The sequence below is a fragment of the Salminus brasiliensis genome, chromosome 1, assembly GCF_030463535.1.
Source record: "Salminus brasiliensis chromosome 1, fSalBra1.hap2, whole genome shotgun sequence".
NCBI classification, from domain to species: domain Eukaryota; kingdom Metazoa; phylum Chordata; class Actinopteri; order Characiformes; family Bryconidae; genus Salminus; species Salminus brasiliensis.
In genome coordinates, this window is record NC_132878.1 from 94,072,777 (window position 1) to 94,216,955 (window position 144,179).

The 144,179-nt window shown below is 40.4% G+C and overlaps 9 protein-coding genes across 10 annotated transcripts in view; 6 read left to right on the forward strand and 3 right to left on the reverse strand.

The window, feature by feature from the left end:
• The first annotated feature begins 5,627 nt into the window (after positions 1 to 5,627).
• nr1d2a (nuclear receptor subfamily 1, group D, member 2a) lies at positions 5,628 to 17,187 on the forward strand. Its single transcript, XM_072692457.1, has 8 exons — positions 5,628 to 6,023; positions 9,002 to 9,223; positions 9,468 to 9,556; positions 9,823 to 9,967; positions 12,056 to 12,585; positions 12,698 to 12,883; positions 14,167 to 14,377; positions 15,304 to 17,187. Exons 1-8 carry the CDS (start codon positions 6,008 to 6,010, stop codon positions 15,498 to 15,500), a joined length of 1,596 nt encoding a protein of 531 aa, XP_072548558.1. The 5' UTR covers positions 5,628 to 6,007; the 3' UTR covers positions 15,501 to 17,187.
• Positions 17,188 to 19,079: 1,892 nt separating this feature from the next.
• nek10 (NIMA-related kinase 10) lies at positions 19,080 to 58,926 on the reverse strand. Of its 2 annotated transcripts, XM_072659523.1 has the most exons (36): positions 58,867 to 58,926; positions 55,211 to 55,296; positions 55,066 to 55,126; positions 54,685 to 54,797; positions 53,984 to 54,082; positions 52,406 to 52,490; positions 52,240 to 52,281; positions 49,767 to 49,845; positions 49,604 to 49,671; positions 47,347 to 47,426; positions 47,175 to 47,261; positions 45,650 to 45,874; positions 42,687 to 42,826; positions 41,404 to 41,465; positions 41,218 to 41,295; positions 39,181 to 39,245; positions 38,989 to 39,091; positions 37,457 to 37,585; positions 37,178 to 37,315; positions 36,275 to 36,320; positions 34,227 to 34,348; positions 33,906 to 34,008; positions 33,742 to 33,817; positions 31,206 to 31,335; positions 30,457 to 30,527; positions 29,211 to 29,418; positions 29,018 to 29,114; positions 27,410 to 27,493; positions 26,754 to 26,802; positions 25,117 to 25,148; positions 23,015 to 23,115; positions 22,756 to 22,866; positions 21,340 to 21,439; positions 19,908 to 19,960; positions 19,757 to 19,812; positions 19,080 to 19,668 (listed from the first exon to the last, which is right to left on the reverse strand). In XM_072659523.1, exons 2-36 carry the CDS (start codon positions 55,270 to 55,272, stop codon positions 19,620 to 19,622), a joined length of 3,204 nt encoding a protein of 1,067 aa, XP_072515624.1. In that variant the 5' UTR covers positions 55,273 to 55,296; positions 58,867 to 58,926; the 3' UTR covers positions 19,080 to 19,619. The 2 variants fall into 2 exon arrangements, with proteins under 2 accessions (XP_072515624.1, XP_072515630.1); XM_072659529.1 differs by lacking the exons at positions 55,066 to 55,126; positions 55,211 to 55,296; positions 58,867 to 58,926 and having other exon boundaries at positions 52,240 to 52,278; positions 54,685 to 54,757.
• A 2,004-nt stretch (positions 58,927 to 60,930) lies between these two features.
• Positions 60,931 to 109,961, forward strand: LOC140557588 (uncharacterized). Its single transcript, XM_072682205.1, has 19 exons — positions 60,931 to 61,641; positions 62,586 to 62,638; positions 62,820 to 63,161; positions 63,237 to 63,530; positions 67,799 to 68,059; positions 69,389 to 69,676; positions 69,749 to 69,845; positions 72,041 to 72,070; positions 72,253 to 72,385; positions 75,045 to 75,130; positions 83,082 to 83,194; positions 85,034 to 85,375; positions 85,454 to 85,747; positions 86,681 to 86,935; positions 102,882 to 103,142; positions 105,708 to 105,983; positions 106,079 to 106,160; positions 107,934 to 108,056; positions 109,670 to 109,961. The coding sequence occupies exons 1-18, from the start codon at positions 61,502 to 61,504 to the stop codon at positions 108,007 to 108,009; spliced, it is 3,423 nt and encodes a 1,140-aa protein (XP_072538306.1). The 5' UTR covers positions 60,931 to 61,501; the 3' UTR covers positions 108,010 to 108,056; positions 109,670 to 109,961.
• On the forward strand, positions 87,910 to 93,363 carry LOC140568414 (uncharacterized). The gene is made up of 5 exons (XM_072692458.1): positions 87,910 to 88,444; positions 89,636 to 89,911; positions 90,454 to 90,532; positions 91,323 to 91,461; positions 92,283 to 93,363. The coding sequence occupies exons 1-5, from the start codon at positions 88,219 to 88,221 to the stop codon at positions 92,313 to 92,315; spliced, it is 753 nt and encodes a 250-aa protein (XP_072548559.1). The 5' UTR covers positions 87,910 to 88,218; the 3' UTR covers positions 92,316 to 93,363.
• On the forward strand, positions 103,252 to 105,700 carry LOC140570865 (uncharacterized). Its single transcript, XM_072692642.1, has 3 exons — positions 103,252 to 103,259; positions 103,940 to 104,005; positions 104,132 to 105,700. Exons 1-3 carry the CDS (start codon positions 103,252 to 103,254, stop codon positions 104,991 to 104,993), a joined length of 936 nt encoding a protein of 311 aa, XP_072548743.1. The 3' UTR covers positions 104,994 to 105,700.
• Positions 109,962 to 110,590: 629 nt separating the features above from the next.
• LOC140537211 (free fatty acid receptor 2-like) lies at positions 110,591 to 116,054 on the forward strand. The gene is made up of 2 exons (XM_072659540.1): positions 110,591 to 110,897; positions 112,125 to 116,054. Exon 2 carries the CDS (start codon positions 112,129 to 112,131, stop codon positions 113,128 to 113,130), a length of 1,002 nt encoding a protein of 333 aa, XP_072515641.1. The 5' UTR covers positions 110,591 to 110,897; positions 112,125 to 112,128; the 3' UTR covers positions 113,131 to 116,054.
• Positions 116,055 to 121,710: 5,656 nt separating this feature from the next.
• Positions 121,711 to 122,736, forward strand: LOC140537222 (free fatty acid receptor 2-like). The gene has a single exon (XM_072659550.1). It carries the CDS (start codon positions 121,711 to 121,713, stop codon positions 122,647 to 122,649), a length of 939 nt encoding a protein of 312 aa, XP_072515651.1. The 3' UTR covers positions 122,650 to 122,736.
• A 5,527-nt stretch (positions 122,737 to 128,263) lies between these two features.
• lim2.5 (lens intrinsic membrane protein 2.5) lies at positions 128,264 to 134,043 on the reverse strand. Its single transcript, XM_072659561.1, has 4 exons — positions 132,088 to 134,043; positions 131,736 to 131,885; positions 128,943 to 129,077; positions 128,264 to 128,817 (listed from the first exon to the last, which is right to left on the reverse strand). Exons 1-4 carry the CDS (start codon positions 132,287 to 132,289, stop codon positions 128,756 to 128,758), a joined length of 549 nt encoding a protein of 182 aa, XP_072515662.1. The 5' UTR covers positions 132,290 to 134,043; the 3' UTR covers positions 128,264 to 128,755.
• A 7,061-nt stretch (positions 134,044 to 141,104) lies between these two features.
• The window catches only part of LOC140568430 (sialic acid-binding Ig-like lectin 5), a 16,903-nt gene continuing 13,828 nt past the window's right edge, over positions 141,105 to 144,179 (reverse strand). The window contains exons 9-11 of the mRNA XM_072692459.1: positions 143,952 to 144,043; positions 142,686 to 142,756; positions 141,105 to 141,795 (exon numbers count right to left, since the gene is read on the reverse strand). Coding sequence (XP_072548560.1) covers positions 142,690 to 142,756; positions 143,952 to 144,043 — 159 coding nt within the window. The 3' untranslated portion in view covers positions 141,105 to 141,795; positions 142,686 to 142,689. The remainder of the gene's footprint in view (positions 141,796 to 142,685; positions 142,757 to 143,951; positions 144,044 to 144,179) is intronic.

Sequence of the window (144,179 nt, forward strand, 5' to 3'; positions counted from 1 at the left end):
CCACCTACTCCATACCACACACCCCACCACCTACTCTATACACTCCATACCACACACCCCACCACCTACTCTATACACTCCATAATATACACACCCCACCACCTACACTGTACACTCTACACCACCTACTCTATACACTCCAAAACACACACCCCACCACCTACTCTATGCACTCCATACCACACACCCCACCACCTACTCCAAAACACACACCCCACCACCTACTCTATACACTCCATAACATACACCCCACCACCTACTCTATACACTCCATAATATACACACCCCACCACCTACACTGTACACTCTACACCACCTACTCTATACACTCCAACACTACCTACACTTACACTATACACTCCACACCACCTACACTATACACTCCACACCACCTACACCTACACTATATACTCCACACCACCTAAACTATACACTCCACACCACCTACACCTACACTATACACTCCACACCACCTACTCTATACACTCCATAACATACACCCCACCACTTACCCTATGCACTTCATACCACCTACACTGTACACTCTACACCACCTATACCTACACTGTACACTCTACACCACCTATACCTACACTATACACTCTACACCACCTATACCTACACTATACACTCTACACCACCTACACTTACACTATACACTCTACACCACCTACACTTACACTATACACTCCACACCACCTACACTATACATTCTACACCACCTACACTATACACGCCACACCACCTACACTATATACTCCACACCAGCTAGACTATACACTCCACACCACCTAATCTATACACTTATCACCACCTACTCTATACACTCCACACCACCTACACCTAGACTATACACTCCACTCCACCTATTTTATACACTCCATAACACACACCCCACCACCTACTCTATACACTTGGTAGCTTGGTTCTTGGTTCTACTCAGCAAAACCTTAGCATCCACCTGGGATAATATAGCAACCCCCTAGCAACACCTTAGAAACAACATTGCAGCATCTTATAAACCACCTGGCATAATATAGCAACCCCCTAGCAACACCTTAACAACTACCTGGTATATAATAGCAACTGGCTAGCAACCACCTAGCAACACTTTAGCAACCATTTGGGAGACCATTGCAACAGGCTAATGTCACTAAAGCAGCCACTTATTACCACCTTAGCTACTATACCATTACCATTTCTGCCAGCTATCATAGAAACTGCCTAGCAATTACTACTATAGCAGCCACTAATCTATTGGATGTCAGACAACTCCATGCACCACCATAGCAACCACTAAGCAACCTCAATGCAACCACCTAGGATAGTAGGGCAATCATCTAGCAACTCCATAGCAGCAACTTCAGAAACACGCTTATACACACCACACACACACACACACACACACACACACGTTTTTTAAAGAGGTGTTTTAGTCTGGAGGCAGCCAATGAGAACAGAGGTCATTTACATAGATCTGACTGGAATGTACCATACAAATGTCTTCAGCTGATCCAGGAGGAAACAGAGCCCAGCAAGTTATTCTCAGCTCAGCCAGAACCAGCAGGCTGAGTTCTGTTAAACCTCTTAATGGACTTGGACTCGCCACAGCGTACCAAGCACTACATGTCCTGCCTCCAGTGGACTATTTACTGACCTCTCCGAGCACATTTTGCAGGGACAGTGACGTCTACTCGTTCGTGCCTCTCATACTTGTCTACATGTTCTGTTCTGCACTGCATCCTGTCCTGATAACACATGGTACCGATCTGTAAAAGGTCAGGGCTGCCAGGGTTGTTCCAGCCCCAAACGGACTGAGCTTGGGGAAGCCAGGGGGAGCAGGGGGAGCAGGGGGAGCAGGGGGGTCTCCTTAACTCCTTCAGAATGAGTGTGAGAGTGTGTGAAATCCGGAGAGGCAGCTGTTGGAAACTTTATCAGTAGCCGGGTCGATAAAAATATGTGAGAAATGGCGCGAGATGTAGCACGAGATGTAGCGCGAGGAGGAAGGTTGCTGCACCTACACTACATGTCCAAATGTTTGTGGACAGCTCCTAATGAATGCATTCAGCCTTACCTCAAGTTTTGCGCACACACACATAGCTTGTCTAGTCCCTGGGGAGAAGCACTGCCAATAGAATAGGACTCTCTGCAGGAGCAGATAAACAAACATGATGAACCTATGGGCCAGGTGTGGGCTAGAGGGGGGTAAAGCCCCCCAGCAGCCTTGAGCTGTGGAGCAGTGGAAGAAGAACTGTGTCAATCATATTCTCACAGCTATGCTCCTCCAAAATCTAGTAGAAAGCCTTCTTCCCTGGGCAGTAGAGACAGTTCCTCCAACGTTTTTGCAATACCCTTGATTTCAGAAGAAACAGTAAATGAGCAGGTGTCCCAATACTTTCTGTGTTCTGGGTTCGAGTGCCCAGTTATTGCTCACAGGGTTGTGGGTTCAATACCCAGGTTCGCTAAGCTGACACTGCTGGGCCCTTCAGCAAGGCCCTTAACCTTCTCATCTCCAGGCAAGGCTGAGCTAGAAAATGTGTAGAGAAGCGTCACTATAACAATAATAAACATGCAATACATGGACAAAAGTATTGGGACACCTGCTCATTTTTAGTTTCTGCCTCTACAGTCCAGGGAGGAAAGCTTTCTACTGGATTTCGGGAAGAAGCATTGCTGCCACCCACCTCATCCTGCATCCCCAACTTCCCAACTCATCCCAAAGGTACTGGATGGAGCACCATTATTCTGGAAGTTGTTCTTCCACTGCTCCACAGCTCAATGCTGCTGCTGGGGGGCTTCATACCCCTCAAGCCCACCCCTGGCATTAGGCAGCATGGTGCCAATGGGGTCATGATTGTTGATCTGCTCCAGAGAGTCCTATTCTATTGTGGACTGGACAAGCTGTCAGCGAGGGTTGCACCTTAAAGTAGCCAAATGCATTCATTGGAAGGGGTGTCCACAAACTTTTGGACACGTAGTGAACTTTACTTACTTTAGTTGAGTAACCTTAGCTGAATCCTTCGTCATCTTTGCCCTCATTCGAAACCGGTGATGACGGCAACACGCTGTCCGCTGTCACTCGATTGGTCATGAATTAAAGTTTACAGGCCCAGTCCGACCTCCTGACCGGTACGGCAGTGAAAATCCTGACGGGTCACCTGAGGTAGGTCAGCGGAGACGTCACAGAGAATGCTATAATGGAGCGGTGCGGTAATTAGACTGATAACGCTATCAGGCTGATGGGGATCATATACCCACCCGGTACACACAATCTGAGAGTTGCAAAAGCAGCGTGTAGCTGGATGAGTTATAAACCAGACGGCGGGAATCATATCCTGTTCCTAACCTAATTCCGAAGGCTCCGTACTCCGGGACGTAATTCGTGGAATTGCTGCGGTTTTACACCGTAGGCCTGCAGTTAACCAGGTTAATGTTCACATCAGGAGACAGAAGAATGACAGAAGCCTCGGCACAAAAGTTTGTGGACACCCCTTCCAATGAGTGCATTCAGACAACTGACTATAAGCTTCAGCCAAAAGTTTGTGGACACCCCTTCCAATGAGTGCATTCAGACAACTGACTTTAAGCTTTAGCCAAAAGTTTGTGGACACCCTTTCCAATGAGTGCATTCAGACAACTGACTTTAAGCTTCAGCCAAAAGTTTGTGGACACCCCTTCCAATGAGTGCATTCAGACAACTGACTTTAAGCTTCAGCCAAAAGTTTGTGGACACCACTCTATTAGCCAGATATACTGGATGAGCTTTTGCCCCAAACATCTTTTAAGCAATTGTTTAGCACCCTACATTTTGGACAAAAGTTTGTGGACACAGCGGTGTTAGCCAGATGTATTGGATGAGCTTTTGGACCAACCATCTTTTAGGTAAACGTTTCGATAGCCTGAATTTTGGACAAAGGTTTGTGGACACCACTCTATTAGCCATATGTTTTGCACCCTACACTTTAGACAAAAGTTTGTGGACACAGCAGTGTTAGCCAAAAGTATTGGATGAGCTTTTGGACCAACCATTTTTTGAGTAAACGTTTTGACACCCCAAATTTTGGACAAAGGTTTGTGGACACCACTATATTAGCCAAATGTTCTGGATGAGCTTTTGCCCCAAACATCTTTTAAGCAAATGTTTTGCACCCTACATATTGGACAAAGGTTTGTGGACACCACTCTATTAGCCAAATATGTTGAATGAGGTTTTGCTCCAACATCCAACATTTTGAACAAAAGTTTGTGGACATAGCAGTGTTAGCCAAACGTACTGGGTGAGCGTCTTTTGGGCAAAAGCTTTGGCATCAAACCTTTTAGCCAAAAGTTTGTGGACAGCACTCTATTAACCAGATATACTGGATGAGCTGTTGCCCCAAACATCTTTCAAGCAAATGTTTCGCACCCTAAATGTTTTGATAGCCCGAATTTTGGACAAAGGTTTGTGGACACCACTCTATTAGCCAGATGTTTTTCACCCTACACTTTAGCCAAAAGTATTGGATGAGCTTTTGGATAAACGTTTTTGCGTCCCACAGTTTGGACAAAGGTTTGTGGACACAGCGCCGTTAGCCGCTGTGGCGAGCGTCTTTTGTGCAAACGTTTTGGCACCCCACATTTTACTTAGAAGTTTGTGGACACCACTATATAAGCCAAATGTACTGGATGAGCTTTTAGACCAACCATCCTTTGGGCAAAAGTTTTGGCACCCCAAGTTTTATCCAAATGTTTGTGGACAACACTATTAGCCAGGTACATTGAATGAGTTTTTGAACCTTGTTTCCATGGTGTCTTTATTTTTTAAATGTGTTGGATGAGATTTTGCCCCAAACATCTTTTAAGCAAACCTTTGCCACTATACATTTCAGCCAAAAGTTTGTGGACACCACTCTATTAGCCCAATGTACTGGACAAGCTTTTGGACCAACAATCTTTTGGGCAGAAGTTTGTGGACATTTCTCTCTTAGCCAAACATACTGAATGAGCTTTGGTTTGACACCCCAAATTTTGGACATAAATTTGTGGACACCACTGTATTAGTCAAATATAAACTTTTGGACCAACAATATTTTGGGCAAACACTTTGCCACCCCACATTTTACCTGAAATGAGTATTTGGACCAACCATCTTTTGGGCAAAAGTTTGTGGACATTTCTCTGTTAGCCATAACATATTGGATGAGCTTTTGGGCAGACGTTTGTGGACACCACTGTATTAGCCAGATATATTGGATGAACCAACACCTATACCATAGCAACACCTTAGCAACCACCTTAGAATAGCTTTGCAACCACCAGGTGTTTAAATATCTTCAAAAAGACCCAGGTTTCCATGGTGTTTCCTGGGGTATAACTGTACCTGCCTTCAGCTCCACCGACTCCTCTGCATTGACTACTGGCGCGTGCAATATCGCTGCAATATCGCTTATCTACCACTTGCACCACACATGCGTTCGCTCGTGCATTCGTGTGCGTTTCTGCTGCGCGCACACAATCACAATGTGTGTGTGTGTGCGTGTGTGTGCGCTCGTGCTCCGCCCAGCTCCGTGGAAAAGTGTGTCACTGGGTTAAAGTGAGCAGGGTGGGGGTGGAGGTGGGGGTGGAGGGGGAGTGGCGACTTCAGCAAGAACATTCAGTACCCAACAGCAGCACGTTCACACACACACACACTCATACACACACACACACACTCTCTCATTCACCTCCACAGGCTCGAGAAGGATCTACAGTCTTGCTCTTGTTTTTGAACGATTTTCAGGATTTCCTCGCGAGACCTTTGACAACTTGAGGACCCCCAGGCTCTGCTGGATGGACATGGTCGTGTGTGTTGACTCCAGGTCGAAGGGCTGTGTGTGAACCAGCTCATATTCCTCTATATATAAACAGCAGCAGCAGCAGCAGCAGCAGCAGTGTTTTGGTGCAGAAGCTGCTGAAGCTGCAGAGACCACCCAGCCTCGAGCGCGTGCTGCCCACCCTCCACCCTGAAGCTTATCTTCTGACTGAAGACATGGCAACCAAACCAGGTAAGACCCTCTCTGAGGTGTTTAAATGCAGGTGTTATTGGTGGGGGATATGGAGGTGGGGGGGTTGAGGGGGGTCTCACCTTTCACCTAAAAAAACACTCATGTTGTGAAGCTCGCGCTCATCTTCTGGACAGAAAAGCCAGCAGCAGCTATTTTGGTTTTCCAAGCCAAGCCTATGTGGGTTAGGAGTGAGAGAGAGTGTGTGTGTGTGTGTGTGTGTGTGTCTGAGTGTACGAGCGCCTCGTGCTCACATGGACCGGCCACCCGAGCCATGTGCCTGTGTGTACTCTCCGCGGCTCCTGATTGGTCGAGCCGCGCCGATGACGCGCTCATTGCATAATTGCGTGCGGCGCCGCTGCAGCACCACGTGAGAGGAGCGGAGTGACCCACATACACACTCACAGGGGGAGGCGCACGCACACACACACACACACACACACACACACACACAGCCTTTTAAAATGTCTTAGCTCTGCTTTTCTACCCCCAGCTCAACCCTATATATATATATACACACACACACACACACACACACTGATTGCAAATATTAAATTTAATGATCATTTCTATTGATCCATTCATCATAAATCTCATGTTCCTTCCCCTTAATAGTGTTTCTTCAAACTATTCAAATGTACTTTAATTACATAATTACACAATTACATTTACATTCAATTTCTACAGACATAAAATCATTTCCCATTAACAGCGTGCTAATGCTGTACTTCTGTACTCTAAAAATGTGTAAATACACGTACTACATATGTTCATGTACATATGTCGACAAAAAAAGCACCATAATTCCCACATAAGACAAATAAATACAGAAATTGGAGTCGAGGCAGGATGCACATGCAGATCAGCTCTCAACTCCAAGAACTAAACCCTAAAGAGAACTCCTAGCCGGTCTTCATACTGGAGCTGATGAGCTCTGACAGTACATGTAATACCAGGTGTATATAATGAATCTGTGTGTGTGTGTGTGTATCTATTTATCCCTTTAGTAATGTTTATCTCTATCGCTGCTGTCCTGTGAAAAACATGCGTCTCCAAATTGGTGACTTTACAGGAGGAGGCAACAATGGGCTTCATAGGCTGAATAGAAGTCAGTGTAAAATAAGAGCTTATTCCAGGTCATTAGAACATTTCTATTGGTCCATTCATCCAGAGCAGCTACAGGGTTCAAACATGGAGAAAACTAGAAACAAAAAATGGCACAAAAATGGAGATACATGGTTTGCATTGAGACGCAGATTTTTGTATATATACGTATTTGTATATGTATATCTATCTAAATGTATATATATTATACCTTGTATCTTCAAATTTTACAAGAGGAAAAAAACCCTCTTAACTTTGAATGGAAGTCAATGTAAAATGATTTAAATCCAAGTCATTTTGGGGCGTTTCTGTTGGTCCATTAATCATGACACAGTATAAACACATTTACATGTATAACTTCTATGTATAACCTTAGCTTATATTATATATATATAATATAAAATATATGTGTAAATCTATAAGATATAATACACAATAAAAAGTATATTACACACACATACACACACAAATTGTATGTATGTATATAATTATACACATTTTACTATTGACTACTGCAGTATATTCTGGGTTGCTACGGTGTATATACTTTTTTATATACTAATTTATATGTGTTTTTGTACAATACAATCATTTATATCTCCAATATGACATCTTTACAGGAGAATAAAAAATAATCTTAACTTTCAAGGTTAAAAATTAAACCTTTTATTCATTTTAGTCATTTGGAGCGTTTCTATTGGTCCATTCATCATGAACTTTTGACACAATGTAAAGAACGATTGCCAGACTCACACTGTCAAAAAAAGCTAAACATGCATATCTATATAAATGGCCACCAGTCCACCATCCTGCAGACACACCTTCCTGCAGGCTTGAGGCCTTGATTAGCCAGTTGAGGGTGAAATCTGCAGGGAGGAAGATCTCCAGGAGGAGGGTTGGAGACCCCTTGTCTAGCCCTTATGAGTCAGGCACGTTCAGCCCATTCAGAAACACAGGAAATACAGGCTGTGTGGTGTTTGGTGTCCACCTTTACAAGAAAGGCTTCGATATTCCTGGAATGGTCAGAGTATTCCCTCGAGGGGCTGTTGATGAACTCTGTGAACCGGCTGGTCTTGTAGGATGGCTCTTGGTGTGGGGGCTGGAGCCTTGCGTGGACGCTGCTGTTTAAAATAAGATTATGTTAGAGTGTTATCCAGTACGTGAATGGAGAGTAATAAGGCACAGCAAACACAGCGCTGAGGGCTGCTCTCGGGCCGAATGTAGGACACCGGCGGAGGCCGGACAGCTTCAGCGGTTTCTATTGGAACGTTGTTGGCGTGCTTAGTCAGTGCTCAGAGCAGCAGAAGTCAGGAGTCTGGAGCTGACGTATTACTGGTGAATCACGCACTGCAGCCATTTCCACTGTAATCAGGTTTGTTTGTGGTCACTGGAACATTATCTTTACATTATGTGAGGATTTCATGACAAATGGACCCAGAGAAAAGTCATTAGGCGTTACCAGATGCAGAATTTTGAAACCTTTAAACCCTTTAAAGCCCAGTGTGTCATGTTTGATATACGGTTTTTAAGATCTCTGCGACAACAGAGGGGAAAAATATATATATATATATATATATATATATATATTATAAAGCACAGGTAATTCATTTAGTTAACATTTCTAAAATAAATTAATTCAATTATTAGTGCAATTTAATTTGTGTTAAAAAATAAATAAAATAAATAAAAAATAAATAATTAAAAATAATAAAGCAATAAAAATAAAATAAAAGCAATTATATTAAATAAAAATCAAACAAAGAAAAATATCAAACAAATCATACAAATAAATACATAAAAATAAAAAGTACAGGGCATTATTTGAGTCTCTACTGTGCTGGAAATTCCTCTGACTGATTTATTTATTTTTTACATAGCTGGAGTGATCGCCTACATCTGCTCGTCAGGCTTCGCCTCCAGCCCAGAGTCCTGTTTGAGCGACAGCTCCAGCAGCAACTCTCCTTCGGCGTCTCCACCCCCGTCCGCCGTCCATGGCCGCAAAGTGGAGCTGACTACATCCGGCCCTCTCGGTGTGCAAAAACACACCCCATCCCGCTCGGAGAAGAACACTCTGTCCACTGCCAAGAGCGGCATCACGAGTACGTCTGCGCTTCCTGTTATTAACTGACCTGGGCCAGTTTCCTAAATAAACATTGCCCAGCTGAGGTCATTGTAACCATTAGAGAAAGAGAGAGAGAGAGAGAGAGTGTGTTGGAAGTAATGGTAGCTCGACCCTCGCAGGATGTTCTTTGTGGTGTATAAATTTTGAGTAAACTGAACGCTACTTAAAAGTTCTAATATCCCCCCCTCCCCAACACCCCCCCCCCTCGCTGTGTTCTGCAGAGCTGAATGGGATGGTGCTGCTGTGTAAAGTGTGTGGAGATGTGGCCTCAGGCTTCCATTACGGCGTGCATGCCTGCGAAGGGTGCAAGGTAAGAACATAGTGTTGTGCTGGATTATATTTCACAGGTCCGCAGTCATGGGTGTGGGTCCAGGCTTTTGCTGCTGCCTTGGCTTTAAGATGTCCAGGAATGCCTGGCAGAGTTTTATCAGCTGAATCACAGCCTCTATTCCAGTGAAGCCTGGAACGGCACCATGTCCCCTCGAGGGAGCGTCTGGTTTAGTCATATATTTTTATTTAAAAGCCTCTACGCCTTTTTCTAACCCTCTGTGCGCTTGGCAACCTTGTGTTTTCCAGGGATTTTTCCGAAGGAGCATTCAGCAGAACATCCAGTATAAGAAGTGCATGAAGACGGAGAGCTGTACCATCGTACGCATTAACAGAAATCGCTGCCAGCAGTGCCGGTTCAAGAAGTGCTTATCAGTGGGCATGTCCCGAGATGGTGAGCTCCTTTCACCCAATTGCATTTTCCTTTTAGGCCACGGTTTTGCAACAGTGATGGATCGGTACATAGACAGATGGACGGACAGGCAGATTGATACTGAAGATAGATAGACAGGCAGAAAGCTAGATAGACAGGTGGGCGGATATACTGTAGATAGACAGATGGACAGATTGATAAAGCGATAATGTAGATAGACAGACAGAGAGACAGACAGATAGATAGATTCATACACAGATATGCTATAGACAGACAGATGGACAGACAGACTGATAGATGAAAAGAAGGATAAAAGCTAGAAATATAGACAGACAGAGACAGACAGACTGCTAGATGATATACTGTAAACAGATTTATGCACAGATATACTGTAGATAGATAGATGGACGGAGAGACAGACAGAAAGACAGATTGATGGATAACTTGGAGATATATGGACAGACAGACAGATTGATAGATGATATACTGTAAACAGATAGATGGACGAATGGAGAGACAGACAGACAGATTTGTACACAGATATACTGTAGATAGATAGACGGACAGACAGACATATTGATAGATGGATAAACTGTAGATAGACAGATAGATATATCAAGTTGATATATAATATACTGTAGATAGATAGATGGACAGACAGGAAGACAGACAGAAAGACAGTCAAGTTGATATATAATATACTGTAGATAGATAGATGGACAGACAGGAAGGCAGTCAAGTTGATATATAATATACTGTAGATAGATAGATATATGGACAGACAGGAAGACAGACGATAGATAAAGAGAAGGATACAATGATGGCTAGAAATATAGACAGACACAGACAGACAGATACACGATATACTGTAGATAGATAGATTGACAGACAGGAAGACAGACAGAAAAACAGTGAAGTTGATTGATAATATACTGTAGATAGATAGATGGACAGACAGGAAGACAGACGATGGATAAAGAGAAGGATACAATGATAGCTAGAAATATAGACAGACAGAGACAGACAGACAGATACACGATATACTGTAGATAGATAGATGGACAGACAGACAGATAGATTATATACTTTAGATAGATAGACAGATGGATTAAAAGGATGGCTAGAAATATGGACAGACAGAGAGACAGACAGACAGACTGCTAGATGATATACTGTAAACAGATAGATGGACGAACGGAGAGACAGACAGATTTAGGCACAGATATACTGTAGATAGATAGATGGACAGATAGACAGATTGATAGATGATATACTTTAGATAGACAGATAGATTAAAAGGATGGCTAGAAATATGGACAGACAGAGAGACAGACAGACAGACTGCTAGATGATATACTGTAAACAGATAGATGGACGAACGGAGAGACAGACAGACAGATTTATGCACAGATATACTGTAGTTAGATAGATGGACAAACAGACATATTGATAGATGGATAAACTGTAAATAAATAGACAGATGGGCAGAAAGACAGATTGATGGATAACTTGGCGATAGATGAAGAGACAGAGACAGACAAGTTGTTAGATATATATGTAGATAGATAGATAGACAGACAGACAGACAGACTGCTAGATGAAGAGAAGGATAAAAGGATAGCTAGAAATATAGACAGACAGACAGCTAGATGATATACTGTAAACAGATAGATGGACGAACGGAGAGACAGACAGACAGACAGAAAGACAGACAAGTTGATAGATGTATATGTAGATAGATAGCTGGACAGAAAGAAAGGAAGACAGACAGACAGATAGATAAAGAGAATGATACAATGATAGCTAGAAAGCTAGACAGACAGACAGGCAGACCGGTAGACAGATGGAAACATACTGTAGATACATAATTGATCAAATTAATTGACAGATATACTGATAAATAGACAGACAGACAGATTGATACTATAAATACATTACTGATAGATTGATGTGTAGGTAGATGTACAGACAGATAGACAGATGGAAAGCTGCTGCAGATTGATACATTATTGACGAAAGTAGATTTTAAATAATAATCGATAAATTAATCGATCAATCACTCAGCAATGAAGCAGGTAATTGATAATGGCCTGTTTTCCATTCCTCCAGCTGTGCGGTTCGGACGCATCCCGAAGAGGGAGAAGCAGCGGATGCTGCTGGAGATGCAGAACGCCATGAACAACATGATGAACGGCGGCCAGCTGCACCACGTGCTCCAAGACTCCGGCTCTTCCTCATCTTCTTCCTCCTCGCCGCCTTCCTCACCACAGTGCCCGCAGGACTCCGAGTCGGTCGTCTCCATGGAAACGTCTATGAGCTCGGCCTCGTCCTGTTCATCAGACAGCGGAGAGGAGGACACGCTGGGCTCCGCGCCAGCAGGGGGCACCCTGTCGCCCCCGCTTACTGAGAGGCTGGGTGAGAACAGTGCAGACGGGCAGCGGCAGTGGCACAGCAACAGTGACTTTACCAACAGCTGCGAGCCTTCCTGCGACAACAGCCAGCAAATCACTGGGTACCACGCGGCACCGCAGTGCAGCGGCGCCCCTAGTGGAGCCCGGATGGATAACAGTGTTTACTGCCAGTACAGAAGGCACAACACGAACGAGCTTGCTGGAAGAGGGGGGAACCGAGGGCATCTGGTGAGTGAAGCAGAAACGCCCACAAACACTTTCAGGAATTCTCCTGATTAATGAATGTGGTCTGAACCTGGGCTTATGATAATAATAACACCTGTACTGTATTTTTTTCCAGGTGTGTCCTATGAACACCTCCCCCGTAGTGGACCCTTCGAAGCCCAGTCATGAAATCTGGGAGGAATTCTCTCAGAGTTTCACCCCCGCTGTGAGAGAAGTCGTGGAATTTGCTCGGCAGATCCCGGGCTTCCAGGAGCTTTCCCAGCATGACCAAGTCAGCCTGCTCAAGGCAGGAACATTCGAGGTAAGACCCAAGTCTTAAACACAGTAATTTTACCTTCATTTTAGACATTTTAGACAATTCTCGCTCAGTAGTTCGGACCCCCCCATATTACACAATGCTACCCATGCTGGGAGAGGGAGGTCCATTCAGTCCACCTTAAAAGGACAAGCCCAGATATGCTCTCTAGGACTCCCGGCCATGAACGGCTGTGGCATTACCTGTGATTTACTGATAACCCAGCCAACACTTAGACAGTTGCGCCACTCGTGAGTTAATTATATTAAACTCATATTAATTCATTTCTCACTGAAACAAGTGGAGAAATTTAGTGGAAGTGCAGATTCTAAACCTTAAATCTGCCTAAAATTATATCTCAGCAAGTCAGATCCTCAGAAATGACGTTTAAGTAACTAATATTTCTCATGTTAAAATTATTGTAGTGATATTACGATTAAGATTTATTAACTTATATCAACTTATTTTTACTTGTTTTAAGTGATTTTTACCTTCTGAAAGTGTCTTTTTCTACTGGAAATTTAATTTAAAAACATTTAATTTTAATTTTAATTAAAATAATTTCGATTTTTCGAGAAATACCACAAAATTACAAACCACAAAAAAAACTGAAATAGCAGTAAAATGTGAACTTGAACTTAAAACTGGCAAAATGAAAATGTTTGTTAAATAATCTTATAATACAACAATGTAAAAAATGTACTATAAGCGATTTAGACTATATTTACAAGGATTTCAAGTTCAAGTTTCAGGTTTATTTGTCCTTTGCACAACATGTCAGGACATTTATGCATTGGAATGCTTGTGGTGAGGCTCAGGTTCATGCTCTACAGGAGGACAAACCTATATACATACTAAACATATTAAAATAAAGTTATATAAAATTATATTAAATAAATACAAAATACACACAAAGTATACACAAAATACAGAATATACGAAGACAGGAGGGATCTGTAGAAATTCTCTGATATGATAAGATAAGAGTTTTTGCAGTGCATCTGCAAATATTTTTATTATGATCAGAATTGTATTAAGTTACTGTTCTATTGTATGTCTTGTTTAGCAGAAAACCATCCTGCTTACGCTTTTGTCCTGTTTGTCATTAAATCAAACAGAAATGTTGATCCTTAAACCTTTCACTCCAGAATATAATGTACATCTACTGTAAATGTAATGTACTATGTAACTACGTAATTCATTATGTAATTACATTTATAGTACCACACTGTCTTATCCAGTATGAATTATGGGCAGTAATGTAACCCCTGAGTCTGCTCTGTGTGCAGGTGCTGATGGTCCGCTTCGCCTCCCTGTTCGACGTGAAGGAGCGCACGGTGATGTTTCTGAGTGGACGGAGGTACAGCATGGAGACTCTGCGGTTGATGGGGGCCGGAGAGCTCCTCACCTCCATGTTCGACTTCAGTGAGAAGCTCATGGCTCTGCAGCTCAGCCCTGAGGAGACCAGCCTGTTCACCGCTGTGGTTTTGGTCTCTGCTGGTAAGAATGCTCTCTCTCTCTATGCTTTGGTCCAGGACACGATGTGGAGTTTAGCAGCAGCGGCCACTGTGTCAGTTCTGATACTTAAATTTGTTAGTTTGTTATAGATAACCGGCTAAAAATTCATGTCAGTGTAATTATATATATATATAATGATACCTCATTTTCAAATGAAGAACAATGCTGAAAAACAACAAAAATGGAAAAAATATAGATACAATTTACATAAATATATATAAATATTTTTTTATTTATTCATTATTATTATTTTCTAGTAATATTCTCTTTCTCACTTCTCATTGAAACAAGTGGAGGAATTGTGTGAAAGTACAGATTCTAAACTTTAAATCCTCACCACACACTGCAAACAATTAACGTAATTAACTTTTAAGATCTACTAAAAACTAAAATAAGCTACTATGTGAAAAACTCGAGAGACAGTAAATCAGGCCTTAATTACATAAAAACAACAAGCAAGTTTATTTATTAAATGAAATATAATACACATAGTACTATAATTTATTAATATATTATTGGTATAATACATAATAGTAAAATTAATAATATTAAAATGTATAATATTAACTAATAATGAATTATAATTGTATGATATTTTGGCTTTAAAAGTTAAATTGATGCACAAAGGGCCAAGTATGAATATTTTATGTAAATATGTAATAAATTTCATACCACAAATCTTAAAAAATCATTGTATATTTGCATTGTGGCTCAGCTACTAATACAATATCAGAAGGCCTGCACTGTTTCCCATTCCTGCTGCTCGAGGTTACTTAACAACTCTGTGTGATTTGAGACGCATGTATTAGTCATGCACTTAAATTCTGATGTTTCTGCTCAGTTCTTGTCTTCAACCATATTGAGCCCAACTCTTTATCTGACTGTGTTTCCGTCTTGCCGTTTTCCAGACCGGACAGGTATTGAGGACGTGAGCTCCGTGGAGGCTCTGCAGGAGAATCTGATCAGGGCCTTGAGGAACCTCATCATGAGGAACCACTCCAACGAGGCGGCCATCTTCACCAAGCTGCTCCTCAAGCTCCCGGAGCTGCGCTCCCTCAACAACATGCACTCCGAGGAGCTCCTAGCCTTTAAGGTCCACCCTTAACTCCGGGATCAACCTTCCCCTTCCTCCCGTGGACCAAAAACGGGGTTGTACAATTCTGTCCTGAATGTATTTACTGCAAGCATTTTGGGGGTCCAAGCACCAAAGGTGCAGGAAGCCCTTTTATTTTTTTTTTTGTATTATTGATATTATTATTATTGTGGTTATTTTAAAGGCGTTAGGAACAGAGTGTTGGAAATGCTGTATTTTTTTTTTGTGTGTATATATATATAAATATATATATATATATATATAATATATAGAAGTATGTTTTTTTCCCGATCATTGCACTTATTTGGGTTTGCAGTATTTGCAATGTAGAGACGTGTCACTGCTTAAAGGACGTTGAGACACTGAATGCTATCGAGACCCGTTCTGATCACGGCACAGAACCACTGCTGTTATCTTACCACGTATCGAGTATTATCACGGTCACGCAAAAACATCTGAACATTTTCTCCATTTTTGTCGTGTTTCACGTTTCGACATAATGTGGATCTGCGTGATGTTCCTGACATCATGTCAGAATCCCACGATGAATGGACCAATAGAAATGCTCTGAAGTGGCTTGGAATAAAATCTTTTTCCTTTGACTTCCATTGAAAGTTAAGAAGGTTTTTTCCTCCTCCTGTAAAGTTGCCGTTTTGGAGATTTTGGAGTTTTTGCGTGACGTGATGATATTTTAGTGCCCAGACGAAGGTTGTTTCCTATGCTTATGCTTTATGCACTACTCTTTACGCCTGTGAGGAATAGAGAGGATATTATCACCGTTTTTTAATCTATGTGCAATAGGTGCTAATGCATGCTTATGTGTAGTAGAGTAGCTCGGTGTGGTATCTGCTCAAGTTTGCTTGCTTGTTTGTTGGTTTGTTGGTTGGTTTATTTACTTTGCGTCCTTTGGAAATCTCCAAATGTCACCATTGGGTCTCGTTTGTCTGTGTATACTGTTTATTTTTTTCAATATTGTTTATTATTTTATTCATGAATGTATGACGGCTAGCAGCCAGGATGCACATTGGCGTTGCTTTTGCTTTGTGTTTGTTGCACGCGCTGCTTTTTGCACATGGTAACGTGGAACAGAACGGAAGCAACAAGCACAACTCGCCATATTTACATATCCTAAACGTCTATGCAGAAGCCCTGAGCCCACAGCGGTATGACACAGACCTGCACTCCCTGGCCTGTTGACTTAAAGGACTGAATGGGGTCAATGGGATTGGAAAGGCATGGGTTCAGTATTCGGTATTCATGTCGCCATGCTTCCTGACCGGCGTCCGTCTTCCATTGCCGAAAAACCATCAGCGGGAACCAACCATGAGCATGAGGTCTGTTTCTGAAGCATAGGAAGCTTTGTACGGATGACTTACGACCGCTAATTTAGTCACCGTGACGGACAAGCGGAGACGTTCTTGTGACTCTCTTTATTTTTTTATGATGGTGTTTTATTTAGTCAGATTAGTGAGAGAGTGGGAGGGTTTACCTGGGCCTCTCCAGCACCACCCCCTCCACTCTTTATCTCTCTATGCAGCTCGACAATGTGGATGAACTTTCCGTACTGAAACCATAGCAGAGTTACAGATGTAAAATCATATTCCTCTATATTTGTTCACATCTGTTCCGTTGTGTACATCTATTTCAGATCTCTATAGATAGTGTATGAATAAATATCTATTAGTGAAATGTTGAACAAGGTTTCTGCTTTCTCTTTTCAGTCATCAGTTCAATTCAATCAGTAACAAACAGCTCTTAGTTTTTATTTGTATGAATTTTACATTAAACAGCCACTTTCTGAACTGTGAAGTATTAAGTGGCTGCTCCTGTAGAGAAGCAGCAATGGGCCAAAGGTTTTACTTTTATTGTTTACTAACTTACAAATATAAAAATCATACCTTTTTATTCCAAATTTGGAGGAAAATGATAAATGAATATTTTAACAATAAGCCATTATTATAGGACAAGAAGTCCTTATGTTGAGATGCTAAGTAATTCCAAAAGAATCTTTTTAGATATTAATTTTAAATCGTCACAAAGTAATTATTCAAAGAACCTGAAAATATTAATATGAAGTTTAAATTTAATACACTTGGCTGAGGAGAAAAAACAATCTGCTGTAAATTACTTAACAACAGGAGCACATAGAGAGAGAATAATAGTGGGCCAAGCACTGACCCATGTTATTACTTACAGACTCTCTTAAATAGTTACTTCAGCATAGTGAAGTCGAAATGCTGAGATCATTGATAAATTTAATTTTTACATGCTAAGACCAAATTTCAAGACCACTGTGTCATTATTTTGAGATACTGTACAATATTCTGTGAAAACAGGTCATCATATTGACATGGTGGGTATTTCATTTGAGATACTTATCAAGAAAATGTGATTATTCTTTTTTGAAATCAGAATTTATAGAAAATTAGTCTTTATTTTGACATTGTAATCCATTATTACAGAGATACTAGGTTACTAAGTTGATAATAAGTTGAAATATATATATATATATATATATATATATATATATATATATATATATATATATATATATATTAAACATAACTACAATGTTTAACTGAGGTACTAAATTTAAAGTTACTAAATTAAAAAGCCAAATCTTTTAACACTGTAGGTCATTATTATAAATCTGTTGTCAGAACATAATGACTAACTCCGATAAGACCAAATTCCAAGACTATTGTGTCATTATTTTCCAAAGGTATTTGTCACTGTACAGTGTACACTGTACAGCGAAATGTGTCCTCCGCATTGAACCCATCTGGTAGTGAACACACACTCACACGTGTTAGGGGCAGTGAGTACACACACACACCCAGAGCGGTGGGCAGCCAACTCCAGCGCCCGGGAAGCAGAGAGGGTAAAGGGCCTTGCTCAAGGGCCCAACAGTGGCAGCTTGCCGAGCCCGGGAATCGAACCCACAACCCTGTTATCGATAGCCTGGCACTCTAACCACTGAGCCACCACTGCCCACCACTGAGATACTAAGTCAACATTCTGTAAAAATAGGTCATCATATTGACATGGTGGGTATTTAATTTGAGATACTTATAAAGAAAATGTGATTATTTAGATATTATTTAGGATTTCAAGAATATTTGTCTATTTTGACATTGTAATCCATTATTACAGAGATACTAGGTTACTAAGTTGATACTAAGTTGAAATATTTATGTATATATATATATATATATATATATATAAAACATAACTACAATGTTGAACTGACAAGAAAAGGTAACTAAAACAAAGATACTAAAACAAAGCAAGAAAATATCTTATTTAAAGCTCAGTATTTAAGAAAAATCAGTAAAGTCAGTAAATACGAACTTTACGAGTTACTAAATTAAAAAGCCAAATCTTTTAACACTGTAGGTCATTATTATAATATATCTGTTGTCAGAAGCATAATGACTAACTCAGATCAGAATGAGCTTCCAACCTCAATCAAATCAAACTATACAGAAAAAAACATTTTTTTTGAGTTTGAGTATTTATTCAGTAGTTCAGATTGTTCAGTAGCACAGATACAGATTGCACCCTCACACTCCAGTGTATAAACGAGCTGGAGATAAAGTGCATAGTTCAGCCTGAGATTTCAAATAAAAGAGACTCTTCTGAAGAACAGCCCAAAGAAAGAAAGATCCCCACAGGTCACCTACAGCCCTCATTAAGTGCTGAGGCTCTACTAACCTGCAGTTAAAACCACAGCAACCTCAAATTATGACGTCTGGACGTCTGGAAGTCTGGACGTCACGAACACTGCAAACACTGGTCCAACAGCTAGCCGTGCACAGTAAGCATGCTAGCATGTAAACAGTGCAGAAGGACAGCATTTTGGACAGCAAGTGGTCTGTCTGAAGTGAGCAGTCCCTCTGAGAATGTCCCAGCTTATTAAGGGTGTTTTCCACTTTAGCATGCAGGAACTGGGCTAATCAGTGCTGGCCGTGCGCCGGGGCGCTGAAGCTCAAGTCCTTGACTGCGAAAAAGGGGAAAATGAATGGCTCTTACATCTCCTTGAGATGTCTTGCCGTCTTACAGTCTTACAGTCTTGCAGGCCATTGCATCACTTGCACTTTGTAGGTGTCTCAGCAGGCGTAACACGTGAAGTCATGGGCTAGCAGCTCTGCTCTTTCCCGTTCTTGTCTCTGACTCAGTCCTACAAACCACAGAAAGGGTGAGTCAACTGCGACTGGTGGGAGGAAAGCAGGAACACAGACAAAAACACCCTCTTTTCCAAAGACTACCTGGACAAAGGTGCGCTGTAATAGCCGCTGTGCTCCAGCACTTCTTCAATCATGCTCTGAGAATCAGCACAAACATACAGGGTTACAGCAGCAGAACTAACAGCCACAGCCACTGACGCAGGACAATAAAGGGATTACCTTACAAACTGACCTGTACCTGCTCGTAGGTGATGCCCTCACGAAGACTCGAATAGCTCGACTCGCCTGTTAAAACAACAGAGTTGCATTCGCTGCGTTTTTAACAAAAGCATTTCTGCCTTAATCCTTCAAAAGTTTGTGGACACCACTTCTACTGAATGCATTATTCAGCTACTTTAAGCTGACACAGATGTGCAAATGTATGCACACACACACAGCTTATCTTGTCCCTGTAGAGAAGCATTGCCTATTATTGAGCTGTGGAGCAGTGGAAGAACTGTGTTTTCTGGATTAATGGGTGGTGCTCCTTCCAACTTCCTGACCTCACTAACACTCTTGTGGTTGAATGCTATCAAATCCTCACAGCAATGCTCCTCAAAAAGCAAGCAGAAAGCCTCTTCCCTGGACAGTAGAAACAGTTACTTAAACAAAAGCAGGATCAACTCATTTTAATATGCTTGATTTCGGAAGAAACAATGAATGAGCAGGTGTCCCAATACTTTTGTCCTTATAGCGTATGCTTAACGTCGCTCCCTCATCTTTAGTCACTTGGTTTTCTGTGATACTGTATTGAGATATGGGGATTTATTACTAATAACATCGACAGTAAAACAGTGTTTCACAGTATTATGGATAAACTTTGGCAATTAATCTGCGGTTCCGAACCATGATGGCAGATCCAGATTTACAATGATCATGTTACGCCTCTTGCTATTATACAGAGCGACTTACATCAGAATTGTATTACACATGTTAGAGAATGTAGAGTTAGGGGTCCTGTCTAATAACTCTTATTAGTGTAGCAGTATGTGCTTTCCCAAATGGAGAAGGGAACTGAACCTTAGTCTGTCCCAGGGAGGGCAGTGTTGTTAGCCACTACACAACACCCCTCACTGTATTCAGTGTAGTCACTTCTGTCTCCCTCTAACCCCTTAAAAAGCCTAGGGCCCTCTGGTGGGCTGAAGGTGTTATTACAAACTTCTATTAGCAGAGAATAGCCCCACCAGTTTGTACAGAGGTCCCCGTAGTTACTGACTAATACACCTTAGTGTGTGATAAGCCCTGGATTTGATCAGTATTTCTTGCTTTGAACCACCCCTACATGTCATTTCTGGATAAGATGAGAGATACAGAACCGTCACTGGAAGGTAGAGAAGCATGTGGACTGAGGCGGTAGAGTCATATTATAGGATTTTACACTAATATGACTAATACTATTCTATATTACAGTCAGTGAAACACCACATGATTCTGCAGCTACTATTTTAAGGGGAAATAATATTAAAAATAATGCTGCTTTAAACCTGGTTGGTATTTAAATCACAGTGAAGCAAACACTTGTACTGAAGACATCTACAATATGCAAAGAAAGCCCTTGCCTCGTCTTGCCGCGCCTTGCCATTGCCAGCACCTGACAGGACAAGAGGGTGACTAGCCAGTCCTACCATGTGTCTTAGCTGGGTGTCCGCTGAGAGACTGGACCCTTGGCCACCATTCCCTGCTGCCTGAAACTAACTCCAGCACCTCCTGGCTTCCCTGAAGGACCTGTTGAAACAGGAAATGGTGGAATGGTGCAAAGCTAGTGATGGCTAATTAGCATGACTTCAGAAATGCTAACAGGCTCCATACTGGCTCTCATTCGCTCTTAGCACTGAAATATTTAGCTAAAAGAAAGTGACACGTCAAGCTGTACTTCACTAGTCAGGTCTACATGTGTTAGGACGATATGGTAGGACACATATGGTACATCAACATTTACTCAATTACTTATCAACACGAATTAATAACCTGTGTAATAAATCACCTGTATGATCACAAATCATCTGCTTTCACTTTAACTCATTAATCTCAAGGTCAATGAACTTCTTTTTGGAGGTGCTTTAGTTTGAAACGGTGGAGGCTTCTCTTAAGGTACTTTGAGGAACCTTCAAAGAACCTTTTTTCCTCAAAGCACCTTAAGAGGTTCCTCCAGTTTCAAAGGGAAGAACCTCCAAATGTTCCTCAAGGGATTTTTATGTTTATCAGTGTAGATAACAACCGACACAAGTCAAATAAATCCAGAAGTGAAACTTTTACCACCCTGTTACACAACGGCAAAATAAAAATAATTTTAAAAATAGCTTAAATAAGTCACTGTTTCATTTGACTGGAGTCCTACTGGCATAGCATATTTACTTACTTGGCTCCATCACAACAAAGCCACAGGATTTTGATCTAGAACGGATTTAAGCTCATTGACATTTGCGCTGAGGTATTTTTAGGTGATGTTCTGCTCCTGTTAAATAGCCTACTCTCAAATCAAATCAAATACATTTGATGAGTTCAGCACTTTTAACAACCAGTGTTGTCATAAAGCAGCTTTACAAAATCAGCAATCAGTAAACAGACAAGAGATCAACAAGACACAACCTATGTGGTTTTAACCCCAGTGAGCAGCCACAGGCGATCTGAGAACCTCCCTCAGAGCTGGAGGACGAAACCTTGGGAGCAACCAAGACTCACAAAGGGGACCCGACCCGTCCTCCTCTGATCAGAACTATTTTTAAATGATTGATAAAAGTCCCCACCGAAAAAGACTCTTCTACTGCTCATGTGTGCAACATAATACCGTAATATAATAATGATAATAATCATAATAAAGTATAACTAATATAGTCGTAGTAGTGATGGTAAGAGTATTGAGAGTAATGATGATTCTCTCTGTCTCGATCTATCCCTCCCTCTGGGAAGCAGTTTGATCAATGTCTGCATGTAGATTCAGGTGTGGCGGTGAGAAGGCGGGGCTTAAAGAGATACGTTTAAAGCACTAAAAATCTGTAGACATAACCCTGTGGTGACTGTAGAACATGTGCATACGTCACCTTATTAAGCTCCATCTTCAGATTAAACGGGCCACTGCCACACTGGAACAGGGACTTCTTGAAGCGCTCTATTGCACGCCTCTGGAAGGTGTTGTGAGGTCCTGGAGGAAGCTGATGACAACGTAAAAAAAAAAGCTTCAGGTTATTTGGGTGGTTAATGTCGCAGTAAAATAGCCACTGAATGATTGTAGTTAAGACACTATGACACAAGGTCATTTATCTCAACACTACTGATGATATGACGTGAGCTCGACCTGACCTGGGTGATGAATATAATCTTATGGAGCAGTCCGAGTAGCCTCAGGTTGGGGTCATCAATTTCCCGGACTTTTCTTTGGGACACGTAGATTCCCCCGGATGCTGTGGGCGATAATGCAGAGCAGACACTTACTCCTACGTCATGCCGATACATCAGAACAGTGGCCTATATAATCATTATTAGGAAAGGCCTGGTGATGCACATTACCAAGCTCCTCAAACCTTGTCCCAACAACCAGCAGCCCTGAGTGCTTCTAAACAGATGCCGAGCCCTCTGAGCATTAAAATATCTGATGTCCACAAAGCCATGTTCTGAGCTCATGGTGGCAAATTAGGAAATGGCAAATAACAGCAAAGGTGGGGAGGAAATTTAGGTGTGGAAAAACCATCTCAGAGGTCTGGTCACATGACTGCTCCAAAGACTAATAAAAAAAAGACCTTCAAGAAGATTTAGCTGACTTGGGAGTTGTAGTGCACTGTTCTACTGTGCAGCACCACCTGCATAAATATGACCTTCATGGAAAATTCAGCCTCATTTTCAGCAGATTTTCAAAGCAACATCCAAACAAGTGCATCCTGGTGCATTTTGGGAACATCAGGTGTTTAACTGATGTTAAAATAGGAGATTTTGGCTACAATGGTTACAAAAAATGTATGGTTCCCACACTTTTGCATGCCACTGTATTGGGTGAAAGGCAGTGGGAAATTTGTGAAGAATTAATAGCTCCAGCTGAAATGTGGGGCGATTTGGAAGGAATGGCACTTTCAAGGCGTTTGAAGGTAGCTTATTGTTATTATTGATAATACCTCGGCTTACTCGGTCAGCTTGGTCAGCTATAGATGTTTTTTTTTTCTTTTCTAAAAGGCTGAGCCTAAACTCTAAACTCTGAAATACTGTTAAAGAACTTTAGTTTTTTAAAGAAAGCTCTATAAATGCTTTGAAATCCAGAAATCCTGTTTAACCTGGCTTATTCAACGTTACTTGTGACTGGTAGCCAATATCGATTTAGTCTAGTATTCTTATTTTTATCAACATTTGTTTGGTAACACTTCATTTTAAGGAACACAAATTCGATTTTAGAGTTTCACCAAGAATAGATACTGAATTTATGATGCAAATTGACTAATTAAATCCTCATTTGGTTGTTTTTCGCTCTGTAATTAGTTATGAGCAGAACCTCACTTAAGAATATGGGACACTTCCTGATGAATTAGTGATTATTAAAGTCTTAATAACAATTAATAACAATTCATGAATTCATGCTCAATAATGCACATAACAGGGTGGTTACAAAGTGTTAATTGCACATTATTTCAACTAATAATGCAATTATTGATGATTTGCACTTGACAGATCTCAAATTCCTGTAGTAGTAAGGGAGTAATGAATAGTGAATAAATCATTTGGAAATATGTACTTCAGACTTTATTGAACAATATTGGTCTCGATGGACTGGAACCTCAATCAGAGCCACAGATTCTGATTAAAAAGCATAAATACATGTTTTTTTGCCACAGTATGTGCTCTAAACCTCAGGGTAGACTTTCTAGAGCATTCCAGAAATAGAGGTTTTCCAGTAAACTTCTCTAGATTCTGTATATAAACACTGTTAAAGCTTTACATTTCATTCCACAGTTCATTCAGTGCCGATAGGAAAATGTCTATGATGTCAAAACCAAGAAAATAATAACAATATCTCTCTTTTTGCCTTCTCAGAGTAAATGGTCACCCACCCGCTGAGGTCCCCTCTACCTGCGTCAGACCAGCTGCTACCTACCAGTCCGACCATCAGGCCACCCACCCACCACCACCCATACCAGACCAGCGGCTCACCCTCCTACCACTTCTACCTGTCTAATGACCATGTTAAACCCTACCTATCTGCCACTATTAATATCACCACTCTCAACTATCTGTTGTATCTGGTTTGGTAATTGATATCAATAATGTATATATAAATATATTTATTGAAGACTTTTATAAAGCATTATTTGTTCAGGTTGAACTTTTTTTAAATTTATATTTCTTTATTTATTTTAAGCAAGCTTTATGGATGTGTATTTGTTGAACCCATTAGCCAATACAGAAATAAGGCCTGTTACCTGGTCGAGCTTTGGACTTCACACAGTCACCACTGAAACACATGAGAAAAGACAGTTGCATAGTTACATATATGCGACCAGTTGTGATTAAACAATGAAACCTCTGGTGCAATAAAGCAATGATCTCCACATTGCACCACACCCTCTTCCACCCAGCCAACAAGGGACATTCTGTTAGCATTGGCAATGTTCTAATTCGGCCTTATCTGGCACATTGCATTAGAAAGACGTCATGAGAACGTCCATTATGTCCTCTATAAACTCACTAAACACTTTACGTAGCATTAGGGACACTGTGTACACCAACTCATTCATGCCACTATGTAAATCAGCCAATCCTGTGGCAGCAGGGCAGTGCAGTGCTTAAAACCATGCAGATATGGATCAGCTGCATCAGGCAAAAGGGGGAAAAATGTGATCTCAGGGATTTGGACTGTGCTGTGAGTTTCATGCTGGAAGAGCTGGTGAATATTAAGCATTTCTAGAACAGCTGATCTCCTGGGATTTTCAGCACAGCCGTCTTTGGGGTTTCCTCAGAATGCTGAAATAAAGAAAACACATCCAGAATGATGGAAGACGGAAATGCCTTGTTGATGAGAGAGAGGTCTACAGAGGCTGGTCAGACTGGTTGGAGCTGACAGAAAGGCTACAGTAGCTCAGGTAACCACTCTGTACAACTGTGGTGAGCAGAAAGGCCTCGCTGCATGAACAACAACATGCCCAAGTCTGAGGCTCAAAGGTGTAAAAAAAGTATTCCCATTCATTCCTCAGGTAGAAGTGAGTGGAGATACGAGGGTTTAAAAGACTTCTATAGAAGCTGAAGAATCAACTGAAGCTTTTTACTCCAGTAAAAGTGTAAAAGTACTGGTTTCAGAACGACTTCAAGTAGAAAAGTAAAAGTAATGGAAGGAAAACAAAGGCCGAAAGCTTAGGCCGCGCCACAGGGGTCTATAGTGCACTACCCCCCCCCCCCCCCCCCCAAAAAAAAACACATTTCTCTAAAAGCCATAATGAGGAGAATGTTGTATATTAATATTAATATCTGATATTCTAATGTTCTATTAAAATGATGATGTTGAAAATGTTGGGCTGCACTAGGCTCCTGTTTCAGCTGCAGATCTGCCCATTGAAAATGAAGCATTTCAGTAATATCAGCTCTATTAAAGGAGCTGTGCTCTGTGCTCTACTGAGCATTAACATGAGCTTCATGGAGGAAAATACGCTGCGCAACTCGAGTCAAATTACTGTAAAATCCTGTAGTATTACTCTACCGCCTCATGCTTCTCTGCCTTCAGATGCTGCTTCTGTATCTCTCAGCTTGTCCAGAAAAGCATGTGTCCAAATACAGCTGTCCATGAGGGGGCGCTCAAAGTGTGATTTGTATTTACAGCAGTGGAGTAAACATGAACTACACTACTTAACTGTAGGGGGAGCCCAGGAGCAAAAATACTTATTCTTGCATACAGCTGCTTTAAAGTTACAATGTTTACGGAGGTTTTGTGTAAGAAAAAATGTCCTTTGTACCGTCAACAAAATAAGGATCTAGAACGTCCTGAAGACTTAACTTAAGCTGAGAACACATTTAGTACCTGGTTTCTGTGAGTTTAAGGGAAAACATCGGACATGTGCAAACTTACCAAGCTTGGCTTTGTTCGTCGGAGCAGCTGTCGGGGCGCTTGTTCGAGTCTACAAGTTCCAGAAAAATAAGATTAGTTTATTCAATTAAATAAAACTAACTGAACCAGCTGCGTATTTGTTTTTGACATAATTTAAAGTTTCAACAACCCTTTGAATATCATGCTGAACAGGCCAACAGAAATCAAGAAATCAATAGAAGTCAATGGATTTTATTTCAATTAATTTAGGAACAATATCCATTGACTACCACTGAAACAGTGAGATAAGATGGTATTTTCCTTCTGAAAAGTTGCAATTTTTAGGAACTCAAGATTTTGTTCTGACTATGACAATATTATTTTATATCGACAAGTGGGGTTATGACATCACTGAATTTTGGGAAAAGGGCCCACCCCAAACTCCCCCTCTTCTAAGTTCAACTAAGTCAAACGTAGAACCCACCTCCACCCTGTCTACACCCCGTCACCTCTCTTTACTTCCCTCATTTACCAAACCAACAGGGTTGGGGAGGGGGTTCGGCCTCAGGAAATCCGTCCCGGACTTTAAGCCAAAAATATTCTCTGATTCCGCCCTCCTGTTCCACCTCAGGGCCTGGTCCGCACTAGCAAACAGCAATATTAGCATGTGCTAAAACATGACGGTTTAATGGACTTACTTGGATTGTGGAGTAGACTTTCCTGAGCTGAGGCCGATCTCATGGCAGACCTAGCTGTTGTTGAGGCATCACTGGATTCTATGTCTGTTTAAAAGTACCAGCAGAAATACGCTAATTTGATTTGGTACACAAGCGTTAGTTGTGCTAGTTGACTAATAAAGCTGCTAAAAATTATTGTGCTTTACTTTCTTAGAGACCACACAGTCTCATTTATTTACCTTTTTATTTATTCATTTATTTATTATATTTGAGTCACAATGCTTTAATGTGTTTAAGTACCAAAAACAGTGAATTAAATATATGCAAACCACTATTCACTAATTTTATATATATAATGTCTGTTTTTTCTACTTGGTCTGTCTATGTAAATGGCCTCTCTATTGTGATTCATTTTGAAAGCTTTTTACCTCTAAAATGCTCAGTAAATAAGATAATATTCCTCATCATTTCAGTGTGAATGGATGGCTAGGCTGATGGGCAGTCAGATGTTAATATTTTCTTGGTTTTGACATCATAGCCGCAATTAATGGAGTGGTGGTGCGCTGTTCTACTGTGCAGTAACACCTGCATAAATTCATTTACAGCATTTTCATATATGCAGTGAATGAACTGTGGAATTAAATAAAAAAAACTTTAACAGTGTTTATATACAGAATATAGAGAACTTTCTAGTTAAACTTAATTATAAAATGTGAGATTTAGAGCGCATACTGTGGGAAAAACATGTATTTATGCTTTTTAATCAGAATCTGTGACTCTGATTGAGGTTCCAGTCCATCTAGACCAATGTCAGTAGAAAACACGGACAGAGCAACATCTCTCAAGAGTGTAGCTCAGCTCATTTTCCATCTCATTTTCCTCCTCTAAACTGTCTTTCCATCTCCAGTGTCTCCAAATTCCAACAGCTTCTCCCTATTCTCATATCGGCCCATTTGTATTTCCCCCAGAAATCAGTTTAACCCTTACTCTGCACTATTGTAGGCGGGGCTACACTCAGGAATGAAGTGATTGACAGACAGGCTTGGCTGGAAGAGACCGGTCATCTGCAGCAGGACCAGCAACTTACATGAGCTGCTGGAGCGTCCACGCACCGGACAAACTGGGAATCCTGGGGGAAGTCTGCTCTTCTTCTGCCCTGTAGCTCAATGAAGGTGGTCTGAGACACTGAGGCTCAGACTGGGTGAAGGGGTGTGTCTAGCAAATGAGAATGCGAGTCTGACTCCACCTTTGGTCTCTACTGCGCAGACTCTGGTTGCAAATTTGACAACATTGCGGACACTCTTGGCTTCATTTCTAAAGAATGGGAGGGAATGGAACCACGCCGTCCATGTTTTCTACAGTCAACAGGTCATTATTGCGTATGAGGTCATTAACGTGTCGATTCTGATTAGAGGTCATATGTAAAATTGCCATGAAAATATAAAGGCAGGGCAGTGCTGAGAAATGCCATTGTAGCTTTAATATATAGGACTCAAATACTGTGTTGCACATTTTGCGTGAAGCAGGACCAGCGAGCTTTATCAATTGGACCCCATACAGTATGTTCTAATGAATATCCTCAAGCCACTGCCAGGCTTTATAGCTTTAGGCCAGGCTTTATTTTCTAACCTTGAGCATGAGCTTCTCCATCTGCTGATTCACAGAAATGTAGGTCAGACTGGTGGCCATCTTGACTTTTAAGTAGTTGATCCTTAAAGTCCATTTCCTGACAGTAAAGAAATGACATGTCATGTCAGTATCGTTCAGTAGACACAAAAAAACAGTCACAGTATAACTAGAGCAGCAGTCTGACTGAACGTACCTGAGGCACGGCTGAAGACCTGCTCATCAGCTTCATCCTGTTGCTCTCTAAGCAGTACTTCTGCGCTCGCCTCCTGTCTCGCTCGGCTCTCTTCTCCAGAGCAATATGAGCAGTGCTCAAGTCGTCCATGAACCTCATCATCAGGTCACAGATTCTGGAACTGACCTCCACGATGTCGGGCCGTAGATCTGGATTGGGGGTCAAACACCTGGCCAACAGACCATAACATTTACAGTTACATTTACGGCGTTTAGCAGATGCTCCTATCCAGAGTGACTTACACAAGAGCTTCACTGTTTACTCAAGAATAACCTCAGTTAGTTTGAATAGACTAAAAATTCCAAGATCCCACTAAGCTTAGACACAAGCCAATAAGGAGACCACTCTACTATTCACCCAACCACTCTCAGAAGAGGAGGAGGGTCTTCAGTCTGGGTTTGAAGACAGTGAGTGTTGGACTCTCAGCTGTTCGGACACCCAGATGAAGTTCGTTCCACCACTTCGGTGCAGGACAGTAAAAAGTCTGGACGCTCGTCTTCCGTGGATCTTAAAGGATGGCGGGTCGAGCCGAGCCGGACTTGAAGCTGGAAGGGCTCTTGGTGCAGATCGGCTTTTGACCATCGCCATTAAGTATGGAGGGGCTGGCTGGTCCAGTCTTAGCTTTGTAGACCAGCGTCAGGGGTTTGAATCTGATGATTTGGGCAGCAGCTACAGGAAGAGAGAGAGTACGCAGCAGTGGAGGAGCTGAACATGGCTGAACTTAGAAACGTTGAAGACGACCCGTGCCGCTGTATTCTGGATAAGTTGCAGGGGTCTGATGGTGCACAGAGGGAGACCAGCCAGAAGAGAGCTGCATTAGTCAAGTCTTGAAGTGACGAGAGACTGAACGAGCACCTGGGCGACTCTCTAGAGGAGGAATGAGGAAGGGTCGAATTCTCCGGATGTTGTACAGAAGAAATCTGCATGACCGAGTTAGATTTGCAACATGACTTGAGAACGATAACTGATCATCCATGACTACAGCAAGGCTTCCAGCTTCTGTAGATGGAGTGGTCAGTGAGTTCTCAAAGAGGATGGCGAGATCTCATTTGAGACAACAACAGCATCTGAGCTGCTTCACCAGTAAATGTGGTAAACGTTCACTTTTCAGACACAGAGATAATGATGATGATGATGATGATGATGAATACTAACTCATACAGTGTCAATTAAATCTTTTACAAACAGGTATCTGTAAGAGCCTCACCAGTTTATCATGTCTGTAACTCGTCCTGAAAAGGCGGCGTCTTCAACCGGCTCAAATGCAGCCTCAACAATCTAGAAAGCATCAAAGCAGTGGATTGGTGTATATGCAACCTCTGTAGGCCCAGTGCCTCCTGTCTGAAATCCTGAATCATCAAATCCATTTCAAACCTCCAACATCACTTCTTAAACCTAATAATGCATACAATGGCACAACATTTGAATAGCCCAAAGTTTAGATCGGGGAAGTTAACATTTCCTACTTTCAAACCAGTGTGAAGTCGACCTGCTTGTGTGCTTTGGGTCATCGTCCTGCTGCATGACCCAACAGCACTCCAGCTTCAGCTTCAGCTCACAGACAAATGACATGATCTTCTCTTGAAGAATTCTCTGATACAGAGCAGATTTCATATTTCCCTCAGTGCTAGACAGGCGTCTATGTCCTGCTTAAGAAAAGCATCCCCAGATCATGACACTACCACCACCATGCTTCACGGTTGGTATGAGGTTCTCGCTTTGAAAAGCTGTATTAGCTTTTTAACAGACATAACAGGGACTCGTGGCTCTCGTGATCTGTCCATAATGCACTGCTCCAGGGCTCAAGATGATCATGTTTTGGGCATGTGTTTATGGTAATAAGAAAATTGAAAGTCTAAGTCTAGCGTTTGTTATCAACATTAGCCTAGCATCCAAATTAATCCATTAACCTGTACTGGATTCTCTCCAAAGTTTCTATAATCAGTGGTTTGTCACCTTGGTGGCGAGGGAGAGCATGTTGGTGCTGTAGAAAGGAGGCTTGAGGGTGACCATCTGATACAGGATGCAGCCAGTAGCCCACACATCAGCCTTCTCCCCGTACGGCTCACTCTTCACAATCTCTGGACTAACACAGAACCGCAGACACTCTGCTCATTACACCACTCGCCTGCTTAGAGAAGCCTTCTTCTCAAAGACTGAAAAATATTAGTAAAATAATACTCTCCATGCTGCATATTTTCCCACTTAAAATGCTAGCATAGTTACCAGTAATGCCTAAAAATGTTAGCATGGCTACCAGTAATGCCTAAAAATGTTAGCATGGCTACCAGTAATGCCTAAAAATGCTAGCATAGCTACCAAAAATGCCTACAAAAGCTACCATGGCTACCAAAAATGCCTAACAATGCTAGCATGGCTACCAAAAATCCCTAAAAATGCTAGCATGGCTACCAAAAATGCCTAAAAATGCTAGCATGGCTACCAAAAATCCCTAAAAATGCTAGCATGGCTACCAAAAATGCCTAAAAATGCTAGCATGGCTACCAAAAATCCCTAAAAATGCTAGCATGGCTACCAAAAAGGCCTACAAATGCAAGCAAGGCTACCAGTGATGCCTACAAATGCTAGCATGGCTTCCGATAATGGCTAAAAATGCTAGCAAGGCAACCAATAATGCCTAAAAATGCAAGCATGGCTACCAAAAATGCCTAAAAATGCTAGCATGGCTACCAAAAATCCCTACAAATGGTATCATGGCTACCAGTAACGCCTAAAAATGATAACAAGGCTACCAGTGATGCCTAACAAAATGGTATCATGGCTACTAAAAATGCTAGCATAGCTACCAGAAATGCCTAGAAATGCTAGCATGGCTTCCGATAATGGCTAAAAATGCTAGCAAGGCAACCAGTAATGCCTACAAAAGCTAGCATGGCTACCGGTAATGCCTAAAAGTGCTTACATGGCTGCCAGAAAGGCCTGCAAATGCAAGCAAGACTACCAGTAATGCCTAAAAATGCTAGCATGGCTACCAGTAATGCCTAAAAATGCTAGCATGGCTACCAAAAATCCCTAAAAATGCTAGCATGGCTACCAGTAATGCCTAAAAATGCTAGCATGGCTACCAAAAATCCCTAAAAATGCTAGCATGGCTACCAAAAATCCCTAAAAATGCTAGCATGGCTACCAGTAATGCCTAAAAATGGTAGCATGGCTACCAAAAATCCCTAAAAATGCTAGCATGGCTACCAGTAATGCCTAAAAATGCTAGCATGGCTACCAAAAATCCCTAAAAATGCTAGCATGGCTACCAGTAATGCCTAAAAATGGTAGCATGGCTACCAAAAATCCCTAAAAATGCTAGCATGGCTACCAGTAATGCCTAAAAATGCTAGCATGGCTACCAAAAATCCCTAAAAATGCTAGCATGGCTACCAGTAATGCCTAAAAATGCTTACATGGCTGCCAGAAAGGCCTGCAAATGCAAGCAAGACTACCAGTAATGCCTAAAAATGCTAGCATGGCTACCAGTAATGCCTAAAAATGCTAGCATGGCTACCAAAAATCCCTAAAAATGCTAGCATGGCTACCAGTAATGCCTAAAAATGCTTACATGGCTGCCAGAAAGGCCTGCAAATGCAAGCAAGACTACCAGTAATGCCTAAAAATGCTAGCATGGCTACCAGTAATGCCTAAAAATGCTAGCATGGCTACCAAAAATCCCTAAAAATGCTAGCATGGCTACCAGTAATGCCTAAAAATGCTAGCATGGCTACCAAAAATCCCTAAAAATGCTAGCATGGCTACCAAAAATCCCTAAAAATGCTAGCATGGCTACCAGTAATGCCTAAAAATGCTAGCATGGCTACCAAAAATCCCTAAAAATGCTAGCATGGCTACCAGTAATGCCTAAAAATGCTAGCATGGCTACCAAAAATCCCTAAAAATGCTAGCATGGCTACCAAAAATCCCTAAAAATGCTAGCATGGCTACCAGTAATGCCTAAAAATGCTAGCATGGCTACCAAAAATCCCTAAAAATGCTAGCATGGCTACCAGTAATGCCTAAAAATGCTAGCATGGCTACCAAAAATCCCTAAAAATGCTAGCATGGCTACCAATAATGGCTAAAAATGCTAGCATGGCTACCAAAAATGCCTAAAAATGCAAGCAAGGCTACCAGTGATGCCTACAAAAATGCTAGCATGGCAACCAAAAATGCCTACAAAAGCTAGCATGGCTACCAATAATGTTTGAATAAAATGCTATATTGGCTACCAATAATGCTAGCCTAGCATCCTAGCCTAAATTCCATGCCACCCATGTGGTTGGTGAGGGAGAGCATGCCTATCAATGCTTACAAGGCTACTGATAATGCCTACAAATGCCAAAATGCCTAAAAATGCTGGGGTAGTAAACGATAATGTCTAGACATGCATGCTGCATGGATGCTGGTGGATGCTTTATTAGGCTAATTAGTGCGTGTTAGTTTTTACTGGTTGTTTTTGAACAATATCTGTACGGATACAAACCAGGAATACAGAATGGTCCCAACAACGGACATCAGCTTGCTGGTCTCCTGCTTCTGCTTGGCAAGGCCGAAGTCAGCTGAAAAACAGGACGGGACTTTGGTTGATGTTTCATGTCTGTTTTGGTAAAACCATCAATAACCTGTGAGTGAAACTGTCCCACTGACTTATGGTGACTTTGTCTCTCTCTCCGAGCATGATGTTGTTGGGAGTGAGGTCTCTGTGGACGATCCTCTTCTCCTTGTGTAAATATCTCAAGGCCCGGCACATCTGCGATGGTGACAGTGGAAGATTGGGTGATTCAGGCAGGCATGTGAAAAAGGCCTTGTGTTGTATTCATGTTCAGCAGCAGATGGATTGTGGTGGCAGTAACACATAACGAATGTGGTTCTAATGTAATAATGTCATCTCTGATCGCTTACAGTCCAATTCCAGACCACCCTAATGACCCTCGGCCTCAGAAAGGAGGCAGTCGGTCAGTTGATTACCTGTATGAAAATATTCCACACTCTTTCTTCAGGGAAAGTTTGCTGCTTTTCTTTCAGCGAGCTGAAGTGGTCGGCAAGGGGTGCGCCCTCCACAAGCTCCATTACTATGTATAACCTGTCACCTGTTACACATTAAATACAGGTTTAAATGTGCCTTAAACACACCAAAAAACATAAATAACAAAATGTAATAAACTAAAAATAGACTAGAAAATTATACATATATTTAACATATTGACAAAAAATAAGATATGACAGATTTAATGCGGCATTACTTTTACTTTGCCACAATAAATATCATTTTTTTCTTTTTGGAATATATTTAATTTAGCAAATGAACAGTAATTATAATATAATGAAATATAATAATATAATATGTAATTAAGATAAGATAAGATATGATAAGATAATCCTTTATTAGTCCCACAGTGGGAAAATTCTCAATTATATAATAATAAGGATGTGTCATAAATACACATAAAAAATTAAGAAAACATGTATATAATTGTATTTATAAATGTAGAAAATGAATGTGAAATAAATATAAATTGTATCTAATATGATATATATATATATAGAGAGAGAGATTTTAGGGAAATTAATATTTGCACTGTATTTAATAAACCATGGACAACATTTCTCCTTAATTCCAAATATAAATATTATATACTATACTATATCTACTATTTAGAGCATTTATTTATTTGCAGAAATGACAACTGCTCAAAAACAACTGCTGAAATAATATTTTTAAATAAATGATAAATTATTTTTTATTCAAATAAATGATTTTTGATAATTATAATAAAATTTAATTATAATAAAAAGATTAAACACCACAGTAATAATATCTGAACTTTGAGAGCTTTCAGAAATCACTATGGTGAAATAACCTCGACTGCCAATCACAGCTCTCATGTCTCGGCCGGGATTCAGCTAACTCAGCTCTGTTTGATGAAATGTCTGGAATAAAACAACAGCCATAGACGTAGAGATGCAAATTTAAGAGCAAAAAAATAAGGTCTTAATTTGTCCGGAGCTGTTTATATATGTATATGTGTGTGTGTGTGTGTGTGTGTGTGTGTGTGTGTGTGTGTGTGTGCATGCAATACCAGTCAAATGTTTGGACACACATTTGACATTGAAGTGCTAGAGTGACCATACTGGTGAACACTGGGGTCGTGGCTGAGGAAGGTTTCAAACAGGCCTCAGTTGTTGGTTAAACTGAGGGGAGGTGATTTACAGGCTATTTACAGGCTATTAAGGCTGTGTACTGGTCTCTTGCTAAATGAGTAAATGTGCTTGTATTAATGTTTATTAATATATCATACTGTAGCTGCATGGTTTTGAGGGTATTTCCACCCTCACACACACAGACACTGCCACGGTCATACACCTAAAACTCCACAGCCCCGGCATCCTTACTACAGTGGATACTCGGGTGTCCCCAGTGTCCTCCAAAAATGTGCTCACCCTAGCATTGGGATCAGATGTTTTTAAGATGATGAAGGGCACGCGTTCAACCAGGTGTGTCCAAACTTTTAAATGGTGCTAGTGCAGACCACCCACTGACACAGAACGGGAGGAGGGACTGTTAATATTTTGGCTTGGAGTCCGGGTTGGCTTTCCGGACCGCCGTTTGTGTGGTGAGTGATAGATGAAAGGGAGTAGACGGGGTGGAGGTGGGTGTGACGTTTGTTCGTAATGGAGTTGAACTGAAACAGGGTTATATAAGGGGCTTGAGGGCCAGGAGGAAGAGTTTGGGGTGTGGTCCTTCTCTTAAAATTCAGTTTACAATTAGTTAAAATTAATAAACAAACAATAATTCATTATTACAATGATTAATTAATTAGTATTTATAGAATTAATTAAATAATTAAATTAATTAAATAATTTCATTATTAACATTGCAAACAAAATACATTGTAAAATATGTTATATATTTATACTAAAGAACTAAATAACTTTCCAATAATACATATATTTTTTAAATTACAAAAAAAAACATTTTTTTAAATGAAATACAATAATCACAGGGGCACACTTACTTTCTAAAAATGTCTTGAAGTATTTGACGATGTTCGGATGCGCCATCTAAAAAACATAACAGTCAGATCATCAGTATGTAGAAGTAAACAGGGACTAATACATGCTGGTGCTGAATCTTGCAGTGCACCCGTATGACCACACAGGGCCAGTAGAGCTACAGAAGAGCTGATAACTGTACCCTTGGCTTAGTGAGAGACTGCCAAAATGGCACATATTTGTGTGTGCAGCATTTTGTCTATAACTAATGGAATTACACTAAATGGACAAAAGTATTTGGACACCTACACATTCCACCTACAGGAGCTTTTCTGACATCTCATTCTAAACCCATAGGCTGTATTAATATGGAGCTGGTCCTCCTTTGCTCTAAGCTCTACCAGCAGCAGCAGGTCTGGAGCTCTGCTGCAGTTATTGAGTCAGCTGGAGGCTTTTCTGCACTCTGCTCTGAGCTCAGCACTCGGCCCTGACCCCGCTCTGTAACTTTACGTGGTCTGATACTCTGTGGCTGAGCTGCTTTCTGTGAGCTGTTCCTCCTAAACTCTTCCACTGTTTAATAATAACACCACTCACAGCTGATGGAGGAAGATCTAGGAGGGAGGAAATTATAAAATTTCACCAGCTGACTTGTTGTTGTTGGTGCAGCGGTGTCTCCTATTACATACAGAACCACGCTGAAGTTCAGTGAGCTCTTCAGAACCTCCCGTTCTTTCACTGATGTGTGTAAGAAAGACAGACTGCAGTACTAGGGGCTTGATTTTATACACCTGTGGCAATGAGGCTGACTAAAACACCTGAAATTAATGATCATTAAGACGTGTGTCCCAATACTTTTGTCCATACAGTGCATATTGGATAGTAAAGGCATTAAAGATCTGCAGGTTGCTCAGTATGACATTCAATACCTGCTCTTTGATTATGGTGAGCTCGGACACAATCTTCTCAACGTTGCTGTCTCTGGACTTCTTGTCGTTCCCGAAAGCAGGGTTGTGGAGGTTGACCTCTTTCAGCGCCAGGCAGTTCTGTGCACCCTGTTTACGGACCTTTCGACAGAAGCCCACAATTTCATCCCACACAGACCCCCTGTATGTTTCCAAGCAGCACATTAATCACAGATCCGCGGTATAGATGGTGCGGTCCAGGCCTGGCCGAAGGACTGATGAATGATTGAGCACGGGCTTTACCTTGAAAACACTTCCGAAGGCTCCACTGCCTAGATGGTCGAGAATGGAGTAGCCATTGATCACTTTAATAGGCGGCCGGTTCTGGTTCACTGCCTCAATTCTCTCCCTCAGTCCATCTAACTCTTCAGGCTGCAGACAAGAAAATGAGCCTCAAAAAATAAAGGTGGCAGAGGGTTTCTTTGGAGCAATATCTTAAAACAGTGGTTCCAGAACCTGGTTTCATCAGTGTTTCCCTGCTCCCAACACACCTGATCCAGCCAATCAGCTAATAACCAACTCTTTCCTCAGTTAAAGGTGGGTTTTAGAGAGAAAACCCATTAAATATAGTGTAGGACGGGGGGTCCTGCTACAGAACTGCTACAGAACTGCAGGTTCCCCAACCCCCTAACTCATCTAACTCAAACGTACTGGATGGAGCACCACCATCCATCATTCCAGAGAACACAGCAGTTCTTCCACTGCTCCACAGCTCAATGCTGCTGCTGGGGGGCTTTATACCCCTCAAGCCCACGCCTGGCATTAGGTAGCATGGTGCCAATAGGGACTAGACAGCCTGTGTGTGTGTGTGTGCACATCTGCACATATGTGTCAGTAATGGGTGCACATTAAAATAGCTGAATGCATTCATTAGAAGAGGTGTCCACAAACATGTGGACATTTAGTGTCTCTATAGGGCCTATAATGGTGTTTTAGGATAGCAGGAGATCTGCTCTTGGGCTGATCTTGCTAGGAAGGCCTGACCTCGCCATGCTGGCAGTAATTTTACATGTTCTCCACTTGGAAATGATTTAGTGGAAAGGTTGATTCCTAGAACCCCTTCCCAGACTCCTCTGCATCTACAAGCTCTTTGGATCTGGCTGTGGTGATACAACCCACTTTATCAGTCTACCAGACTAAATGTCTGAGGTTCTAATAAGACAGGCTCCTCCAGAACCCTTTCTAACCATGTTCTGATCATCTCCAGCTGATTCTGATTTCACTCATTTTCAGTAGTAATAAATGTCGGGTGTTCAAAAATGTCCTAAACCTCTGTTTGATCCGGAGATCAAATCTCCAGATGTTTAAATAAAGGTTTTTCATGGGGTGTCCTTATTTTTCCACATGGTAAAGGTGCACGTATTTGTCACTGTACAGTGTACAGCGAAATGTGTCCTCCGCATTTAACCCATCTGGTAGTGAACACACACTCACACACACACACACACACACACACACACACACACACACACACACACGTGTTAGGGGCAGTGAGTACACACACACACCCAGAGCGGTGGGCAGCCAACTCCAGCGCCTGGGGAGCAGAGAGGGTAAAGGGCCTTGCTCAAGGGCCCAACAGTGGCAGCTTGCCGAGTCCGGGAATCGAACCCACAACCCTGTTATCGATATCCCGGCGCTCTAACCACTGAGCCACCACTGCCCCTACATATAGTATAGTTCATTGTACGCAAACTGCATTGAAAGATCAAGGCCCAAGTCTGACATTTCACACATGTTACGAAGAGTGGAAGATCCAACCATTATAAGGTTACCGAAAGCAGTGAGGTTTTCTCCTGCAGAGGTTCGTACGCAGCGATGTCTCTGACGTAGTGCCCGATGTCAATGAACATCTCGAACAGCTCTGGTGGGAGGAGCCTACATCCACAAATCAAAGGTCAGTGATGAAGCGAAGCCTGTACAACAAAGCTGGTAGGCATGAAGCTAACACCACATATCAGTTGTACCTTTTGAAGAGATGTCTGTTGCGTTCCATGCTGAAAAGGAAGCGTAGGGTCCTGAAAGCGTAACACTAAAACAAAAGGTGAAGATTTCATTTATGGCATTTACACATAAAATTGTTGGTACCCCTCGGTTAATGAAAGAAACACCCACAATGGTCACAGAAATAACTTAAATCTGACAAAAGTAATAATCAATGAAAATTATATGAAAATGAACAAATGAAAATCCGACACTGATTTTGAACCTTGCTTCAACAGAATTATTTAAAAAAGTAAACTCATTAAACAGGCCTGGACAAAAATGATGTGTCCACTAATTAGCATTACAGGTGTCTACAGTCTTGTAATTAGTCAGTGGGCCTATATACAGGGCTACAGGTAGTCACTGTGCTGTTTGGTGACATGGTGTATACCACACTCAACATGGACCAGAGGAAGAGAAGGAAAGAGTTGTCTCAGGAGATTAGAAAGAAAATTATAGACAATCATGTTAAACTGTTGCACATATTATTCAGAAATGTAAGATCCATGGGACTGTAGCCAACCTCCCTGGACGTGGCTGCAGGAGGAAAATTGATGACAAATCAAAGAGACTGAAAATACAAATGGTAACAAAAGAGCAGAGAAAAACTTCTAAAGAGATTAAAGGTGAACTTCAAGCTCAAGGATCATCAGTGTCAGATTGCACCATCCGTCGTTGTTTGAGCCAAAGTGGACTTCATGGGAGACGACCAAGGAGGACACCACTGTTGAAAACAGATCATAAAAAACCAGACTGGAATTTGGAACTTTTTGCCAAGGCACATCAGCTCTGTGTTCACAGACGGAAAAATAAAGCATATCAAGAAAAGAACACTGTCCCTACTGGGAAACATGGAGGAGGCTCTGTTATGTTCTGGGGCTGCTTTGCTGCATCTGGCACAGGGTGTCTTGAATCTGTGCAGGGTACAATGAAATCTCAAGACTATCAATGGATTCTAGAGAGAAATGTGCTGCTCAGTGTCAGAAAAAATGGGTCTTGCTCAGCATAATGACCCAAAACACACAGCTAAAAACACCCAAGAATGGCTAAGAGGAAAACATTGGACTATTCTGAAGTGGCTTTCTATGAGCCCTGACCTAAAGCCTATTGAGTATCTTTGGAAGGAGCTAAAACACGCCGTCTGGAAAAGGCAGCCTTCAAACCTGAGACCACTGGAGCAGTTTGCTCATGAGGAGTGGGCCAAAATACCTGCTGAGAGGTGCAGAAGTTTCATTGACAGTTACAGGAATTGTTTGATTGGAGTGATTGCCTCAAAAGGTTGTGCAACAAAATATTAAGTTAAGGGTACCATCATTTCTGTCCAGGCCTGTTTCATGATTTTATTTTTTTAAAATAACTCTGTTGAAGCACAGTGTCTGACTTTCATTGGTTAATTTTTATTTATTATTACTTTTGTCAGATTCAAGTAATTTCTGGCAGGTAGTGGTGTTAGCTGTTGCACCACACCAATCACTTCAGCATTTCAGCAACCAATAGTGTCATTTCTCGTTATTCTTTTCCCAGTTCAGATCACCAGCACCTAATTTTAATGGTAGCTGCTTTGGTAGCTAAAAAAACACCTGGACATAATGCAGCCCATAAGGCCATAAGGCCAAAGGTCACACTAAGGGTGCCTACAGGATGCTTGTGAGCACCCCTCTGAACCTCAAAGTGAGGAACGGGACACTGTATGTTTTTTTTTAGATATATAAATCAAGTCCAATGTCAAAGTTGGTGATTCCCTGCTTATCCCCTTAACACTCCAAGGCTTATTACACACTATGGTGTATTACTCAGTAACTACAGAGACTTCTGTACAAACTGGTGGGGCTATTCTCTGGTAATAGACATTTGTCTATCTGCTGGTGGACCAGCTGGAGGCTTTTTAAGGGGTTAAAGGCTTTTGTTCCCTACATTTGTATTTCTGTATAGAAATGAATGAGATCAGACTTAGGCTCAGACTTCCCATCTTGGAGCCGTCCCTTAATATAACAGTCTACTGTTGAAATCTGATGTACCTGCAGTGATGCTGCCTTTGGTCCTGTCTCTGAGCCTTGGGGCAGTATCAGCTTGCCTATGATGTACACCCCGTTCTCCTGGGACAGAAGGAGACATTACATGTCATTGCTTTTGGACATGAGAGATTTAGACGGAGCAGATCAATAGAAATGTGTCCATCTCTGGCACTGGACCGTTTCAGGTACCTGCACTACAAGGTGGGCTGCGGTGTCATCCAGCGCCAGCTCCGTTATTGCAGCGCAGCAGGCTGGTGGCGGAGAGGAAGGCAGAGAGTCAGGTAAGTCAAATGTAATCCAGGCGGGAGGATGGAAAGGGGTAAACTGTACGACCCTCCCTGGTCAAACTTTAAATATATTGGTTAACGTTTGATAGTCAGTGTTTAATTACATGAGTGCACACTTACTGTCTGGCCCTAAATGGTCAGTTGTGTGTGACAGTGGCTTATATTTACAGTTTGACCCTAGAAGGGCCATTTTAATTAAAATTTGTTTATATTTGCAGTGTTTCTCAGGATGGTCAATTTTGGGTTGCAATGACTTATATTTACTTTGTGGCCCCTGGTTGTTTAATTTGGATTACATTGGTTTACATTTACTGAGGGGCCCCTGGTTGATAATTTGGGTAACATTGGTTATTTACTATGTGGCCCCTGGTTGTTAATTATGGATTACATTGGTTTACATTTACTGTGGGGCCCCTGGTTGATAATTTGGGTAACATTGGTTATTTACTATGTGGCCCCTGGTTGTTAATTTTGGATTACATTGGTTTACATTTACTGAGGGGCCCCTGGTTGATAATATGGGTAACATTGGTTATTTACTATGTGACCCCTGGTTGTTAATTTTGGATTACATTGGTTTACATTTACTGAGGGGCCCCTGGTTGTTAATTTTGGATTACATTGGTTTACATGTACTGAGGGGCCCCTATTTGATAAATTGGGGTTACATTTGTAATTTACTATGTGGTCTCTGATTGTTAGTTTTGTGTTAATTGGGTTTACACTGACTGTGTGGCCCCTGGTTGATCATTTGGGCTACAATAGTTATTTACAATGTGGCCCCTGGTTGTTAATCTTGGATTACATTGGTCTACATTATTTGTGTGGCCCTAGATGATCAATAGTTTACATTTACTGTGTGGCCCCCAATATTCATTGTTGGGTTATGTTAGTTTGCATTTACTGTGTGGCCCCTGGTTCTGAATTTTGGGTTACATTGGTTCACACTTAGTGTGTGGCCCTTGATTATCATTTTATTGGTTTATATTTTCTATGAGGCCCTTGATTTACACACTACATACCACACCAAGCTGTTAGGTCTCGCGCTCCGTCACTTCTGCATTGGGGGGGGTGGAGGCTCAGCGGTTAGAGCACCAGGCTATTGACGACAAGCTGCCACTGCTGGGCTTTTGAGCAAGGCCCTCTCTTAGCCCTCACTACTCAACACAGAGTGTTGGTGCTCACCAGCATAGAGGGACATGATGTTCTCCTCTGCCTCCACTGGACTCGGCTCCTCAGGAACATGCTGTCTGTGCAAGCGACCAGCTGCGTTAGCACTAGAGAGGATCTCTATGGATGAGCGATCAGACACATACACTCGCTCTCTGGGGAGAAAGACACACACACACACACACACACACACACACACACACAGACAGGGTTTGGTTAACATGTCAAATGCTCGTGCTCATTGCTATCTTACTTTCCGCCAACGGTCTATTATCACTTCATCTGCCTGTGTGGTTTAAACAGCAGCGCTGCTTGTGAATATATCTACGCTGATGGGCGCGGTGGTCTCAGAAATGAGGGGTGTTCAGGTCAATTTCTGGAGTATTGCCGAAGAGTTGTCACTATTTATATATACATACAGATAAATATGTACATATGTATACATATATATATATATATATATATATATATATATATATATATATATATATACACACACACACAGACACGCACTATTTCATCTGTGTATATATATTTGTATTTTTTTTTTTTGCTTATATTTCTATTTCTATATTTTCATATTTTTATATTTTATTTTTTAACTTAAATGTAACTTATTCTATTTTTATTTTTTTATTTTATTTTTCTTTTGCACTTTACTTTATTAAGTTAAGGTTTAGTTAAGTTTAAATGTAGATCTTTATTGTATAGCTTTGATGTGGGCAGACTGTCAAAAAAGCATTTCACTGCAAGTTATACTGTGTATTACTATGTATGTGACAAATAAAATTTGATTTGATTTTGATATATATATATATATATATATATTTTTTTTTTTTTTTTTTTTTTTTTTTTTTTTGTGGACACCCCATTTAATAAACAAAGATGCAAATACACACACACACAGCTTACTACATAGTCCTTGTAGTGAAGTACTGCCAATAGAATAAGACTCTCTGGAGCAGATAAACATTATAAACCTACTGGCACCATTCTGCCTAATGCCTGGTGTTGGCTAGAGGGGTGTAAAGCAGCATTGAGCTGTGGAGCAGTGGAATAACTGTGTTCTCAGGAATGATGGATGGTGGTGCTCCATCCAGTACTTTTGGGATGAGTTGGGGAGTTAGTTGGGGATGATGAGGTGGGGTGGTGATCATCATCCAACATCCTGACCTCACAAACACTTTTGTCGATGAATGCAATCAAATCCTCACAGCAATGCTCCACCAAATCTAGTAGAAATCCTTCTTCCCTGGACAGTAGAGACAGTTACTCCAACAAAAGCAGGATCAACTCTGAAGAAACAATGAAAGAGTAGGTGTCCCAATACTTTTGTCTATATAGTGTGTGTTCACTTCATATTCATTCACTGTTTAGACACACGCATACACACTGCAAACCACGTATGATGTATATATACACACTCAAGCCCTCTTCCTAACCACAGGGCTGCTCTTGGCCGGAGATACTGACGGATGTAAAACCCCAGCAACACCCTTTGCAACACTCACGCTATTCTACCACAAAGATGTCAGTGTCACTGCTGTGCTGCTGTTCCACCACCCTAATAATATCTGATCAACAGCAGTCCTATGGTCAGAAACAGACTAGTGATAAATCAAGGAGTGATAAAAGTAGAGGAACTCAAAAAAGAGGTTGGGCTACACCAAACTGAACTCATCGGGCCTTTTGTGCGTGGATGGATGGATGTGAGTGGATGGATGGATGTGAGTGGATGGATGGATGTGAGTGGATGTATGGGTGTGAGTGGATGGATGGATGGATGTGAGTGGATGGTTGGGTGTGAGTGGATGGATGGATGGGTGTAAGTGGACGGATGGATGGGTGTAAGTGGACAGATGGATGGGTGTAAGTGGATGGATGGATGGGTGTAAGTGGACGGATGGATGGGTGTGAGTGGACAGATGGATGGGTGTAAGTGGATGGATGGATGGGTGTAAGTGGAAGGATGGGTGTAAGTGGATGGATGGATGGGTGTAAGTGAAAGGATGGGTGTAAGTGGATGAATGGATGGGTGTAAGTGGAAGGATGGGTGTAAGTGGATGGATGGATGGGTGTAAGTGGATGGATGGATGGGTGTAAGTGGAAGGATGGGTGTAAGTGGATGAATGGATGGGTGTAAGTGGATGGATGGATGGGTGTAAGTGGAAGGATGGGTGTAAGTGGATGAATGGATGGGTGTAAGTGGAAGGATGGGTGTAAGTGGATGAATGGATGGGTGTAAGTGGAAGGATGGGTGTAAGTGGATGGATGGATGGGTGTAAGTGGATGAATGGATGGGTGTAAGTGGAAGGATGGGTGTAAGTGGATGAATGGATGGGTGTAAGTGGAAGGATGGGTGTAAGTGGATGAATGGATGGGTGTAAGTGGAAGGATGGGTGTAAGTGGATGGATGGATGGGTGTAAGTGGATGAATGGATGGGTGTAAGTGGAAGGATGGGTGTAAGTGGATGGATGGATGGGTGTAAGTGGAAGGATGGGTGTAAGTGGAAGGATGGGTGTACCCTTCTAGCCCATGCCTGGCATTAGGCATGTTGATCTGTTTCAGACAGTCCTATTCTTTTGGCAGTACTACTCTAGACAACACAAGACACCATTTCCCACATTCCGTGTTGAACACAGGCCTATTTAACCTATTTGCACACACTAGTGATCAAACACACACAGTGACAGTGTGCACACGCTGCGGTGCCCGGGGAGCAGGGAGGGTGAAGGGCCTTGCTCGAGGGCACAACACTGGCAGCTTGCCAAGGGCTATTGTCATCTATAGCCCGGTGCTGTAACCACTGAACCACCACTGCCCATCCGTCTGTAAAAAGAACCCTTTCGATGCTTAAATTTGTGGAAAATCTTTTAAAATAGGTTCTAGATAGCACCAAAAACGGGTTCCCCTATCTTTACGATTCAAAGACCCTTTTTGCTTAGTGTGCAGTGTGTAATAGAGGAGCTGTGCCGACCCGTGCAAGATGTGCAGGAGCTGCTGGACTCCGCCCCAGGCGCGGATGACTGCGCTGGTGTGCGGATCCTGACACAGCTGGACCAGCACCCACACCGAGCTCCACAGCAGCTTCAGGTCATCCTCATGGAGCATGCTCAGCAGCACAGGAACGCCCTCACACTGACACACTTGCTCCCGCACACACGGCACCGGACACAGCAGCCGTAGAAGCTCTGCACTCAGCCTATAGGGGGCGCACATGCAAAGTTCATGAATGGTTTACATTTGCCTTAAGTTAATCAATTAACTAGACTGGGTGCAGAATGGTTGTGCAGCTTAAGTGGTTCCCACTTCCAGAAAAATCCTATGGTGTTGCTAAGTGGTTGATATGATGTTGCTATGGTATCCCAGGTAGTTGCTATGGTATTGTTAACCTTCTTTTAATAAAAGTCAAAGTAAAAATATTTTATTTTGGAGCATTTCTATGTTTAGTGGTTGGTAGCTGGTTGCTATGGTGTTGCTAGGTGGCTGCTAAGATATTGCTAGTTGGTTGCAGGAATATCGCTAATTACAGTTAGTAGGCAGGTGCTATAGCGTTGCTAGGTGATCAAATGATTACTTTGTCAGTAGTTAACAATAGTTTATTTACCTATAACTAGTAATAGGAAGTGGTTATTATGGACCTGCTTAGAGGTTGCTAGGGTATCCCAGAGTTGCTGTGGCATCCCAGGTAGTTGTAATGGAGCTGCTAGATAGTTGGTAGGTGCTTGCTCTGCTATGGTGTTGCTATGGACTTTCTTAGTGGTTGCTAGGGTGTTGCTAGGTAGTCGCTAGATGACTGCATTGATGATGGTTGTGATCGGGTTGCTAAGTTGTTAGTAGGTGGTTGCTATGATGCTCTTAGGTGTCTGCTATGCTATCCCAGAGGATTATTGAAGTGGTTAGTAGATGAATGCTATAATGTTGCTTCGTGGTTGCTGTGGAATGGCAGGTGGTTTCTATGGTGTCGCTGAGTGGTTGCTAGGGTGTTGCTTGGTAGTCGCTAGATGATTGCGACGGTGTCCCAGATGGTTGTGATTGGGTTGCTATGTTGTTGGTAGGTGGTTGCTATGATGTTCTTAGGTGTCTGCTATGCTATCCCAGACGATTATTGAAGTGGTTAGTAGACGGATGCTATAATGTTGCTTCGTGGTTGTTGTGGAATGGCAGGTGGTTTCTATGGTGTCGCTGAGTGGTTGTTAGGGTGTTGCTAGGTGTTTGGTAGGCAGTTACTGCAATGTCTCAGATGGATGCTAGAGTGTTGCCAAGGGGTTGCCATGCATGTGCTTATATTATCTATATACTATAGCTTTAGAAAGGTGCAGTAGCCTTCGTACCCCATGCATTCCTATAGGATGAACTGCTATGCAACCATATCTGTTTGAGACCCTAAATGTAAAGTGTTACATATTGTTGCAATAATTGATAACAAACAAACAAACAAACTTCATAATGGATATTGTAAGTTGTAAACTAAGGGAGAAGGTTATTTATGTTAATTTTACCTTTTTGATAACATGTCATATTCCTGCAGTATCATAAGAAGATGCTCCACAACGGACAGCTCTCCAATCGGCTCTTTACACACAGGGCTAGAAAACAATGTCATATTTGAATAGACGTCTTAAACAGAGTAAAACCGTGTACTATTCTGAGTGGACTGTATTTTAAACACACCTGTCTGCTAGAGTAGTGAGGGCCAGGAGAGCACCCAATAACACATTACTGTCCCGTGCAGAAAGCAGCTTTACCAGAGTCTGTGTACAGAAAGGTAAAACACAGCCAGTTCAACATGTGACCTATGGGTGCTAACTTCCCCAATACATTCAGTTGTGTTGGCAACTGTTATCCACTATTATGGATTGCATCACCTCCAAATTGGGAAAACCCACTGACCAGGAAAATTCCTCAACGTCCCAATGGTCAGTCCACAAAAGAACCCTTTCAATGCTTAAACTGTTCTTTGCCTGGTTGTGTTTTTCACATTGTATTCGGAAATTATTCTTCGTAGAAATGGTTCTATATAGCAGCAAAAAGTGTATAGTACATGTCTAGTAGATAGATTTCATGGACAGCAGAGACAGTTACTCCAACAACAAAAGCAGGATACACTCAGGATACAGAGGATACACAGGAAACAATGAAAAAGTAGGTGTCCCAATATTTTTGTCCATATAGTGCGTGTATGAATGTACAAAACGTCCATATTCACTGTTCAGACACACACATACACACTGTAGTAGGATAGTAGATAGTAGTAGGATGTGATGTTGCTATGGTGTCCCAGGTAGTTGCTATGGTATAGCTAACCTTCTTTTAATGAAAGTCAAAATAAAAATATTTTATTTTGGAGCTTTTTTACCTCTAGTGGTTGGTAGCTGGTTGCTATGGTTTTGCTAGGTGGCTGCTAAGGTGTTGCTAGGTGGCTGCTAAGATGTTGCTAGTCGGATACACTCTTTATAATCCCCTCGATTTCAGAAGAAACAATGAAAGAGTAGGTGTCCCAATATTTTTGTCCATATAGTGCATGTATAAACATACAAAATGCCCATATTCACTATTCAGACACACACATACACACTGTAGTAGGATAGTAGTAGGATATAATGTTGCTTTGGTGTCCCAGGTAGTTGCTATGGTATTGCTAACCTTCTTTTAATGAAAGTCTAAGTAAAAATATTTTATTTTGGAGCATTCTATCTCTAGTGGTTGGTAGCTGGTTGCTATGGTGTTGGTAGGTGGCTGCTAAGATGTTGCTAGTCGGATACACTCTATAACCCTCTCGATTTCAGAAGAAACAATAAAAGAGTAGGTGTCCCAATATTTTTGTCCATATACTGTGTGTATGAACGTATAAAACATTCATAACATTCACTGTTCAGACACACACACACACACACACACATACACTGTAGTAGTATAGTAGTAGATAGTAGATAGTAGTAGGACTCCATGACACCACTCGTAATTAATGAGGTCAGCTAGGTTAAGCTGCACTGCCGACATAGGCACACTATGGCAAGTGCCGTCCGAGATACAAGAGATACATAATGCTGGTTCGATCCCGGGTCAGCAGCCGGAGTCAGGGGTGGGTTGATGGCACTTCCTCCCCACATCATTTCTAGTCTGTTAGCTGTTGTATCAAAAATGGGGAGCTGTGCTTTCCTCAGAGCGCGTTGGCTACCTGGCAATGCAGTGTTGGGGGCGTTGCTAGTGGCAGGGGGAGTTCACATGAATGACATGACAAATTGGGTGGAGAATGGAGTAAAACTACCAAAAAATCTTAAAAAAAAACCCTCAAATTTAAGATCCAAGTAATGTCAATTTTACTAGACCTATGAAATTTGTACTGGTGGTAATATCACACCTGAAATCTTCTCATTTCTACTGGGAAAAACTGCAGTACAGAAATTTTGCGTTTGCCTCCTCTAGGCCAGTCTGATTAGATTCAAGGGTTGATTTTACATTTACATTTATTTACACTTACGGCATTTAGCTGACGCTCTTATCCAGAGCGACTTACAAGGTGACTCGTATTACAGAGGAGGGCTAATGTAGTGTTAGGAGTCTTGCCCAAGGACCCTTATTGGTGTAGCGCAGCATAGAGGTCACCCAGACCGGGAATCAAACCCCAGTCTCCAATGTGGTGTGGTTGATTTGAGGGTTCAATTCCCGGTCTGGGTGACTATGCTGCGCTACACCAATAAGAGTCCTTGAGTAAGACTCCTAACACTACACTGACCCTCCTCTGTAGTACAAGTAACCTTGTAAGTCTGCTAAAGGCCTTCAATGTTTAATGTAAATGCTATGCAGTGCTATGAGAAATCTGCATCAGATTAACACATGCATCAGCACCAGGGTCTGTGCTACGTTCCGACCATTAACACCTTTTTTTTTCATTTGTAAAGTCATTTTGAAGTAGCGTTCATCTGACCTTCTGAGCTTCACATTCAGTCACCCACGGCCTCTGATCTTCAATTATGGACATTTTCTGACACATGTCTGCAAGAGAAAAGGGAGAGAAAATGAAACAACAGGAAGCTTTTCGGCTTTGAATGCTTTGTTTGCTTGACGTGGTTAGATAACTCGTAACTCACGGGTCATGGTCACCAGTTGTTCTGTTTCCAGTGCTTGGTCCCCATTCCCCAGATATGAACTGGCCACTGTCTCCATGTACTGAAAAACATCCACTGCATGCTCAGCATTTCCACATTCTTTGTGCCAGAACAGTTCAACTATGTTTTTTTAAAAGGCCATATCATAGAAATATGATTTTTCATTGTTTAATTAAGAATGTATATAGTCTATAAAGATACCCTTATCTAGCACTTTATTAGGAACACCTAATGGTTAATTAAGCGATGCTCCTAGCGATGCAGTGTTGGGGGCATTGATAGTGGTAGGGGGAGTTCACATGAATGACATGGCAAATTGGGTGGAGAATGGATTAAAATTACAAATAAATTTAAGATCCAAGTAATTTTACTAGAAGAAACTATCAACTATGAAATTTGTACTGGTGGTAATATCACACCTGAAATCTTCATTTCTACTGGGAAAAACTGCAGTACAGAAATGTTGCGTTTGCCTCCTCTAGGCCAGTCTGATTAGATTTGAGGGTTGATTTAACATTTACATTTATTTACATTAATGGCATCAAATCAAACCCTCAAATCAACCACACCACATTGGAGACTGGGGTTTGATTCCTGGTCTGGGTGACTATGCTGCACCCCTGTATAAAACTCATTGGTGTAGTGCAGCATAGTCTCCCAGACTGGGAATCGAACCCCAGTCTCCAATGTGGTGTGGTTGATTTGAAGGTTTGATTTGAGACTCCTAACGCTACACTGGTCCACCTCTGTAATACGAGTCAACTTGGAAGTCGCTCTGGATAAGAGCGTCAACTAAATACCATAAATGTAAATAAAGCCCATATCATAGAAATATGATTTTTCATTGTTTATTTTTGAAAACTAAAGACTGTAAATAGTCTATAAAGATACCCTTATCTAGCACTTTATTAGGAACAGTTAATGGTTAATTAAGCGATGCTAGAGTACAACCCAGTTTAGTTCAATTAAAAAAACATTTTTGTAGAGACCTGAGTGTGAAGAACCTTTACACTGGTAGAGAATCGTTATTTTGACTTCTTTAAACCTTTAGAAGGTTCTTCACACATGCAACTCTTTTACAAAAATGGTTCCTTATGAAAGCAGAGGTGTCAAGTAAGTAAGTAAAAATACTACGGTACCTTATTTAAGTAGAAATGTTGGTTCTCTAAACTTTACTGGAGTAATTCCTTATTTTTCAGACTTTTCACTTCTACTTCTTACATTTTTACCCAATTATCTGAACTTTCTCCTCCTTACATTTTAAAAACAGCCTCGTTCCTCCTCTTTCATTTCCCTTTGTTTATTTATTTATTTATCCAGATCAATCTCTCCATCCGGAAAGTGTGAGTCTGATCGTGGTTGGATGAGAAGTATAAACAGACACCATTCTGACTCCCTATTGGTTTATAAGAGATCATCACACCTGCACACGTCCCGTCACTCTCCAGCGAGCTCACAGCAGACGTCTGTAGTCTAGTATGAAGACTGTGTCCGTGGCAGAGACTCAAGAGAGCTGCAGTGAAACGTCCCAACTGAGCCCCACATTTACATTCCCATAAAGCTTATTGATCACACGCCTCTGAAGTCTGACTTTCTGCAGCATCACAAAACTTCTAGACGCTCCTTTAATAGAGCTGATATTACTGAAATGCTTCATTTTCAATGGGCAGATCTGCAGCTGAAACAGGAGCCTAGTGCAGCCCAACATTTTTAACATCAACATTTTAATAGATCATTATAATATCAGATATTAATATTAATATACAACATTCTCCTCATTATGGCTTTTAGAAAAGTGTGGTTTTGGGGAGGGGGTGGGGGATAGTGCACTATAGACCCCTGTGGCGCGGCCTAAGCTTTCCGCCTTTGATTTCCTTCCATTACTTTTACTTTTCTGCTTGAAGTCGTTCTGAAACCAGTACTTTTACACTTTTACTGGAGTAAAAAGCTTCAGTTGATTCTTCAGCTTCTATAGAAGTCTTTCAAACCCTCGTATCTCCACTCACTTCTACCTGAGGAATGAATGGGAATTCCTTATTAGGTGTATTTTTAAGAGCGTCTAATCAGCAATGAATATAATCATGTAGTTACGGGGCCTGTAGCATTTCTTATGCTTTTCTTATGCTATTTCTTAAGAGACGGAAACACCTTGTTGGTCAACAAGGAGAATGGTCAGACTATGGTTAGAGCTGACAGAAAGGCTACAGTAGCTCAGATAACCACTCTGTACAACTGCGGAGAGCAGAAAAGCATCTCAGAATGAACAACACAATGAGTGTAAGCATTCCATGTGGTGTTTCCATTATTTTGTCTACTCCCTGTATAGTCAGTTTAGCCACACCCATTCAATATAGCCCTGCCCATTCCCATTGAAGTTGCAAAGGGTGTTTGAATAAGGCCCGAGACAGGAAAGCCATTAGCAAGATATTCCCATTCCATACATGCCCGGCTTTACCTTTGCAAGGTGACTTAATCCATGTAGCTCATAGAACACCTTCTGAAAAAGATCATTTAAAGGTTTAAAAGCCTAAACACAAGATGACTTTATACTACAAAATATTCATAGAAAGCATTAAACAAAAGACTTTAAATGTTTTTGAGGTTACAAAAGTGAGTTCTACCTGGTAACGAGGCTCTCTTATTAACAGTCTCAAGCAAATGAGGACTCTGAGGATATTTTCCAAAGAAGAATGGTGCAGCCATTCACTGAAATCAGTGATAAGTAAAAAAAATCATTTAAATAATGAGCATTTTGTGCCCTATTTTAACAATCTCCATTATAATTACTAATAATCTATGTAATTAAACTGTTGCCCCAAACCTAACTTTAACATACAGCTGCATTCAGAACTTTACACACACTCGTCATGGACTTACATTTGTTTGGAATGGTCAAACGCAATTCCAGAACCGCCAAGGCATAGGTCTGCAACACCAGTGTCACTGTCTACAATCAAGCGAATTTTACATCGCCATAGACCAAGAGGTTGCCATCCAAGAACGAAACCCCTGCTCTACAACTTTGACTAGTCTACAGCTGAACCACTTGGAAGATATATAGAAAAAGATAGAAGTAAAGCTGAGGCATTCAACCCAGAGAACACTGTACCAACTGTTAAGCATGATGGTGGGAGCATCGTATTTTTGGGCTGCTGTGCTGCCAGTGGAATTGGTACATTAAACAAAGGGTCTACCTCATAATTATTCCACATGACCTCAAACCATCAGCTAAATGGTGAAAACTTGAACACAGTTGGATGTTCAAACAGGACAAAGAACCCAAACACACATTTGGAATAGATCAAGCAGGCTAACATAAAGCTTTTGGACTGGCCTTCCCAAAGTCCTGACCTCAAATATGTCAAGTCAAGTCAGGTGAAATGTATTTGTATAGCTTTTTACAACTGTTGTCGTCACAAAGCAGCTTTACATAATTAGTAATTAATAAAAGACAAAAAAAAAGAAATAACATAAGAAGACATGAAGGATCAGAGACCCCCAGTGAGCCCCAACGGCGACAGTGGCAAGAAAAAACTCCCTCAGAGCCGGAGGAAGAAACCTTGGGAGGAACCAAGACTCACAAGGGGGACCCGACCCGTCCTCCTCTGATCAGAACTATTAATAAATTATTAATAAAAGTTACCAAACCATCTAAAAACTGTTGAACTGCTCTGATCATAATCATAATATAATAATCATGGTGTAAATATGTGGATTGTGCTTAAGAGTGGGGTCCATGTCAGGAAACCAACATATTTCATTGAACCAATTCTGCCGAGATGAGAAGGTCAAATATCCAACCAGAATTCTGCCAGAAGCTTGTTGATGCCTACCAAAAGTGTTTGCTCAAAGTGCAACCTGCCAAAAAATACAGCTATCGAAATATAAGGTGAGCTGTATGTATATTTGTGACCCTGTATGTATAATTTTGACCCCCCAAATTATTGTTCATGCTTCTATTATTCTTAAGATGTATGTTGTCACTCATTCTGCCTCTGAAAAGAACAGTTAAAAAACTGGAAGCCCGATATTGCTATAACATTTACGTCCATGATGAGTGTCTGTAAACTTTTGACCACAACTGTATGTAGACTAACTAATTTTTTGAGTGTTTCCAATGGTCCATCCATTGTGAAATGTCCACACAAAGAAAAGGACAGGTGTTTTTAAATGTGTTAAAAAAATAAACAATACCAGACCTGCAATTGAGTCTGTTTTTGATGAGAGCCGTGAAGATGTCCAGGAAGAGGGCCTGATTATGGTGGTCAGCGAAACGCCTCTGATCTTTATACTTTGCGCTGATTTGAAAAAGCATCAGTTAAATTATATACACCAATCGCCCACAACATTAAAACCACCTGCCTAATATTGTATAGGCCTGCCTTGTGCCATCGCCACAGCTCTGACCCATCGAGGCATGGACTCCACAAGTCCTCTGAAGGCATCTTGTAGTATTTGGCACCAAGACATTAACAGCAGGTCCTGTACGTCCTGTAAGTCATGAGGTGGCACCATGACCCATAGATGGCCATGACCCTGTCACCAGTTCACCGGTTGTCTTTTCTTGAACCACTTTTGGTAGGTGCTGACCACTACATCCTGAGAACACCCTACATGACTTGCCTGATGTTTTGGAGATGTTCTGACCCAGTCGTCTAGAACATCACAGTTTGGTTCTTATCATAGTGTCTCAGACTCCTACTATTGACCATTTTTTTTATTTCCAATACATCAACCTAATATGTAGATCCCACCCCTTGACTGGTGCCATTGTAACCAGATTATCAATGATATTCACTTTGCCTGTCAGAGGTTTTAATGTTATGGCTGATCAGTGTATATCGTCAAACAGTATAACAGGAAACCAATAGGATCACAAAAATAAAGCATCATCGGGTACCTGAAGTTATCCAGCTCCGCTGCCTCTGTGGTCATGTGCCTCATGCTTTTCCGGTCCTCGTTTACATGGGGTGAGTTCTGCGGCTTTCGGCCTCTACACTGACCTGCCGTGACCTTTGAGGAACATCTAGCAGTTAGCGCTTGATTGAGGAACTTATAAAGAGCTCCTCAAGGGTTCCTAGCCTCCTCAAGGGTTCTAAATCAGGCCACAATGATCCAAAGAACCTTCAATGGTTGTATGCCTGGTTAAACATTGTAAATATTTGGATCTATCTAGCCCAGAAAAGGTTTACGATACTGTTACAAGTCAAAGAACCCACTTTAGGACTATATGGTGCCATTTTCTTTGAAGTGTAAGGCAGATTTTTATCAATGTCTGTACCTGTTGTTTAGAAAGAGGGGTCGAGACCAATGAAAGAAGCCTCTTGAGTTCAAGCAGCTCTCTGAAAGTCATTACACAGCATTTTAGTACAGATTTGAAGGATTTTTGATGAACAAACACTGGAACCCCTCCCAAAAACACTCACTTCTCCTTTGCTTTCAAGACTCCTTTATCATGTCTTCTGATTCCTCTGTCTGGTGGAGGCATTGTGAAAATGTCTCTCTCTCATCCCTGGAAAGAGAGTTTGATACATAGATTGCCGATTGACTTCAGGGACTAATGAGCAAAAGTAGCTACCAAGAAAAGCAAACAGTATATATTGAGTTTTGAACACTGGTATGCTGGTCAACCAGCACCACTCCAGCACCAGACCAGTATAAACCAGCATGTGTTGTGTTTTGAACACTGGTAGGCTGGTCAACCAGCACCACACCAGCACCAGACCAGTATAAACCAGTATATGCTGACTTTTGAACACCGGTATGCTGGTCAACCAGCACCAGACCAATATAAACCAGCATATATTGAGTTTTGAACACTGGTATGCTGGTCAACCAGCTTCACACCAGCACCAGACCAGTATAAACCAGCATATGCTGACTTTTAAACACTGGTATGCTGGTCAACCCGCACCACACCAGCACCAGACCAGTATAAACCAGCATATATTGAGTTTTGAACACTGGTATGCTGGTCAACCAACACCACACCAGTGCCAGACCAGTATAAACCAGTATATATTGAGTTTTGAACACTGGTATGTTGGTCAACCAACACCACACCAGTGCCAGACCAGTATAAACCAGTATATATTGAGTTTTAAACACTGGTATGATGGTAAACCAGCACCACACCAGCACCAGACCAGTATAAACCAGCATATAGTGAGTTTTGAACACTGATATGCTGGTCAACCCGCACCACACCAGTGCCAGACCAGTATAAACCAGTATATATTGAGTTTTGAACACTGGTATGCTGGTCAACCAACACCACACCAGCACCAGACCAGTATAAACCAGTATATATTGAGTTTTGAACACTGGTATGCTGGTCAACCAACACCACACCAGCACCAGACCAGTATAAACCAGCATATAGTGAGTTTTGAACACTGATATGCTGGTCAACCCGCACCACACCAGTGCCAGACCAGTATAAACCAGCATATATTGAGTTTTAAACACTGGTATGATGGTAAACCAGCACCACACCAACACCAGACCAGTATAAACCAGCATATATTGAGTTTTAAACACTGGTATGATGGTAAACCAGCACCACACCAGCACCAGACCAGTATAAACCAGCATATAGTGAGTTTTGAACACTGGTATGCTGGTCAACCAACACCACACCAGTGCCAGACCAGTATAAACCAGTATATATTGAGTTTTAAACACTGGTATGATGGTCAACCAACACCACACCAGCACCAGACCAGTATAAACCAGTATATATTGAGTTTTGAACACTGGTATGCTGGTAAACCAACACCACACCAGTGCCAGACCAGTATAAACCAGTATATATTGAGTTTTGAACACTGGTATGCTGGTCAACCAACACCACACCAGTGCCAGACCAGTATAAACCAGTATATATTGAGTTTTGAACACTGGTATGTTGGTCAACCAACACCACACCAGTGCCAGACCAGTATAAACCAGCATATAGTGAGTTTTGAACACTGATATGCTGGTCAACCCGCACCACACCAGTGCCAGACCAGTATAAACCAGCATATAGTGAGTTTTGAACACTGATATGCTGGTCAACCCGCACCACACCAGTGCCAGACCAGTATAAACCAGTATATATTGAGTTTTAAACACTGGTATGATGGTAAACCAGCACCACACCAGCACCAGACCAGTATAAACCAGCATATAGTGAGTTTTGAACACTGATATGCTGGTCAACCCGCACCACACCAGTGCCAGACCAGTATAAACCAGTATATATTGAGTTTTGAACACTGGTATGCTGGTCAACCAACACCACACCAGCACCAGACCAGTATAAACCAGTATATATTGAGTTTTGAACACTGGTATGCTGGTCAACCAACACCACACCAGCACCAGACCAGTATAAACCAGCATATAGTGAGTTTTGAACACTGATATGCTGGTCAACCAGCACCACACCAGCACCAGACCAGTATAAACCAGCATATATTGAGTTTTAAACACTGGTATGATGGTAAACCAACACCACACCAGCACCAGACCAGTATAAACGAGTATATATTGAGTTTTGAACACTGGTATGCTGGTCAACCAACACCACACCAGTGCCAGACCAGTATAAACCAGTATATATTGAGTTTTGAACACTGGTATGCTGGTCAACCAACACCACACCAGCACCAGACCAGTATAAACCAGTATATATTGAGTTTTGAACACTGGTATGCTGGTAAACCAGCACCACACCAGCACCAGACCAGTATAAACCAGTATATATTGAGTTTTGAACACTGGTATGCTGGTCAACCCGCACCACACCAGCACCAGACCAGTATAAACCAGCATATAGTGAGTTTTGAACACTGCTATGCTGGTCAACCAGCACCACACCAGCACCAGACCAGTATAAACCAGTATATATTGAGTTTTGAACACTGGTATGCTGGTCAACCAGCACCACACCAGCACCAGACCAGTATAAACCAGTATATATTGAGTTTTGAACACTGGTATGCTGGTCAACCAGCACCACACCAGCACCAGACCAGTATAAACCAGTATATATTGAGTTTTGAACACTGGTATGCTGGTAAACCAACACCACACCAGCACCAGACCAGTATAAACCAGTATATATTGAGTTTTGAACACTGGTATGCTGGTCAACCAGCACCACACCAGCACCAGACCAGTATAAACCAGTATATTTTGAGTTTTGAACACTGGTATGCTGGTCAACCAACACCACACCAGCACCAGACCAGTATAAACCAGTATATATTGAGTTTTGAACACTGGTATGCTGGTCAACCAACACCACACCAGCACCAGACCAGTATAAACCAGTATATATTGAGTTTTGAACACTGGTATGCTGGTCAACCAACACCACACCAGTGCCAGACCAGTATAAACCAGTATATATTGAGTTTTGAACACTGGTATGCTGGTAAACCAGCACCACACCAGTGCCAGACCAGTATAAACCAGTATATATTGAGTTTTGCACACTGGTATGCTGGTCAACCAACACCACACCAGCACCAGACCAGTATAAACCAGTATATATTGAGTTTTGAACACTGGTATGCTGGTCAACCAGCACCACACCAGCACCAGACCAGTATAAACCAGTATATATTGAGTTTTGAACACTGGTATGCTGGTAAACCAACACCACACCAGTGCCAGACCAGTATAAACCAGTATATAGTGAGTTTTGAACACTGGTATGCTGGTCAACCAGCACCACACCAGCACCAGACCAGTATAAACCAGTATATATTGAGTTTTGAACACTGGTATGCTGGTAAACCAACACCACACCAGTGCCAGACCAGTATAAACCAGTATATAGTGAGTTTTGAACACTGGTATACTGGTCAACCAGCACCACACCAGCACCAGACCAGTATAAACCAGTATATAGTGAGTTTTGAACACTGGTATACTGGTCAACCAGCACCACACCAGCACCAGACCAGTATAAACCACTGGTGCTCAATTTAAAGCCCTTTATCGTCGTGTTTTACACTAAAAGGTGGTGCTAAAATTCATGAATTAAGACTTTTATAACCAACAAAAGCATCATTAGATCAGTTTTTCTCACCTATTTCTTTTAATCGATATTTTTGTTCCGTCCTTTTATCTCAAGGTCGCTAGATATTTATTCCGACAGCAACGACAACACACAGACGCCACCCAATCAGCAGACTCCATAATCGAAACGCGACAAGAATCAGCCAATCAAAAGACGCGATTCTGAGAAGTGACGGCGTAGCCAGGGTAACGCCTGACGCCGTAGTACGACTCTCCTCACCCGTTTTGAGACATGTCCCGCCCTCCGGCGTTGTGATTGGCTAGTTCTTGTCTACTCCTGCGCTCTGATTGGTTATTATTTTTGTTTACGACGGAAAACGGGTGGGGAAATTAATCCGTCGCTGTTCCCAGTTTTTATGGGTTTTACTGATTTGTAAAGCTTCTAATTTTTAATTTTGATCATTTCTACACTTCTTTTACCTCTGTTTTTAGGTCCTGCTATCGATGGTTGACCTGTACAGGACATGACAATTATTATTTCTTCGGAAAACATTTCATTTTAACTAAAAAGTAAACTTTTGTGTGTGATTAAAAAAAAAATACAATTTATATACACAAACTCTTTCAAGCTTTATGCTGATTTATAAAATTGGGATATAATACTGCTTATTTCAGTCATAAATCAAATACAAACATGTACCAGTACCAGACATGTCAAGTCAGTGAGAATACAGCGGTCTAGGATTAGTACAGTACAGTGTCACCAGTCTCATTACACAAGCTACTGTATCTCACCTTTACCATATACAAACGCTCTACACTCTGCACTAACTTACTGGAACTGTGGCCTCTGCTCAGCCACACCGAACCCACCAGTGACTTCACTTTCGGTATATAAATAATAACAGATTTTTGGCCGGAGGTTTCCAGAGGAAGTACGCAGCCCTAAATTCAGCCAGTTTCTAAATTCAGCCATGTTCAGCTTTTCCACTGCATAAGATGTTTGCACAAGGCTGTATCTAGTGCATTATGTTCATTTTAATAGTTCACTTTTAAGTATAATTAAGGTGTAAGTGCAGTAAACTTAGTACTACTTATATACTTGCAGTTTACTACTCAGATTTTTGAGTGGAAAGCCAGTACACAGCAAATTAGCCAGTGTTAACATTTACATTTACATTTAAGGCATTTAGTAGACGCTCTTCTCCAGAGCGACTTACAATTGTGCTTCACTATTTACTCAAGAAAAACTTCAGCTAGTTTAAATAGACTAAAAATTCAAAGATCCTCTAAGTTCAGACTCTACTAAACACAAGTCAGTAAGGAGACCACTCTACTATTCACCCAAGTACTCTCAGAAGAGGAGGGTCTTTAGTCTGGGTTTGAGGACAGTGAGTGTTGGACTCTGCTGCTTGGACACCCAGGGGAAGCTCGTTCCACTACTGCGGTGCAGGACAGTAAAAAGTCTGGACACTCGTCTTCTGTGAATCTTAAAGGATGGTGGGTCGAGCCGCGGAGGGACTGGTTCTTTCTGGGCTTTGTGGCTTATCCCCAGAGAGATGGCTATTTTGTTTTGCTATGGGTGGCGTATATATTTATAAATACAACTGTCAAAGTGAGCTAAACTTAGCATGCTTTATCATGGAATTGCATTCGGCTGTATCTAGTGCATTATGTTGATTTTTTAATAGTTCACTTTTTACATTACATTAATGGGTGCTTTTGCTTTGCTAAATTTCTTACATTATTTCTTTTTTTCTGTCTTTTACTAATTACTGATTACGTAAAGCTGCTTTGTGACGACAACAGTTGTAAAAAGCTATACAAATAAATCTGACTTGACTTGACTTGACTAAATTAGCTCTTTAATCTTGCTAAACTCTTACAGTTGGAGCAGGACATGAAGATGCACCATGACACATTGATGTTAGAAAAACAGAAGTACATTACAAGCAGCAGTTTTCATTTGTTTAGGAAGGAAGCGGTCCGGCCCACTGTGTTGATTTCAGAGGCGTGCCCAGTGTAATCAAAGTTTAAAGGCTTTAGTATAGCAAAGGGTTGGTTTCTGTTTGCCAGTACGTCAAAACCAACTGCAGCAGTGTGAGGTAAGAGCTATTTAATATAATATAGTGTTATAATACTGATAATGCTGGTAATAATATCTATACTATAATAGCTACATGTAACTCATGCTTTACAATGTAGAGATACTTAAGCATTCAAATGGTTCTTTGAGTTGAGTCATGACTCAATATATACATATAATCAGAGCCTTTATTAAAGAACATACTGCAATATATAAATATATACAAATGCAGATCGAGCCCAATGAGGTGCTACAGATCTTTCTGTCATTCAGTTGGTACAAAAGTTTACTTGCATGTTCTGTGAATGTAGTTGTGGCTAAAACGGTGGCCACAGTGGTGTGACTACACTAGAATAGGACACCCAGCACTGAGCTCTGTGGTACTCCGTGTTCCATGTCAAGCCAATTTGCAATGTGCATGTAGGGCAGAGCATTTATATAGGGTGTTAGAGTGATAAGGTAGCTTGTGTGATGAGACTGGTGACACTGTACTACTCCTAGACTCTTGTATTCTCTGTGACTTGACATGTCTGGTACTGATAAATGCAGGATTAAGAAGTACAAGATTCAGATTTAAAACCTTGACTCTGGCATACAAAGCCCAGCAACTCCGTACTTGATGGCAATGGTCGGACTTTTTTCTGTCCTGCACCAAAGAGTAGGTGGAACGAACTTCCCCAAATGGCAGAGTCCAACGCTCGCTGTCTTCAACTCGCTGTCTTGTACCATATCACAATTCCATGAACAGAAAAAACAGAAGTAGGCCAAAATGACAACAAATCTGTTCTGGATTTTGTTTTTACTGCTGTTTTCTGTATTATTGTGCACAGCCATTACAAATGTTTTAACATTTTTAGTTCTCATTTTATATCAGTTAGTTTCCTGTTAATAGCGCTCCCCCAAAAATGCACCAAAGATGTATGTTGTCATGTTGTCACTCATTCTGCTAGAGAAACATAGGCCACAACTGTATGTATTAAAACACGAAAATAGAAAAAGAACCAAAACCTGTCAAAATCTTTTCAAAATCTTGACATTGACTTTAATTTGAAAGTTAAGACGATTTTTTTTTCTTCTGTAAAATTGCCATTATGGAGATACTGTATTTTCTCCAGCAATGACAATATATATATATATATATATATATATATATATATATATATATATATATATATATATATATATATATATATGCATACAGATCCAGAATAATGAGGTGCTACAGATGGTGTGTATATATATAAACCTTGTATTGTCAAAATGGCAACTTACCTTTACAAAGAAAAAACTTGGAATTTAATGTAAAAAAAATGAAAAAGCAATGGCAAATTATATATCCTATTACATTTTTCAATATTATTATATATATTGTCACTGCTGGACAAAATACTTGTATCTCAATAATGGAAAAATGTCTTAACTTTTAATTGAAGTCAGTGTCAAGATTTTGAAAAAGACTATATAGACTATATATATATATATACATATATATACAATTGTTTGCATATTGTAAAGATTTTTTTTTCTGAAAAAAGAACATTTATTACGGGTTCTAATATCGTACTGAAAATAGTTATTTGAGGTAGAACACATCTATGTGACTTGTGATAGTATTGTTTTTACATATAATTTTAGCAATGCGTTTTTACACTTGGCAGATAAAGGCCTAAAGCATCAGTGACCTTTTTTCCTCCCTTTTCTAGGCCACATACTCCAGTAATGGACAGATACAAAGTGCTCAACCTTTTTCAGACTGGTAAGGAACACAGTGTTTTGTTCAGTGTTGGAGGGTGCAGAGTAGATTACAACAGGACTTCAGTCACATATATATCATCTTATTTGTTTATTTAGGTTGGCTAATTATTTTATTGTAATTATTTGCTCCACAAATGTTCTAATGGCTGTTGAACAAACTTTCCGTTCTTCTCTCTCTGCAGTTTCATTGCTGAGCTGCCTCACTCATGGCTGGGTGGTTCATGTCCCAAAGTCGGTTACAGCTGTTGAGGGCAGCTGTGTGACATTGCCGTGCAACACCAGTTCACACACTCAGGTGGTTTGGTACGTGTATAGAAGAGCGTCATCTCCAGTCGTGTATTCCAGAAAGACTGCAGATATAATAGATAAGTTCAGAGGAAGAACATCAGCCCCCGGAAACCCTGAGCTGGGAGACTGCAGTCTGAAGATCAGCAGCATCCGCCAAGAAGATGGTGGAGAAGATCTCTATCCATGGATCCATCCTGACACCAAAAACAAATATCATTACGTCAAAATACATGTCGGTGAGTGCACGCACTGCAGTCTGGAACAGTGAATTATGGAGTACAGTTATAATTCATGTTCATAATTTCTCACAGTGAAACCTGAGGCTACTGAGATTTCCGTGGAGGGTTCACAAGTGCAGGGACAATTGTTCTCTGCCAACTGCACAGTCCGGCATTCCTGTCCCTCATCTCCACCAGCGATGGAATGGATAGGCTTGCCTCCTGTGTCTTACAATGTGACCACCACAAAGGAAGGTGAATTGTGGACTTCGGTGGCCCAAGCAAAATTCAGACCAAACCATGAAGACCACGGCAAGAGTCTCAGCTGCAAAAGCATGTTCAGCGGCCGAGCTCAACATAGTAACGCTCATCAGCTCAACGTCTTATGTGAGTAACTATTCTAGCAGTTGAGGCTTCCAACCTTTACATTGGAAAAAAGCATATCATATGTCCAAATGTTTGTGGACACCCCTTCTAATGAATGCATGCAGCTACTTTAAACTGTACCCATTGCTAATGCACACACCCACAGCTTGTCTAGTGCCTGGCACAATGCCTAATGCCAAATGTGGGCCAGAGGGGTATAAAGCCCCCCCCAGCATTGAGCTGTGGAGCAGTGGACGAACTGTGTTCTCTGGAACGATGGATGGTGGCGCTCCATACAGTACTTTTGGAATTACTGTGTTAGGAGAGTCAGGGATGAGGTGGGGTAGTGATCATCATCCAACATCTTGACCTCACTAAAGCTCTTGTTGCTGAATGCAATCAAATCCTCACAGCAGTGCTCCTCCAAAATGTAGTAGAAAGCCTTCTTCCCTGCACAGTAGAGACAGTTACTCCAATGGCCTTGATTTCAGAGTTCAGAAACAATGAATGAGCAGGTGTCCCAATACTTTTGTCCACATGATGCGTTTTAATGAAAACTATTTATCGTTTGGAATAGGGTTTGGTGTGAATCTGGTATAGAAATATAGACTGGTTGGGGTGAGGACCAGATGTTCCAACCAGGGGTTAGCAAGTTGGCTAACGCTATGCTGACAACATAAATATAGCCCTTAGAATAAAGGCTTTCTATGGGCCTATTCTGCCTTATCACCCTACATACAGTCCTCTAAAACCTAAAATAGTTAGTTTTAGGCCACATTCACAAGGTAGGACTGGAATCTAAGCTAATAAAGAAAGAAATCCTTTATTTTACTGTAGCTGGCGAGTTGCCTACCATGGAAAGTACAAAAACAGAAGAACCCAGGCAGTTAGCAAGCTGGCTAACATTCCTACCACAAACTAGGGTGACCAGACTTCCCTTTTTCTTTCTTCTCAAATGAGCTCTATATGTACCTGCATCTCCATAACTACTGCTAAAACTGCTTTCCAATACATAGAGAGACATAGAAGGAGATGATTATTGACTGCGGCCTAAAAAATATGACTAAACACCAACAATAATCATCACTATCATGCAAAAACCTCCAAATATTTGCCACTTTCAGATTAAGAAATAAAAACTCCAAATGTTTTATTCTAGGACTTAATTTTTTTAAATATTATTTTATAATATTAAATCATTTTGGAGCATTTTTATATATCCATTCGTCATGAACTCCTACTGTCAATATAAAGAATAACTGCCAGATTCACATGATGTCAAAAAGTTACAAAATCTGACCAAATGTTCTGACATGTCATCAGATCATCAGATCAGTGTCGCACACAGCTCCAGCCTGTCACTCAGACCAGGAGGCCTAAACGGTGTCCAGCGTAGCAGTGGGGTTTTAAGGGCGCTGGCTTTACTGTGATGAAAATTAATGCTGGAAGTAGGTGATTTGGTCGATTGGGTGGTGTACAGGTCTTGGTAAATGAGTAGATGTTAGTGTAGTGATGTAGCTGCATGTTTTTAAAGGTGCTAAAGCTCCTCCCACCCTCACACATACACACACTGCTATGATCTTACTACTTGACCTACTTCCACACTTCCACATCATGCTTACCACAAAGTGTCAAAGTTGTAGGCTGTTTATTTGTCAGATACGGTACAGCTAACAGTGAGATGCTTTGACAACTGTTCAGTCACATAAAACAATATTTAATCTTAAGTCATATTTTTGAGAATTATTTTTATTAATCACCAACCACAGTGCTCATGGTTAATCCAAAATGTTAATAAATCTAAAACCTGAATGTTTAATAAAGTAAAAATAAGGTTTGGGCTTTCTTAGGAAACAATAAGGATAAAAACAAGGAAAGAGTTTATGAAATATAAGAAATGTATATATATATATATATATATATATATATATATATATATATATATATATTCTTATTTAATTTTATTAAGTCTTATTTTTGAGGATTATTTTTATTAATCACCAACCACAGAGCTCTCAGTTAATCCAAAATGTTAATAAACCTAAAACATGAATGTTTAATGTTTAAGTAAAAGTGAGGTTTGGGCTTCCTATAAAATATCTATATGTGCACAATTATTGGCCAACTATTACAGTGCAGACACACGTTTTATTATCTCACTTTTTTTTGTTTAAGTGAGAATTATAAACAAAAAACTCGAAACTTTCCAATGAACATTTCCAACATATAAAAAAAACAGTGACCGATATATAGCCACCCTTCCTTTCAATAACAGTGAAAAGCCCTCCATCCATGAAGTCGGTCAGTTTCTTGGTCTGTTGACGATCAACTTTTTGTGCTGCAGCAACCACAGCCTCCCAGACACTGTTCAGAGAGGTGCACTGTATTCCTTCACTGTAAATCTCCCGTTTAAGAATTGCCCACAGGTTCTTCATTGGGTTCAGGTCAGGTCATCTTTAATGCCTTTACTGGCTAGCCATGCAGAGGAGTACTTGGATGCATGTGATGGAGCATTGTCCAAGTCTTTTTAAAAGATGTAGACGTCTTCCTGTACCACTGCTTAAAGAAAGTGTCTTTTAAAAACTGGCAGTAGGCCGGGAGTTGATTTTTGAGCTCGTCTTCAACTCGAAAAGGTCCAACAAGCTCATCTTTAATAATACCAGCCCATACCAGTACCCCACCACCACCCTGTGAAGTGAAGATTTGAGTCAGACGCCAGCAAGGTGGTGGTGGGGTAATGGTATGGGCTGGTATTATTAAAGATGAGCTGGTTGGACCTTTTCGGGTTGAAGATGGGCTCAAAAATCAAATCAAGATGGGTTCTGGGCCGGATACTGATCCAGCCACGAGTCCGTCCATCTGGTCCGTCAAGAGTCACTCTCATTTCATCAGTCCATAAAACCTGGACCAGTCTAGATGCCTCAGCTTTGTGTCTTGTTCAGTGGTGGTTGGGTTTCAGCCTTGAAGCCTTCAGCACTGAACATCTGGTACTTCTTGGTGCACCAGGTAGGCTGCAGTTCTGGAATTTGACAGAACTGGAAGATAATGGGTTCCTGGTAGCTTCACGCTTGATTTTGTTTTTTCTTACGACCCTGTTGACTATTTGCAACAAAGTGTTTGGCGGTTCTGTGATCATGCACACATCACCTGCTATGCTTAAATCTATTAAGCATTCAAGTTCATCAGTACGAAAACCCAGAAACACCCCCCCCACCCCAAATAAAAAAAGTTCTAAGACTAAAAATAAGACGTTACTGACGTCTCTGGACTATATTTAACATTAACTCTGGTTTGAATCTTCGGTGTTGTTCTACAAAGGGCTGCTACCCTAGAGCTTAACACAGCTAAAGAAGTAGTGCTAATGGTCTTCAGCACTGCTCTACAAAGCTCTACAGAGCTTAACACAACTCAGATCAGAAGTGTCTTTTGCATTATTCGCAATGCGACAGACAACGGCTGTGTCAATCCACAGCGTCCTCTGTTTCCCCAGCTTATTATATGTTCTCATGACCTCTCTCTCTCTCTCTCTCTTTATATATATATATATATATATATATATATATATATATATAATATATATATATACAATATATTATATTATATAATATATATATTATGACATCTATATATACATACATACACACACACACACACACACACATATATATATATATATATATATATATATATGAGAGAGAGAGAGATCGGGAGAAAATATAATTAATTTTTAATATACTAAAAATAATATATTATATTAATATAATATTAATATATATAATATTAATTTATAGAGGCCACATATGAATAGACTTAGACCACCAACCAATACACAGAGACCAAGTTAATATATTGAGACTATGCATTCATACACTAAAGCACCAACAAATAATACACTGAGACCACAAATGATTATAGTAAGACTATTTATTCACATACTGATGCTGCAAAATAATTGACTAAGGTCACAGGGCAAGGGAGACCACATGTCAAAATATTAAGGCCATATATTAATTTTATTAGACCACAGAATAAAATACAGAGACCAAGTAAATATATTGAAACTATATATATCAGACTATATATACCTATCTATGCAGATAGGTTTTGAGATCTTGATAAGATAAGTGACACATAACAGTGCGGACGGTCATTCATGACAGTATGTCAATATTTTATTTATTTCATTTCAGTGGAAGAGGGTGGGTTGTATGATTTTAGACTGTTCAGTGTATATAGCATGAGAAATAAAGCTGTACTGTGGTCATTTTACATTCAATGCATTTTCACAGACGGCCCCAAAAATGTGACCATACACGGCGCAGAAGGAAAGAGTGTGGTTGAGGGTGGTACTGTCTCACTCACGTGTTCTGGTAGCAGCAGACCTTCTCCATCTCGCTATGAGTGGCTTGTCACCCAAATGAACTTCACTGAGAAGCACAGTTCACAAAACCTGATCCTTCGAGACGTCAAACGGAACACATCAGTCTCCTGCACTGTCTATAACACTGTCGCCCATGGTCAGTCAGAGAAGCTGATGTTGGACGTCCGTTGTGAGTAACTTACTTCACTTTCTTGTTTAGGCTGCCACTATGTTTTGCCCTTTTGCAGGGTGTCCCAACCAATTGTTCGTTGTTGCATGTATTGAGGCCAGAAATTAATATATTATGACTACAAAAAATATATTGAGACCAAAAATATAATATATTATATATATAGTAAGGCCACAAGACAATATATTGAGGCCATATGAAAAATATATTGTGGCCAAAAGTTATGTCATTGACACTGTAAATGATGATATTGTGGCCACAAGATAATTTTTTAAACACAAGAAAATGTCTTGCAGCCACAGATGAAATATATTATGGCAAGAAAATATAAGAAAATATATTGAGGCCATGAGAAGATAAATTTAGGCTAAAAAATAATATACTGAAACTGTAAATGAATTTATTGAGGCCACAAAATAATTTACTAAGGCCACAAGGTAAGAAAGACCGCATAACAATATATAGAGGCCACATATTAATATACTTAGACCTTAAAATACAGAGACCAAGTAAATATATTGAGACTATATATTGAAACTAAATATTTAGAGACCACAGGATAATGTAGTGGATTGTATGATTTTAGACTGTTCGGTGTATATAGCATGAGAAATAAGGCTGTACTGTGGTCATTTTACATTCAATACATTTTCACAGACGGCCCCGAAAATGTGACCATACACTGCGCAGAAGGAAAGAGTGTGGTTGAGGGTGGTACTGTCTCACTCACGTGTTCTGGTAGCAGCAGACCTTCTCCATCTCGCTATGAGTGGCTTGTCACCCAAATGATTGAAACTAAATATTTTGAGACCACAGGATAATGTATTGCTGAGATAAGAAAACATATTGTGGCCACAAATTAATATAAGTTAATACACTGTAGTTAGACTACAATAAAAAATATACTGAGGGCTCAAAATAATATACTGACACCACAACTCAATATATTTAGACAATAACATATATATTAAAGCCATAAGATAATATAATGAGGCACAAAAAAGAATATATTGTTTTATTATTAATTTGATATTTTATTTAATATATTAATACATTGTCTTGCAGCCTCAATAAATCAATATATGATTTATTAATATAAATTAATGGCTTCAATTAAATACCATGTGGTCTAAATATATTATTATTTAACTACAATGTCGCCTTAAATATCTCCGTGTATATGGACCATGTCATATGATTTATGGTGATTAGCATATTCTCAGCATAGGACAATATGCTAATCATTTGTACAGTTGTTGCACTTTCAAGCACTGTTGAGCAACTAGGAATCAAGACTCAGCAGTCATGTCTGGTTTTCCTGTGCCTCAGTCCCTCCCAAAATCCTGCTGATCCCAGAGTGCTCAGAGCTGGCCGGAGGTATGCGGTGTGTGTGCCGAGCGGAGGCCGAGCCCAGAGCTACCATCTCCTGGGTGATTAATGGAAGAAATGCAAGTTTCCCACACTTTAACACCACGACTAACCACAGCCTAAGAGTGACAGCGTCAGAGTTAACAGGACCACTGACCCTCAATGTGTCCTGTGAGGCATCTAACTACTTGGGCAATGACCACATGTCTGTCCAGATTTTACCTTCAGGAGATGCTGCGTTTCTGAATGGTAAGTGAAACAACACTAGAAGACCTTCTGTTTGGTGTCCTTTTCCTGAGTCCTTTGTTCCATGCCTTCTAGGAAACTCTAACATTTTGATAATAGCTGCTGGGGCTGGTGTGGGAGTAGTTTGCCTCATCCTGGGAATCTCTGTGACGACTATCTGCTTGAAAAAGAGGTACGTTTTCCTGACATGCTTGTTATTCTTATATAATTGTGGATGTTTGTGGATGTGGATGTTTAGATGCTGAATACGTGTAATCGTGGATGTTTTAATGCTGAATACGTTTAACCAGCAGCTAGAAATGTGAAATAAGGACCAATTAAAGGTGAATTTCACAGATTTTTCTCAATTTTAGCATAACACACTGGTTTGAGATGAACATGTTGAAAGTGGGGTTTGGTTGGACTCTTGATTTTCAAATATAGCCTTTTAATTTACTATCCAAACCCACCAGTGAACCGACATAGCTCTTCTGAGTTGTTGATGAGGCCTGTGAGGGATTTGTTAAGGGGCATTAAACATTTACGGCATTTAGCTGATGCTCTTATCCAGAGCAACTTACAAGGTTACTCGTATTACAGAGGGGTGGGCCAATGTAGTGTTAGGAGTTTTGCCCAATGACTCTTATTGGTGTAGCGCAGCGTAGTCACCCAGACCGGGAATCTAACCCCAGTCTTCCACATGGTGTGGTAGCTCATGAACAGGTAGAGGTGTTATCTGCTGCGCCACACCAACCAGTTCAGACATGTTCAGACATCTGTTTCTATTCACTGTCCAACACTGTGAACAATTTAGATTAAGTGGCTATAAGTCTAAAAACCATATTGTTTTACACCAAACCCACTCATGACTGTGTTTACATCTAAACCATTAAATTATGCAAAAAAATTGTGCAGAAAGTGATCAACTGATGGAATTGCCATTTGAGACCTGTGGAATATTCTGAAATATGGTCCTTTTATTTAATTGTATTATTCTTTATTATATGGCAATTAAATCAATCTTTGTTTACATGCTCAAAAAGATTGCATAATGCATGTATCTTGATGGTGACCAGGTTTAGCAGACATCCTTTGACCAAGGAAGGCATGGAAATCTTAAACAAAAAGCCTAGAGGTCAGTAGCTTTTGGGGTCAGGAAGGTCAGGCCTCTGTTTAATGAATAAATACCTGTTACAAACCACCTATCCAAGGGTGTGGCCATCTTTGTTTATTTTGTGTAGAACGTCCAGCACCACACCAATATCCGCCGCCTTCCAGAGAAGAGGACCTGCGACTGTGGTTGGAGGCGCCAAAGTAAAAACATCCATCCAAATGTCCACACGTCTGCTTTTAGCGTTTAGTGTAGGAGAAACTGGGGAAGTGATGGCTCAGCGGTTGGAGCTCCAGGCTACTGATGACAGGGTTATGGGCAAGGCCCTTCACCCTCTCTGCTCCCCGGGCACTGGAGTTGGCTGCCCACCGCTCTGGGTCTGTGTGTGCTCACTGCCCCTAGTCCCCTAGTGTGTTGCACCTTTGACTGCCCCTAGTTCCCACAATTACTTGCACCTTTGAAATCAAGCCCAGAACCTCCTTACACAGGTGCTTGTGGATTAGCTCCTATGCTAATAGCCTCCTATGAACCTGATGCATCCACTTCACTGGAGCCTCATGACCTCATACGCTTCCTCCACAAAATAATATGCACATACATATGGGGGATGTTTAGGGAGGGTGTTTTCAATTTGGGGCCTTTAACCACAGATGCAGGTCATCTACTTCTTCGGATGTGGTGTCTCAACACTGTAATCTTTTAGGGCCGTGTGGGAAAGCTAGCGCTAGTTAGCAAAGTTCTAACCCTGCATATTTTAGTGCTGTCCCTTGCAGGGGGTGTGTTAAAGCAGGGAATCCACTACAATGTGCCGGGCAGTGTGCCTCCAGGACCAGGGTTGGGAAACAGTGCTGTAAAAAGAGCTCTAAATAGTGTTAATTAGCCTGTTTGAATGTTTGGTTAGCTCAGCTAGCCATGTTATGGTCCTTTATGATCAGTGTCCACAGCAGCAGCCTACTTCAGACTACTTTTACTTATAATTGGATACAACCATAAACCATTAGAAGTGAAACAAGGGGAAATTCTGACTCAAACAAGCTCTTAAAAGTGGGCGTGGTGGAATAAATGAGGTGGATAAATGCTGTAGACAGATATGGGGTACGCTGCATATGGACTTTTTCGGCTCAGGCCGATGGCTAGCTGTCCATCCTGCGTACGCAATAAAGAAGTTCGTTCTGCAACCCAGACTTGGACTGTCTTCTTCTTCTGGGCAAAGAACAAACATGTACAACAAAGCCCAGGCCTGAATGATTCATTATCTGTTCTCTGTCTTGCCACAGACGTAAGAATCCCTCTGAACCCACCTCCAGGTATGATTTATACAAAAATAAGGGCAATTATAAATTAATAAATTATTTTATTATAAAGTATGGATGAATAAATGAAAGTTTATTAAAATAAAAACTTCTGCCTGTTGCGGCATGGTAAGGAATATACTTTTAGCTGTTTATTGTAACCTAGTGGTTATTGAACGCTGCATTTGTGAATTTAGTTGGCGTGCAGATTCGAGTGAAGAGTTAGGCAAGACTGACAACGTGTGCCAAGAAAATCTTTACATCAACAATACACAGGACGAGAATCTTTACATGAACTCCATGGAGATGTCAGCAACTCCCACAGAAAAGGTACAATCCACTAGGCAGAATTCATTAAACCCCACCACATGTTCTGCAATAGTGCCGAATGGATTCGTAAACAAGGATTATTGTATGTTTTTACCAGTTTTCTAATGTGACATTGTCATGTGCCACTCATTGTCATGTGCCACTTATGATAGAACACTGCCTGAGTGAGTCTGACAATAAATAATATCCTGACTCTTAGAATCAGATATGGCTTGATTAATCTTTCTATTGTGTTTTTAAACATGTTTGGTCACACAGGCAAGTTCTCAACAAATTATAAATGTACATTGACTCTTACACAAAAATACATGGTACATACTGTACATAATATTGCTGAACTTTAAAGAAAGATTAGTGTTTTGTTTTTGTTCTAAATCATAAAGAAAAAAGTGAAAAAAGGAGAGGAGTAACTCTTACCAATTTCTCAGGCCTCAATATATGGTATTAGGCAGCATGGTGCCAATGGGTTCATGTTTATCTGCTCCAGAGAGTCCTATTCTATTGGCAGTGCTTCTCTTCAGGGACTAGACAAGCTGTGTCTGTATTTGCACATCTGCATCAGCAATAGGTGCAACTTAAGGTAGCTGAATACATTTATTGAAAGAGGTGTCCACAAACATTTGGACATATAGTGTAGTTCAGAAGACATCCACTAGGTCAGGCCAGGAACAGAGATGCTACTGCAAACCATAGATACTGTATCTCAGAGGATCTAGTTTTGACAAGAAAGAGGGATTACTACTACAAACCATAGATACCTCAGAAGACCACTAGATTAGACCAGGAAGAGGGAGAACTACTACAAACCACAGACACCTCAGAAGACCTCCACTGTGTCAGGCTAGATAACTTCAGGGATAACTACAGACTCTAGACATAAACAGAAGAGTCTAATCTAACTAGACAGAACCAAACACACCTCAGAGAGGTCAGTAATGTTTACACAGGTGAGTCCCTTGATCAGCTTTAGGTCAACCATCAAACATCAACAAAAAAAAAAACAGGACAGGTTAGAAGCCCTGTGCAGTGTTTGGCAGAGCCAGTAGAGGGAGCCAACATGCCAGACAGGGTCAGAAGAGGAAGCATGTGTGACACGGATCCGAACATCTGTCTGATGTTGATGTTAATAAGCCATTTTTTAATGTGTAAAAAGAAAAGTCAGAAATAAGGCCAATCAAGGTGCAACACTCACTACAGACCATAGCAAACAGTCTGACTTGTGGAGTTTCTGAATGAATGAGGGCTGAAATGTCAGGTTTTCATTTAAAGAAAGATAATAAAGATAAATAAATTAAAAAAATAAGATAAATAAAAGTTTTGCTATAGTGCAGTGAGCATTGCGTCTTTTGTAATCAGCTGATATGGATATGAAATCAATATCATTGTGTCCATCATTTGTTTCCTATGTTTTTTTTTCATTGTTTATTTGCTACCATCTTCTTTTATTAAAATCTGTAGCTCTTATTCAGAGATTTTCAGTCCATTCTGACATCAAAACTGGTCCTGAGTGTTGGTCATTAACCCCTTAAAAGGCCTGTGGCATTATTACAAACTTCTATTATTGAAGAATAGCCCCATATAGAAGTATAGAAGTCCCTGTAGTTACTGCGTAATACACCTTAGTTTGTATCCTAAGCCTTGGTGCGTTAAGCTGTTAATAAGCATGTGCTAATTAGCATATTCATTTTGGGATTTTACTGGACAGTGTGCTTGCCACTGCCATGGTGACCTCTTGAATAGGACTTTTTCTAAAAGTAGCGTATTCTGTTGTTTCTACTGAATCATTTTGATCTGGTCCACTGTCTCCTAAAGACCCTGTAATGCCTGCTGTAGTGTAATAAAACTTGCAGCATGCAAAAGTTTAGAGACTCCTGATCACCCCATCTGTGAATTGTGAAATGTTCAGCAAGTAAAAGAGGACCTGATTTCTAAAACATTGATTAATATTGAACAATATTAATTCATATTGCCATTATCGGTTTCACCACTTTAGAAGAGTTAAGTCAGTTAGCTGGGGGTTTTCAGTGGTCTGAACGGGTTTCCAAATCTAAGTGGACGACACTGACAGGGGTGTGAACATTTCACCAGGTTCCTGGATAAGCTGTATTTTTACCACAGATTTCTTAAAACCAGTAATTAACTGGAAACCAACACAGTTAACCCCTTAAACAGCCAGTAGCCCACCAGCAGGCCGAAGGTTTACTACAAACGTCTATTACCAGAGAACAGCCTCACCAGTTTGTACGGATGTCTCTATAGTTACTGCATAATACATCTTACTGTGTGATAAGTCTTTCTGTCTTAAGGGGTTAAAGATTAAATATTTATTTATAATTTTTAAGTAAGATTTCTGTTTTAGTTTCTTCTTTACAGCTTCTAAAAAACAAAACAGGAAAAGTGGGCACGGTGCAAAAGTTTGGGCACCCAGCATGCTTAGTTTTGGCAGGTCTCAGACCTTGTAAACCTCTTTTTCTAACCTTAATTCTGCACCTTTTTCTCCAACTGTACATAGTACGTAGTAATATTAGCTATAAGTTGGTCAAATGATCAAAGATCTGATTCAATTAAGGGTGCCAAGATTTTAGCTGCTGAACCTGGACTAACAGAGAAATCAGCCAAATTTAACTAGAAGTCTGATTATGAATTGTATTTCCTGCAGCTTCTGGACCCAACAGGAGAACCTCTGGGGTTGTTTTGCTATTTAAAGTTCCTCAGTCCACAGGACGTGTCTCCCAAATGCATCAGGCATGTTTATATGTTCCCTTAAAAACCCTCTGTTGCTGAATTGTGTGGTGAGGATTGGTGCAGGTATCACTGCACAGTAGAATAGTGCACCTCCACTCCTCAGATAGTCTGCCAAATCTTTCTGTAGGTCTTTTTAAAGTCAGGCTTTCTAGTAATCCTACAAACCATTCTGTCAAAGGTTTCTTGGTCTCCCAGACTTGACCAACTTGACCTCCACAGAACTGAGCAAACAGCTACATTAAAATGCTTTGCTATGTCATATTCTTCTCCTGCTTTGTGGCCATTACATGAGTATTTTAGTTCTCAGAGTGCTAGACAGCTGCTTAGAGGAGGAGCCAGGGTATTTCTAAAGCTTAGATGATTGTGAGCAAAACATGACAAGCCCATTACAAGCTAATCAAGGCCTGAGAGCTCAGTAAAAGACACTTCTCTCCTTTTCACTCTAAAATTAAACACCAATATGAAAATTTTTGTGGTAAAATCACACTGAACAGCCATGACATTAAAAAACAACCGCCTAATATTGTGTAGGTCCTCCATGTGATGCCAAAACAGCTCTGACATGTTGAGGTATAGACTCCACAAGACCTCTGAAGGTGCCCTGTGGTTTCTCACACTGCAGCATTAGCAGCAGATCCTTTAAGTCCTGGAAGTTGTGAGGTGGGACCTCCATGGATCACATCATTGGGCCTGGAGTGGCCATAATCCTGTCACTGGTTTCCCTGGTTGTCCTTCCTGGGAGCACTTTTGGTAGGTGCTGACCACTGCATATTAGAAAAAACCCTCAAGACTTGCTGCTTTGGATATGTTATGTTTTTGGAGATGAACCAATAGTCTAGAACATCACAGTCTGGTTCTTGTCACAGTGTCTCAGATTCTTATGCTTGCTGCCTAATATGTAGATCCCAACACGTGACAGGTGCCATAGGAACCAAATAATTCATGTTATTGACTTTAATGTTATGGCTGATCAGTGTATGTTGGCTACATTTCCTGGGAACCCAATGCTGTTTACTCAAACAGTCAACTCAACTCCTCAGCTAGCTCTTTGTGACCTGCCAGGTGTGAAAATCTAAAGATATAATGAGGAAGTGTGCCATAATGGTGATGATGGTGTTTTCTGTGTTTGCCAGGATGAAGTGTGTGATATCTACGAGAATTCCTGAGACCTTCCCGGCATCTCCTCATCGTGATGACATGGTCTCATCCCAGCTCAGTTCTATGCTGTAGAGCAAGGCTGCTCAATCCTGGTCCTGGACATCTACCTCCCTGAAGAGTTCAGATCCAACATAGCTGACTCTAATGTTCAGGTGCTCCTGAAGGCCTTCATTATCTGGATCAGGTGTGTTAGATTCAGGGTGGAGCTAAACTCTGAAGGTGGTAGATCTCCAGGACCAGGATTGAGCAGCCCTGCTGTAGAGCTACTATGTGGCATTGCTAATACTGTCATGGACTGATCAGTATTTGTACCAGACTCGTCTTGGCCATCTGTGTTACCCAATAAATGTAGAAAACAGGGACACCGTGGTTCCGTTCCCTTCCGTTCTGCCCCCTTCTCCCAGACCAAGTCACAAGCCTCAGGTATCTCAGACCGCCTTCATTGAGCTCCCAGTGCAGAAGCAGAGAGGATTTCCCCCTGGATTCCCAGTTTGTCCGGTGTGTGGATGCTCCAACAGTAGAAGTGCAGCTAATGTAAGTTCCTCTACAACTCGGCTTCTTCATGTACTGAACAGAAAAGGAGCCATGCAGATCCTGCAGATGACCAGCCTCTTCCAGCCAAGCCTGTCTGTCAGTCACTTAATTTCTGAGTGTAACCCCACCTCCTTAAGATAGAGCAGAGTAAGGGTTAAAATTAGATTTCTGGGGACTTCTTAAAGTAGTCGATTGACACAATATACTTTTAGAAAAGGGCTCTTAACCCTCCTGTTATGTTCAATAACTGTAATATTCCCAGGTCTCGTGTTTGATCATTTGAAAAAATAAGCATTATCTTTAGATCCATTCATTTAAATATAATCAATATTAAGTGTAATCAGGATTTACAGCCATTACGGATAACAGTTGACTCATGATAATTCACTATTCAAATACATAAATAAATAATTAATAAATAAATAAATAGGCCTCAGTTTTGTCTACATTTGACATTATAAGCCTCTATTGTCACTTCTGGGTTAAACCGAAAGGCATCAGTCCTTTTAATTTTCAGTCCTTTTAATTAAAAGTATGTATTCCCATATTTTCTAAACTTTGAAAAGGGTCAATTTGACCCACAACATAACAGGATGGTAAAGGGATCTTGAATAAAGGCAATGGTTGTGTATAGAGCCCTTACAGCTCAATAAACCATTTGGAGGCTTAACTGGTTCTCTGGGGTTCTGAGTGGTCCAGTGGACTAAGGCACGGTGGACTAGAAGATCAGCCTGCCATCAGCAGCCTTGATCGGTTGATGGCACTTGATCTTGTTTGTCGAATACCTGTTTTCAGTAGATTTTTACACATCTGTAATTAACTTTGAGATATATGATATATTTGTTTTATGTATTTTCTTTTATACATATATTATGAAATGAACTGTAACGTTTAAATCCAACATAATTCAAATTATTACAAAAAGAACATTTGTTGAATATTTATGCAATCATACCAGCTCACTCATAAGCCAGTATGCCACTATATAGGCCACTTTCCAAAACTCAGCACTATGTCTATATAAAGCATGCGCTGAAAAGAACACCCTGCCTACAGTGAAGCATGGTGATGGCTCAGTGATGTTCTGGGGCTGCTTTGCTTCCTCTTGCACTGGAAACCAGCAGTGAGTGGAAGGAGGGCAAGATGGACTCAATCAAGTATCAGAAAATCCTAGGAGAAAACCTCATGCCTTATGTAAGGAAGCTGAAGTTTGGGCATCAGTGGAGCTTCCAACAGGACAAAGAACCCAAGCATGGGCTAAGATTCCTCACTAACGCTGTCAGAAGCTGGTGCCTGGCTATAACAGCAGAAGGGTTTTCTACTAAGTACTAACGACACTTGTCATGAAGGGGTCTATTAGTGTTGTTATGCTATTTAAACTGGTCTTGTTAGATTGTTAATTTCAATCAGCTGAAAGTTTGTATATTTTGCTAATAAACCATCAGCCCTTCAACAGAATGAACCAACCAGCTTGCTGGTTATGGATAAAATTCTGTCCTTCAACAAAAAAGGCCAATCAACTTGTTGGTTATGAAAAAAGTCACGCCCTTCAACAAAAAGAGCCAATTAACTTGCTGGTTATGGATAAAGTCCCGCCCTTCAACAAAAATAACCAATCAACTTTCTGGTTATAGATAAAGTCCCGCCCTTCAACAAAATAAGCCAATCTACTTTCTGGTTATGGATAAAGTCCCACCCTTCAACAAAATAAGCCAATCAACTTTTTGGTTATAGATAAAGTCCTGCCCTTCAACAAAATAAGCCAATCAACTTTTTGGTTATAGATAAAGTCCCACCCTTCAACAAAATAAGCCAATCAACTTTCTGGTTATGGATAAAGTCCCGCCCTTTAACAAAATAAGCCAATCAACTTTTTGGTTATAGATAAAGTCCCACCCTTCAACAAAAATAGCCAATCAACTTTCTGGTTATAGATAAAGTCCCGCCCTTCAACAAAATAAGCCAATCAACTTTCTGGTTATAGGTAGGACTTTATGTTGAAGGGCAGGACTATAATATTTATCTATACTCTACTATTCACCCAAGTCCTCTCAGAAGAGGAGGGTCTTCAGTCTGGGTTTGAAGACAGCGAGTGTTGGACTCTGCTGTTCGGACACCCAGGGGAAGTTTGTTCCACCACTTTGGTGCAGGACAGAAAAAAGTCTGGACGCTCGTCTTCCGTGGATTTTACAGGATGGTGGGTCCGACAGAGCCGTACTTGAAGCTGGAAGGGCTCTTGGTGCGGATCAACTTTTGACCATCGCCATCAAGCACGGAGGGGCTGGCTGGTTCGTTCTTGGCTTTGTAGACCAGAGTCAGGGTTATTTGTGTTCATTACTTGGGCAGAAAACTTAAAACACCAGAGAATTAAGCAGAACTGACTAAGACCAACTACTCAGAAAATGGTGCGAAGGAATACGTTTAGAAGTATTGTGGCATGAGCACTGTGCGCTGCGGTTGCTACATATCCTATATAAGAAGCAATGTTCTCAGAACCCCCTGCAGCACCTTCTCTAAATATAGAGGCGAGCTCTGTTCGCTTTCTGTTAGAGCATCCACTGTGTTACAGGGGGAGGTTCATCGGACTGCATGTTTCTTAGTCATTCACCAGCTGTGGATCCCAATCCTAGTCCTTAAGACATTAGATACATAAACACATACACACACCACAGCAATTAACCCCACCCACCCAGGCCACCCACGCCCTAAAAAGTGAGGTGGATAATAAAAAAAAAACACACTATGCAAAATATACAGAACAAAACAAATCACACAGTTTCCGCCGCTGACGTGAAAGAGCCAGTTTATTGTAATGTGCTATTTCACGGCCCCTTTGTTCTTCATAACAGCAGGTATTTGCTTCGGACGGTCAATAGAAATTCATAGAAGGGTGGCACACGCACCCAGCTGGAGCTTGACCAACAGAAGCACCAGTAATGCCAATGATTATGAAGTGAGCCCTTAGGAAAACAGAAGAAGTGACAAGAGTGGCAATTTTTAACTTCAGTGAAAGAGGAAGTGCTGCCCCCCCATCTGAATTCAAAAGGAAGTGCTCAGAGAAATGAAAGTTAAAGGTTCAGTACCAGCAGTGCTGGTCTCTGTTTTCCAGCGTGACTAGAACATCTGTAGTCCTGAAAGGTAAGAGTTGCATTAAAAATACCAAAAAGGAAATAAATGAATAAATATTAGAATATAATAAAACATTACATATATGGGACATCTTTATTTGCTGGATTTCTAATTTCTAAATTGAACTTTTTTGATAAAAGGTAAATAAAATATGCACTGTGGGCAAAAGTAATGGCATTAATGGCATTTTTTAACTATTCCAGTGTGAAATTCTGAATAGAGCAAACGTTGTGCCTGAAATGTTCAGAAAGTGTTTAAGGTTGTTTCCTGTAGAGAATTTATTCACTTATTTGCACTTGTTATTAAAATGATAAGGTGGCCAAATATTTGCAGGAAACTTTGTATCTATAGGAAACCTTGTATTTATAATATATTAAATTATAAATGCAGAAAAAATTTCAATTTTGAGAAATGAGTGACAAAAATGATTGTTATGATAATGATGATGATAATGATGATGATGATTATAATTATTATTAGATATTATATATCGCAAAGAAGCTCTAAAAATATAAAACGTTAAATCAGCTGATTGTGTAATAAGAACTCTAAGAACTCTAAAAAAAAAAAAAAATCTAAAAGAAAATCTAAAATAAATAAGCAACATTCCTTCTACAAAAAATCTTTTAGCCTAAAATTGCAAAACAAAAACAGGTAAAAGAAAAAAACACTAATTAGCAACATTAAACAGTAAATCTAACCAAAAAAATGTTTAACACACTATACAAAAAAATGCTGCATTCACTGAGCTCATAATAGTAATAATAATAGTTTGCAGGCCAAAAATCCGAGTGGTCCAGCGAGGATCTCTGGTTCGAATCCCAGATCATTGTGCTTGCCATCAGCAGCTGGAGTCGGAGTTACCCCTGCTCTCTCAGGGGTGATGTCGGTCAGCACAGTGTTTGTTAACTGTTGTTTCGGAGCTGGGGATCTGGCTCTTTCCTCTGAGAGCGTTGGCTGCCTAGTAATTCTGCATCAGTGGCAGTTTGAAAAAAAGGGGGTGACTGTCTTCACATGTGTCGGAGAAGACGTGTGCTAGTCTTCACCCTCCTAGTGTATTTCTAGTGATAGGGGGAGTTCACACAGATGGGGATTGGGTAATTGGATTTCCAGATTGAGTAGAAAATTGAATAGAAATTAGAAAACAAAATGCCCTTTTTAAAAAAAGGTCTTTTATATAAGTTATATATACATTTTTATATAAGTTTTATATAAGTTATATATAGGTTTGGTGTACTTTTATTTATTATTTCAGCCTATACACTAACTTAGTAAAGTTACTTAACTTAGGACAGTTAACTGGCTGCACTACAAATGTTAGTGAAGTAAGTGGATAACTGTATTAACTGATTAATGGTAACACTAATACTAAAGCTACATGACACTGCCCGAAACTTTTCAACACACCTACATAAATTGGAATACATTTATAAAAGCTTAGTGACAACAACTGAGCTGATTCTGGCTGAAAGAAGCCTTTTTTAATGTTCGTGTAGGTTTCTATCTGGAATGCTATGCGCAAAATTACAATGTCATGAAGGTCTTATATAAGGCTTGAAGCCTTATTGATGGTGCATACCAGAACTTTTTTTTTACCAGATACATGAAAAGTAAACTATTAATACACTTTACATTCAATTCTAAACAGGAAAATAATGCTACAGATGTTAATGCTAATGCTAAACATTAATTGTCATTAAACCATTTTATTACTGTGACCTAATCTGAAATCAGAGTACGATTTGATACAAATGTTAAATGTCTCACTATTGCTCTGTGACAGGCTCATTTAGGTCATTTGACTACAGTAAAAAGCAAGTAACATCGTAGCTGTCAATGTCTATTTAATTTTGTTTACTATTTGGTCATTGTTCTTTACATTAAATCAGAATTGCATGATGACTGGACCAATAGAAATGCTCCAGAATTTGTTTACATTGACTCCATTTGAAAGTTAAGTTTTTACCCTTTCTTGTAAAGCTGAAATCATAATGTGACATACGAGGAGATTTGGCATGGAACAGCCCAATCACTATTTGGATTTGCTGAAATTTACTGTGTGCTCTGGTGAGGCAACTATGTAATCTTGTCACGTCTGATATAGTAATTTTATCTTTGTCAAAGTCTGATGTAATAATATTGATTTTACTAAAAAAACACACAATGTGAAAACACAAAAATGTGAAGTTCCACAATAAACAGCAACATGCATTGTATAAGGGTTATCACAGGCTTATTACACACTACGGTTTATTACTCAGTAACTACAGGGACTTCTGTACAAATCAGTGAGGCTATTCTCTGGGAACAGAAGTTTGTAATAACACTTTTGGGCACACTGGTGGGCTCTAGGCTGCAGATGGTGCTGCATGAGGATGATCAGGCTATAAATACCTGCAGAGTGTGTGACAGGTTTCATAGTTTGAGAAGAGTTGAATGTGAGGAACATGGGTCACTAGGCTGATGCAGTTAATGATTGGCTAAAAGGAGTGACTGCATTTGGGCAGTGCCAAAGACCATAGTGTGATGGAAGTAGCTGAATCTGCAGGTTTGTGGTCGTACGGTAATACGGGTCTACCAGCAGTGGCAGAAACCCCAGTCTACAGCACATTCTCCTTAATCTTGAGCAGCAGTGAGTAAAGGCCTATTGTGTGTCACTCTGCTCCATATGTTGATGGTCTGCAGTTCTCTGTGGAGTGTTCTTTCAGATGTTGGTGGTGAAGAACCTGTGCTAAATTCTAAATGCAGGTCTTGCCTGGAAACCAAGCGATTTTCATTCACAAGCTGTGAAACCCATTGCCGGTCGCTGTCTGAGAATTTCCTGTAGACTGGTGGTATTTCTGCCACTGCTGGTAGACCCGTATGACCGTAAGCTTATACCACTGATTTCTGTGTAAAAATCAATCGAAATCATTGAATTAATCAAAAGTTAGCAACCTTCAAAAACTGTATCGTTAATTTTTGAAACGCTAATTCATGGAGATTTCTGACATGACCTGCAAAGCCCTTGAAATGAAATAGCTTGAAAATTGGAGTTAAGATGACGGGTAAACAAACTATAGGATTCTTTAAGGTTAAATTCTTTAACTTAAAATATGTGCGTGATTTATTATGTATCTGCAACATGAAGTATGCTTCTTTTTCTTCTTTTTTTCCTTCCCTTTTCTAGACCTCAGACTCCAGCAATGGACAGAAATAGTGGAAACAGTGGACAACAGAAAGTTCTCGGAATCTTTCTAAGCGGTAAATTTTCTGTCAGTCATGATGTAACTGGACTGCATTATGAAACTGATACAGTACGTAATGCTCACAGCTTTAGCAGTTGAGATGCAATTTACAGACTTTCTAAATTCGGCTCCTGGTGACTCATGGTGACTCACAACTTTCCTTATTGCCAGCTCAACAAGATCTTACTTCTCAGGTTCATTTTAAAATGGCTGTCAGCTTTTTTAAAAAAATCAGTTTATGCTTTTAGCTTCTGAGTGAATAACCAAGTCAAAGGAACTGAGAGATTTTTGTTTGTTTGTGTTTCCTTTGTGGGCTTCGAGTTGGGTGGGACCCTGATACCAAGTGATCACCCGAATCAATCAGAATTAGGGCAGATTTTCTTTTTTTTACTCTTTGACACACACACTGACACTACAACCTGACCTAAGTACCAGCGAGTGAAACAGCTAACATTTTCAAAAGCACATGGTAATAAAGTAATCATGGTAACAATTACTAGAACACAGATCACAAACTTTGGCTTTGGTTGGTGTGAAAAAATGCTCAGATTGTTTTATGAGCTTATTTGCAACCTTGTTATATTTGAAGAACCCACATATTATAGCATAGTTTAAAACACTATTACAAAAACACTCAAATTACTCCCAAGTCTTATTGGATAGGGATGCTGTCCTCTCACTGTATCCTCTCAGCGCAATGTGCTGTTAGCAAGCTAAAGAGATTGTAGCTGGTTAGCTTTTAGCCTTGCCCCCACTCGCTTTCCAAGGTCTAAGTTAAGAAAGTAAAAAATAAGCTGGTGTGATGTGTGTTTAGCTCCAGTTTGTTTGAGCTGAGGGAGTCCAGTTTGTTTTTAACGGAGTGGACGATGGAGAGAAGAGAAATAAAGCTAAACTTGTGTTAGCTTTAAGCCTGCCAGCATTAGCTTCTTTGCAGACACTGGCACAAGAAAAGCTGTGGTCACAAAGCCTAGTTTGCATATTTACATTTACATTTATGCCATTTAGCAGACGCTCTTATCCAGAACACGTCGCAAAAGTGCTTCACTGTTTACTCAAGAATAACCTCAGCTAGTTTGATTAGACTAGAATTTAAAGATACCTCTAATCTTAGACTCTACTAAATACAAGTCAATATGGAGACCATAATACTCTACCCTTTGCCCAAGTACTCTCGGAAGAAGAGGGTCTTCAGTCTGAGTTTGAAGACAGCGAGCGATTGCTAGGGGAAGTTCGTTCCACCACTTCGGTGCAGGACAGTAGAAAGTCTGGACGCTCGTCTTCCGTGGATCTTAAAGGATGGTGGGTCGAGCCGAGCCGTACTTGAAGCTGGAAGGGCTCTTGGTGCAGATCGGCTTTTGACCATCGCCATCAAGTACGGAGGGGCTGGCTGGTCCAGTCTTGGCTTTGTAGGCCAGAGTCAGGGGTTTGAATCGGATGTGGGCAGCAGCTACAGGAAGATGGCTGAAGCCTTACTTACATAACTGGGTCCTCCAGCAGAGTCTAGAGATGATGAGCTGCTCTCTAGTGTTAGCAACATCATTCTGCTTAACTGGTCTGACACCTTTCACAGCCACCTAGCCACAAGTCTATACTTTAGCAAATGCTAACAGTGCTTGCATGATATGTATTTTTTACTTGCTTCAGTCACCAGCACTCACCACATTATTACATAATAATAATAATACAATAATTCCTGGTGAAAGGAACTTTTCCTCTGTAATCTGATACCTCACCGAGATTCAAAGTCCAACTACTGCCAGAAAACAAAAGCCCAAAAAATGGCCCACATAGTCCTGGTCAGGCAAAAAAGCTGTCTTTAACTCATGACTGTTCTTCTGTTCTTCTCTCTCTGCAGTTTCATTGCTGAGCTGCCTCACTCATGGCTGGGTGGTTCAGGTCCCAGCGTCGGTTACAGCTGTTGAGGGCAGCTGTGTGACACTGCCTTGCCACACCAGTTCACACACTCAGGTGGTTTGGTACATGTATAGAGCAACATCATCTCCAGTCGTGTATTCCAGAAAGACTGCAGATATAATAGATAGGTTCAGAGGAAGAACATCAGCCCCCGGAAACCCTGAGCTGGGAAACTGCAGTCTGAAGATCAGCAGCGTCCGCCAAGAAGATGGTGGAGAAGATCTCTATCCATGGATCCATCCTGACACCAAAAACAAATATCATTACGTCAGAATAAATGTCGGTGAGTGCACGCACTGCAGTCTGGAACAGTGAATAATTATGGAGCACAGTTATAATTCATGTTCATAATTTCTCACAGTGAAACCTAAGGCTACTGAGATTTCCGTGGAGGGTTCACAAGTGCAGGGACAATTGTTCTCTGCCCGCTGCACAGTCCGACATTCCTGTCCCTCATCTCCACCAGCGATGGAATGGATAGGCTTGCCTCCTGTGTCTAACGGTGTGACCACCACAAAGGAAGGTGAATTGTGGACTTTGGTGGCCCAAGCAAAATTCAGACCAAACCATGAAGACCACGGCAAGAGTCTCAGCTGCAAAAGCATGTTCAGCGGCCGAGCTCTACATAGTAACGCTCATCAGCTCAACGTCTTATGTGAGTAATGCCTGCAGACCAGACATTCATTTAGTTCACAACCCAGAGATTCGAGATTCACTCATACTCACACCACAAAGACTCGATCCTTGACTCTGACTTGCACCCCAGAGACTCAAGACTTATCTCAGACTCACACAGCAGAGACTCGATCCTTGACTTAGACTTGCACCAGCACCTCAGAAACTCAAGACTTGGCTCAGACTTAAACTCAAGACTGTGTGACTCAGATTCAACCCCAGATCCTCAAGACTTGACACAGACATATCGCCAAACACTCGAGACTTGACCCAGACTTAAACCCCAAACACTCAGAATTTGATTTAGACTTAAACCCCAGACACTCAGCATTCGACTCAGACTTAAACCCCAGACACTCAGGATTCAACTTAGACTTAAACCCCAGACACAGGATTTGATTCAGACTTAAACCCCAGACACTCAAGATTCAACTCAGACTTAAACCCCAGACACAGGATTTGACTGAGACTTAAACCCCAGACACTTAGGATTTGACTGAGACTTAAACCCCAGACACTCAGGATTCGACTCAGACTTAAACCCCAGACACAGGATTTGATTCAGACTTAAACCCCAGACACTCAAGATTCAACTCAGACTTAAACCCCAGACACAGGATTTGATTCAGACTTAAACCCCAGACACTCAGGATTCAACTCAGACTTAAACCCCAGACACAGCATTTGATTCAGACTTAAACCCCAGACACTCAGGACTTCTGGAAATCCAAAACCAACCACTCAGTTCCTTTTTACTGCTGTGTTTTATCATTGAATTCAGGATCAAGACTAGGCTCATTTTCAAGAATTGAAGCATCTGTTAATGTCAGTAACATATAGACCAATTACCGAGCTCCGCAACTAAACAGCTAACTGAACTCTGGGCTGTAAACAATTCAATATATCTCCACAGATGCTCCCACTGATGTCAAAATAAAATGGACGGAGAAAAATATGGTTGAAGGCCAGAGTGTCTCTCTGACATGTACCAGCAACAGCAACCCTTCACCAACCGACTACAAGTGGCTTGTCAACAAGCGTTCCAGCACGAACCAAAGTAAATCAAGGTTAGACCTTCAACATGTCAAGCGAGACACGTCAGTAGCCTGCATTGTCCGTAACACCGTTGGGCGGGGTCAGTCAGAGGAAATACAGCTAAAAGTCCATTGTGAGTACAGTCTTGATTGTTGGATTTGCTAACATTGAACATTAGAAACTCTTGAGCAGAATTCAGAAGGTCCCCGCCAGACATTTATGACCGGATTTCTTAGAGTGTACCACAACAACCACTCGAGACACTATAGCAAGTTCCTGGGATACCATAGCAACTGCCTAGCAACCAGAGTTGCAGAGTCCCATACTTAAGTAAAAGTACAAATATTCCAGTTAGAAAGTACTTTAGTAAAAGTTGAAGTATGATTTACTACATTTTATACTCTTAAATGTACTTCAAATTAAAAAAGTAAAGTTTTTTCTTTAAAAACGAAAAGTTTCTAATTTCTTAATTTTAAACATTTCTTAAAATGTTGTTTGTAGAACTGCAGCATCATCAGCAAATTCATACAATGACATTTTAATCTCAGATTTTTTGCTTAAGTCTTAATTGAACAAATTTGCTGATCTACTGTTTTAGTTTTTCTTGTGTATCATAATTCAGAATGAGATCAAATCAGTCTTGTCATATATACATGTATATATATATATATATATATATATATGATTTACTGGTTTTAAGAAAATGGTGGTAAAGATAGAGTTGAGCCTGACAACCTCAGTGTCAGTGTTGTCCACTCAGATTTGGAGACCACTGAAAAACCTAGCATTCCCACCTCACAGGACTGACTTAACTCTACTCAAACTGATTGGCAATATTAATCAATATTAACACTGATAGTTAGCTGTGTGTACATTTAAGACATTTAGCGTGACTTACAAGGTTACTCATATTACAGAGGTGGACCAGGGTAGTGTTAGGAGTCTTGCCCAAGGACTCTTATTGATGTAGCGCAGCATAGTCACCCCGACCAGGAATTGAACCCTGGTCTCCCACATGGTGTGGTACCTTATTGCCAGGTAGTGGGGTTATCTGGTGTGGCGTAACAGATAACACCACTATCTGCCAAAGAGCTACCACTCCACATGTGGGAGACCAGGGTTCGATTCCTGGTCTGGGTGACTATGCAGTGCTGCCTTTGAGTGCACCGAGTCTGATTTAGCTCCTTACACTGTAGCAACCACTAAGCAACCTCATAGCACTCATCTAGCAAGCATTTCGCAACCTCATAGCAACCACTTGGGGTACCATAGCATCTGCTTATAAACACCTAGCACCTAGTGCGCAACACTATAACAACCATTTGGAACACCATAGCAACCACATAGCAATGCCATAGTTGACAAGTGTACAGCTCGGAGTGGGCTGGAGGTACATGCTCGGAGTGGGCTGGAGGTATGAGGTGTGTGTGCCGAGCAGAGGCAGAGCCCAGAGCTAGCGTCTCCTGGACGGCTAATGAAAGTCTCACTCTCCTCCCACACTATAAAACACTCACAAACTACACTGGACGAGTGGCAGTGTCGGAGTTAACAGGACCTCTGACCCACGGTGTCTCCTGTAAGGCAACCAACTACTTGGGCTATGACACTTGCCACATGTCTGTCCAGCATCCACCGTCAGGAGGTACTGTATTTCTGCATAGTGTGAGGATACAAGCTAATGGCTAATTCTGACTAGGCATTAAAGCTAGCAAGCTAATGCACTGTAAAACAGACAGGCCTGTTAATTCAACGATCACACTGGGAGGCGGTCTTCTTATTCTCAGCCTGACCATGGAGGGCCGTGTTATTGATGGGATTGCAACTTACGACCTCCTGTCTCTTGACAAGCAGGACGTTAAACAGCTGTTCCACTTTTAGAGCTGCAAAGGCATCTCCATGCACTACATGGCCAAATGTTTGTGGACACCCGTTTTATTGATTGCATTTAGCCACCTTAACACCAATGCAAATGCACACATACAGCTTGGCTAGTCCCCCAATAGAATAGGACTCTAGAGGGGTATAAAGCTCCCCAGCAGCACTGAGCTGTGGAGCAGTTGAAGAAGAACTGTGTACTCTTGAATGATGGATGGAGCTCCTTCCATTACTTTTGGGATGAGTTGGGGATGATGAGGTGGGATGGTGATCATCATCCAACATCCTGACCTCACTAATGCTCAACAAGAGCCCACCTCATCCTCAACTCCCCAACTCATCCAACCCAAAAGTACTGGGTGGAGCACCACCATCATCAGTCCAGAGAACAGAGGCATTTAGCTGATGCTCTTATCCAGAGTGACTTACAAGGTTACTCATATTACAGAGGTGGACCAGTGTAGTGTTAGGAGTCTTGCCCAAGGACTCTTATTGGTGTAGCGCAGCATAGCCACCCAGACCAGGAATTGAACCCTGGTCTCCAACATGGTGTGGTACCTTATTGGCAGGTAGTGGTGTTATCTGGTGTGGCGTAACAGATAACACCACTATCTGCCAAAGAGCTACCACTCCACATGTGGGAGACCGGGGTTCAATTCCTGGTCTGGGTGACTATGCAGAGCTGCCTTTGAGTGCACCGAGTCTGATTTAGCTCCTCACACTGTAGCAAACTCATAGCACTCATCTAGCAAGCACTTAGCAACCACCTGGGATACCATAGCATCTGCATATAAAAACCTAGTGCTAGATGTTTATAAAGTGCACTAAAGCAACCACTTAGCAACACTATAACAACCATTTGGAACACCATAGCAACCACATAGCAATGCCATAGTTGACAAGTGTACAGTATGTAGATGCAGCAGTCATGTCTGGTTTTCCTGTTCCTGGTTTTCAGTCCCTCCCACCATCCTGCTGGACTCTGCATGCTCAGAGTGGGCTGGAGGTATGAGGTGTGTGTGCCGAGCAGAGGCAGAGCCCAGAGCTAGCGTCTCCTGGACGGCTAATGGAAGTCTTGCTCTCCTCCCACACTATAAAACACTCACAAACTACACTGGACGAGTGGCAGTGTCAGAGTTAACGGGACCTCTGACCCACGGTGTCTCCTGTAAGGCAACCAACTACTTGGGCAATGACACTTGCCACATGTCTGTCCAGCATCCACCGTCAGGAGGTACTGTATTTCTGCATAGTGTGAGGATACTTTTGGGATGAGTTGGGGATGATGAGGTGGGGTGGTGAACATCATCCAACATCCTGACCTCACTAATGCTCAACAAGAGCCCACCTCATCCTCAACTCCCCAACTCATCCAACCGAAAAGTACTGGGTGGAGCACCACCATCATCAGTCCAGAGAACACAGTTCTTCCGCTGCTCCACAGCTCAATGCTACTGGGGGGCTTTATACCCCTCTAGCCCATGCCTGGCATTAGGCAGCATGGTGCCAATGGATCATTATGTTTATCTGCTACAAAGCGTCCTATTCTATTGGCAGTACTTCTCTATAGGGACTAGAGTTTGTGTGCATCAACATCAACTGTTTTAGCAATGGGTGCAGCTTAAAGTAGCCGAATGCATTCATTAGAAGGGGTGTCTACAAACATTTGGACATGCAGTGTATGTCAGACACCAAACATCTTGACTTATTTACTTATATAATAAGTAAATACTATATATAATTTTGTTTTTACCAACCTTCTTCCATCATTTCCAGGAACTGTTGGGATGATAGTAGCAGCTGTGCTGTTTGCTGTACTAGGAATTGGTGTGACGGCTCTCTGCTTTAAGAAAAGGTTAGGTTTACAGTTCATACCACTCTAGCACCAGAAATTAGTGTGCAAAGGTCTTTCTTCACGTTGGTTCTAGAAATTAGCATGCACAGGTGTGTCTTCACTGTGGGTGCTAAAAAATGAGACCACCATGGGTGCTAGAAATTAGCCAACATGGGTGCTAGAAATTAGCCACCATGGGTGCTAGAAATTAGCACACAAAGGTCTTTCTTCATTATGGGTGCTAGAAATTAGCTTTCACATGTATTTCTTCATCATGGGTGCTAGAAATTATCAGCCATGGGTGCTAGAAATTAGCATGCACAGGTGTGTCTTCACCATGGGTGCTAGAAATTAGCATGTACAGGTGTGTCTTCACCATGGGTGCTAGAAATTAGCATGTACAGGTGTGTCTTCACCATGGGTGCTAGAAATTAGCATGCACAGGTGTGTCTTCACCATGGGTGCTAGAAATTAGCATGCACAGGTGTGTCTTCACCATGGGTGCTAGAAATTAGCATGTACAGGTGTGTCTTCACCATGGGTGCTAGAAATTAGCATGCACAGGTGTGTCTTCACCATGGGTGCTAGAAATTAGCATGCACAGGTGTGTCTTCACCATGGGTGCTAGAAATTAGCATGTACAGGTGTGTCTTCACCATGGGTGCTAGAAATGAGCATCAACACAAATGTGTTTTTTCTGAACAGAAGGCCTCTGTCTAGAAGTTGCGGTTCGCGTCTGATTTAAATGAGTATTATGTTGTAGAAAAGGATATAATCATTTACCTAACAAATTCTAACTATGTGCATTTAGATCCGGGAGGGAGCCGAGTGAAATCCGTACCAATAAGTATACGAATGACAACGTGTGCATCAATGAAAGCATCTACATGAATGATACAGATACAGAAACAGATATCTACACAAATACCATGGAACATCGTACAACCAAGGTACAACACACTCCTCCTAAGATTATCTAATGCCTCTTGCCTGCCTTGTTATCTTATTAGTAGCGCTGTTGAGCAAAATCAGATGCAACACATACTAAGCTGGTCAAGAGCTGGCTAACCAGCTAGCTTACCAGTATAGGGTATGTTTTTGCCTGGATGATCAGCTTTTTAACCACCTTGACCATCAAAGACCAGCTTAGACCCTCTGAAACCAGCTACCAGCTGGATTTGCATACAGTTTGCTGTAAGGAAAAATAGTCTACACTATTTTACCATCATCAACATCATTTAGAGGACATGTGTAGCTTCCCCGGTGGGTTTGGATAGTAAATAGGGGTGACCCCTGCTTCCATTCACCACCACCAAATAGAAATCAGAGACTGCAACCAAAAGGGATTCCCAATTTGTGGTTTAGGGCACTGACGAGAGTGACGGGCAGTTTTGTGTCTGAATCGTAATGAAGCTGAATATATCATTGTTTCTCCTGGACGCCCCAGTTCAGTCCAGCCAGCACAGCATGGAGGATGTGTTTAACTCCATCATCATCATCAGCATCAGCAGCAGCAGCTCACCTGATTTACCATCATTAAGCCCTGATTTACCACCAGTGTTTATTTGAGGAGAACTCTAAATAATACTAGACTCCATGAGGAGAACTTTGGAGATGTTCTAATGATGAACACAGTGATGGAGAACCACCACCACGTTCTGTAGGAGTGTTATTACTGTCTCCAGATTAGGAGCTTCTCAGTCTGGGGACTGGAACTTTTGCACAGTACTGCAGTTACAATGTCTGACACAGTGCTTTCTCTGTTTTGTAGGACAATATGGAAGACATCTACGAAAATTACTGAGACTTTCTGTGATGACCTCTTCAGTAGCCGTCCCCCTGCAACTTTCTGTGTTCACTGATGGATGTTTAGACTCAGTATTTAGACTCAGTACTATGAGTCATACATATGTCAACACTGCTTTTCACATGTACAGCATTACAGCTTTTATCCAGTGTGAATTTCATTAAAACATGTTAGGAGAATGTAGAGTTGGGAGTCTAGCCCAATTAACTCTCATTGGTGTAGTGTGGTGCACCTGCCTGGCCGGGGAATTGAATCGTAGTCTGCCACCAGGACAGCAGTGTTGTTATCCACTACCTACACCAACATACAGTACTATCATAAGTCAGAGAGCACCTTTCCAGTGGAGGGGCTACTGCTGTTTGTCTAAGGAATGGGATGGGGGGGGGGGGGGGTTGGCCAGTGTTGGTGGTCTCGTTTGGTAGTTAGGGTTCCCATTTTCTCGATATCTGTATCTTTCAAGGTTTGAGAGGACCTGTTTTTTAACATTTTCCTTCTTTATGCAAGCCGAGCAGCTTATACTATGTGGACAAAAGTATTGGGACATCCGCTCGTTCCGATCTTGCTTTTGTTGGAGTAGTTGTCTGGACTGCCCTGGAAAGAAGGCTTTCTACCAGACATTGCTGTGAGGATTTTTAATTGCATTCAAGAGCAACAAGACCATTAGTGAGGTCAGGATGTTGGATGATCACAACCCATTCCAGAGAACACAGCTCCACTGCTCCATAGCTCAGTGCTGCTGGGGGGCTTCAAATCCCTCTAGACCATGCATGGCTTTTGGCATGGTGCCAATAGGTTCATGTCCTATTCTGTGGGCAGTACATCTCTACAGGACAATCATTCATTAGAAGGGGTGTCCACAAACATTTGGACATTTAGTGTAGTTTAGATTTTTCAGATTTTTCAGCTACCAGACTTGTGTTGCTGGTGTTGAATAGATTCTTGAATGAATATGCATATATCATTTTGTATATTTAAAATATATATACATAAAGTACTAACTAAAATGTATTTTGTCTCATAATAACAACAATGGAAAGAATATCTGTCAGTGTAAGATGTTTACTTTTTAATAAAAAATAATCTTTGCAAATCATTTACTCGAATGAGCAACATACTTTATGTTATCTGGTTTTAAATCACTCTGTGACGCCGACTCTGTCAAAAAAATAATTACGGCTGAGGTGATTCTACTACAAACATTGTAAACTCCCAGGGTGAAAGGACCATACTTTCCTCAGTAAACTCATATAAAATGTAACACACTCAATCTGCAAATAAAAGGCATCGCAGTCACAAGGAAAGTTACACCTGTTTGGATTGTGGAATATAAACCTGCGTCTGTGATTAGATGAATATAGCGTGAAAACATCGTGCAATAAGTAAGTTAACGACAATCAAACACCCAAAAAGATACAGACTAATGTGGTACAGGGAGGATTATTAAGGTACAGTGTAGAGTGTTGGGGTATGAGGTAGATTGTTGAGGTACAGTGTAGAGTGTTGGGGTATGAGGTAGATTGTTGGGGTATGAGGTAGATTGTTGAGGTACAGTGTAGAGTGTTGGGGTATGAGGTAGATTGTTGAGGTATGAGGTAGATTACTGAGGTACAGTATAAAATGTTAGAGTATGAGGTAGAGTGTTGGGGTATGAGGTAGATTGTTGGGGTATGATGTAGATTGTTGGGGTATGAGGTAGATTGTTAAGGTACACTGTAGAGTGTTGGGGTATGAGGTAGATTGTTGGGGTATGAGGTAGATTGTTGAGGTACAGTATAAAATGTTGGGGTATGAGGTAGCTTCGTATATTTAGTATATTTAATTCTGCATACATATATTAAATACACAGAATTACATATGCTGAATACACAAAATTACATATACTAAATATACAGCATTAAATATGCTACATATACAGAATTACATGTACCGAATACACATAATTAAACATACTAAATATACTGAATTAAATATATTAACTATGCATAATTATATTAAACATGCATACTTAAATACACTAAATATATATAAATACACTATATACAGGATATACAGAAACAACGTCCCATGTTTCCCAAAAAACTCTCTACTATGTACACAGTACTAGAGTTTAGCTCATCTGCGAGTTTTGTTTGGGAGGATGGCATTTTGTGTAGCTGGTGATGTCCTGCAGACTGTTTCCACACAGCTGGTAAAAGCTGATAAGGCTATTAAAATAAAGCACATTTCTGAATTCTGTTATTCTATTACCTCGTTATATGTGTATACATTATTGTAAAGGTCTTCTACATAGACATTTAACACATTTTGTTTACAGTACTGTTATATTTCACCAGTAAAACATTATTGCATTCTGTCAGCATATTGTTTAATAATCAGCACTTTCTGGCACTAACCCCGGTCTGAAACAGGCCTCTTCCTTTTCTGCAGAATACCCGCTTCTAAAGTAAAATACCAGCCGTCTGTAGGCAGTAAGTCATATGTTGATTGGTGGAGAGAGTACACAGTGAACCGTTACTTTAGTACCAATCAAACAGCAGCAACAACAACAACAATAAAAACAATAATCATGCATGTTGTTCACTTGTTCTGGTGATGTAAAGCTCAATGTTTATTTATTACATACAGATCCACTAATAACAACATATGGTGTTTAGTAATGGGAAAAAGGGATGCCAAATTAAATGCAGATTTTAACAATAGAAGGAAACAGGAAACTTACCCCCCCCCCCCCACCACCACCAATACAATCAACAGAAATGTCCTGTAGAAAATAAAACACACAAAGCAAAAGATGCACCGGTCATTTTCTGTTTACTAACAAGGCTTGACCACCTGCAGCAGAAGAAGGTAAGACTTTCACAATCAACATAATTATAGTAATAATAATAACAACCAAATGATCCTTGCAGCTCATATTATATTATTACATATATATATATATATATATATATATATATATATATATATATATATATATATATATGTGTGTGTGTGTGTGTGTAAATGTTTAATATAATCTATGATTTAATTATATAAAATCAACATTATAAGAATTAAAATGGTGGTTAAAAATAAACAGGAGTTTTAAAATATTTTCTCTTGTTTTTATTTAGCTTTTTTTTTTTAACTCTAGTCACATACTAATTAGAACTTACTTAATACTGGATGTTAAGATAAGAGGTTTAACAACTGCTTTTGTAAAATTGTGTCTGTGAAAATAGCTATTTTCTATTTAAATGAATGTTTCCTAAACTCATTTACAAAAGTTAATGCTGTTACATAATCAAATGCTCTAAGCAAACCTTGGGTTCTGTCGCCCTGCAAATGAATTCAAACTGACAGAATTTATATATTATATAAATTATATATTATGTAATGCTATATTCTATACTGGTTGTTTTTGAAAATATAAAACATTTAAACATAAACATACAAATATACAGAATGAGATATACTCAATATATATATAATTAAATACATAAAATATACAGAATTAAATATACTAAATATACAGTATGAAATATACCAAATATACAGAAGAAATATACTAAATACACAGAATTAAATTTACTAAATACATAGAATTAAATACACCAAAGATACAGAAATAAATATACCAAACATACAGTATGAAATATACCAAATATACAGAATTAAATATACAGAGTGAAATAAACTAAATATGCAGAATTAAATATACCAAAAATATGGAATTAAACATACTATAGGAAATTATATTTTCAAAATGAATCCACAGAAGGAAATATATTATATATACAGAAATACACTTTGTAACCTGAATTGTTTAATATACTGTACTGTATACCGATATAAGACAATTAGCCTGTTTGTTTTTGAACTTTTATTTTTGAACATTTTTAAGGTATCTTTTGTATTATTAGTCTATTCTAACTAGCTAAGGCTTTTTCTTGGGTAAATAGCAAAGCACTTTGTAAGTCGCTCTGGATAAGAGCGTCTGCTAAATGCCGTAAATGTAAATGTAAATGTAAAACATTTAAACAGCCACCCCTTTAAAACCATGCATTGAGTTATGTAGTAAACACAGCCTATTTTACTTCTGGGACAGAAGAGTGCCCTGGTATTTAGACAGTATGCTATTAAAAGAATAAGATACTTAAGGAGCACAATGGCTTCATGGCTTTATGCTTTTGGGGTCAATGTTGGGAGACTAATTGGGAGAATAATTTATTCTGCCTTTTTGTCACCTTCCTTTTGTCTTCTGTTTCCTTTCCCAGGCTCCAGATGGCAGTAATGGATGTGTATGAAGTGTTCAAACTTGTTCTAACTGGTAAAGTTTGCCAACATCTAGTTAGATGTGTATTACTGTCATATGACTGTAAACATTGGGTTTTTTATTGTTCTATACTGAACAATTCTTTAAATGTGTTCTTAATTTTAAATGGATGCTGTTTACCCTAACAGGGCAACTCAACCAAGTGGTCACATGTGCATTTTATTGTCATGTTTCTGCAATTAAGTCATCCAGTAATTATTTTTTTATTAACAAATTAGTTCTATTGTGTTGCTCTGGTGTTGATTTGTGTAGTAATGACAGATACACGGCTAAAATTTAATTAATTAATCAATTAATTAATTTAAATGAACAAATAAAAAATGTAATAAAAAAATAGACAGCTATGTGTGTAGGATAGTAGGAATGTCTGAGGAATTTGTTTGAACTATAAGTGAAGTGATTTATATGGTCCAATGTATAAGACCACTACCTGCGAGTGATCTACCACATTCCTGATCTCTATGCTTTCTGTTCTTAAGTGTCCTTGGGCAAGACTCTTAACATTACATTGGCCCACCTCTGTAATATGAGTAACATGGTAAGATAAGAGTGTCAACTCAATCCCATATTAAACATATGGGATTGAGTTGACACTCTTATCTTACCATGTTACTCATATTACAGAGGTTTACACCAAAATGTAAACCCCAGATTGTGACCAGACCATTCAGAGGATGTAATTATATTGTGTTTAACCCTTTAAAAGTTACACTACTACCGGTTGACTCGCCCAGTTAGGGTAATTCTAGGAATTAAACAACAAGCATTTCAAAACGGCCACTGTAAATCAATAAAACTGAATAAATCTAGAACAGTAGAACTAGAATATAATCAAGCACACCCACATGCATTACAAGGGTACTAACAACATTTCTACAAAAACAATCTATATTTAAAAAATGTAGAAAACAAGATATCAAGTTGAAATCAAGTTTGCTGTACTTAATAAACATTAAAACATGTATATCCCTCCAATTACAGCCTCGTATACATGTAAGAGTAAAATTTAAGTTTCAAGTTTCAGGTTTATTTGTCATTTGCACAACATGTCAGGACATTTATGCATTGAAATGCTTGTGGTGAGGCTCAGGTTCATGCTCTACAGGATGACAAAACTATATACATACTAAACATATTAAAAGAAAGACAGGAGGGATCTGTAGAAATATTAATATTAAATGCAATATTAAATAATAATATTAATGCAAGGTTATTTAGATAGCTGTAGCCATACCTATGATTAATTATATTAAAATTAATATAAAATCATGTCTTACTAAACAAAGAGTAAATGACATTATTTAATTAAGGTACTAACAGGTTTGCCAGTCAGTCTAGCAATGAAATGTAATAATATGATCCTGTGTCGTGTTTTTGCTGAGAAAATGTTAGCATCCATTTCTATTTACCCTAACCGGGCAACTCAACCGAGCGGTCACACATGCTTTTCAGGGTAACATAGAAGTACATTTTATTGCCATGTTTCTGCAATTCGATGAGTCACATTACAGCATACAATTCTGTTTTTCACAACTTTCAGACAATGATATCCTTTTATGAAATTGCCACCTAGTGGATATAATCAGCATTAGACAATTTATTCAATGAGTGGAATATGGTCAAACAGCCAAAGATGATTTTTTTTTATTATAGAATGTTGACCAAACGGTTGACCCCTGGGATTTTGTTCCAACAGCCTGGAAAGGTCTAATTAGCTCAATCCAGCTGCAGTTACCATTTGCCACCTCTGACCAAGTAGTACAGAAGTTACCTATTATCCCCTCTGACCAAAAGTGAACCAAAGAAAGTATTGCGTACTGACCCTTGCATAATGAGCTTAACAGACTCTCTGCTCCTCTTTCTCCAGTTTTACAGCTGAGCTGCCTGTGCCACGGCTGGGTGGTTCAGGTGCCACAGTCAGTTACAGCTGTTGAGGGCAGCTGTGTGATATTGCCATGCAACACCAGCTCGCACACTAAAGTGGTTTGGTACGAGTATAGAAAAACGTCATCTCCAGTAGTGTATTCCAGAAACACTGCAGATATAACCAGTGAATTCAGAGGAAGAACGTCAGTCCCTGGAAACCCTGAGCAGGGAGACTGCAGTCTGAAGATTGACAGAGTCCGCCCTGCAGATGACAGATTACATCTGTATCCATGGATCCATCCTGACACCAAAAACAAATACCACTACGTCAAAATAAACATTGGTGAGTATACACACTGCTACGAAGCCCCGATGGAGACATCAATCATTAATAAACTAAGTCATGTTGAGTCACTTAATTATCTTGTTGCCATGCTTTACTAAGTTGTGGCCATGACTTAATTATCTAATTTCCACACCTTACTAAGGCATGGCCATGACCTAATTATCTCATTCCCACAGCTTGCTAAATTGTAGCCATGACTTATTTATCTTGTTTCCATGCTTTACTAAGTTGTGACCACAAGTTAATTATCTTGTTCCCCAGCCTTACTAAATCATGGCCATGACCTAATTATCTCATTCCCACAGCTTGCTAAGTTGTAGCCATGACTTAAATATCTTGTTCCCATGCTTTACTAAGTTGTGGCCACAACTTAATTATCTTGTTCCCCAGCCTTACTAAATCATGGCCATGACTTAATGATCTTGTTTCCACCTCTTACTAAGTTGTGGCCATGACTTAATGACCTTGTTTCCCCATCTTACCATGTTGTGGCCATGACTTAAATATCTTGTTCCCATGCTTTACTAAGTTGTGGTCATGACTTAATTCTCATTCCCACACCTTACTAAGGCATGGCCATGACTTAATTATCTCATTCCCACACCTTGCTTAATTGTGGCTATGACTTAATTATCTTGTTCTTATGCTTTACTAAGTTGTGGCCACAACTTAATTGCCTTGTTCCCCCACTGTATTAAATCACGGCCATGACTTAATTATCTTGTTTCCATGCCTTACTAAATCAATAATTATCTTGTTTCCACACCTTACTAAGTTGTGGTCATGTCTTAATTGTCCTGTTCCCCCGCCTTACTAAATAATGGCCATGACTTAATTATCTTGTTTCCACATCTTACTAAGTCATGGCCATTACTTCATTATCTTGTTTTTAAGCCTTACTAAGTTGGAGCTATGACTTAATTATCTTGTTCACATGCCTTACGAAGTTGTGGCCATGACTTGTTTCCATGCCTTACTAAATCGTGGCCATTATTTAATTATCTCATTCCCACACCTTGCTAAATTGCGGCCATGACTAAATTATCTTGTTCCCATTCTTTACTCAGTTGTGGCCATGACTTAATTACCTCATTCCTATACCTTGCTAAGTTGTGGCCACAGCTTAATTGCCTCATTCCCACACCTTGCTAAGCCATGACTTTTTGTGTAAGGCTTTTTGTGTTTCATTTATGCTGCCGAGCTCTGTTTGATGTTAATGCTTTCTCACAGTGAAACCTAAGACTCCTGAGATCTCCATGGAGAGCCCACAAGTGGAGGGACAATTGTTCTCTGCCAACTGCACAGTCCAGCATTCCTGTCCTTCATCTCCACCACTGCCGGAATGGTTGGGCTTGCGTTATGTTTCTAACAAGGTGACCTCCACGATGGACAAGGATGGACTGTGGACTTCTGTGGCCCAAGCACAGTTCAAACCCAAGCTTCAGGACCTGAGCAGGAGGCTCAAATGCAAAAGCATGTTCAATGGCCAGGCTATATTGAGTAAAGGGCTTAAGCTTGACTTCAAATGTGAGTGAAGCCGACAAGCAATCAGGTTTTACTCATTATACAGTGGCGTGCAAAAGTAAAGGCACCAGTGGTCAAGGTTTTTAGTAAAAGATGATTATCAGTCATGGAAGGAACACAATGCAAAAGTTTGGACACCCCAAAAGATTTAAGCTCTCAGTTAGGGCTATGGGTTGTTCACAGTGATCGTTATGAAAGACCAGGTGATGCAAATTTCTAAATACTCCAACAATTAGCAGCTATGGGCTTCTTTAACCCCTTAACACTACAAATGAGTATTACACACTATGGTGTATTACTCAGCAACTACAGGGGCTGCTCTACAAACTGGTGGGGCTTTGGTAATTGAAGCCGGTGGGCCATAGGCTGTTTAAGGCCTCAAAACTTGTCCCAACAATTTGAAGCTATGGGCTTCTCTAAGCAGCTGATGAGCAGTTCAGGTTCAAGTCCAGGTTTAGGTAGCTGCTTCCTCAGTTCCTCAGATAATAGAGGTGAAGCTGAGGTCTGGAAGACAGAGAAAACTTCCCTAGGGAGCTACTTGTAAATTAAAACCCCTGTCTGACTGCAAAAGACCTTCAGGAAGATTTCACAGACTTTGTAGTTGTGGTGCACTGTTCTACGGTTCATACAATTTTAGCAAATCTTGGAAGCAGATATCACACTATCTGTAAAAAAGATGCAAAACAACTCTCCAAATCCTCAATGGACTGCCCCAAGATGCTGAGCATTGCCATGGTCCTCACAGTTATTAAAAGCCTGTGGCTAGACCTCAGAAGAGCAGTGCTGCAAGACAGGCCAAGAATCCCACAGAACTTGAAGCCATTTGCTGAAAGAGTGGGCGAAAATCCAAAAAATACAAACTGAAGGACTGAAAGACCCTTAGCTGCTACAGAGAGCATTTATTAGCTGTGATAGGCTACTTACTGAAGTATTACTAAGCACTGACCATAAAATGTGTTTGCCTCACGCTCTTTTATGTTTTAATGGTTTGAAAGAGATTTTGACCAGGGGTGCCCAAACATTTACATTCCACTTTATATAATTTTTTTTTTATATCAGTTAATTAAGTTTTATTAATATGAGGTGATTTTCAGACCACTAACTGAGCCACTAAACCCAGCAAATGAACTGAGACTGTAAATAGTCCTGTATCTTGTAGGCCTGTACTAATATACAGTTCTGGACTATAAATAGTCCCATATCTTGTAGGCCCATACTAATATACAGTTCTGGACTATAGATAGTCCCATATCTTGTAGGCCCGTACTAATACCAGTTATGGACAATTATATAGGTCTGGACTGTTAATATTCCCATATCCTGTAGGCCTGCATTAATATACAGTTCTGGACTACAAATAGTCCCATATCTTGTAGGTCTGTACTGTAGAAAGTTATGGACTGTAAATAGTCCAGTATCTTCCAGGCCTGTATTAATATACAGTTCTGGACTATGAATAGTCCCACATCTTGTAGGCCTGTACTATAGAGTTATGGACTATAAATAGTCCCATGTCTTGTAGACCTGTACTAATATACAGTTCTGGACTATATATAGTCCAGTATCTTGTAGGCCTGCATTAATATACAGTTCTAGACTATAAATTGTCCCATATCTTGTAGGCCTGTACTAATATACAGTTTTGGACTATAAATAGTCGCATATCTTATAGGCCCGTACTAATATACTGTTCTGGACCATAAACAGTCTCATATCTTGTAGGCCTATACTACAGACAGTCCTGGACTATAGATAGTCCAGTATCTTGTAGACCTGTACTAATATACAGTTTTGGACTATAAATAGTCCAGTATCTTGTAGGCCTGTACTATTATACAGTTCTGGACTTTAGATAGTTCAGTATCTTGTAGGCCCGTACTAATTATATAGGTCTGGACTGTTAATATTCCCATATCCTGTAGGCCTGCATTAATATACAGTTCTGGACTACAAATAGTCCCATATCTTGTAGGTCTGTACTGTAGAAAGTTATGGACTGTAAATAGTCCAGTATCTTCCAGGCCTGTATTAATATACAGTTCTGGACTACAAATAGTCCCATATCTTGTAGGCCTGTACTATAGACAGCTATGGACTATAAATAGTCCTATATCTTGTAGGCCGGTATTAATATACAGTTCTGGGCTATAAATAGTCCCATGTCTTGTAGGCCTGCATTAATATACAATTCTGGACTGTTAATATTCCCATATCCTGTAGGCCTGCGTTAATATACAGTTCTGGACTACAAATAGTCCCATATCTTGTAGGTCTGTACTATAGACAGTTATGGACTATAGATAGTCCAGTATCTTGTAGGCCTGCACTAATATACAATTCTGGACTATAAATAGTCCATTATCTTGTGGGCCTGTACTAATATACAGTTGTGGACTATAGATAGTTTAGTATCTTTTAGGCCCGTACTAATTATATAGGTCTGGACTGTTAATATTCCCATATCCTGTAGGCCTGTACTAATATACAGCTCATGTTCTATGTATTTCCACAGATTCTCCCAGAAATGTGAAAATAGAGTGGACAGAAAAGAGCGTGGTTGAGGGGTCTACTGTCTCACTCACATGTACCAGTAATGGCAACCCTCCACCAACTGACTATGAGTGGCTTGTCAATGAAAAGAGTTCCACCACAACACACAAGGCCACGGGAACTTTTTCACTCCAAGACGTCAGGCGAGACACGGCAGTCTCCTGCATTGCCCATAACTCCAAAGGACAGGGTCAATCTGAACAAATACTGCTGAATGTCCACTGTGAGTACAGTCTGAAGTTCTGACATCTCAAGGTCAAATGTGTGCACTGTGCACCTGGCATCTCCTCATTTGAGATTCATTGCTGTGTTTTGTATGGTCAGAACACCCCATGTGCTGGTGGGTACATGGTCCACTGAGACCTGAGATGTTCTGTAAGGGTTTGGTTGTATGCAAATGACCTATATTTGTTGTTTTAGAGCTAAAATAAGTAAACAGAACCTGTGCAGATTGGGTTTTTCTGCACATAACCAGTTTATATTTGATATAATACTTTATATTATACTTCATATAAGAAAGTAGGCCCACTAGCGGCAATATGTGGAGTCCAAGCACATATGAGCACCATGAGGCCTAACACAAGTCTTATTTGCTAGGACAAAAAAAAGAAGGTAAGGAAAGCGAGAAAGGATAAATAAAGACCCCCAGATGTTATCATCATTGATTAGGGGCCTTCACTGATGGTTTGTACGGACTGATCTTTTGACCATGGTAAACTAAGCCGCACCGCAAGTACATGTACAAGTCAAGTTGAGGTTAAGGTTAAGATTAGACTCAGGGTTAAGGTTAAGGTTAGGTTTTGGGTTGAGGTTAAGGTTAGAATTAGACTCAGGGCTAAGGTTATGATTAGGTTTTGGGTTGAGATTAAGGTTAGGATTAGAGTGAGGGTTAAGGTTAGGATTAGAGTGAGGGTTAAGGTTAGGATTAGAGTGAGGGTTAAGGTTAGGATTAGGTTTTGGGATGAGGTTAAGGTTAGGATTAGACTCAGGGTTAAGGTAAGGATTAGGTTTTGGGTTGAGGTTAAGGTTAGGTTTTGGGTTAAGGTTAAGGTTAGGTTTTGGGTTGAGGTTAAGGTTAGGTTTTGGGTTAAGGTTAAGGTTAGGATTAGACTCAGGGCTAAGGTTATGATTAGGTTTTGGGTTGAGGTTAAGGTTAGGGTTAGGTTTTGAGTTAAGGTTAAGGTTAGGGTTAGGGTTAGGTTTTGGGTTAAGGTTAAGGTTAAGGTTAGGTTTTGGGTTAAGGTTAGGGTTAGGTTTTGAGTTAAGGTTAAGGTTAAGGTTAGGGTTAGGTTTTGGGTTAAGCTTAAGGTTAAGGTTAAGGCTAGGGTTAGGTTTTGGGTTGAGGTTACGGTTAAGGTTACGGTTAAGGTTAAGGTTAGGGTTAGGTTTTGGGTTGAGGTTAAGGTTAGGTTTTGGGTTAAGGTTAAGGTTAGGGTTAGGTTTTGGGTTAAGGTTAGGGTTAGGTTTTGGGTTAAGGTTAAGGTTAGGTTTTGGGTTAAGGTTAGGGTTAGGTTTTGGGTTGAGGTTAGGGTTAGGTTTTGAGTTAAGGTTAAGGTTAGGGTTAGGGTTAGGGTTAGGTTTTGGGTTAAGGTTAAGGTTAGGTTTTGGGTTAAGGTTAAGGTTAGGGTTAGGTTTTGAGTTAAGGTTAAGGTTAGGGTTAAGGTTAGGGTTAGGTTTTGGGTTGAGGTTACGGTTAAGGTTACGGTTATGGTTAAGGTTAAGGTTAGGTTTTGGGTTGAGGTTACGGTTAAGGTTAAGGTTAGGGTTAGGTTTTGGGTTGAGGTTACGGTTACGGTTAAGGTTACGGTTACGGTTACGGTTACGGTTAAGGTTAAGGTTAAGGTTAGGTTTTGGGTTAAGGTTAAGGTTAGGGTTAGGTTTTGGGTTGAGGTTAAGGTTAAGGTTAGGGTTAGGTTTTGGGTTAAGGTTAAGGTTAGGGTTAGGTTTTGGGTTAAGGTTAGGGTTAGAGTTAGACTCAGGGTTAAAGCTAGGGTTAGACTCAGGGTTAAGGTTAAGGTTAAGGTTACTTACTGTCAGTAAAGCTTCACCAGAACATCTTCTAAATGTACTTTAGGATGTTTACCTCAGAGTTTTCAGACACTTCACTACTGCTACTGCACTGATCTGCTGTTGATGTGTTACTGATACACTGTTAAGAGTTTATTAATCATCATTAAGGACCACTCCAAATAGAGTGTTACCAAATATTTAATATGCAAACACACTGCACAGGACATACACTGATCAGCCATAACATTAAAACTGACAGGTGATCTGAATAACATTCATTAAATGGCATTTATGGCACCTGTCAAGGAGTGGGATATAGAACAGTCAGTTCTTGAACTGAACTGTAAGAATCAGAGACACTTTGACAAGAACCAAGAACTGTGATGTTCTAGACGGCTGGGTCAGAACATCTCCAGAACAACGGGCAGGTCTGGTGGGGTGTTCCCGGTCTGCATTCTTTGGTCAGTTCCTACCAAAAGTGCTCCAAGGAAGGACAATCTGTTAACTGGCAACAGGGTCATGGGTGCCAAAGTCTTATTGATGCTCAACCTACAGGACTTAAAGTCCTGTCGTAATACTTACCACATGGCACCATAAGAGGTCTTGTGGAGACAAGTCAGAGCATGAGGAGAATATATACAATATTAGATAGAGGTTTTAATGTTATGGCTGATTGCTGTAAAGCATGTCTTACTGTTAGAAAGTTCAACAATTATTTCCTGCATCCTAGAAATGAGTTGTAAACATGTCCTGTTGTTGTAAATGAACTTTTACTCAGTTCCTCCCACCATCCTGCTGGACTCCGCATGCTCAGAGTGGGCTGGAGGTATGCAGTGTGTGTGCCGTGCAGAGGCAGAGCCCAGAGCTAGCGTCTCCTGGAGGGTTAATGGAAGCAGCGCTCTCCATCCACACTTCAATACAACAACTAACTACACCGGAAGAGTGGCAGTGTCAGAGTTAACGGGACCTCTGACCCACAGCCTGTCCTGTCAGGCCTCTAACTACTTGGGCAAAGATGTTTACCAGATGCCTACCCAGCAGCCACTGTCAGGAGGTACTGCATTTCTGCTCAGTGTGCCCGTCAGTCAGCAGGTGAGAGACCTCCTCTTGTTGATGTCCTGGTTAAGTCCTTTGCTTCATCCCTTACAGGAAGGATACTGGCTATTGTGGCAGCTGTGGTGTGTGTCATCCTTGCCATACTTGCTGTGATGGTCTTCCGCTGGAAAAGGAGGTACAGTTTACAGACGTGTCTTTTGGTTTTATGACTGAGAGGCCTGCATGCAGACCTTCTCAAACTAAATGATCCATCCAACATTTCCAAAACCCACATGGGTGATTGTGTTCTCCAAAAAACATCACATGGGTGATTGTGTTCTCCAAAAAACATCACATGGGTGATTGTGTTCTCTAAGAAACATCACATTTGTGATTGTGATCTCTAAGAAACATCACATTTGTGATTGTGTTCTCCAAGAAACATCACATTTGTGATTGTGATCTCTAAGAAACATCACATTTGGGATAGTGAGCTCCAAGAAACATCACATTTGGGATAGTGAGCTCCAAGAAACATCACATTTGGAATTGTGAGATCCAAGAAACATCACATTTGTGATAGATTATTGCGAAAATCACATTTGTGATTAGTGTTTGGAATTTCTAAAAAACAAATTTATCTAAATCTAAAACAAATCATCAAATGGGTGATTGTGACCTCCCCCACACAAAAACACACCTGTGTAATTGTGATCTTGTAAATGTAATGAAAACATTACATTTGTGATAATTGCAAAAATTACATTTGTGATTAGTGTTTGGGATTTCTAAAAAAAAGGGGGAAATAATCTGTGATTGGTGGTTGCTAACTCCAAAACAAATCATCACATTTGTGATTGTGTTCCCTGAAAACCCCATCATATTTGTATTTGTGATTGGTGAATGTGATATCTAACAAAATGTCGCAATTGTGAGTGGTGATTGTAGTCTCGTAAAAAATCATGTTTGTGATCATGAGTGCTAATGTTTGTGATTTCTGTGATTGTGATCCCCCTTCAAAAAAATAAAGCACATCTAAAAAAAAATCATCACGTGTGATTGTGATCTCCAAGAAACCATGACATTTGTGATAGGAGAATGTGATCTCTGACAAAATATGACATTTGTGAGTGACTGTGATCTTGTAATTTCCAAAAATAACACATTTATAATTAGTGTTAGTGTTGTAAATTGTGTTTACAAAAAAAAAAACACATCTGTGATTGGTGATTGCTATCTCCAAAAACCAACAACACATGTTATTGGTGATTGTTATCTTTAAAAAAAAAACGTGATTGTGATCTAAAAAAACCACACACATCACATTTGCGATTGGTAAATGTGATCGCTAACAAAATATGAATGTGATCTCTAACAAAATCACATTTGTAAGTGGTGATTGCGATCTCACACATCTCTTTTACAAAATGAAGGAACCAAATTGGTTCTTCTATGGCATCGCTCAAAGAACCCTTTGTAGCACCTTTAGGTTTAAGAGTGAACAGTGTCTAAAACTACATAAGCAAGTCTATAAAAGATCACTCAAAGGGAACTAGCCTTTTCCTTTTTTGTGCCACTGATGGCTTTTTGTGTAGTTTTATGTTCAAATAAAATGATTCTTATAGGATAATTTTCCAATCTCTCATTAAACCTTGGAAATCTGCAGTTTTTGTACTGTGTTGCTGTCCTTTAAAGTCTGATATCTGCAAACAATCAAGCTGAACATGCCTCATAACTTCAGTGTGAATGGGCGGGGCTAAACTGCAATAGGCTGAATGGGCAGTGTACATATGTGCTGGTTTTTGTGGACTGTTTGGATTGATTGGAGAATAGATGGTGCAATAATTTTAGTGATTTTTTTTGTTTAGTGGATTATTTTTTTATATTATATGAGCCTTTTAAAAATGTGCCTTAGCTGCACCGTGTTTCTTTTTACGTTAAAACTTTAACGCTGACTTTATGTATTCAGATCTCATACAGAGTCGAGCAGAAAGAGCATGAAACAGTTTAAGACTGACCATTTGGACTTCAACGTCAGCACCTAGGTGAGGGACACAGCTACGGAGGATCTCTACAGAAACATCACAAAAAGGTACAACACATGGTCTCCTATCGACAACAGAACACCTGCACACTTAATGCACTGAATGTGACATTAATGGTGTAACATGCTGATACCAGAGGTGGGGGTCCCTTCCTTTGCCCATGTTCAGCTGTAAGCCATTAGGATGGCAATGGCAGGACAATGGCAGCAGCCTGCGCAGTAAGTACCGTCCATCAGGTGAAAAGACCCCAAACAAGACTGTGTTTCCTTAAAAGTGCAGTAGAACTGGACAGAGCTGAATTATAGGGGCCAAACACAGGGAAGTGGTAGCAGATGGTAGGCGAGTGCTAGGCTAAAAGCTAACCTGGTCACAATATCTTTAGCTAGCTGACCGCACACTCTGCCACGAGGACACTCAGAGGACACTGACACTGGTAAGGTAGTAGGCTTGTAAAACAACATCTGAGCAAAGACACACACACACACACACACACACACACACACACACACACAGTGAGAACACACACCTCATTGCCCAGGAAGCACATAAGGGTTCGGTAGTTTCCTCAAGGGCCCCTCAGTCGTAAATACTGAGGAGGAGAAAGCACCGGCCCTTACTTGCACCCACCCCCAACTACCTGCCGGACCAGGGGATCAAGCCAGCGACCTTCCCGTCCCAAGCTTGCTATGCTAACATTTAGGCCATGGCTGCCTGAGATACTTGCTGTACCGACAACCTCCAGGGGGCGCTGTAAAACACTAGCTTCTTGCATGACTGTCTGTTGGAAATTAATGAACAGGAATGAGATTAGCTTTTCATGAATTTGGGTTTTTTGATGCATTTTTGTCCCTGATTTAGGAAACTTGTATAGAAAAGCGAGGTCCAGACCGTGGTGTGAACCAAACCGTGATTAATGAGCACCATTTCACCTCTGACCCATTTCTGTGTTTTATCTGCTCCAACACACCAGACCCCACTCTCATGCTGATTACACTGCGTTTCCAGTTCATTAGGTACTACTGTCTTGTACATACAGCCATTGGCCATTTTATCAGAAATACTGTACCACATATACCATAAAGGTGGGCTTTTTTTTTCCTCCGCAGCCCATCTGTTGCTGTTTTTCTGCTTGACTGTACTAGTAGGACCCTCGTTACACCACTGCATAGAGAGTTCTCCACTCCACATTACCACTGAGACTGTGTCCTACACCCACTCACACTCTCACATTAGCCATAGCTAATGCTAGCCGGTGGAGACCAGAGGAGGATGCCCAGCTAACGTGTCCATGTGGGGCCTGTGAGGGTCGCCCAACTGTGAACCAGAAGGTTTTACCCTTTTGCCCATGTTGACCCCACATATGGTTGCCCACCAGTGTTAGTAATGGGACCAGGAGGGGTTAAGGATGGGCCCATATCTGGGTTGTACACTGCAAATGGGGCCTAGGTGGGACCCATTAGAGATTAGGGTGGTCTGTAACAATGGGACCTATTTGGGAAGTCCAGCTGGGTCCCATAACAAGGTATGTGTATGTTCAAACCCACGGTCCACCCATCTGAGCCCTACATGAGCATTTCCATGCCACCATTGCCTTTTGCTGGAGGCTTGAACCCGGTTCTCTGTAAATGTGGTCAGTCATTGTGCGTTCTGTGTTTGCCAGGATGGCGGCTGCAATGCCTACGAGACCAAATGATGGCTTCCTGATAATGTGATGACCACTCCTCCTCCAAGCCAAGCTTCACTAGCCAAGCTTCACTAGCCTTCATCCGTCAATAATCTGCCCTCATTTCTGCTTGTGTGTGGAAGACTCTGGACGTTAATAGCATATAAAGGTACGCTGCACAAACTGCAGCGTGATGTTCAAAATGTAAGAAACGTCATTTTTATGAGCTTTTGTTTCATTTTTCATTGAATTTGTGAAAAAAATGTCAAATAAAGGACTGTTAAAAATGCCTGTGCTAATTAGAGAATTCTTCGCTAATTCATTGTACGCTTTCATTTAATTTAATAAGCATTTATTATAAATAACATATCATATTGTATCACATTATATCACAGCCTATCGTCTGATGAAGTGTCACACTATAACACTTTTTTTTCACAAGTGCTTGGAAAATGGAGACCGTGAACACCACCCAGTAGTTCAATGAGCCCTTAAGGAAAATAACAGGGTGGTAAATTGACTTGTTAAGCGACATCTGAGCTTTTCACCTCCAACCAAAGCCACACACTTATGTAAAATATTATATTTACTATTAAATAATAATAATTATTATGATTAAATAGTAATATTAATAAAATTAATAATTAAACATAAGTCTTACAAATCATGTGCTTTTTCTGAGAATCGTTAATCAGCATGCGCTAAATCCCTCCGAACTGACCAAGGCTGAGGTGATTTTGCTGTTCCGGACGCTGAGAGCCTCATGGAGGCGCCTGGAAGGAGCGATCCATTCCTTGTTTAATGTGAGATGTAGCTCCTACTATAAACAAGAAGGGCATCACGTGCTCAGGGAAGATTATGAAAAGCAGTCACTCCACACATACACTCACACACACACTCACACACACTCTCATACACACCCGTGGAAAAACAGATGGCCTTGCTTGCTCATAAAAGTCACTCCGGGTTTATGGACCTCATTTATTTGTATTCATTACTTAGGCAGCAGGAACTACCTATCAAACTCGAGGGGCTGAACTAGCGGCTGGTCTGACCAAGAAAGAGGTATTACGAGAAACGCGGTCCAGGAAAAAGCTAAAAGTCCTGCAGAGGGTGTTAATGGATTCATTCTGATGAATCTCGAGTGATGTCGGCAGGACAGCCGTGACGGAAAAGGAAAGACAGGAAGGAGAAGAACTCTGGCTGAATCACTCCTGGTTTTAACGTAAGTACTCCTGCATTGTATAATCATTCATAACTGAGAACTTCAGTTTGTAGTGTGTATTAACCATAATGTTCATAGGCTTGTAAAGTGAGATGGTCAGTGAAACACATTGGGGCCTGTTGACTGTACCTGGAAGTTAAAACTGAGAGGAAAGTTATAAAACAGGACAAAGATATTAATGTAAAAGAATAAATAATTAAAAAATACATACGCATAATTAAATAATAAACACAAAAAATAAATGTTTTTTAAAGGAAGTTTAAAAAGATTAGCTTTAAGTAACTTACCTAAACAACCTAAAACATAGAAGTCTCCTCCCCTATAAAGAAATGCACAGTTTATTTACTGAATCCAACATGTTCTGAAACATATATAAATGTGGTGTGAACAAAGTTTTTATTTTTGTCAGTTTTGTAAAATTCAGAAAATAATGTTTTGTCTAAAATAGCAAAGAAAAATCCATATTTAAATAGTTGTGTTATTGTTTACTTATTTTCTCTTAGAATATCAGGTTGTCCAAACTTATGACTATACATACACACATATTTATCATTGCTGTTCCACAAAAAAATGCCCATCTCAATTATTTTTGATGTTTTTTACCTTCTGACATAATTTTAGTCTGTTTTATTGTGTCAAAAAAATGACCAATAGAAATGCTTCAAAATGACCTGAAACTTTTGTTTTGTTTACGTCCAATAAAACTTAACCCTTTAAAGTCAAGTGTATTACATTTGACGTTTGAGACATCTGCAACATCTGTATGATAATTAAATAATGATTTTTTTTAAATAATTCTTAAATAATGTATATATAATAATAATAATTATAAATGTATATATACATATATAATCGATTATATACATAAATAAATCAAATCAGATACATGTTTTCCATCCCCTGGTGGATTATCTGTGAACTGACTCTTCTAGAAACAAACGCTTTACTAAAATAATACATCCACATTGTTCTAAAGGCAGCCCAGAGGATATATACTCTGTCCATAAATGTCTGTATAGACAGATATTGAGGTTCTACTCATTTACTAAACATCACGTCTTGCTGCATAAATGTTTCTTAGGACATATTGACCACTCTGAGTTATAAGGAGTTCTGAGGTCTGAGCTCCAATCTCATCAAATCTATCAGTTGCATAAGTGTAGGTGGCCTTTTCAAGGACAGGCTGATGGTCGTTAACTCCCCATCTTCTCCTCATCCGTTTCTCAGAGCTATGGTGTCTGGGCAAGTGATCCTATCTGTCTACATCCTCACCTTCTTGATTGGCCTGCCAGCAAACGTGCTCGCCTTCTATGCCTTCGTCAAGAAGATCTGCGAGAAGCCCACTCCCACTGACATCCTGCTGCTCAACCTGACCATCTCCGACCTCCTGTTCCTGCTCTTCCTGCCCCTGAAGATGTACGAGGCGGCGTCGCAAATGCGGTGGTTCCTCCCCGGCTACCTGTGCCCCATCACCACCTTCGTCTTCTTCTCCACCATCTACACCAGCTCGGTCCTGCTGATGGCCGTCAGCGTGGACCGCTACCTATGCGTGGCCTTCCCCGTCCAGTACAAGGTCCATCGCAAGCCCCTCTATGGTGTCATCTGCAGCGGCTTCATTTGGATCACCACCTCCACCCACCTCTGCTTCGTCTACATCGTGGACCACCTGACCAGAGGCGAGAATCCCGCCCAGGACTGCTACAACAACTTCACCCAGTCTCAGCTGGATGTGGTGCTGCCCATGCGGCTGGAGCTGTGCCTGGTCCTCTACGTCCTCCCGCTCCTGGTTTGTACCTTCTGCTACACGAGGTTCATCCTGATCCTCCGGCGGACGTCCAGTCTCAACGAAGGGAAGCGGAGGAGGGCGGTGGGCATGGCTGTGGGCACGCTGCTGGTCTTCGTCTTGTGCTTCCTGCCCTACAACGTCACGCACATTCAGGGGTTCATCATCCAGAAAGACGTACCCTGGAGGTCCGAAGCCTTGCTGCTCACCACGGTCAACACGGTCTTCGACCCCATCACTTTTTATTTCTCCTCGGCTGCTTTCCAAGGAAATCTGAAGGCTCTGCTGAGGCAGGGGGTTAAGACCACTTACCCCGGCGCTGGGATAACTAACGTCAGCACTATTCAGAATGCAGTGAGGCAAGCTGGTCAGACTGGAAACATGCAAAGCAACCATCAGGGTGAACCACAGTGGCAACAGAGAGACGACTGGTCTCGTCAGGCTATCTGATGCTAAAGCTGATTTTTCTGAGCTACGGTTAAGTGAAGGACCTCTACAGGAGTGGACAAAATATTGGAAACAGTGTATGAAAAAGAAGACCTCACGTTTTCAAGGCAAGGTACCAAGGCAGTTGCCCATGTTGGGCTGTTCCAGCATTTCAAGAGCCTCTCAAGCTAACCAAAATGAGACAGTCCTGCGATGCTGGTTTCAGTACAGTTCCTTTGTGGTTCTTTTTGCCTTACGGTTAAAGAACCTCACGGCCTGTCATACGTACATTGCCACAGTCTCGCTAAATAGCTGCTGTGGTTCCTCCTGTGGTGTTGTGTGATCTCATGAAGAGGCTGCAGTTCTGATATTGTGCTGCAATGAAGCCACAAGAGGTTTAAAGTATTTAACAAACAGCCTCCTGTGGGTTATTGCTTTTATCCACCATCTACCCAAGGTATGGTTAAATGGCAGCATTCCAATCCATGATGGTTTAATCAACAACATTAATGGTTTTAATGGGATTTTAATGGGTTTTTAACTCCTGAATCACTGTCCGTTTACTTTAGACATAGAGGGACGTCTGTTTCTAGACGTCTTTTTAACGACCTGCTTTTGACTTTTTTTAACCAAATGTCAACCGTGTTGAGACGTCAGGCAAAGTCAGCAACGTTTCTGCGAGTTTTGAGCGCTGGAGTTCCCCTGTAGAGCTTGCTTCCACTGTGAACACAGAAGGCCCAGAGATCACACAGAGTCTAAAGGAGGTCAGATAGCAGGTGACAGGACGCTCTGCCTCTGCTCTGTGATAAAGAGACAACGAACTGCAGAACCGTTGAGGGTGACAGTGTTAAAAATCTCCGGCCCGTAATGCTTTCATGGAAAACTGCTCTGAATAACAGTGATCACATGAACTGATGTGATAACTAATCTTTACTCATGGTTAGTCATGGGGTGTTGGGTTTCCGGTTGTGTCACTGAGTCACTGCCTATTTGCTAATTTCTGCAAAGCTATCACCACAGATATGACCGAAAATGTGATTCCCCACCTCAGCAAACAACAGCCATCAATAGTTACATTTCCCTCTAAACGGCAATTGTTTTAATAATAAATTGACAAAAGTATTGGGCCACCTTCGTTATTCATTGTTTTCTTCTGACATCAAGTGTATTAAAAACAAGCTTATCCTGCTTTTGTTGAAGTAGCTGTCTCTACTGTCCAAGGAACACTATCTACTCGATTTTGGAGCACTCACAGTGCTGTGAGGATTTGATTGCACTGAGCGACAAGAGCATTACTGAGGTCAGGATGCTGGATGATCATCAGCACCCAACCTCATCATCCCCAACTCTCAGACTCATCCCAAAAGTACTGGAATGATGGAGCATTAACCATCTGTCATTCCAGAGAGTATAGCTCTTCCACTGCTCAATGCTGCTGCTGGGGGGCTTTATACTCCTCTACTAGCCCATGCCTGGCATTAGGCAGCATTAGTGGGGCTTGAAAAGTGGATACTTCTCTACAGGGACTAGACAAGCTGTGGGTGCAACTTAAAGTAGCGAAGGTACTCTTTAGAAAGAGTGTCCACAAATATTTGGACATTACACTGAAGATTACACTTGCTAAGATATCTTCTTCTTTGCTGTGAGTTGACATAAGAGCCAGTGTCTGTTCGACTGCCTGGTTGCAGATGATGTAAATGTGATCATGTGACTGTGTGATGCAAACATTCAGGTACTAAACTCACAGGTTTTTTTATTGCCGCGCATCCCACTGATAAACTAATCCAGTCCCAACAGGGCTTAAATGGAAACCCGGCCAAAGGCTTGACCAAGTTCTAGTCTGTGATAGGACCACTGTTCAGAATCTGCTTGTATGGAAGGCCAGCACACAGTCACTCATATCTGAACCCATGGACTTGAAGTAAAGGGGGCCAAAGAGACGAGATGGATCCCCCTCATGCCACCAAAACAGCTCTGAACGGTCGAGCCATGGACTCCACAAGACCTCTGAAGGTGTTCTGTCATATCTGGCACAAAAATGTTATAGCAGATCCTAGTGGTGAGGTGCGTCCTCTATGGATCGCATCTAAAGGCTTGGGTGTCCATGACCCCATCGCTGATTCACTGGTTGTCCTTCTTTGGAGCACTTTTGAAAGGTACTGACCAGAGACTGCATAACGGGAACACCTGAGAAGACCTGCCTGATGTTCTGGAGATGTTCTGACCCAGTCTTCCAGAAGACAATTGGGTTCATGTCAAAGTGGCTCAGATTTTTATGCTTGCCCATTTGTCCTGCTTTTTAAAAAAATGGCTGTTCAGTTTCTGCCTATCTCACCTTTTGACAGGTGCCACTGGAACCAGATAATCAACAATATTTAAAATAGAAATACTATTTTTTCCCAATAAAACAATCAAAAATGTTTTTTTCACCAACTGGGCAGTTTTCCAGATTTAACCCTTTCATTTCCAACCGAAGCTTGTCAATCAATGAAATATGAGCACCATCATGATACTCATTAATAACAAATTAACTGAAATTACAGACATTTATTAATGACCAGAGGTGGCTTTTCAGTTTAGCATGTTAATGCTATGTTAATGTAAGCTTTTTATTATTAGTATGTCAGCACTAACAAGGCCTTCAATGTAGCTCCTATCGTCCTATCCAATGGAAGAGCTTGCTTGGCTATTTCTACCTGGATACTACAGAGAAAAAACATCCTGATTGGACAAATTTCTTCTTGTTTTCATTACAGACATGCATTTTTTCATTTCCAGAAATCAAAAGGCCCTTTATTGAGGGAATGCCCTGATCGTGCAGGACTCATTCCACCAAAATGCACCACAGGAGGTCATTCCAACCTGTGGCCATCACCAACTCTATAACTCCTCCCTCAGTGTGTGACACTATGGTTCAGCTGTGCAATACGCGGATTATACTGTTAATATGTGCAATAATAATAATAATAATTATAATAATAATAATAATTATAATAATAATTATAATAATAATAATAATAATAATAATAATAGCACTGTAATTCTGTTCAATGTGTGCAATAACTCGGGCGCAATAATTTTCCATATTTATTATCACAGTTATATCACATATATTTACTAAATTCAATGTAATTTATATATATATATACATTTCAATTTTTTCTAATATTTTTTCTCTCTTTGTTCTAAATGTATTTTTTATTTTTTTTATAGAGTGTTTATTCTTACATGAACAGTTGCAGCTGTAACAACTGTAATTTCCCTCCTGGGATCAATAAAGTATTTCTGATTCTGATTCTGTTGCCCACTGTTAGCACAGTTGCTAAAAACATTGTTTCCAAACTTCTGAACAGTAGGAACCACTCACTTTGAGTAAGGTCTCATTGCTTTCTATATACTGTTACTATTTGAGCAGTTAACATGGCTAATGTGTAAACCAAAGGGTTCATTGAATATCCAGTTATTTCTGACAGTCCCAAAATATTTGGACAGAAGAAGGCACTTGTTAAAATACAACCTCAAAGACACATTTCTCAGAAAACATCTGTTTGTACAACTGTGCAGTTAGATGTTGTAAATATTTGGGGATCCTTTATGGACGTTTCCGGAATGCTACCATGGTGCTACTAAACATGGGCTAGAGCAGGATGTTGTGCTACCATGGAGAACAACAAGTGTCCAGGCTGCTCTGGACCTGTGTAATAGAAGGCTTCAGCTCTGGGGAGTAAAGCGCAGACTTCAGGAATCAGGAATAATATCAGAGCGTAAGAATCTGAGACACTTTGACAAAAACCTATCTGGGATGTTCTAGACGACTGGGTCAGAACATCTCCAAAAAATCAGCAAGCAGGTCTTGTGGGGTGATCTCGATATGCTGTGGTCAGTACCTACCAAAAGTGCTCCAAGGAAGGACAACTGGTGACAACCAGCAACAGTGGTCATGGACACCAAAGGCTCATTGATGCTAATGGATGCTAAAGGATCTGCTGCTAACGTTTTGATGCCAGATACCACAGGACACCTTCAGAGGGCGCGTTAGATCGGTTTGGGCAGCACAAGGTTGGACCGGCTCAATATATATACAGTGTTAATGGTATCTAGGTTGTTATGTAAGGTTTACATAGGTCACATGACATCAGAGTCGGTCGATGGTGAGGTAAAGTGGATAACAGGCTAGGGTTCGACTCTCTGGCCAGGGAGGCACTCCACAGTCCACCAATAAGAGTCCCTGGGTGAAACTCTACATCATTCACATGTAAGCCACACTGGATAAGTGGTGCTATATGTATTGTAGGGATGACCATGCGTCCTCTTTGTCCTGGACATTTGTCCTGGACATGTCCATGGACATTTTGGGACCTAAAACATACAGTAGTCACTAGGGGCACTTCTAGCCTACTTGATCTAGGGCACATACAGACTTTTTAAAGGGCGCAGTCTGTCTAATTATTTTACTAGTTAGAATTATTATTATTATTATTATTATAAAAAATAATAATAATGTTAGTATTAATAATGTCATTGTGCAAGCTTGTGTTATCAATACAACTTTTACCAGCTAGCATAAATAAGGCCTATACTAACGTAACTGATGCCTTTGCAAGTTTAATGAATGCTTTGCTTCAGTGCTCTAATCTGGATGTTTGGAAGTCTATATGGATATAATATGGTTATTATGGCCTCAACCAAAATATACAACTATAAGCCATCATAAGCTTGTCTGTTGCATGGCTACCTTTCAATTATTCATGAAATGTCCATCACGCCGCTCAGAAAAGCTACCTAACTTGGCTCTAACTGAAAGCATTAGTCGTTCAAACTTTGAGAAAGATGCAATTTTGGGGCATTATGGGAAATGTAGTTCCTGTAGTGAATTTGTGTGGCACGTAGTTTGTAGTTCTGCTCAGCAATCCAGGATAACTGACTTTTCCCTGTCTTTTTCTGTTTCAGTATGTCTTTGATATGGTAACGACAGGAATAGTTTGCCCTGCTCGGTTCGTAACCCAGAAAACTCATGTACTGAGTCTCTTAATGAATCATGGGTGTGTATGTTTTAGAAGTAACGTGCAGTAATTAACCAATCAGTGTGTCTCTCCGCAGCCGAGATACACAGCAATACTCCAGAAACTGACCTGAACACCCCTCATTTCGAGACCACCGTGACCATCGGCGTACATATATTCACAAGCAGCACTGCTGTTTAAACGATGGAGGCGGAAGGAGTAAAAATATTGTTGGCGGCATGTAAGATAGCAACGACTATATGTACTTGCACCTACACAGCCACTGGTCAAAGACAGTGAGAAAGAGAGCTAGAGAGAGAGAAAGAGAGAGAGACTGTTTAACAAGGACAGCACATGGAGACAGTTCTAGATAAAAACGAATATCCTGCAGGCCCACTCAAAGCCCCCTGGCAAGGGGATGGTGCTCCATACAACTCTACTGGGATGGTGATCATCATCATCCAATCATCATTGTCGCTAAATGCAATCAAATCCTCACAGCAATGCTCCTCCAGAATCTAGTAGAAGGCCTTCTTCTTGCCTGGACAGTAGAGACAGTTAGCCTCTTTTTCTTAATACCCTTGTTTTCAGAGAAAACAATACATGAGCAGGTGTCCCAATACTTTTGTCCATTTAGCGTATATTAGGTTTGATGGTAGCTGAGGCTTTAAAAAGGGAGAGTTGACAGGAAGTTGCAGTTTCATTAAGCTGTCAAACCTAACTGATAAAAATACACAGGAAGTGAGGTCATCTCCTCCTCGTGAAGTGAATCATGCCTCTAACCGTCTAACCGTCCCACTGGCCTCCAGCGAGCGCTCGCCCACTATTCAGCAGGTAGCGGCTGCAGTCACGTAGCACTGCACTGCAGTCTGCAGGCTGCAGTCACATAGTCACGAGCACGTCCGAGGGCCATCAGTGAGAGCAGATTTGCATAGATGTGCTGAGGTCTCTGGAGGCTGTGGCTTGCGTGGAGCTCCAGGCGCTCACTGTGGGAGTTCGAGGGTCAGCTTTAGCATCAGCAAAGACACACCGGATCACCTTGGTAACACTTGACATCACTGGGTCAGGGGTAAGTTCAGGGGTATCTCCTCCCGTATCTCCACCATCTTGCAGTTTTATTATATCCTGAGTGTGACAACAAGAAGCAGTGCGAGGACAAACACTGATGCAGCAGCCCTATTGGTTGTCGTTGTGGTAAGCTACCCTTTAAATGATCTCAGGGGTCACCGATGGACCAGCTGTGCTGTTTACACTGTTAAAGCCTCACTCCTCCACACCAGCTGGGCTTTCCACGGGTGTGGAGTACCTAAGGAAATCAGTCAAGTCGGCCTTTAGATTTAAGTATTACTTTTAAATGTGTTTTTTAATTGATCTATATTTAATTATTACATTATTATATTATGAATTTTTATTGTTTTGGCTCTCAGAACTGCTCATAATCATTAATCCAGGAAATAAGACCAGCGGGGCAGTTTTCCAGTGCACTATCCCGGCAACAACCCGCTGTATCTGTATTTGTATGTGGTTATTGATATCAAGCCACACAAACACTGAGGTAGTTTTTGGTTAATGTTTAAGCCACTCCTAGGTTAGAGAGTAGGAGTGAGACTTGGAGTTAGTGAGATATTAATTTTTAGCTTGTTGTTTTTTGGGTGGGCAGATATTTGAGTGAAAAATTTAGAAAATGCTCTTTTTTAAAAAATTTAATCAGAAAAATATCAACTTTACAGGAGAAGGGAAAACCCCTCTTAACTTTCAATGGAAGTCAAAGGAAAAATATTGATTTTCAAGCCATTTTGGAGCATTTCTATTGGTGCGTTCATCATGAACTTTGGACGCAATGTAAAGAACAACTACCATATTCAAAATATGTCAAAAGCTCAAAAACGACAAATATTTAGATTTTGTGTGACAGCGATAATGTCTGGAATGTGGAGAATATAAAGGGCAACACATTTGCTTTGGGCTACACTATTAAAAGACAATTCTGGAATTTTGGAAATCCCATGGAATTAAATGGATAAGATGGAAGTAAAGTAATTCAAGTTGTCTCATTACTAGAGACACTTACAGACACTAACTTATAACTTAGTTATTATTATTATATAATTATTTATTGCAGTGTACAGTATTGACTCATGTATTATATATTATAATAAACAGTATTGACCTTTGTATTATTTATTGAAATGTATAGACTGTATTATATACTGTATTATATATTACAATATATAATATAGACATCTGTATTATATATTACAATAAACAGTATAGACCCTTGTAATATATATTACAGTGTATAGTATAGACTTGTGTATTATATATTATAATAAACAGTATAGACCCTTGTATTATATATTACAGTGTATAGTATAGATTAATGTATTATATATTACAATATAGAATATAGATCTCTGTATTATATATTATAATAAACAGTATAGTCCCTTGTAATATACACTACAGTGTATAGTATAGATTCATGTATTATATATTACAATAAACAGTATAGTGCCTTGTAATATACACTACAGTGTATAGTATAGATTAATATATTATATATAAAAATATATAGTATAGACCCTTGTGTTATTCATTACAGTGTACAGTATAGACCTATGTATTATATATGATGGTGTATACTATATACTCATGTATTATATATTATATTATGAGAATTTATATATTATAAATGAGAATTTCCCCACTGCGGGACTAATAAAGGATTATCTTATCTTAAAGGATAAAGGATTATCTTATTATACAATATAGACAATTGTATTATATCCTGATGCCTAAAACATACATTATATGGACTAAAAGTATTGGGACACCTGCTCATTCATTGTTTCTCCTGAAATCAAGGGTATTAAAAATCACCCAGGGAAGAAGGCTTTCTACTTGGTTTTAGAGGATCATTGCTGTGAGGTCAGAATGTTGGGTAATCACCACCCCAACTCATCCAATCCAAAAGTACTGGATAGAGCACCACCAACTATCATTCCAGAGTTCACAGTTCTTCCACTGCTCCACAGCTCAATGCTGCTGCTGGGGGGCTTTATACCCCTCTAGTCCACGCCTGGCATTAGGCAGCATGGTGCCAATAGGTTTATGATGTTTATCTGCTCCAGAGAGTCCTATTCTATTGGCAGTACTTCTCTACAGGAACTAGACGAGCTAACATACTCATGTGGGGCTCACATGGATGGGGCGCAGGCTAGGTGGGTTCCAGGTGGGCATGAGCTCTGAGTGGGTTTGTTTATGTGTTGTTACCGGGACCTAGTCGGGCTTCCCACATTGGCCCCATCGTTACAGCCCACCCTAATCTTACACGGGTCTCATTTAAGCCTCTTATGAAGTGTAGAACCTAGATGGTGCCCATGTGCAACCCCTCCTAGTCCCATGCCTGACCTTGGTGGGACCCTGGTAGGTTTCCAGTTGGTTCCTAGTTGGGCTACACATACAGGCCCCACATGTGCATGTTATTTGGGTAGGCATTGCTAATTTGCATGAGTTGCATGATCGATGTGATTCATTTGGATAATATCTGATTGACGCCATGATCTCATTTTCATCCCTCCAGCATCCTGCAGTTAATGAAATGATCAACCACTGGGTGCTTCTCTCTGCCTACATCGTAACTTTCCTAATAGGCCTTCCAGCCAATATCCTGGCCATTTATGCCTTCATCAGAAAGCTCATTCAAAGCCCCACTCCTACTGACGTCCTGCTGCTGAACCTGACCACCTCTGACATCCTATTCCTCCTCTTCCTGCCCCTGAAGATGTACGAGGCTGCATCCGGCCTGCAGTGGCATTTACCCCAGATTTTGTGCTCCATCACGTCATTCATGTTCTTCACCACCATCTACACCAGTGCGTTGCTGCTGATGGCCATCAGCATCGACCGCTACCTGGGAGTCGCCTTTCCCATCGCCTACCGAAAGTTCCGCAAGCTCCTCTACGCCATTGCCGGCAGCGTCTTCATCTGGCTGTTCAGTGGCGCCCACTGCACCATCGTGTTCTTCACGGTGCACCTGAGTGAGGAAAACAACAGCACTGTCCCCAAAACGACCTGCTACGAGAACTTCACAGAGAGCCAGAGCAGGATCGTCCTTCCAGTGCGCCTGGAGTTCTTCGTGGTGCTCTGCCTGGTGCCCCTCTTGGTCTGTGTGTTCTGCTACCTCAGCTGCATCTGGATCCTCTACACCAGGCCCCGCATCACTAAGGAGAAGAAGCAGCGGGCCATCGGGATGGCAGCGGGCACCTTGAGCGTATTTTTAATGTGCTTCCTGCCCTATAACATCTCTCACGCTGTGGGCTATGGCTTCAACCAGAGCCCGCAATGGAGATACTACACCCTGCTGCTGAGCACCTTCAACACCTGCTTGGACCCCATCATCTTCTACTTCTCCTCCTCCACCTATCGTAACACCACCAAGCTCTCTCTCTGGAAACTCTTATCCTTTAGGCGCCAAAAAGACACCAATACCACCACCTCAAAAGACACAGAAGCAGATTCCCATGATGTTATCACGTAGAAGCTTCCCAGTGGATAAGTTGCAGCACAGATCTCAGAGCTTTGCCTGTTTTGGTAACACCATTACATAGTGCTGACATAAACATTCCATAAGCATGCAATGGTCATGGCTCTAAAGTAGCTCGTGACATTAAACATTGTAGCAGCTGTCATAACAGTTACTTGTAATGGTTACGCTGTAAACTGAATAAATGGCTCCTCCAAGTGCTTCTCCAACATTCGCCTACCATAACCTAGAGGTTCTTTAAGGAACTACTCGTTGTCTCCACAGTGTACCCTATTGAAAGGACAAGATCCTTGAGGAGCTTTTGGAGGTTCTTTCTGGCACTTTTAAGGTGCTTGAGGAACATTCAAGGAACCTTTTTCTTCTAAAAACTTTTTCTTGAAGGTTCCTCAAAGCATCTTCATGAAGTTCCTCCGCAGTTTCAAATGGTAGTGTCTCCATTGTGCTTTTAACAGAGGACATCTGTCAAGACATGGTTATGGCATTGTAATGTGAATGTTGTGCACCAAGTCCATTTAGACCCCAATAGAATTTAACTTTTACTACAATTTACTTCTGGGGGATGTCTGACCATAAGTTAGAAGCTTATTTTTCACCATTTTAAACAAAACACAGCATAAAACCAGGAGAAACAGGGCTAGTACATGTTGATTTTGTGTGAAAAGTAATGAACACCTATTTTATTTATGACATACACAAAACCAAAAGACAGCCTATAAAAACCTTGTATCTCCATTTTTTGTATTCAGAATGTGAATCTGACAGTTGTTTATATTGTGTCATAATTAATGGACCAGTAGAAATGCTCCAAAATAACCAGTTTTGACTCAAATCTTTTTACATTAAAGATTAGAAGGTTTATATCTTCTCCTGTAAAGTTCCCATTTTGGAGATCCAAGGTTTTTGTATGTCAGCGATCATTATCTTTATATATCTTTATATTATCATTATCATTATAAATTGTTAAATACACTTATATTTGTATTTTGTATATTGTATATCACAGTCATACAAAAATCTTGTATCTCAAAAATGGGAACTTTACAGGAGAAGAAAAAAAGCTTCTTAACTTTTCATGGAAGTCAATGTAAAAGATTTTATTATGCAGTCATTTTGGAGCGTTTCTATTTGTCAATCTATCGTGGAATTTCGATACAATGTAAAGAACAGTGTCCAGATTCACATTATGCCAAAAAGTAAAAAAAAAAAACAAAAGACAGCCTCAAATTGAAAGAGAAACCATCCCCAACCTGTTTGGGACTGAAGTTAATAACGTTGAAAAGGTCAATTTAGTTACACGCTCTTAAAAAAAAGGTGAAGACAGATCAACTTAAAAAGATAAAGTTCAAAATAATAAAGATTACAGAGTTTTTTTTAAGTTGACTCACATTTCAGTCCGTCAACCATTTGGTCAATAATCCATATTGAGTTGAGCCTCAAAATCATCAGTAAATGAGCTGCAGCTGAAACTGATTAAATATTGTATAAGATCCCTCCCACTCAATCTGTTTAATCTGCAGGATAGCACTTCAAAGCACCTATGTGGGGGAGGAGCTTATCTATTCTCAGACTCCTGACCATGATGGGATTTAAACGTATGATCTCCTGAGTCTCTAGAGTGTAATTTCACAGCTCTAGACCGGCCCTACGGTCTAACTGCTGCACATCAAGCGTGAGGAGTTCTGAGTTCACTCAAACCACTCTCTGTAATCAGTCATTTTATCTTGTTGAGTCTGCATGACTTTACAATTTTTTCCAGTGTGGCCCCCGTTACAGTTTGACACACATCTCTTTTCTCTGAAGAGCTGATCAGCTGATTCCTGTGAGAAATAGGAATGACTGTTAATCTGTGTAATTTCAGCATTTCCGTTAAACCAAAGATCGAGATAACCAATAAATCATATTTACATTCGTCTTCAAAGTGTTATTTAACATGTGAACTTGAACTTTGCACAACAGGATACAAAATTTCAGTTAAACTATGATTTATGACTATGAATATACAGTAAGCATCATACAGAATTGGGTATATATTTCATATTTTTTTATGTGTAAATATAATTTAATTGGAATATGTGCATAATATGTGTAATATGCATAATATATACAGTTAAGGTCAAAATGATTAGCCTCCCTTGGAATTTTTGTTGGAACTTTTATTTCCCTAAAATACTGGCCAATGTTTGCAATATTCGTAAAATCTCATATAGTAAATCATTAGTCAATGATATGACCCCATGCCATATTTGGTACACTTGTAAAATAAAAATACATTTTATTTTTAAAATATGTATTTTTTATTATGATACCTTGGTGCTCTTGGGGGCGCCCTGGTGGCGTTGGGGTCCTAAGCAGCCGCGTAATTTGAGTATACCTTGGACAGACTGTGTTCTGGAGTGGCCTCGATCTCAATCCTGTGGAGAATCTATGGAAGAATGGGCTAGAATCCCTCAGGAGAGATGTGGCCACTTAGTTAGAAACTACCAGAAAAGGTTGTCGTCTATTAGCTGTCAGAGGGCTAATCATTTTGACCACTGCATTTGTTTTTATTTTGTCTTGTTTCAGTTCAGCAAATGCATAAAACTGTTTGTTTGATCTTATGCAGATGTCTTTGTTCTTGTGGACGGACACAAACTATAAAGACTTGAGGTTATGGCCCATGTCATTGGAAGGATAAGGGGTTTATTTGATGTCATAAGGTGGGCTAATAATAGGGGCCTTAACTGTATATAGTAAACATAGAACTGCATAGAAATGATATTAGTAAATAAATGATATGTAAGATAGATATGGGCATTGTCCGACAAAAACCTTGTATCTCCATTTTTTGGATTCAGAATGTGAATCTGACAGTTGTTTATATTGTCATGATTTATGGACCAGTAGAAATGCTCCAAAATAACCAGTTTGGACTCAAATCTTTTTATCATTATAAATTGTTAAATACATTTTACATATGTTACACTTATACACTTATGTTTGTATATTGTATATTGTATATCACTGTCATGCAAAAATCTCAAAAATTGTTACCTTACAGGGGAAGGGAAAAAAAGCTTCTTAACTTTTAATGGCAGTCAATGTAAAATATTTTATTAAGTCATTTTGGATTTTCGATACAATGTAAAGAACAGCGTCCAGATTCACATTATGCCAAAAAGTGGAAAACGGCAAAAACGCTGATACAAGGTTTTTGTCCGAAAGGTGTAAAATATACAGTTAGGCAGAAGACCGTTTTAAATAAGTTGGATTATACATAACATAAACATTTATAATCTATTTATTGCCATATATCAGATTTGCATATATGGATCTCTGAAAGCACATCATTATACAAATATTGTTATAGCTTTAGCTACCTCCTTAGTCATGGCCACTTCTATCTAGGCCATCTGTTTCCTTATCAGCAGCACATCTGAACAGTTTCTTGACCTCTTGATGCAAACTGAATGTATAAAGGGGAATGTGTCATGCCTGCCTCTGTTTTGTGTCACCATGTGGCTCTGTTTGTTTCCTGTCTGTCTGTTGTAGCCCCTCCTGTTCATTAGTGTTCCCACCTATGCCTCCTCTGTAGCTACGTCCCCTTGTTAGTCCCAGGTGTCTCTTGTTAGTCCCTGTGTAAGTAACCCTTTGTTTGAGCATTCCCTTGTCTGGTCTTGTTTAGGGTGTTCTAGCTTGACCAGTTTTCTTTCTTTTTTTTTCTTTTTTCTTTTTTTCTTTCTTTTCTTTTTTTCTTTTTTCTTTTTTCTTTCTTTTTTCTTTTCTTTTTTCTTTCTTTTTTCCTTTTTTTCTTTCTTTTCTTTTATTCTTTCTTTCTTACTTTCTTTCTTTTGTCTTTCTTTCTTTCTTTTTTCTTTTTTTCCTTTCTTTTCTTTTTTTTCTTTTTTCTCTCTTTTCTTTCTTTCTTTCTTTCTTTCTTTCTTTCATTTTTCCTGTTTTTCTTTATTTCTGTCTGTCTTTCTTTTTTCTTTTTTTCTTTCTCTGTTAGTTTCAGTGTTTGGTTTGTTTTCCAGTTTGTACCTCTTTGTGTTCTTTCTTTAAAACCTGCATTTACATCCACCTCGGCCTCCAAGCTCCACACACATTGACAGAATGTTTAGATTAGAAATTATTTTATACAAGTTTTACACAAATAAAGGCTTGTAACGGATGGTATTGGGATGGTAAGAATGAGTATTTGAGCATTTAAGTATTGAAAGACTGGGCAGGACAGTTCTAGTGGGGGGTTCTGGGATATTTTATTTATTAGTTTATTCTTTATTTAGTTGCTTCATGGTGGATGGACACATGCAGGGTACTGTGTGGGCAAAATAGCCCCTAGTCCCAGATTTTCCATTATTTTACCATTATTAACATTTCATATAAAACTCAACACAAGACACGTGTGGGTTCACCAGTGGTTCTGAATATTAAATGCAATGTCTGTATTTGTCTCATGGTACTCTTAGTGATGTCTACTTTATTCCTGGAACCAAACATCCCAAATGTTGAATGACTCTAAAAGCTCCCTCACAAAAAGTTATTCCGCCAAGATGCTCATCAACATGCTGTCTGATGCCTGAGCCACCGGTTTAGAACAGATTTGAGAAGCTTCGGCCTAAAATATTTATTTTTCCATATGAATCCATTCTTTTTTTACACAGGATACTGTGTGTATGTTCAGCAGTGGGTTTGCACCATTTTACACCAATTACACAGAATGACTTGACTCTGAAGAAAGGGTGTGTGAAGAAAGGGTGTGTGTCATCCTTCTCTGGAGTCAGAGGAATGCACAGCTCCAGGAAGTGATAATGATTAACCTAAGAAGAACTCCAGTTGCTCCAGTTTCAACCTTTGTGGGGCCAATAAATGAGATCTACTCTGACCTCTGGATGCAGGTCCTTGCAGATCTGTAAATCCCTCTCCAGGTGCATTTCCTCCTTCTTCAGGGGCAGCTGTGGCCTAAAGGTTGGAGAAGCAGGCTTAAGACCAGGAGGTTGCAGATTCTTAGATACCCCTGAACCGCCAAGACATAGGGGTTGGGGATGTGAAGGAACAGTGCTTTCTCCTCCTTTAACATTCACAGGGGAGGTGCCTCCTCCCCAGTCTTCGCCTTTGTCCCAGGTGTTCTCCAATGTAGCCCTGCCCCCTTTGTTAACTCTTCTCAGGTGTTCCTGGTTTGTCTCAGTGTGAATGTAGTTCCTTTGTTTCTTGTGGTTCATGTGTTTGGTCTCCAGTTTGTTTAGTTGGTTTTATTTAGGACTGTTTGTTTTGGTTATTTCCTGCTTTTTATTTTCTGTTTGGCTGTCTTGATTAAAAACTTTTGCCCAGTCCTCCTCATCCCTGCCCATGTCCCAAACGTGACACATTACATATTGTATTCCCCCCCAGCAATGCCATTTTTTTATTGAATGATAGAAACGTGACAGTAAAATGTATCTCTGTTTTATCCCAAATAATGTGTGTGACCGCTCGGTTGAGTTGCCCAGTTAGGGTAAACAGAAAGTTAAATTCCTTTCATATTAGCAGATCTTTAAAATCAATCAATCAATCAATCAATCAATAATAATAATAATAATAATAATAATAATGATAATCTGAGAACAGTAAGGGACTGCATGCTTGTTTTAAGGGTTGTGTTGTTTTATTCATATATTTTAGAACTTGCAACTTCTCACAGACCCCCTAGTGGCCCACAGGTGAAACTGCAACTCATCATCATGCAGAAATACAAAATGCATAACAACAAACCAAAAAACAATATTTTTATGGTCTGAAATTTTATTTGAAAATGTAACCAGCATGAACAGTATTTGTACTCGATTTGTAATTATTATTTTTTCACTCCTTTATGCACAATTTCCCCCAGTGGGGTATTTGCTATAGATTCCAGCAGGGAAGTCAGGTGTCCTGTCTTTATTAATGAAGCAAGAACCGCAGAGGCAGAGAACTTGAGGCAGCTTTATTTTCCAGTTGCTTTCCCCCCATTAACCTTCTTATCTGTGGGACAGGCCTGCTGCTACTGATTGAAGCGCCGGTTTTGCTGTGAACAGGCCCACTGATTGAAGACACGTCCTTGTCCTCATTCTTGTCATCGTAGTTTTTGTTCCATTTTTGTTTTGGTCTAACGCGGGCCGGCCACTCGTCTGCACTCATGCATCCTGTAGGCGCACATGTAAAATATACCTGCGAAGCAAACCGAGCACCATTAACACTACTGACCGCTGACAGCCGGTTAGATGCCACATGGAGAACAGGACAGCCATGAGGACAGTCACTTTTACTCAGCACTGACCCACAGATTTACCCACCTGCAAAGAAGGTCATGAGCAGGGCAACCCAGCCCAGTATGTAGGACCAGGAGAAACGCCAGTCACCAAAACGCTTTCCCAAGAAGTTCACCGTCACGCCGGTGTAGATAGCCATCGCAAGCAGAACAAAGAGAGCTGTGGAGATTCAGCAATTTACCTTTTACCATTTTAGAAACAATTTTCAGTAATCATTATAAATTATTCCGCAGTAGTCTTTATGTAGTATAAACTATGAAGTAACTATTAAGAATTATTCAGTAAATAATGTGAATTATTTAGTAACTACAGTGAATTATTCAGTATTTATTATAAACCATTCCATAACTACTACAAACCATCCAATATCTACTATGATACTATGATTTATTCAGTGTCTACTATAAATTATTCAGTACCTACAGTGAATTATTCAGTAACTACTGTAAATTATTCAGTATCAACTATAAATTATTCAGTACCTACAGTGAATTATTCAGTAACTACTGTAAATTATTCAGTATCAACTATAAATTATTCAGTATCAACTATAAATTATTCAGTAACTACTATAAATTATTCAGTATCTACTATGATTTATTCAGTGACTACTGTAAATTATTCAGTATCAATTATAAATGATTCAGTATCCACTATAAATTATTCAGTATCAACTATAAATTATTCAGTAACTACTATAAATTATTCAGTATCAACTATAAATTATTCAGTAACTACTATAAATTATTCAGTATCTACTATGATTTATTCAGTGACTACTGTAAATTATTCAGTATCAATTATAAATTATTCAGTATCCACTATAATTTATTCAGTATCAAATATAAATTATTCAGTAACTACTATAAATTATTCAGTATCTACTATGATTTATTCAGTAACTACTGTAAATTATTCAGTAACTACTGTAAATTATTTAGTATCAACTATAAATTATTCAGTAACTACTGTAAATTATTCAGTATCTACTATGAATTATTCACTATCAACTATAAATTATTCAGTATCCACTATAAATTATTCAGTATCAAATATAAATTATTCAGTAACTACTATAAATTATTCAGTATCTACTATGATTTATTCAGTAACTACTGTAAATTATTCAGTAACTACTGTAAATTATTCAGTATCAACTATAAATTATTCAGTAACTACTGTAAATTATTCAGTATCTACTATGAATTATTCACTATCAACTATAAATTATTCAGTATCCACTATAAATTATTCAGTATCAACTATAAATTATTCAGTAACTACTGTAAATTATTCAGTATCAACTATAAATTATTCAGTATCAACTATAAATTATTCAGTAACTACTGTAAATTATTCAGTATCAACTATAAATTATTCAGTATCCACTATAAATTATTCAGTATCAAATATAAATTATTCAGTAACTACTGTAAATTATTCAGTATCAACTATAAATTATTCAGTAACTACTGTAAATTATTCAGTATCTACTATGAATTATTCAGTATCCACTATAAATTATTAATGATCTAATATAAATTATTCAGTAACGACTGTAAATTATTCAGTATCAACTATAAATTATTCAGTATCAACTATAAATTATTCAGTAACTACTGTAAATTATTCAGTATCAACTATAAATTATTCAGTATCAACTATAAATTATTCAGTAACTACTGTAAATTATTCAGTATATACTATGAATTATTCAGTATCTACTATGAATTATTCAGTGCCTACTGTAAATTATTCAGTATCAACTATAAATTATTCAGTATCAGCTATGAATTATTCAGTAACTACTGTAAATTATTCAGTTACTACTATGAATTATTCAGTGCCTACTGTAAATTATTCAGTATCAACTATAAATTATTCAGTATCAGCTATGAATTATTCAGTAACTACTGTAAATTATTCAGTTACTACTATGAATTATTCAGTATCTACTATAAATTATTCAGCACCTACTGTAAATTATTTAGTATCTACTATGAATTATTCATTAATTACTATGAATTATTCAGTATCTACTATAAATTATTCAGTATCTGCAGTTAATTATTCAGGGTCTATTATAAATTATTCAGTAACTACTGTAAATTATTCAGTATCTACTATGAATTATTCATTAATTAATATGAATTATTCAGTATCTACTCTCAATTATTCAGTATCTGCTATCAACTATTCAGTACCTACAGTGAATTATTCAGTTACTACTTTGAATTATTCAGTATCTACTGTAAATTATTTTGTAAATAAAGTGAATTATTCAGTATCTACTATGAATTCTTCAGTAACTACTGTAAATTATTAAGTATCAACTATGAATTATTCAGTTACTACTTTGAATTATTCAGTATCTACAATTATTTTTTTAGTATCTACTTTGAATTATATAGTATCTACTATGTATTATTTAATAACTACAATTAAGTATTCAGTAACTACTATGTATTATACATTACATACTTTGAATAATTCAGTATCTACTATTAATTACTATTAACTACAATACTAAAATACCTGTAACCAGTATTCACTATTATCCACTATCTACAATGAATTACTGATTAATTACTATGAATTATCCAGCATCGATTATGAATAATTCAGTACCTGCTATGAATTGTTCAGTAGTTATTATGAACTGTTCACTAAGTCCTCAGTATGTACTATGAATTGTGCAGTAATTACTATAAATTATTTAGTTATATAATATAGAACATTGATTACTCTTTAATTTGCTTGTGTCACCCTGCTGGATGTTTGCATTCTATACCTCTACACAAAAGGCCGGGAACTCACTTGAAACGAAAAACATGATCCCTGCGGCAAAGGAACGGTTGAACCTCTCAAAAGCAGAGAAGTGAGCGAAGGAGAGGATGCCGGCGATGATTCCTGCGAAACACGACATCGCCGACAGAATCATGAAGGCCCTTGTGGCGTTCCAGTATGCTGCAGGAATGGGGGCATAGGGAAGACTTAGCGTAGAATACTGTTGGCTACACTTATAAGGGTTTACAAATAAACAGCATGGCTTACTATTCACATAATTAGTGCTTCAGTCTGACCGGAGGCCAAACTCACTATTAGCCGTTTGCTAACATTAGCCAACAATGAGCAACATCCCATTAGCTCTGGGTAGCCTGTAACTTACCGATGCTATCTGTCTGCATGTAGCACTTGCCGGACATGCAGTAGCGCCACAGGCCCTGGTGAGCGAAGCTGCCGGACAGGCGGTACTGCATCCAGTAGTCCGTGGCGGTGGAAACCACCAGGAGGATGTTTCCCACGATGGCGCAGAATAGGCCCCCTCCCATAAAGCTGTACATCCTGATGCCAGGCTCAACACACTGCATTCAGCATGGGAAAAGCAGATCAGATCACATGGTAATATTAGTACAGAGCATTTCTCTTTGTTTGCTAATTAATATTTACAGAATTATGGAAAGTGATGACTATTAATTTCTAATACTTGGCAACCATAATCAGTCTGATCTCATCAACAGTAACGAGCTCTACAGCCTAACATATTGATTGCACCCCATTAGAGTATACAATGACATAACGGTTACATCACATGACCAATTTTGGGTTGTGCAAAAGTTTGGAAACCCCAACATTGCAAAGGCCTAGAATCACCTCAGACCTAGAATAGCAAATCAGGCCTGAGCTACGCTACATGTCCCAATGTATTACTTCAACAAAGAAGTGTCCCAGTACTTTTGTCCATGTAGTGGATGGCTTAATCTTTCACTTCCACACTTTAAAAGGTTTAGCTAAGTCAAGAGTGATAGAGCACTGCTTCATGAGCTTCACGAAAGAGTCAGAGGAAGGAAACCTCAACACCGACCTCACCGCAGCAATGTTTGAGATGCGCTTCAGATGATTTAGGAGGGCCAGAGTTTAGTGCTCAGGACCGATGAAGTCAAAGTAGAACTATTTGGTCACAATCTTCACAGGAAACAACACTTCATGAAAAGAAGACTTTGCCAACTGTGAAATATGGGGGTGGATCTATTCAGTTTGGCAGTTGTGTTGCTGCCAGTGGAGCTGGCAAAACTTGCATGGGTGGAGGGAAGAACATAAATCCTGGATGCAAATGGTCTGTTGTAAGGCTAAAGCTGAAAAGTGGATGGCTTCAACAAAAAAATAACAATGACCCACAACATGGATCTTATACTTTTACAGTGTCCTGATTAGGGGAAATTGTATATGATTTGCAGGCATCAGGGGGCCTCTATCAATATGCAGGAGACTCCCCTGGGTTGTGGAAGAGTTGGGTTGTTGTCAGGCCGGGTTTCAATCTGAAGAACCTCCAAATATCTCAGGATTGAAGTTTCCCCCTCAGTCTGCACTCAATACCCATGATTTTCTTTTCTTTGCAAATGCATTGAAAAGGAAAAACTCAAATACTGCATTGACATAAGTATTCAGACCCTTTACTCAGTACTTAGTCGAAGCACCCTTGGCAGCGATCCCAGCCTCCAGGCTTCTTCGATATGATGCCACAAGGTTTGCACACCTGGATTTTGGGATTTCCTGCCATTCTTCTCTGCAGATAGTCTCAAGGTCTGGCAGGTTGGATGGGGACCGTCAGTGTACAGCCATTGTCAAGGCTCTCCAGAGATGTTCTATTGGGTTCGAGTTAGGGCTCTGGCTAGGCCCACAGAGTTGTCCCTGTGTGCTTAGGGTCATTGTCTTCTTGGAATGTGAACCTTGGGCCTAGTCTGAGGTCCCGAGCACTCTGGAGCATGGAGCATGTGGTGGCGGCTCAGCGGTTAGAGCTCTGGGCTATTGATGACAGGGTTGTGGGTTCGACACCCGGGCTCGGCAAGCTGCCACTGTTGGGCTGTTGAGCAAGACTCTTTACCCTCTCTGCTCCACGGCTGCTGGAGTTGGCTGCCCACCGCTCTGGGTGGGTGTGTGCTCACTGCCCCTAGTTCACTAGTGTGTGTGTGTGTTCACTACTACAGATGGGTAAAATGCAGAGGACACATTTCACTGTACAGTGACAAATACGTGCACCTTTCCCTTCATTTAGAACATCGTCCATTCAGCTTTCCCTCAACCCTGACCAGTCCCTGCTGAAAAACACCCCCACAGCATGACGCTACCACCACCATGCTTCACTGTAGCGCAGGTGTTGAGCAGTGTCTGCTTTCATCAAGACATGACTCTTACAACTGAGGCCAATAAGTCTTTTACTGAGGAGAGGACTCTGCCTGACCACACTTCCATAAAGTCCAGTGCTGCATTGATGATTGGCCTTCAATCATCCACGTTTCTCCCATCTGCACGCAGGATCTTCGGAGCTCAGCTCAGCCAGAGTGACCATTGGGTTATTGGTTACCACTCTTATTAAGGCACTTTCTCCCCCAATTACTTAGTTCAGCTCTAGGAAGAGTCCTGGCTGTTCCAAACTTCCACACTATCCTGTCTCTGAGCTGTACAGGCAGTTCCTTCCTCCTCGTGACTGTGGGGCTGTATGGGTATCGGTATCGATACACAGCATTAGGAAACTCGCAAAGGATCAGGGGACCAAATAACTGGATTGGGACATGTCTAATTGAAACTTCCTGGATTGACACAGAAAGACACAGATGTCCTTTTACAGTGCGGAGGACACAGAGACTTTTCATTCAGCTTTCCTTCAACCCAGACCAGTCTCCGCTGAAAAATACCCCCACAGCATGATGCTACCACCACCATGCTTCACTGTAGGGCAGGTGATGAGACATGACTCTTACAACTGAGGCCAATAAGTTCATCAAAACAGATGATCTTGTCCTTATTGGTCTTTTTTACATACTATTATGGGTCTTTTACTGGTCACCTGGTGATTGGGATACTGGGATTGGGACATGTCTAACTGAAGCGTCCTGGATTGACACAGAAAGGCACAGATGTCCTTTTACAGTGCAGAGGACACAGAGACAGGTGTAAACAGAGTATTTGATATTTGCATGGGCAAATATCAAAGAAGGCAGACATGGCATATTGGGTACTGATGTGTATCAGAATTAATTTGAAATCTGAGGAGAATTATGGATCGGAGTTCCTGATTTCCGCTGTATGACGTGATGTTGGTGTCTGTGTTTGTAAGAGATACTGTCCCACATAGGACAGTGTTTGAGTGGTTTGAGTACATCTTAAATGAGATCCAGCTTCACTGCATTTAACTAAAGCCCAGTATTATGATGGTGTACTGAGAAAAAAAATAATTTTGTAGATCAGCTAAATGGACAAAAGTATTCGGACAACTGCTCATGTATTGTTTCTTCTGAAATCAAGGGTATTAAAAAGAGTTTAGACAGTCTATACTGTCCAGGGAAGAAGTAGGGCTTTCTACTAGATTTTGGAGAGGAATTGCTGTAAGCATATTACTGTATTCAGCAAGAGCTGAAGTAGAATCCTGAGAATGCAGCACTGATGAAGAATCAACCCCTTCACAGCCTCATTGAATTAAAGAAAACCACTCTCACAACAGACTGATGCAGACACTGTTCCGCCAAATGAAGCTAATCTGATGTAAATGATGGTGACAACATCCAGTAACTCGGTTTGATTGAGGACATAGGCAAAAGCAATGACACATACTGGCATCAGAGGCTAACATATTAGTTCAGCCAAATGACTTACAAAGAAGCCGTGTTAATATGGAGTAAACAGTCCTCTCCCAGGAGGATCACAGCTACAAGGGACTGGGCAGAAACTAACATGGGATAAAATGTAACAGAATTTTTGGAACATGCTTTTGGTCATCTTCTCGGGTTCAGACGGATATTTCTCCACATTTGACCTGAAGTCTTTTGTACAAATACACTTGAATTTACTTCTTGGTGGCTGTAATAGAGCACTGTTTTGAAGCAGATCAGAAATGAATACTAAAAGCTAGCCAGAATAAAGCACAGCCTCCAAACATGGTGGAGGTAGTTTCACACACTGCTACAACTAAGCCTCCTCAAATTATCGATGAGAAAACTTTAAATATCCCTCATTTAACTTTAAAACAGTTGTTTAACTGAGGAACTAGGCTGAAGTGCAGCTTCCAAACATGGTGGAGGTAGTTTCACACATTGTCACAACTACGTCTCCTTGAATAATCAATGAGTGAACTCCGAATCTTTCCCAATTACCTTCAAAACAGTTCTTTAACTGAGGAACCAGGCTGAAATAAAGCTTCCAAACATGGTGGAGGTAGTTTCACACACTGCTACAACTAAGCCTCCTCAGAATAATCAATGAGAAAACTTTAAATATCCCTCATTTAACTTTAAAACAGTTGTTTAACTGAGGAACTAGGCTGAAGTGCAGCTTCCAAACATGGTGGAGATAGTTTCACACATCGTCACAACTAAGTCTCCTTGAATAATCAATAAGTGAACTCCAAATTTTCCCCAATTACCTTCAAAACAGTTCTTTAACTGAGGAACCAGGCTGAAGTGCAGCTTCCAAACATGGTGGAGGTAGTTTCACACACTGCTACAACTAAGCCTCCTCAAATAATCATTGAGGAAACTCCAAATTCTGCCCATTTACCTTCAATACAGGCCTTTAACTGAGAAACCAGGCTGAAGTGCAGCTTCCAAACATGGTGGAGGTAGTTTCACACAGTGCTACAACTAAGCTTCTCCAAATAAACAATGCTAGAAGTTAATCTCCCCCTCATTTACCACCACAAGAGCTGTTTAACTGTGGAACCAGGCTGAAGTACAGCTTCCAAACATGGTGGAGGTTGTTTCACACATTGTTTCAACTAAGACCACAAAAATACACAGTGACTCCATATTCCACCTTATACATTCAGAAAAGCTCATTCTGGAATTTTCTTATGTACAGATCCATCAGAAACGTACAGTAGATGTTATGTAAAGTAATTGATGCTGTCAGAACAAAACCTTGTATGTGGATAGATGTACTTTTACATATTCTCACATAATTAAAAATGCACTAGCAGTCCTGAGTGTGTGACAAACAGAAATGCTCTGAAATGAAAAATCTTGCCATTCTGGAGATTTGAGATTTTGTTTAGAAATGCATTTCAGGTAATGATATAATTCTTATTTCAGCTCTTTTATGTCTGACACAGCAACCTTGCTTCACTAATGGTATTCTGGCGTGCAGTCTCACACCAACAAATTAAAGTGAAAGGATCGTTTCCATGGATCGGCCTAATTACCCGATACCCAAGCCAGGTAATTTTGTTAATATACCCGATAACCAAGCCTAATATCGGATCGGTGTATCCCTAATAATAACGTCCAATAGGTCATTCCAAAATCTTCTTTAATGAGCTCCTATATAAAAGGCTGACTGGACCAATAGACATTCTTCAAAATTACTTGACTTCCATTGAAATTATGAAAGTTTTAGAAGTTCGACTTCTATAAAGTTGCCAATTTGGAGATACAAGGTTTCTGCGGGTCAGCGACGATAGGAGGTACCGACCCACACACATGCCACTAATATTTTTCTGGCGTGGATATTTCTTCCAGTGTGTTAAAATAAGCATATTGACATAATACAGAATTCTGCAGTGTGTAATAAATATTGAGTCCAGTGAGGTAGTAAGGTTATTAGTGCAAATGCTTGTGCAAAAAATGCTTCCCATTTTATCTGGGGTAAATGGTTGAAGAGAGAGAGAGAGAGAGAGAGAGAGAGAGAGAAAGTGCATGTAACAGAAAAGACATCAGTTCAGAAGTTGAGTTGAGTTGAGAAGTCTGATGGCTTGGGGGAAGACGCTATTGCAGAGTCTGGTTCAAATTAGATATCCTACATTACTACTGTTACATATGTCAACTACCACAAACTGGACAGTTATACTGGGTCACCTGAAAGTTGCTCACTGATACTAGCAACATGACCTGTGATTTAGACCTCCAGGTTTGATGGTAGATAGTCATTTACATTAAATACCACCTACAGTTATAGTACAAGTGACATCCTCTACAGGGACACACTTCTGCACACTTCAGCACAAGATATATAGTTATTTATTTATTTCCAAAGTAGGGGTGAGCCATTTGACATTATATATTTAATATATGATAAATATATATGATACACTATATGCTTTTCTTAGCATATCATGGGTATCGTCAGTGCTTAATTCCATAATGCAGAAAGGCTTATTACACTAAGTTGTATTACTCAGTAACTACAGGGACTTCTGTACAAACTGGCGGGGCTTTTATCTGGGAACAGAAGTATGTAATGACACTTTCGGCCCACCAGCAGGTCATAGGGGTTTTTTAAGGGGTTAAAAACACTGATCAGCTTCGCACGTTTCATTACAAACTGTGTAATTAGTCGAGTTAACTGAATAAAATGCAGCATGTTTTGAATAGAAATCACTGTATTCAGCTTTTAAGGATCTGTCGCAACTGAAGCATTTTGTCGGTGTATCCTGAAAATATCTGTAAATACAATATTTTGAGTTAAATTAAGCATTTCTTCATCGTCACAAGGAAAAAAAATTGTATTTCCATAACATCCTTTAAATTTGTAATGGAAATTTGAATGGACCAATATATATTATTCAAAATGACTTGACTTCCATTGAAATTATGAAAGTTTTAGAAGTTCGACTTCTATAAAGTTGCCAATTTGGAGATACAAGGTTTCAGAAGGTTTCTGTGGGTCAGCGACGATATTTTAAAGATGTAATAGGAGGTACCGACCCTTACACATGCCAGGAAATCTGCTGGAATACTACACACATATAAATGTACTAAATTTCCATTTGTCATTTATTTATTTGCACATTTAATAAATAAAATGAAAAGATCAGTTCCATGGATCGGCCTAATCATCCGATACCCGATCCAGGTAACTTTGTTAATATTGGGACCAATACCCGATCCTAATATCGGATCGGTGCATCCCTAATAATAACGTCCAATGGGTCATTCCAAAATCTTCTTCTATGAGCTCCCATATAAAAGGCTGACTGCTGAAGTTTTAGAAGTTCGACTTCTACAAAGTTGCCAATTTGGAGATACAAAGTTTCTGTGGGTCAGCGACGATATTTTAAAGATTTAATAGGAGGTACCGACCCGCATACATGCCAGGAAAACTGCTGAAATACTACACACAGATATAAATGTACTAAATTTCCATTTGTCATTTATTTATTTGCACATTTAGTTCAGTCTCACACCAGCAAATTAAAGTGAAAGGATCGTTTCCATGGGTCCGATACCCGATCCAGCTAATTTTGCTAATATCGGGACCGATACCCAAGCCTAATATTGGATCGGTGCATCCCTAATAATAACGTCCAATGGGTCATTCCAAAATCTTCTTCTATGAACTCCCATATAAAAGGCTGACTGGACCAATAGACATTCTCCAAAATGACTTAACTTCCACTGAAGTTATGAACGTTTTAGAAGTTCGGCTTCTATAAGCTGCCAATTTGGAGATACAAGGTTTCTGCGGGTCAGCGACGATATCTTAAAGATGTAATAAGAGGTAACGACCCGCACACATGCCAGGAAATCTGCTGAAATACTACTGCAAATCGCCAATTTGGAGAGTTCGGAGGTGTTAGCATCACATCAACGACACAAGCAGAACGTAGGGGGTGCCCAAACTATTGCACACAATAAGGTCGCTTAAGCTCCATCCGTCATCCTTCCCAACCTCTCTGCATCCAGCCCAATCCCAAATACCCCCAAAAAGCAGGTGAGGCCGGCGCCTCCTTACCTGAGTTCTTCAGGATAAAGGAACACTCTTAAGTGTGCACCTTTCCACAGGGAGAGAGAGAGAGAGAGCAAGACAGGAGAGTGGGGAGCCTGCAGTGAGCGTAACGTCAAAGAGGACCCCCTAGGCCGAATTCCAAAAAGTTATCCCCCGAGCTTTTCTGTCGATGCTGGCAAAATCCTTTAAACGCACGCTTGTCCGCGCAGAACAAATGCACTTGGGGTCATGGTATGGGGGGTATGGGGGGAGGAGAGTGGATGGGTAGGTGGGTGGCTCTGTATGTGTGTGTGTGTGTGTGTGTGTGTGTGTGTGTGTGTGTGTGTGTGTGTGAGGGCTTTTTTTGTTGTTGTATTGGGTGTTCTAGAACTGTGGATGTGCAGAGGCTTGCAGGAACAGTGCTGGGCAGTCAATGCAACATGCTGAAGCCCACACTTTCTTTCAAGCCACGGGCAGCTATGCTGTCGGGACCCAGTGAGCACACACGGGGGACGCGCTCGGAACAGACACATGACCAATCATTCACACACACACATACATACAAACACACACACACACACACACATATATATATTTATATGTAACTGGTTGTGGGAAAGCTCGTGTTTTAGGCCTTTCTGACTGACCTTAGAGTTTAACCTGAAGCTAAATGGTAACTACACTCTAAAAAGGGTTCTACTAGGGTTCTTTAGTAAAGGCCAGCGGTTCTGTGTAGAACTATCACAACTTAAACAACTATCTGAATGCTTGAATGGTTCTTTGTCTGCTAAAGGCCCTTCCTAGAAGTACCTAGAGGCCTTTGTGCTTCAAGTATGGCTCAGCTAGACCCACCATCCTTCAGCAGACATGGGGGACAAGCGTCTGGACTTGTCTCTGTCCTGGCAACAAGGTGGTGGAACGAACTCCCCATGAGTATCCGACCAGCAGAACCACCTTCTAGCATCAGCTGAACTTCCGTTTCCTTCATAAGCACTTAATACAGCCCTCAAATTGCATCTACACAGCATGCCAAATGTTTGTGGACACCCCTTCGAATGAATGCATTCAGCTACTTCAAGTTGCATGCACCCATTGCTGACACAGATGTGCAAATGCACTCGCACACACACACACCTGGTCTAGTCTCTGTAGAGAAGTACTGCCATTAGAATAGGACAAACAAACATGACCCAAACAGGCACCATGCTGCCTAATGCCAAACGTGGGCTAGAGGGGTATACAGCCCCCCAGCATTGACTGAGCTGTGACGCAGTGGAGCTGTGTTCTCGGGGATGATGGATGGTGGGAGTTTTGGGTTGGATGAGTTGGAGAGTTGGGGATGATGAGGAGGGGTGGTGATCATCCAACACCCTGACCTCACTATTGCTCTTGTCGCAAAATGCAATCAAATCCTGACAGCAATATTCCTCCAAAATATAGTAGAAAACCTTCTTTTTCCCTGGACAGTAGAGACAGTTACTCCAACAAAAGCAGGATCAGCTCTTTTTAATACCCTTGGTTTCAGAAGAAGTGATGAATGAGCAGGTGTCCCAATACTTTTGTCTATATAGTGTATCAGTAGTCTTTATTACATTTACTGCACTAACTGTATTGTTCTTCTTTACAGGTATTTGCATATATTCAGGTGTCTCCAATAGACATCTGAAATCAGCTCAATATCTACCAATCATAATAACTAGGGATGCACCGATCTGGCATTTTCAGTTACGATACGATACATACACTTTGCATATCGGTTGATACCCGATACCAGTCCGATACGATTGCTGAATTAATAAACCATATACCTCACCATGTGGGAGAGACTTTATTTTATACATTACATTACTTTATATAATATAACAAATGAACACACAGATATAAATGTACTAAACTGCCATTTGTTGTTTATTTATTTGCACATTTAGTTCAGTCTTACACCAACAAATTAAAGTGAAAGGATCGTTTCCATGGGTCGGCCTAATTACCCGATACCCGAGGCAGGTAATTTTGCTAATATCGGGACCGATACCCGAGCCTGATATCGGATCGGTGCATCCCTAATAATAACGTCCAATGGGTCATTCCAAAATCTTCTTCAATGAGCTCCCTGACTGTAGCATAAATAAACTGGAAATATGGACGTATCTGTTGGTCTGGCAGTCACTATAACCATGCTGCCCTGGAAAAAAACAAGAGGAAGAAAGTATGAAAAGTTTGAAAAGCATTGTTGACCCACAAAGTATTTGCCCCCCAGAAATACACGACCAGCCATGACATTAGTAACACCTTCCTAATATTGAGTTGGTCCCTCTTACATTTACATCTACACTGAAGGCCTTTAGCAGACCCTCTTCTCCAGAGTGAGTTTGTATCAGCTAGAATCCCTCTAGGCTTAGATACTACTGAATACAGAGGTCAGCCTGGAGACACAATACTCTACACACTCTACACTCTGCACACTGAGTACTCTCAGAAGAGGAGGGTCATCAGTGAGCGTTGGACTTTGCTGTTCAGACACCCAGGGGAAGTTCGTTCCACCACTTCGGTGCAGGACAGTAAAAAGTCTGGACGCTCGTCTTCCGTAGATCTTAAAGGATGGCGGGTCGAGCCGAGCCGAGCCGTACTTGAAGCTGGAAGGGCTCTTGGTGTGGATCGGCTTTTGACCGTCGCCATCAAGTATGGAGGGGCTGGCTGGTCCCGTCCTGGCTTTGTAGACCAGAGTCAGGGGTTTGGATCTGATGACCTGGGCAGCAGCTACAGGAAGCCAGTGAAGAGAGAGAGTACGTAGCAGAGGGGGAGATAAACATGGTTGGACGTCTGACTATTCGAGCTGTGGCCTCCACAAGACCTCTGAAGGTCTACGAAAGACAAGCATCCAGACCCTCCTCTTCCTAGAGTACTTAGTGTGCAGAGTGTAGAGTGTGTAGAGTACTGTAGGTCTCTATACTGACTTCTGTATTTAGTCTTATCTAAGCTCAGAGGGGTCTTTCAGATCCTAGTCTATACAAACTAGCTAAGGGTATTTTCTGAGTGTACAGTGAAGCACTTCTGTAAGACCTCAGAACTTACCTGCCTATCTCTGATCACTTCTGTTCAGCTCTATTTCCATCACAAGATCATCCTGGTTGTTCATCCTCCTCCTGTTACATCAAACAGATATTGCATATAAACAAATGGGACCACACTTAACCTTCGAGGATCAATTTTCTGTCTGCCAACCCCTCCTTAGGTTCCATTCTTCTGGCATGATAGTTAATGCCGACCTTTTCCCATACAGGAAAGTTCTGCTGATGCCTTTTATGAAACGTGTGCTATGCTATGACCTTAATTCCTCAGTGAAACCGTATTATGTGTATTATTTGTCTTCTGATGGTTTCGCCGATAGCAGGTCACATTTTCATAATATTAATGTGACAGACTCTGTTTGCATGTTATGATAATTCATAGACGCAAAAGGTTCAGGTATCAGGTAGCAACAGGCATCAGTGTGATAAAGTGTGGGGTAATGCAAATGAAACAGAGGCTGATCAATACAATAAAGCAAATGGGGTGGAGTTTACCTTTTTATTCACTGCTAACCAGGTAAATTGAAATTGTGGCTAAATAGTGTCATTTAAGATGTGTACTGATTGGCAGAAGTATATATCATTTATCAAAATATACTATTATACATATGTATGAAAATGGGCTAAATATCAGCTAAATATATTTTAAAATACATGATAAGTTCTGTAAAAAAAGGTATATATACAAAAATAGTATATAAACAATAAAGATGCAGCTGGATCATTTGTTTTATACATATATATATATATATATATATATAAATAAAACAAATGATCCAGCTGCATCTTTAGTGTTTATCTCTACCTATAAAACATATTAAAAGTATTTTTGCTCATACTAAACTTTAAGATATGCTACATATCTGTGTTTGATATTTTAATTACATTTTAAAATATGTGCATTTTAAATATATTTGGGTACATAGACAATATATATATATATATATATATATATATATATATATATATATATATATATTATATATATTGCCTATATATATATGTATTGCATAAGCAATAAATTAAATAATGAAATTATTTATTTTTATGTTTAGACAGAAAAAAATACTTTTACATTAATTTGTGAATAATATCATTGTTAACCAATTTAGAAATCAGTCCACTCTTGATAACTTTTTGTGAGGCTAAACAGTAATATTTAGATTTTCAGTTTGCTGACTGAACATGAGTGGGGACCAGTTAGCATTTTCTCGTGTATTCAGTCGTAGCAACATTAGCATTTCTGGTTTCCTTTCGTTTGTGTGTGTACCTTCTCTGTATCCAGTAGAAAGCCACAGCAGTCAAGATTGCTACAACTACAGCTCCACACACTACAGCTGCAGGGGAGGACACAGCGGAAGAGCCTGCAACAAGAATAAGACGGATGCTATTCTACTAGCAGTGCTTCAATGTAGCGGAGCTTCTCCAGAGACAGGTGAGTATCTGAGAATGTAAACATTATAGAATGTGTAACACATCACAGATTTCCTCAAAATCT

Coding starts and splice junctions, on each gene's coding strand:
- LOC140570865 (XM_072692642.1), top strand. Junction 104,006..104,131: donor AGGTTAAGGTTAGGTTTTGG/GTTAAGGTTAAG, acceptor TTTTGGGTTAAG/GTTAAGGTTAAGGTTAGGTT.
- LOC140568414 (XM_072692458.1), top strand. CDS start 88,219: ATGAGGTGTGTGTGCCGAGCAGAGGCAGAGCCCAGAGCTAGCGTCTCC. Junction 88,445..89,635: donor CCAGCATCCACCGTCAGGAG/GTACTGTATTTC, acceptor CCTGGTTTTCAG/TCCCTCCCACCATCCTGCTG. Junction 91,462..92,282: donor TGGAACATCGTACAACCAAG/GTACAACACACT, acceptor TCTGTTTTGTAG/GACAATATGGAAGACATCTA.
- nr1d2a (XM_072692457.1), top strand. Junction 9,557..9,822: donor ATGCCTGCGAAGGGTGCAAG/GTAAGAACATAG, acceptor TGTGTTTTCCAG/GGATTTTTCCGAAGGAGCAT. Junction 9,968..12,055: donor AGTGGGCATGTCCCGAGATG/GTGAGCTCCTTT, acceptor CCATTCCTCCAG/CTGTGCGGTTCGGACGCATC.
- LOC140557588 (XM_072682205.1), top strand. CDS start 61,502: ATGGCAATGGTCGGACTTTTTTCTGTCCTGCACCAAAGAGTAGGTGGA. Junction 63,531..67,798: donor TCATCAGCTCAACGTCTTAT/GTGAGTAACTAT, acceptor GCATTTTCACAG/ACGGCCCCAAAAATGTGACC. Junction 86,936..102,881: donor AATACAGCTAAAAGTCCATT/GTGAGTACAGTC, acceptor GTATTTCCACAG/ATTCTCCCAGAAATGTGAAA.
- nek10 (XM_072659523.1), bottom strand. CDS start 55,272: ATGCCTCCACCAGACAGAGGAATCAGAAGACATGATAAAGGAGTCTTG. Junction 55,127..55,210: donor GTCTTGAAAGCAAAGGAGAA/GTGAGTGTTTTT, acceptor AATGACTTTCAG/AGAGCTGCTTGAACTCAAGA. Junction 27,494..29,017: donor TGGAGAAGCTCATGCTCAAG/GTTAGAAAATAA, acceptor ACTTTTAAACAG/ACATAGAATCCAGTGATGCC.
- LOC140537222 (XM_072659550.1), top strand. CDS start 121,711: ATGATCAACCACTGGGTGCTTCTCTCTGCCTACATCGTAACTTTCCTA.
- LOC140537211 (XM_072659540.1), top strand. CDS start 112,129: ATGGTGTCTGGGCAAGTGATCCTATCTGTCTACATCCTCACCTTCTTG.
- lim2.5 (XM_072659561.1), bottom strand. CDS start 132,289: ATGCAGTGTGTTGAGCCTGGCATCAGGATGTACAGCTTTATGGGAGGG. Junction 131,886..132,087: donor CATGCAGACAGATAGCATCG/GTAAGTTACAGG, acceptor CCATTCCTGCAG/CATACTGGAACGCCACAAGG. Junction 129,078..131,735: donor GATCATGTTTTTCGTTTCAA/GTGAGTTCCCGG, acceptor GAATCTCCACAG/CTCTCTTTGTTCTGCTTGCG.